The following is a 144,179-nucleotide window of genomic DNA, read 5'->3' as shown; positions in this document are numbered from 1 at the left end:
CCCTCGTCACCGACCAACGATCGGTAGCCTTCATGTTCAACAATACGCAGCAGGGCAAAATCAAGAATGATAAGATCTTGAGGTGGAGGATCGAACTCTCCACCTATAATTACGATATAGTGTAACGCCCTGGGAAGCTCAACGAGCCCCCAGATGCCCTGTCCCGCGGCACGTGCGCCAGCCCGCAAGATGACCGACTCCGGGCTATCCACGATGTCCTCTGCCACCCGGGGGCACCCAGATTCTCCACTATATCAAGGCCCGCAACCTGCCCTACTCCACTAAGGGGGTCAGGGCCATGACCAGGGACTGCCCGATCTGCGCGGAGTGCAAGCCGCACTTCTATCGTCCGGATTATGCCCACCTGGTAAAGGCATCCCGGCCCTTTGAGCGCCTTAGTATCGATTTCAAATGGTCCCTCCCCTCCACCAACCGCATTACATATTTCCTTAACATCATCGACGAGTTCTCCTGCTTCACCTTTGCAATCCCTTGCCCCGACATGAGGGGTCTCGTTTGTGGCCGTGCAAAGTAGGGACCTATCTTACCCCGTCCGATCTACGCTGACTAGCGCCCCTGCCCCTACATGGCACCCGCACCCCCTCCTGCCTGCCATCCCGCCAGAAGACTCACTCCCGGAGTCCACATCTGTACCCGCACCGGCAACTTCACTACCGATGGCGGCACAGACGAGTTCGACGCCTGGGCCAGCAGCAACACTAGAGCTTTGGTGTTCACAGCGCACAATCCATGCGCCAGACAGGCTGAAATTATGAACCCATCACCCCCGCTGGACTTCATTTTTGTAACGGGGGTGAATGTGGTGAATGTATTGCTGTAACAATTCACCATATGATTATCTATATTACGCTGTTGCCCATGTGGACTCCACCTATGGACCATTGTATGGTATTACCTGTAATGTAGCATGCTGGGGCCTGACTCCACACCTTGAGGGGAGGTATAAAGAGCAGTTGCCCTGTAGGCGGCTCCCACTCACAGACCAGTCGCAGGCAGGCACTGTTCTAGTTGCTTAAAGCCACAGTTTACTTCTACTCCTGGTTTCGTGTGAATTGATGGTCACATCACGAGCCCCACTAGGGGAGAAACTTGTATTCTAGGAGTCAATGGGGATTTGTGAAATGCTGTTGAAGAATGAAATGAAAATGAAAATCGCTTATTGTCACGAGTAGGCTTCAATGAAGTTTCTGTGAAAAGCCCCTAGTCGCCACATTCCGCCGTCTGTCCGGGGAGGCTGGTACGGGAATCGAACTGTGCTGCTGGCCTGCTTGGTCTGCTTTAAAAGCCAGTGATTTAGCCCAGTGAGCTAAACCAGCCCCTTGCTAAACCAGCCCCTTTGAACAGGCGTTGGGGAGTGTCTTATGTAGGTGAGCACAGTAAGAAGACTTACAACACCAGGTTAAAGTCTAACAGGTTTGATTCAAACACGAGCTATCGGAGCGCAGCTCCTTCCTCAGCTGAGGAAGGAGCTGCGCTCCGAAAGCTCGTGTTTGAAACAAACCTGTTGGACTTTAACCTGGTGTAAGACTTCTTACTGTGCTCACCCCAGTCCAACGCCGGCATCTCCACATTATGTAGGTGATGCACACTGCAGCCATGATGCATCAATGGTGAAGGGTGTGGATGTTGGAAGTTATCGATGAGGTGACAATCAAGAATTAAGGGGGTGCATGGAGAGAAGGCTAGGCTGGAGTGAGATGTCGACAGAGTGTAATTCAGGTGGTAAGATCTGGTAAGTTTGAATCTTTAAGTGAGTCAATTAGCCTTGTAAAACAGGGAGCTGCCTGGCAGTGGCAGTTATTTGTCAATCTGCTGAAATTACTTGGTTCAAGCAGTGTTAATTATGATAGAAAAAAAGCTAAAATAGCTAGTGACTCATTTTAGGCGCTAAATGAACAGATAAGTTTTCAAACATGGAGTAAGGTAATGAACAGAAAGGACGCCTGAATGAGACATAGACAGAGGGCGGAAGCTTACCATATTTTTCAAAGTGTCAGGCTCAGACTGAAAACTGGTGTGCAACTCTCCAGCTGCACAGACCAATTTTCACTCCAGATTGTGAGCCTCGCTGACTAAAAAAATAAGTATGTTTACTACATGGCTTCCAGATATATTCTGCCTGAGAGGGGACTCCACCCTTTGGGATGGTCATTCATTCCCCATTGGTCCCCAAGCCAGGTAACCGTCCTCTCCTGTCTTGCACAGACAGACACAACAATCCAATACGTCCCTCCCCCTTTTACATTTTTATAAAATATTCAAACTTAATCTACTCAACCCAAATTCTACATAAACATTGGGCTGGATTCTCCGATTCTGGGGCTATGTCCCCATGCCGGCGTGGGAACAGTGGCGTTTTACGGCAGAAGAACTGGCAGAAAACAGCCATCAATTCGCCATTTTGCTGGGTGCCAGCATGCCTGCAGCGTAGAGGACCCGACTCTAGCTGCCGATATGCCCCAGAGAGTTGCCGGGTCCATGGCCGCACATGCGCATTGCGGCGGCCTGCAGCGGCCGTGCCGTGCTACATGGCAGACGCAGCACATGGACCCGGCCCGCTAAATAATGCCCCCCCTTTGGCTGGCTGGCGCGCCCTGGACCACCCCCACACAGTGCCCTCAGCCCCGAATAATGTCTCCCCTCCCAGCGGATCGGCCCTCCCCCGACTGTGGTGGAGTTGGGCTGAGTCTGCAGCCGCCACACTGAGTTTCCTACGGATGAAACCATGAGAGACTCACGCCATCAGGAACTTGGCCGGTTGGGGACAGAGCATCGGGCGTTGGGACTCAGGCAATGTCCTGAGGCCGTCGATGCGTGGCGCGTATGCCGCTTTGGAGGGGCCGGAGTATTGCAAAAGCAGCGCAGCCCCCGATTTGATCAGGGACCCGGATTCTCCAGCCGTTCGCCGAACATGATTTTGGCATCAGCGACCGGAGAATCCACCCATTAAACATACAGGTTAGACATTTGTAAATTGATGTAGCGATTGGTCGATGGTAAGATCTTAAGGATTGCGTTTAACACAACACTTCTATTAGCAGACTTCAACTATGTACAGTCCCAAATATAGGCCTGGATTCTCCATTTTGGAGTCTAATTCCCCACGCCAGCACGAGAACGGTGGTCGTTTACGCCAGGAAAACTGGCGCAAAACGACCACCGATTCCCCGTTTTGCTGAGGGCTAGCAGGGCGGCAATGTAGAACTCGCAACTCTCGGTACCGATATGGCCCTGAGCACTTCCGGTTCCTGCAGCGGCCGCGCTGTGCCCCATGGCGGACTCGGCCCACGGGCCTGGACCGCAAAAGTAGTGCCCCCTTTAGGCCGGTCGCACACCCCGGGTCGTCCACCCACAGTACCACCAGCCCCAAATGAAGTGCCCCCCCTGCCCACAGATCGGCCCTCCCCTGACTGTGGTGGCCCCCGGACTGAGTCCGCCGCCCCCAGGCGAGGTTCCCGGACGATGTGAGCACACGTAACCCACGCCGTTGAGAACTCGGCCAGTCAGGAACGGAGCATCGCGGGGCGGGCCTCAGGCAATGGCCTCAGGCCGTGGATAATCGGCGTGGCATACTCCTAGAGTACGCCGCTTTTCAGGGGGCAGAGAATACAAAAACTGGTGCCGCTCCCGATATTGCCGTCAAAACGGATTCTCTGCCCCGTCGCCAAATGCGATTTCGGCATCGGGGAGCAGAGAGTCCACCCCATAGTCTTTCATGGGATTGTTCCATACAGGCTTGCTACTTTTCAAGTTCTGTCCAAGACTCTGCACTGATCAATCTATGTTCTTTACACTGCGGGCAATATTACTCTCCAATCCTCCATTGACCCACCTCCACTGTCAAGCAGCTTACTCTGCAATGTATGCAGGTACCTTTATCACAATATAGCACAGTCTTGTGTCTTGAGAACTCATTCACAAACTCGGCCTGCCACCTGGAAAGGCAATGGTAATGGTATTCTATTTCTGCTACTTGCGTTGTGTGATAAAGTTCCTTCTCTCTCTAGCCTTTTTATTCTCACCTTTTCCATCAACCATGTTACCATATTCATTCTTGTGCATCTCTATTACTGTGTCCATTACAGCAATCTTGTTTTGGCACATAATCTCAGGTTCCTTTTCTGTCTGAATTACTGCTTTGTCCACTTCACTCCGACACAACTTTCACAGCTGAGTGGCTTCATTTCCCAATCTCTTTGTTTTGTCTTCTGCATTAACTAACCTTCTGCTTGGACATGAGGAGTTCTTTATTCCATACATCTGCTTCCTCCTCCACCCACAAGCTTTTTTCTCACTCATTGTCAGCAGCAATTGTGGTTTGGATCTGAGCCTGTTCCAGCTCAATCTCCCACAGTCAGTTTTCCTTTTTTTAACAACTCTCTTCCTTTATCTTGATAATCATCTGAAGTCTCCTTGGATGAACTGACAACTTTAAGGGGCCCCCTTGGTGTTCAGAGAGTTATCTGCAGTGATCACAGTCTTCAACCTGTTTCTAAATTTGTTCCAACTCACTTTATTTACCAACTGTTGCCTTTCCAATCTCTCACTCAGCTCAAAGCTGATCTGTCTGTATCCAATAATTAAGCTGCTCGCCTTGGTTTCTGATTCTGTCTGAATTACTGCTTTGTCCACTTCACTCCGACACAACTTTCACAGCTGATTGGCTGCATTTGTCTCATGGGAATTCAACGTTCCAACCTTGACTTCCAGCTTTTAGTGGGAAATTCCCAATCCACTGATATTTTTCACCAATTTAATACTCTGTTACTGAATACCTCAGAGTTCTTCCTCAATCACTGTAACTTTATTTCTGTCATAATAACTTTCTCTTGCTGCAAAGTGTCAGGTGGATGAACCTTTAAGAAATGGGTGTTTATCAAATAGCTGCAGTGATGTCAGTGTGTGGGTGGAGCTTGGCTGTCTGTCTTTTACTTTAGTTTTGAGCTGGCAGCTGCAGTGTGTTTGGTTTTGTTTTCAGAGGTGGATAGCTGCATTCAAAGCAAGCAGCTGTATAATGATCTCTCTCTCTACAAGCGAAGGAATGTCTCCAGATCATTGACAATTTCAAAGTAATGCCTGTTTCTGTAGAGCATTTAAACCTGCTGTCTTTATTTTAAAACAGATTTTCCTTATGGATGTTGTTTGGGAAGTTATTAAGGGTTACCATAGAATATTGTATTTGGGAACGTATCAATGTTTATAGTTGATAAGATGTTTACTGTGTGTTTATAAAATGTTAACTGGATTCATAGAATAAATACTGTTTTGTCTTAAACATACTTTAGCTCTCTGTTGCACCACACCTGTAAAGTGGGCCCTTGTGCTCCCCATAACCAAAATCTATTTAAAGTTGTGGGTCAGGTGAACTTCATGATATACTTTGGGGTTCTCTAAACCCTGGCCCATAATGAATGGATCACAATCATTATCTAGTCCATTGCTCTGCTTTTGTAATCCATTCAGTTTATCCATTTCTGAGTTTTTTCCAAGGAGCTGATCCACTGCCTTCTGAAGTGGGTCCAAGTTATCCCACTTCAACGACTCAAAACTGTTTTTAATCACCTGCAGCATGTTTTCCAGCGCTTGCTGGATCGCCGGGTCCAAGGTCCGTAGGTCCGCCATCTTGGCTCCTGGGTCAGCTTCCCCTGCACCTTGCCTTTGTCCCTTCTTCACCCGTTTTCGCTGCTTTCTGCTCTCCCGTGGTTCCATGCAGCTCTGCTCGCTCCTCAGCACCTCCATGGCCATCCTTTCAGTGCTCCACAGTCCCGCAAAACCGGGGAACCAGGTCTTCAAATCCCGCCGGAGTGAGAGCCCCCGAATGTGCGGCTCACTCACTCATTGCTGCCACCAGAAGTCATGATTCACATTTTCAATTAAAAATGTTGACAGGCGGTATTCCCCTTCCCGCCACACGCGTTTTCTGGTATGACGTGTTCTCGCCGGCAGCGGGATCCTCCATCCCAGCAGCCGGCCAATGGAGTTTCCCATTGTGGCCAACCCCATGCCGTCGGGAAATCAGTGGGAGTGACCATGCTGCCCGTGAAATGGAAGGTCCCGCCAATGGAGAATCCAGCCCGTTGTATTTGACAATGCAACTGGTGATAAGGCCTTTATTGTAAACTTTATTTAAACTAATTAAAATTGTATTAGATGATGACTTGACTTGTTTAGGAAGCTTTAGAGATTTAAAAAGCTTTTGTTTGACTCAATTGGAGAAAATAGAGGGTGTACCTCAAAACATTTTATAGTATAACGGTGTGCCGTGACATCAAAATGGTTGGGAATTACTGTACTAAATGCATGATTATGATGTGACATTAATTAAAATCTTGGGAGGAGTCTGTACAGACTCATTAACATAAGGGAAGATATGTACCAGATAAATTCTATTTTAAAGAAACATTTTTTGTGAGTCTTGTCAAGGAATGTTAATACCAGAGAATTGGCACACTTTCCATTGCAGTCATCTATCACACTAATGGCAATGGCAGCCTTCTGTCCTGTTAAATGATTGTTGAGCCATGATGGCCAACTTTGTGTTAAGCATCGCTTTGTTGTGACTGAGGACCACACTCTGGCATTGCAGATTCTTCTGCAAGAAAGTTAGTGGGTTGAAAAGGTGCATAATTCACTGGCCTTCCTTTTCTCTAGGTTCTCTTCTCAGCCAGCTGAGCTTTTCATTCTGCTTGCTGCTTCGAATGTCCTTCCAGTCAGCCTCCAGAGGACATGGCCATCAGCGACTGTATCCCAGTTGTCAGTGCCAATGTCAGCCATCTTCATATCTCGCTTGAGTAGAGGAATGGACGCCCACGAGGTTGTGGCCTAATAGTCCGTTCACCGTACAGAAGATCTTTGAGTATACGGTCATCACTAACCCGAGCCTGTGCAGACATTGTTGGCTTAGCAATGAATGTACGCTGATGGTATTAGCACACTCCAGGTCCTCTGAGTTGGTGATTTGTCCTGTCAAGAAATGCTAGGGATATGTCTGAGAGAGCAGTGGTGGAAACTGTCTAGCCTTTTCTCCATAGACACGTGTACCGAGGGCACAAGCTTGATAGAATCTCAGTTTGGTGTTCTCAGTCAGGTTGCTGTTGTTTCACACTCTCGTACTCAGCTTGGACGTAATAGCTGCAGCATTTACAATGCACGTGTTGATTTCGGCAGCAAGTGACAGCTTGCTGGTAATTGTGGGTTGGAGCTATGTGAAGCTATCAACAAAATCTAAGGTTGCATTTTCAACGCTGGTAGATAGCGGTGTGGCAAAATGCTGAACCCGTCTATGTGGAGTTTGTACATTTCCCTACTGAAGGACAGATCTGAGGCGTTCAAGGCAGACGACCCTGTCCTATACAAGAAATCCAGGTACGACCTGCGCAAAGCCATCCGAGATGCCAAGAGAGAATATCAAACTAAGCTAGAGTCACAGACAGACTCTCGGCGGTTGTGGCAAGGACTAAGCAACATAACGGGCTACAAAGCGAAGCCGAGCAGTATCTCTGGCAGCAGTGCACCCCTCCCCGATGAACTTAACGCATTCTATGCTCGGTTTGAGCAGGTAACCAACAACCCGCTATCGAGTGCCCCAGCAACCCATAATTCACCCATACCCACCATCACAGTTTCCGAAGTCAGATCGGCCTTCCTGAAAGTGAACCCACGGAAGGCGATGGGCCCGGACGGGATCCCTGGTCGTGCACTCAGAACCTGCGCGGACCAGCTGGCAGAGGTTTTCACAGACATCTTTAACCTATCCCTACTCCACTCCGAGGTCCCCACCTGCTTCAAGAAGACCACCATCATACCGGTACCAAAGAAGAACCAGGCAACGTGCCTCAATGACTACCGCCCGGTGGCCCTGACGTCAGTTGTAATGAAGTGCTTTGAGAGGCTGATCATGAAGCGCATCACCTCCATACTCCCAGAACGCCTTGACCCACTTCAATTCGCATACCGTCGCAACCGGTCCACATCAGACGCCATTTCCCTGGCCCTACACTCATCCCTAGAGCATCTCGAAAACAAGGACTCCTACATCAGACTCTTATTTATTGACTACAGCTCCGCCTTCAACACCATAATCCCAGCCAAGCTCATATCAAAGCTCCAAAACCTAGGACTTGGCTCTCCACTCTGCAACTGGATCCTTGACTTTCTGACCAACAGACCACAGTCAGTAAGAATGAACACCAACACTTCCTCCACAATAGTCCTCAACACCGGTGCCCCGCAAGGCTGCGTACTTAGCCCCCTACTCTACTCCCTGTACACACACGACTGCATGGCAAAACTTGGTTCCAACTCCATCTACAAGTTTGCTGACGATACGACCATAGTGGGCCGGATCTCGAACAACGACGAGTCTGAATACAGGAGGGAGATAGAGAACTTAGTGGAGTGGTGCAACGACAACAATCTCTCCCTTAATGCCAGCAAAACTAAAGAGCTGGTCATCGACTTCAGGAAGCATAGTACTGTACACACCCCTGTCAGCATCAACGGAGCCGAGGTAGAGATGGTGAGCAGTTTCAAATTCCTAGGGGTGCACATCACCAAAAATCTATCCTGGTCCACTCATGTCGACGCTATCACCAAGAAAGCACAACAGCGCCTTTACTTCCTCAGGAAACTAAGGAAATTTGGCATGTCCACATTAACCCTTACCAACTTTTACAGATGCACTATAGAGAGCATCCTCTCGGGCTGCATCACAGCCTGGTATGGCAACTGCTGGGCCCAGGACCGCAAGGAACTTCAGAGAGTCGTGAATACCGCCCAGTCCATCACACGAACCTGCCTCCCATCCATTGATTCCATCTACACCTCCCGCTGCCGGGGGAAAGCAGGCAGCATAATCAAGGATCCCTCCCACCCGGCTTACTAACTTTTCCAACTTCTTCCATCGGGCAGGAGATTCAGAAGTCTGAGAACACGGACGAACAGACTCAAAAACAGCTTCTTCCCCACTGTCACCAGACTCCTAAATGACCCTTTTATGGACTGTCCTCATTAACACTACACCCTGTCTGCTTCATCCGATGCCAATGCTTATGTAGTTACATTGTATATCTTGTGTTGCCCTATTATGTATTCTCATGTATTTTCTTGAATTCTGTTCAATTCCCTTTTCTTCCCATGTACTGAATGATCTGTTGAGCTGCTTGCAGAAAAATACTTTTCACTGTACCTCGGTACACGTGACAATAAACAAATCCAATCCAATCCCCTGTGTTCGCGTGGGTTTCCTCCTGGTGCTCGGGTTTCCACCCACAGTCCAAAGATGTGCAGTTAAGATGGATTGGCCATGCTAAATTGTGCCTTAGTGTCCAAAAGGTTAGGTGGGGATACTGGGTTGCGAGTATAGGGTGGAGGCGTGATCTTAAGTAGAGTGCTCTTTCCAAGGACCGGTGCAGACTCGATAGGCCGAATGGCCTCCTTCTGCACTGTAAATTCTATGGTTTTATGTGTTGTCTTCCCGATGCTGATGGTCAAACCAAGCTCTTTGAACAATAGCAGTCTGTCCAATTGCTGCTACAGGTATTCCTCTGTATGGAACGATAGTGAGACATTATCAGCGAAGTGCAACTCATCTGATAAGGACCTGGCACACCTTTGTCTTGCATCTCAGGTAGGTAAGACTGAGCATCATTCCTTCCATCCTGGTATATACCGGGCGGCACGGTGGCGTAGTTGTTAGCACTACTGCCTATGGTACTGAGGACCCCGGTTCGATCCCGGCCCTGTGTCATTGTCCATGTGGAGTTTGCACATTCTCCCCGTTTCTGAGCGGGTTTCACCCCCACAACCCAAAGATGTGCAGGGTAGGTGGATTGGCCATGCTTAATTGCCCCTTAATTGGAAAAAATGAGTGGGTACTGTGAGCAGAAGAAATTACGATATGTGGGTCAGAATTGGTATAAGTAATAATAAAGGTGTCTCAAGAACAAAGAACAAAGAAAAGTACAGCACAGGAACAGGCCCTTCGGCCCTCCAAGCCTGCACCGACCAAGTATTATAACAGCACAGGTCAAGGGAAAAACCAGCAGGCTCGGGGTTAAAATGTTTAGAAGTCACCTGCACTGGAATAATTCAATCATCACACAGGGCATTAGTATAAGAAAGGGGAATCACATCATGGCTCCAGCCTGTCTGAAAGGGATTCATTGTCCAGCCCAGTGCAGGGGATTAAAACACATTAACACCCCATCCAGAAGTTAAATATGTTGAAAAGAATCCAGGAGATTGTAAAGAAGCATTGTGTTAGCTGATCGTTTTCCCATTAAAGAAACGAGGATATATGCATACTGATCACCTTGTATTGTTCTGACTGAATTGATGTCAAATGTCTAATTGTAAATCTGAAAGAACTTTAAATATATATGTGTGTAATTCTGACTATGATCAGAGCTGACCTGCGAACTAAAGTTAGCAGCAGAACTTGCCTGTCCTGTGTGCACACAGCTATTCCAAAATAAACGCAACTTTTACAACTCCACATGGTCAAGAACAGACTCTGAGCTTTACTTCCCTCCAACAGGTACACTAAATTTAAAAAAAAGTTCTGATGTAAGTAGACGTCCTCCAGATAATCTGAAGGTATATGACAGCAGCAAAGAAAAGAATATGCCAAAGGGTGTCAATGCCAGAACACAACCTTGTTTGAGCCCATTTTGGAAAAGGTTCCATCATAGAAACAGCAGCTTCATTGGGCAGCTAATTTTCTCCAGCAGTTTAAATAGACTACTTCTGCTCACATGTTTGAATGCCTTGGCGAGATCGATGAAGGCAATATATAGTGGTTTCCTTTGATCATGGAATTTCTTTTTCAGCTGCCAAATATAAATAGATTATGTCAATTGAAGATCTTCCAGTTCTGAAATTACACTGGGATTAGGGATAGATGCTTTCAGCCAAAACCTGCAGTCTGACAAGGGCAACGTGGCAAAAACATTTCCCATGCTACATTTCGGGCAGCACGGCAGCACAAGTGGATAGCGCTGTGGCTTCACAGCGCCATGGTCCCAAGTTCGCTTCCCCGCTGGGTCACTGTCTGTGCGGAGTCTGCACGTTCTCCCCGTGTCTGCGTGGGTTTCCTCCGGGTGCTCCGGTTTCCTTCCGCAGTTCAAAGTTGTGCAGGTTAGGTGGATTGGTTATGCTAAATTGCCCTTAGTGTCCAAAAAAAAAGGTTAGGAGGGGCTATTGGGTTACGGGGATAGGGTGGAAGTGAGGGCTTAAGTGGCCTCCTTCTGCACTGTATGTTCTATGTTCTACTCAGCAGGGAGATGCCTCAGTAGTTGTAATCTCTGTGGTCGCCCTTGTTCTTGTACTGGTTCCCAATCTTGCATCACATATATCCTGAGACACAGCCCCTCCCCTCCAATAGAGACAGAGAAATGCATGCTGATCCTGCAGAAGTATGAGCTTTCCTATGTTGATGATTCAGGCTGTATAGCATCAGCACCTGGAACTGTGCCCATGACAAGTGAGTCAATAGCTTTGCTAAGCTCATCTACTGTGGGTTCAGTATCCAGCTCTGCCAAGACTGGCAGGCTTTCTAGGGTGTCTGGAGCTTCCTCGCTGATCATGTTATCTCTAGAGTACAACTCAAGATAGTGTTCCTCCATCTCTCCAATTGTTTATTACTTTCAGTGATGACCTCCCCTGCCTTTGTTGTCAATGGAACTATTTTCTTTGCCTGGACCTGTGATTTTTTGATCTCTTCATATATTCCCCTAGCATTCCCTGTATCAAATTACATCTGGATATTCTGGCGAACTTGTAATCATTAGCCATTGGCGCACCGCCTAACAATCTGTTGGATTTTACTTTGAGTGGCTCTTAGTGCATTCAGCGTCTTTTTGTTTGGATAGTTTTTGTAATTAATGGGAGCAGACTACTTGGATTCAATTACAGATCCCATCACAGTGATGCATTCCTCAAATTAGTCAGCATTTTCCTCCTCTTGCTTCCCGTATGTTGAGGATGCAATATTGTCGACGGTGTTTCAAAGTAGGTTCCATTTCGCTTCGGCACACTGTGTAGAAATGTTGGAATGTACCTGTTCAATTAAGTTATGGGAATGTTGCTTTTTACCTGTGTCACCAGTGTGGCTGACATTGATACAAGGGTAACATTGCTGCTTGGAATAGAAACATTTCTTGAGACATCTAGTTTGTGGGGGGCAAGAGGGTTAACATGCTTTCTGCTTGTGTGGTGGTTTGCTTTGAATTTTTAGCCTGCATCGCTGGCTCGCAACAATGCGCAAAAGAGAGGCAAATGTGTAAGTCTCGCCCCCTCATTACAGTCTCCCTATTGGCAAGTTCTCAGTTCTGCCTGTGCGTGACAACAAATGAAAACTGGGTTCCTTTCAGCCCCAGACAAAAGCTTGCGAGGAACTTCGAAGATATTTGGCTACCAGTCATGTTGTGTGTAGGTCTACTGGCATATGAACGTGCCTTGGCGCTCAAGAAGCAAACTCCTAGCTTTGTCGATACCTTGGGAAAGTTGGAAGTTAAGGGTATAAATGCTAACAAAAAATCTGGAATGGAGCCCAAAGGCAAACTGATACGTCATTTTTCAGCAACTCCTGCATCAAGCCGGTACCAAATATAGTGCTTTGCATTCCTTTGGACTCGACAGGGGTGAGGCCAGGCAAGAGGTGGATCCTGATATTTAGGGAGCCTGGAGTCTTCATAAATCTTATCGACACTTGTGTCCTTGAGAAGACACTCAAGTTTTGCCGTAGATCCCTAATATAACATGGGTAACAGAAGTTCTGAGTGATAGAGATTGGTGTAGAGAAAGGGTGCCGAGCGCCATGTCCAATGGTGGCGGAACTATCTTGTCCCATTGATCAGCCACTGCCTCCTCAAGTCGGACAAACCCTGACTAGTAAGTGTTGACCCACTTTGGTCCATCTCTTCAATGAGGGCTTTGAGTTTAAAGTTTCTACTGCACAAGTGACTGCATCCATTGCACCAGGCAAATATGCGGAAAGAAAAAAGATGTCAACTCTCCTGGAATGTCAGGATCATTAGCATGGGATTCAGATTGACAGACAATTTGCAACTGCTTGATAATGGACTGTAGCCTGACGGGTATTTGTAGAGACATCAGCAAAATGAAGACACCAGCAAAGGCTGATGGTTAAAGGAGATAACCTTATCAGGCTGAGGGCTATGGAAGCAGCAAGACTGGAAGGGTTTGCAAACAAGGGAGCGGATTGGACAGTGGCTTTTGCTGTGTCTTGAACAGACAGCGATAGAACACAAGCCACTGTGTTGTGCTCCTGAGAGAAACACGACCCTGGAGAATTTATCGATTTCTTGAGCATTCGTGGCCAAAAGACAGTGTTTGATTAGTGCTTGTCCTGTGAGTTTGTGACTGGAAACAGTCAGTTCAGTGCTGTATATTCAGTGCTGTATGAGGAGAGGCAAAGGACCTCTGGAGTGATAACCGGCAAGAATAAACATATTAAGAAGCAACACTGGGGCCCAGTGTGGTATTGTGCAAAGCAAATAATGGCATGATGGGAAAACTAGTCAAGTCTTCTTGGTACAATTGAATTTAAACTGACATAACCTAAGGCACAAATACAAACAGCCAAAGTCAACTTGACCTGAGAACTGGCTGACTCTAAAACTCGGATAAGGCACGTACGTCATGAGACCAGAGCAGTCTAAATACATACGATAAGCTAAAAAACTCTCTTCCTGTACTTAAACAAATTTGCTCCATCTCTTAAAACAAAGACAAGATAATGATATGAGACCCCAGTCCCCTAAAGGTCAGCAAGGTGACGCCTTTGTAATGATTATTACTTATGTTTTACTTTTAATCAAATTCCTGACCAAGCTGTATTCATGTTATCTTGATCCTATAATGTATAAAAATCGTCTTATTCTTTTGTGAGATTGCAGACTTGGAAGGGAACCAGCAGTTTTGTACTTGACTGCCTTCCGACTTCAAGTCTCAGCCATACTGCTAGCAGTTTTAGTCCGTTAATAAAAGTTTAGTTTTGCTTACCTAATGAATGCTGTTTGAATCTTTCTATCACAGTACAGAAGCGAGGAAAATATTGACTACGACACCAGAAAGGACATTGGAATCCACCTAGAGGAAAACTGATCATTTTGCCTATTAACAGGTGGTGGTTATGTCTGAGCCGTGAGTTTTGATGCGTTTTGTAGAAGAGAGTTTGATATTTTGATACCTTTTATAGTGGAGTTTTGGTAGTTCTCTGGTAACGTGGTAAGGTACAATAAAGGAGATGGTTGTACGATAATTTGAGAGGTTGAGTGTTTTGTCCATAATGTTAGTTGATCCAAGTTACCCAAGATTGGTCATAATCTACATGAAATTGATTGGCACAGCAAGCCACGTCTTTAATAGGGAAGCTCAGAGCAGATCACTGGCAGGGGAAGAGTTCAGAGGAAACATGTGAGCAAGGTGTAGATTTTGCTGTAAGGAACTCTATACTCTCCATGACGGATCCCCTTCCACATATCATACAGAAAGTCTTCTCTCCATCCGCCTCTCAACTCAAACAGGACAAGTTAACCTCGAGTATTTATGCTGTGCTCCACTACAGAGGTGATAAAAACTGTTCAATGAGGACAGCAGAATTGCTCATCAAAACATCTTTATCTACTGGGAGATTTCAACGCAGGAGTGGGTGCGGATCATGAGGTATGATCCCACTGCCTCTGATATCATGGTCTGGTAAAGATAATTGAAAATGGACAGGGACTACATGAGCTTTGCTTCTACCATGACATTGTGTAACTAACACAAGAACAAACTATGCCACAAGATGTCCTGAAGACATCCAAGATCGTCATTGACAAAAGTTGGATCTGATCATCACCTTCTGAACATCAGACACTACAGCACTGACTGCAATACAGATCACTCCTCGACATGCACCAGGCTTAGGACACAATGTTAATAACAGAGCATGGAACACTTTTTATTTCAGTCATTTATCAAATCAAGTGCCATATCAGGCTGATTGACACCAGTTCCACCACTTTAAATACTCCCTCTATCATGGCACACAGTGGCAGCAGTGTGTACTGTAAACAAGTTGCACTGCAGCAACCTGTCATGGTCCCTTGGATGGCACCTTCCAAACCCATGACCTCTATCACATAGAAGGACAAGGGTAGCAGAAGCATGGGAACACTATCACATACAGGTTCTGCTCCAAGCCACATACCATCCTGATGTGGAAACACATCTTCGCTCCTTCACTGTTGCTGGGTCAAAATCCCAGAATTCCCCTCCTAACGGCACTGAACTTGCAGAGCGCAGGAAGGCAGCTTACCACCAAAGTCTTATGGTCAATTATGAATGGGCAACAAATGTTGACCATTTCAGCGACACATTTCATGAATGATTAAGAAAAAAATTGCATTTATACTCCGTCGTTTTATTTAATTTCATATAAACAGATGAACATGATTGACTTGACAATGCCAGTCTTCTATCAGTTCAATAATGCATAAAGGGCATTGTGTAAGTCCATTAGGGAACCAGGCAGTACATGCCAATGGGTGCAGCTTGAAAACTGTGGTCTGTGCCATTCAAGTTCAGTACATCTTCCACTTTAAGCAACAAATGTGACAAGGCAACTTGCTGCCTGATGTGAGAAGGGACGATATTGAACAGGACTGGCAATCAGGCCAGATTGATCTCAACGTACTAATTTTGTACATAATTTCATCCAAATGAGCAAGAGCTAATCTTGTCTTAAGAGGAGCTAAGCCACACAAGGAGCAATAGAATAGCAGAAGTTAAATCCAGTTTCTTCATGTCTGCACATAACTCAGGTTAAACTAACTAGTTTTCTGATCAGGATGTTTCTTGTCTTTATTCACAGTGATGTCTTTGCAAAGTGCCCCTTTAAAGTCAAGGCAAGGATCAATTCATACCAAGATTAATAGGCTTTGTGGTTGTTTATGATGTTTTTATTCGCAGTATAACTTCTGTTCTTCTATAGTTTGTCCCTCTGCTGTAAGGATAAACTGAAGTCTAAAGTAAACTCAGCACTTATTTACTATGCTATAACAACATAATATTTTAGAACGGTGTCTCTAGCGAGTTAAAAATAACAAGCATTGCTCAACTGGATAAGACCAAAAGATTTATTTGAAGAGAATGTGGTTGACCTAGCAATAATAAAGATTATACTTTAGTTTGTGTACTTGTTACTGGTTTGTCTAAGAGTTGGATTTAATCTTTGTCAGTGCAGCTGAAGGTGATGTTGAAGTCTAAATTGAACACTGGAAATATTAAGGCATTAACAAATCAGGAAATGGATAGTAATGCATGGAATACTCAAATTAAAAATGCATCTCAAATATTAAATCATATAATAGAATTCCTGCAGTGCAGGTGGTGGCCATTCGGCCCATTGAGTCTGCACCGACCCTCGACAGAGCACTCTACCCATGCCCCAATCCTTCACCCTATCACTGCAACCCACCGAACCTGCATATCTCTTGACACTAAGGGGCAATTTAGCATGGCAAATCCATCTAACAAGCGCATCTTTGGACTGTGGGAAGAAACTGGAGCACCCGGAGGAAACCCATGCAGACACGGGAAGGATGTACAAACCCCAAACAGACAGTCACCCAAGGTTGAAATTGAACCCGGGTCCCTGGCACTGTGAGGCAACAGTGCTAACCAAAAAAAATCAATCTTGGGATAGGAAAGGACTGAAGATAAATCATTGAGGATGTAAAAGGGACCAGAAGAGTAGATCACTGAATACTTCAAAATGAAATTGCCATTGAACCATGAATCTAACCCCATGCGATGTTAAACTAAATTTAACTAACTATTCTTGAATGAAACGGGGTATTGTATGATTGCACGGTGTTATTTACTTGTAGCAGTTAATAAAACAATATTGTTTTAACACATCATTGTGCCTGTGTAGTACCAAAGTACAGTGAAAAATATTTTTCTGCGGCCAAGGGAACGTACACAGTATGCACATAGTAGACAAAAGAATAATCAACAGAGTACATGTACAATGGTACATCAACAAATAGTGATTGGTTACAGTGCAGAACGTGGCCAAACAAAAGCAGCATAGGGCGTCATGAATAGTGTTCTTACAGGGAACAGATTAGTCCAAGGGAGAGTATTTGAGGAGTCCTGTAGCTGTGGGGAAGAAGCTGTTCCTCTGTCTGGATGGACAGGCTTCAGACTTCTGCCTGATGGAAGGGTCTGGAAGAGGGCAAAGACTGGGTGTGCGGGGTCTCTGACAATACTGCCTGCCTTTCTGAGGCAGCAGGAGGTGTAGACAGAATCAATGGGAGGATGACAAACTTGTGCAATACGTTAGGTTGAGTTCACCACACTCTGCAGTTTCTTGCGATCTTGGGCCGAGCAGTTGCCATACAAAGCTGTAATGCAGCCGGATACAATGCTCTCTATCGCACATCTGTAGACATTTGTGAGTCGATGCAGACATGCTGAATTTTTTTAGCTTCCGTAGGGAGTAGAGACGTTGTTGGGCTTTCATGACTAGCACTGTTGCTTCACAGCACCAGAGACCTGGCTTCGATTCCCGGCTTGGGTCACTAAGGAGTCTGTATGGGTTTCCTCCGAGTGCTTCAGTTTCCTCCCACCAGTCCCGAAAGATGTGCTTGTTAGGTGAATTGGACATTCTGAATTCTCCCTCAGTGTACCCAAACAGGCGCTGGAGTGTGGCAACATGGGGATTTTGACAGTAACTTTATTGCGGTGTTAATTTAAGCCTACTTGTGATGCTAATTAAGATTATTACATTTGTGCTATATCCATTTTGGTTTAAGTGATTACATTGTTATATTTCATTACCGCTCAACTCAGAACTCCAAATCAGCAGGACAAAGTTATTCTTATGAGTAGAAAACTATTATTCAAGTTGAGGAAGATCCGAGTAAAAATCCTAATCTTTCCCCGGTTTATTTAATTAGAACCTATTGGCAACACGAAGTACCTTTGGATATACTTTGTAACAGAAAATATGCAAACTAACTTAATATGCTCAGAAACTTTACATATTTCATAGTCATTATTAAAAGGCGAAAGAGTGTTCATACTCCAGCTCATGGGACAAACATTGATCCACGAACCTTGATAAATGCATCCGAAACCCAGGGCCATTACTTTCGTGCCTTTCGCCCTGCTTGAGTTTCATGGATCAGTCAAATTACTGTAGCCATGCTGGCCACGCAAAATGGACACTGAGCCAAACTAAAATGGAATGCTGCTGGGAAACAGACAGTTCAGCCAGAACAGCAGTCTGCAAAGAGCAGTTTGCATTCTGCAGCAGCAGAAACCAGTTTGGGCTCAGGTGAAAAGACCTTAGCTAGGTGCAAATGGCAAAACGCTTTGCATGCTAATGAGGCCATCAGACTTGAACACCCACACAATAGATACATTTGGTTCTGAATGGACACATTCCAATCAAGACCCAGACATCGAGGCACCAGAAACCTCCAAACAAAAGGACATAAGAAACGCCCCCTCCATCACGGAGACCCCCTCGCATTGGGGAATTAATCCAGTATCGATAAGAAATTGATCCAATAGGTAGAGCCCGCCCGAGAAGAGGGAAGGACAACGGAACCCCTATAAAAGATAGGGACCTCGTGTTGTCCGGTCTGTTAAACCCGTGCTCCGGCTCCGACTGACACCTGGTATCCTGACTCCAGCCGTTGAGCACCAGCCGCCGAAACCGTAAGTTCAACGCTCGCTACGCGATCCAAGCCCACTAGACTCCCAAGTGCCAGAACGCTTGCTGAAGGCTGCAGACAAAACCAGGACGAAGGCCTCGTTCTCTGACCTTGCCTGTTCCTGTTAGATAAGTATTCTGTTTGCTTATGTTTAGTTGTAGCTTAGTCTCTTAGTGTGTGCATGAGTATTTATTATTAACTGTATAATAAATATTGATCGTTTGAACTTGACTAATCGGTGTATCGTCTTTATTACTTTGAACTTGACCTTGGAATACTTGTGACGTTGCCTATACGGCAGCTGGCGACTCCAGAGCTAAATAATTACATAGAACAGAGCCTAGCAGTGTTAAGCACACGTCGAACTCGGAGGCGTGTTAATACACTCCAATAAACGCGTTTTACGCCCATAGTAAAACGTGCAACATTTAGTGGCGACTCCGGTGGGACCCTGTTGTAAGTGGAAACACCACAGTGTCCAGGACCCTGAAATTTGAATTAGAACTCCAAATTGCAGAGAAAGAAAGAGATCACAAGTATTCAAGGTGTTCAAAATAATAAGCGAAATTCGGAAGTGTGTTTTAGTGCATGCGTACTAACAGGACTGTAAGGTAAAACTGAAAGCTTTTTGTTGCGACAAACTTTCGGTAGTTTTGTAATCGGAAAATAGCGTAAGCCGTACCCTTTTCACGAAACACCACCCCAGCAACCCCCTGTTCCAAATTATAAAAAGAGAGTCAGAGGAAATGGCCATGCAGGCAATGGAACGTCTGATGGACCCAGAAAAGTTTGTGGTCGCAGCGACCAGCAGCAGTAGCAGAGTAGGCCAGTGTCCCACGTGGGAGCTGGAACTCCGCAAATATTTACAAGGAAAGGGATGGCCCCTTTGGAAAGAGTTTTGTGCAAATGAGGAGACAGGTCCCGGAAGTATAGGTCATACTTGGTGGGAGAACCTCTCTCAAATACACAAAAAGAGTTTAGGTAAAGCACGCAAGCCGATGGCGATTGTGTCCTGCTTGGCACAGTTGCGAGGCGCAGAGGAGGTTATCAGGACGCTCCGGGCAGATTTAGAGGAAAGGAACCGGATGAGTAAGGTCGATGTCAGGGACATCGAGAAAGAAAACCTGGATCTTAAAGGGAAGTTGGCAGAGAAGGGTAGAGAGGTGGATGATGCCAAGAGGGCTCACCAGTCTTGTCTAGCTCATCTGAACAGTTCCCAGACCCAGTATGAGAAAGCCTATCAGGACGTGCAACGTGCCGTTCTGATAAGACAGGAATCGGAAAAGCAGGTGGAGGCATTGCAGAGGCAATGTTCCGATCTCAAAGCAGCTTTGAGAGCACTCCATGCTGCAACGACCGAACACAGACAAAGCACAGTTGACCACGCGAAATGCAGGAAACAGATTGCGGAACTGCAATCTCTGCTTTCGGTGCAGAATGGCTTCCAAAGCACCTTTGGAGCACAGTTAGATGGGGAAAACGCCCCAGATTGGCAGGAATTAAGCGAGACAGCGCAGCGTTATGTTCAGGGAACATGTGCGCCAGCAGCTCAGCAGAAACGACAGGCACCCCAACCCCCCACAGCTCAGACCATAACCGCACCCATGAATCCCGTAACCACACAGAGGAAAGCCGAATCAGAAGGCGCCCCAGACATAACTTACACCACCCCTTTAACAGTAACCCAGCTAAGGGACGCTTGTGAAAAGATCACTCCGTTCCTCCCCACCGCAGACCCCCACCAGTTCTTTGCAAAAGTAAAACAGCAGGCTACCATGTACGGCCTGGATGAGAGAGAGCAGGTTAAGCTCACCGTGTTGAGCTTAGACCAGAGTGTAGTGGCAGCCCTCCCCGACCCACAAAACGTGGCAGGAGGCAGCCTAGAGGAGATGCACACTGCCATTTTAGATGCCATCGGGTACAATAGAGGTGACCCCGTAGAAGGATTGAATAAGTGCAGGCAGAAGAGATCCGAACACCCCACAGCATTCGCAGGAAGGCTGTGGATTCATTTCAGCGCAGTTTTCGGACAGCTAGATAGAGCGCATTTAACCCGCGAAAACATGGTTAAGTGGACGCGCACAATTATCTCACACGCAACAGAAGCAGGACAGAGCGCTTGCAATAGTTACGACCCCTCAGAAGAGGCCCATAACGAAAAATGGGTCCTGAAAAGATTGTCCCGCGCTTGGGAGCAATCGCTTCAGGCAAAAGGAAACGTTAGATCCCCAGAAGAGGCTCAGGCTGCTGCAGATATCCAAGCAGTCAGAGAGCACCAGAAGCCCGCATGGGTAAATGAAGGCAAGAGCAGCCCTCAACAGAAAGGACAGGAATGCTATAACTGTGGACAGTTAGGGCATTGGGCAAAAGAGTGTAATGCACCCCAGCGATCTCAGAGAGGCCAGCAGACAGGCACTCTGAACCGCAACAAAGCAAAACCCATCCACAATGTAGTAGTACAGTCAGGACCCACCAATGTGGACGAGACGAACTGACGGTGTTCGGGCTCCCCCACTTGGGTCTGTGACACACTATGGGACTCATCAGGGAGGCCCGTAGTCACGGCAAAAGTCAAAGGGAAGCCCATAGAGTTACTGTGGGACACAGGAGGATCCCGCACCACCATTAACTCCACAACCACGGCACACGCAGACACGTGGCCGACCACCTCCACCATCACACTTAGCGGGTTCACCGGACACTCGCAGCAGGGACATATTACAGCACCCATAGCAATTCAGCTAGGGAACATTAGCACAAGGCACCCCGTAGTTTTAGTAAATCTTCCCCGGACAGCAGAGCACATCCTGGGGATAGATTTTATGAACGCTCACAGCTTGTCGTTCGACCCAGTGAACCAGTGTGTCTGGCGAATGGCTAGATCAGACAGAGCCCCAGCCACCCTCACAGTAGGAGACTACGCTAATCGGATTAGCGCAGTGGGAGAGTACTCATTCGACCTGACTACACTCCACACCGACAGACAAATTAAGGCCCTACTAAACAAACACAGGACAGCATTTGCAAGTCACCGTCATGACTGTGGCAGAATGACTGGACAAGTTCATGTTACCGGACAGGACCCCCGACCGCAAAAGCAGTATAGATTTCCCCTCGAGGCAGAGGTGGAAATAGAAAAAGTTATAGGCAGCTTGTTGGACCAAGGTGTACTGAGAACGGTAGCCTCCACCAACAATGCCCCTATTTGGCCAGTGAGGAAGCCCGATGGATCATGGCGTCTGACCATCGATTATCGGGAACTCAACAAAGTAACCCCCGCAGTAGCCCCAACGGTAGCTACTAGTCCCGAGACCATGCTCAAGCAGGGTCTCAACGCCAAGTACTTCACGGTATTGGACATCAGTAATGGATTCTGGTCAATACCATTGGCAAAAGCGTGCCAATACAAATTCGCATTCACTTTTAAAACGCAGCAGTACACGTGGACATGCCTCCCACAAGGATTCCACAATTCACCCTCCATTTTCCACCGACAGCTGGCAAGTGGATTAGAAAAATTTTCCCGACCCGAATGTCTGGTACAGTATGTAGACGACCTACTACTGCAGACAGACACAAAGGCAGAGCACATTTCGCTTCTGGCCGAACTCCTGGAACTCTTAACTGAAATTGGCTGTAAAGTTAACCCGAAAAAGGCCCAAATATTGGAAAGTAAAGTGATGTATTTGGGATCAGTCATCACGCACGGCAAACGCGAGATCGAATTCAAAAGAATTGATTCGATCGTCAAATTGCCCCTTCCCCAAAATGTATCAGCCCTCCGGTCGTTTATAGGACTGGTTGGCTATTGTCGGAACCACATCGACGGATTCGCGACAAAAGCCGCCCCACTTTCAGACCTCCTTAAGAAAGGAGCCCCCTGGGAATGGCTTCCGCAGCATACAGGCGCTGTGGAAGAGTTAAAACGAGCCCTTAGTGCAGCACCCGCGCTGCTAGTCCCCGACCAACTTTCACCGTACGCAATAGAGGTAGCTAGCACAGATCTGACCCTCTCGGCCGTGTTGCTTCAGGAACGGCACGAGCAGCTAAGACCAGTGGCTTATGCCTCCCGACTGTTAGACCCAGTAGAACAAGGATTTTCGGCCTGTGAGAGGCACCTCCTTGCTGTCTTCTGGGCAGTGCAGTATTTCTCATACATCACCGGACTCAACCCCATCACCATTCTAACCGAACATACACCCACACAGCTACTACTAGACGGTCGACTGAAGGACGGTTCAGTTAGCCAGATTAGGGCAGCTAGGTGGACCCTACTTTTACAAGGACGGGACATTACAGTGAAACGGACACGCACACACACATACTTAGCAGACAACCTCCAATACCCCGGACAGCCCCATGACTGTGAAATTGTAGCTCCCCTGCATAACACAGGACCCTTTTTAGCAAAAACACCCCCCAGGAAGATAGGGAACCCGAAACAAAGCCCCCAGCCCACAGACACGTGCGGACCCTTGAGGATTTATGTAGACGGTTCCTCCACAGTTTTAAATGGTGAGCGTATCACAGGATGCGGCATCTATGTAGAGGACGCGCAGGGGCGCGCTCTCGAAGAGATAGCTCTTAAGTTACCAGGTCACTTAGGCGCGCAGGCAGCAGAGCTAGCAGCCATAGCGTACATAGTGGACCACCCCGATTCTTTCCCCAGCCCAGCAGACATATATTCAGACAGCTTATATGTCTGCAATAGCCTGACAGATTTTCTGCCCCTGTGGAGGACACGAGGTTTTGTCTCCGCAGACGGAAAACCCCTTCCATCAGCCCCCTTACTCCAGCATATCCTAGAGAAAGCGAAGGACAGGACCTTCGGCATTATAAAAGTTCGAAGCCACCATAGGTCATCACCCCCTGGGAATGTAAAGGCCGACGCATTGGCTAAGGCAGGTTCCAGGAGAGGACACTTATGGACCCCCCCAGCTAGCGCACCAGCTAGCGCCCCTGTGAGCGCAGTCCAAGTCTCACAGACTGATATTAAAGATCTCGTGGCAGCACAAAAACAGGACGGAGACCTCAGGGAGGTTTTCAAGGGAAACTTTGTGCCTGCTTACGAGCACTTTAAACACGCACTGACCACACATGAGGGTGTGATCATTAAGGACCAACTTTATGTGGTCCCACAGCAGGACAGGAATCAGATGATTGCCTTGTTCCATGACGGACACGGGCATCAGGGAATTGATGCAACAACGAGGCACCTCAGGCAACTCTGTTGGTGGCCTAATCTCAGGAATGATGTAACGCACTACATAGAGAATTGCCTGATTTGTGCTCAGAATAACCCGGAGCGGTATTCTAAGAAGGCACAACTTCGGCATACTCGCCCAGTTAACGGCCCTTGGACAAACCTCCAGATCGACTTTATAGGTCCATTGCCCCCTTGCAGGAATGGCTATAAATACGTTCTGGTGGTGATAGATACCTTTACCAAATGGGTAGAGGCATTTCCCTCACGAACAAACACAGCTAAGACAGCTGCAAAGATCCTGACCCACCACATCTTCACGAGATGGGGTTTACCCCGAAGTATCGATTCGGACCAGGGATCTCACTTTACAGGACGGGTCATGAGGAACGTCCTGACAATATTCGGCATCAAACAGAACTTCCATATTGCGTATCATCCACAGTCCAGCGGGATTGTGGAGCGCATGAATCGGACCCTAAAAACTACCCTTAGGAAAATGGTTCAAGAGAATAATTCCACATGGGATTCAGTGCTCCCATTTGCACTTATGTTCATAAGGAACACTGTCTCCACATCGACAGGATACACACCACACACACTCATGACCGGACGCCCTATGAAAGGTACAGAATTCCTTTTAGGACTGGACATGACAAGCCCCGAAGTGACGGCCCTCACACATGAAAAGGCAGTTAAAGATCTAGTTGAGACTGTGAGGTCTGCACAGATCGCAGCCGGAGTCCAGCTAGGGAAACGCCGACAGCAACGGACTGCCTGTTTCAATAAGACCGTACACACCACAGAATTCCAGGTTGGGCAACAGGTAATGTTATCTGTTTATAACCCCAGCAGTTTTTTGGCTCCAAAATATTCCGGTCCCTACTCAATTTCGGACAAAATTAGCCCCTCCGTTTACAGGATAAAGTATCCTAATGGGAAGACCGCGTGGTTCCATATAAACCAGTTAAAGGCTTATGGAACACAGGCCAACCATGCTCACCATGTCCTGCTGGATGCAGCAGAACACTTCACCCCGCCCACCAGAAACACTTTTCCACCATCCCCCTCACAGACCAGTTCATCCACGGACTCGCCCACGACTCCGCCCACAGACCACTACAGACCACGCCCCGACACGCCCACAAGCTGCCACAGCAGAGACAGTAGGACAGACACTGCCTCTGAAGACAGCGACACCACACAGCCATACAGCCCACACTGCACCAACTACGACCCCGACTCCAGTGACCCCATGGAAGTCACTTACCTTAAGAACCCAGAACCACCACCCGACCCCGACTACCCCGACAACACACTCGACACTACACAATGGCACAGGGACAATTCCTACAGACTTGTCCGCAATGACGAGAGTGACCCCCGGTCACACAACTCCAAAGTTTCATGCCTGATCCACACAAGGGTGTGGGATCCGGGAGAGCAGGACGACACGGTGTCTGACTCCCGACACGGCAACCCCTTTGTGACCCTGTTCACAGAGGCAGAATCAAAGTGAGGTGTCCAGATGATGTAAGATAGGAATCGTTTGAGGGAAACGATGTCCTTTCTGATGGAACCTGCACGTATGTTTGTCTTCGTTTTATGTTTGTTTGTTTTCAGGAATGTAAATGTTTCAGTTGGAGGATGGACATCTTCTTTTCAGCTGAAAAGATTGTGACCACCTCACATGCACGTTAGTTTGTCCGCAGATACTTTTGAGAACTTCGGTTTGATTGGAGATCCTTTCCAAAGTTGTAAGGCCACACGCCAAATAGCTTGTCCGCAGATATCTCGGAGAACTTCAGGGATGTCCTCAGTTGGAGCATCTTGGCTCCCTTGGTTTTTTTAGGTGCCCCTCTATTCGGCGAAATAGAGGCTGCAAGTCATGGTAAACACATTCGTACCCGTTTTTTCCAGGTTACTCAGGCAGTGGACAAACGGCACTGAGGACCCGCCCTGTCTGAGAACCAACCCTTGGTCAGCCAAGCTCGGGTATGGCACAGCATGCCCTACCCGGGGATTCCATCCAACTCGTACCCGTAGCGGCCCATACGCAACTCATTCGGATGTTTATTTCCAAGTTTGTTTTCATTTTACGTTAGGTAGCCCTTCGGCCGCCATCCCACATGCTATTTACATCCGGGAACATTCGGATGGTAAATCAGCAAAGCCTGCGAGACGGCTCGCAGAAGGAAGGATTGTTAGGTGTATGCTGGTCTTTAAATTCGCTTTTTGAAAAAAAAAAAAAATGAGGGGAGTCACAGGGTGTGACTTAGCCAGTCATTTTAAAGGGTCAATTGGGTTTTGAAAGACAGATGCACTAACAAGTAAAGGTCTTAAACTGTGTATTGACAGATACTGTGCTTGATCCCAAAGGTTTCAAAGGACGAGACAGAGGTCGAAGCCAGGATTGTCAATACCGGAGGAAGAAGGAAGAGAAAGAGGAAGAACAGCAAAATGATGGAAGCCCACTTATTACTGTTCAATGTCATATGTATATGTGTGGAAACAAGACACGTTTCCCCCACAACCCCCACCGTAAATGTTAGTACAACAAACCCCCAGTGCTCAGCTCTGATCAGCGAGGTTCAGACCTGGTGTACTAAATTCATGACGTGGTACTCCATGTCCTACATAATCGAATCACTGTTGGTGATCGCGATCCTCACCATCCTAGTGCAGACCCTCAGGTTGAGGAAATGGAAGAGGAGAGCCTCTCGTTCCAGCACCTCACCCATCTATAGAGTGCAATCCCCCATCTTCGGATTCCACCAAACCCCTCAACCCCTCACTGATTACAACACTCTGTAAATAAAATTCAGCCATGTATTATATTGTTCCATACTCGACTGCCGAGTTGGGAAGTGTGATGTTGTGGTGTGAATGGTTAAGGTTTAGAGTGATTAAATGTTTAAGTTAAGGTTAAGGTTAATAGTGATAGGTAGAGGTTCCCAGTTGTAGTAATGCATGTCCCTTTGACATAGGGCCAAGTAGAGATGTTAGTTAAATTTTTTTTCTCTTCTTCCCATAGTTTAGAACAGAGTAGAACAGGAACTGGCAAGAGGTCAGAACACAAGGAGGCAAAGTACATAGGTGATCCTTCACAATAGTATGATTGTGAGGATCACAAGGAGGGAATGTAGCCATGCTGGCCACGCAAAATGGACACTGAGCCAAACTAAAATGGAAGGCTGCTGGGAAACAGACAGTTCAGCCAGAACAGCAGTCTGCAAAGAGCAGTTTGCATTCTGCAGCAGCAGAAACCAGTTTGGGCTCAGGTGAAAAGACCTTAGCTAGGTGCAAATGGCAAAACGCTTTGCATGCTAATGAGGCCATCAGACTTGAACACCCACACAATAGATACATTTGGTTCTGAATGGACACATTCCAATCAAGACCCAGACATCGAGGCACCAGAAACCTCCAAACAAAAGGACATAAGAAACGCCCCCTCCATCACGGAGACCCCCTCGCATTGGGGAATTAATCCAGTATCGATAAGAAATTGATCCAATAGGTAGAGCCCGCCCGAGAAGAGGGAAGGACAACGGAACCCCTATAAAAGATAGGGACCTCGTGTTGTCCGGTCTGTTAAACCCGTGCTCCGGCTCCGACTGACACCTGGTATCCTGACTCCAGCCGTTGAGCACCAGCCGCCGAAACCGTAAGTTCAACGCTCGCTACGCGATCCAAGCCCACTAGACTCCCAAGTGCCAGAACGCTTGCTGAAGGCTGCAGACAAAACCAGGACGAAGGCCTCGTTCTCTGACCTTGCCTGTTCCTGTTAGATAAGTATTCTGTTTGCTTATGTTTAGTTGTAGCTTAGTCTCTTAGTGTGTGCATGAGTATTTATTATTAACTGTATAATAAATATTGATCGTTTGAACTTGACTAATCGGTGTATCGTCTTTATTACTTTGAACTTGACCTTGGAATACTTGTGACGTTGCCTATACGGCAGCTGGCGACTCCAGAGCTAAATAATTACATAGAACAGAGCCTAGCAGTGTTAAGCACACGTCGAACTCGGAGGCGTGTTAATACACTCCAATAAACGCGTTTTACGCCCATAGTAAAACGTGCAACATTACAAAGGGCCTTTCTTGGCATTGTTGCCTTTTTGGTGGATACATTGTAGAGCAAAACACAAAAGTTAGTTAATGACGAGGCAGCTCAAGGTACAGTATATACAAATTAAGAGAAACATCAATAAAACTTCCAATAAATACTGCACATTATTCAAGTTAATCAATAGTGTCATGGGAGATATGTTTTAGGGAGCATTTGCTTGGGCATAGATCATTTCTACATAATGGGAATAACTCCTACTACAAGAATTAATTTACATTGGAGCTGCAGCTTCATTGGCATTCGCTGTATCCAGACTTTTAATTTATCTGTTACTAAATAAGCAATTTCAATTACTTTAAAACACTTACAGCAGCCAGTTAACTAATCTTTCACCAACCACACTTCGTTTTTAGTGAATATTGTGTTTTCACAAACAAATAATGCAGTATGAATAGATAATACAGTAGGAATAGAGTTTGCATAATCTTCTGCTGTTGACGTGCAAATTATTTGGTTCAGAAGTGCTCAATGGGATAATGTCATTATTTTCCTATGAGAAGTGAGATACTGCAAAGACATTAGTTCTTACGTACTTCCAGAAGCTATTATCACAGATTGTATAAATATTCCATTCACATTGATTAATCACGCTTATATTTTTTCTATTAATATTCTGAAAATCCCTATTGGGGAATTTACTACATATAAAAAAAGTTCCACCAATGTTGGAATATGGTCTTTTTATTGTTTGATAAATTATAAATATTTTGATCATTACATGATATGAAACATGCAAAACACAAGTCATCAAACCAATGGTTGTTACTTAAATACAATGTAACTAACCATTTTATTACAGGAATAACTTCTTAAAATACATTTTAGTGCATTGTATGCAACAGAGTGAAATTTAAAATTACTTATTTATCAGAATTACTTGAGACATTTATGATCTACCATTTATATGACAGTACCAAATGTCTCTGCAGCAAAGTAGTTCCTTTATTTTAGGACACTTAACCAATGTTCAGCTTTAGGTATCATCACCAGCATTGCATTATATATATATATAATATATATATGTATTAAAAAAATCAACAACCAACAGTGCAAACAACCTGAATTATTTTCCCTCCCGCACCTGCATCACAAAATTAGATCAACCTTTCTGCAAATATCTCTGCAAAACTGAATGAAGCTTATCACAATAAAATACAAAAATACCAGAAAGGCTGATCTCTTATTGCTAGTTTAATTGAAGAGGTTATTATTGGAACAGATCTATGGAATTTATGTAAATTTTGTTAAAATTATGCAGAACAAAAATATTTATTCACAAAATACTATGATTCAATAGAGAGTTGGTGTCAGCAAAGAACCAATGGAGACCATCTTAAAATCCAACATTTTGTATTGACTGTTTGACTTTCTTCCTTGCCTAATAAAATTCTGCACTTGTGGAATGCACTGAATTTGAGCATGTCCTTCAGAATATTAAGCTATTAATGGGATCTGAAGTCAATACCAGATAGACTTAATCCTAGCCCAATAATTATTGCCAAGCACACGCTAGAGACATGGATGATGATTTTAATGTTCATTTATTAAGCTTCACACATCAGAAATACCTTGCAGGCAATCTGGTTCCATATTTATTTTATTATTTTATGCCACTTTCGGAAAATAAAATGTCCAATTATTCAAGTCAAAGAAAGCTTCAGTTTTATAAGGTTGCATTTTTAAGTACTGATCTTAATAATGAAACAACAGTGCTATAAACTACTAAATTTACAGGTTAGTTTTGCACTCAACAACAAAACTCAAGGTTAGCAAGGTTAATCTGCAAAACAAACCCCTTTTCTGACTGAACTAAAGTGACTGAGTGACAGATCCGAAAGACAGTCCAGTTCTTAAGTACAAGGAATGGCTTACATGAAGCCATTAAAAAAACCAATGTAAAGAATATGAATGCTTGTTGGAGAAAAATATATTTTGAAGATGCCATGATATTGGTTGTGCATCACGCCAATGCATGACTCTCAATTTGATGGCAGAAACCTCAAAGCAAACATGCTTTTTTTTTAAAAAAGGACCTTCCTGGTAGCCAGCATTAGTAAATCCAAGTTTACTTTGAGGTTGCTGTCAGCTGCCTGCAATCCATACATTGGGAGCCACAAGCATGGACATAGCACAAAAGCACTATAGTAGATGTCTCATTTACCTGCACAAAAGTGGTCACATTTACTGTACTGTACATACAGTATACAAATTGCTGAATTTTGTAAATTTTCAGAGCTGGCAATGTCCTGCAACAGTTTAGGAAAAGTCAATCCCAAGATAAAAGAGTAGTCATAAATCTTCCCAAAAATTTGCCTCAAATCAGTGAGATGTACATATTAAATTTCTGTCAAGAGTGACTAAAATGGTTATGAATTCTCCATTGAAAATAATGGAAATTTCTAAACCCTCTAGATGTGCTGAAGGTGGAGGGGTGACATTGAACATATCCATTGCATATATATAATATTTAAGTTCAAAGAGGAAATCCCGCTCTTTCTTTCCCCCTCCCGACAGCACCAATGGAAGGCTCAAAGCACAAAACTTAATTCACTTTTGTCTCCTTCAAAATGAATGGAAACCTGTATTGTACAAGTTTATGAACCTGCAATGAGTTCGATTATTCGTGAAGTTTAAGAAGTCAGTTCAATGCGTGAGAAATTTAAAGCAAAGCAAAAAATCCTGAATGATTAATTCCTTGCTCACGTGAGATATGACAGACTGATTCATAAAAGTTTTTTTTTGGGAAAACCCAAAGTTAACACCTTAGAATATCTATTCTATAAGGATATAAGCAAATTTTGCACAATAGTGAAATACTGTTTAAAAGGTGCAATTGTAGCAATTAGAAGTCAGTACTTCCATTTAAAAACTCAACCAGTCCAATTAATTACTATGTTGAGTACCCCTCCCCCACAAACCCCTGTCTTATGGATCAAATGCATCAGAGAGTTCTGATTGAGAGAATCTTCCATCTTCATTCAAATCAAATGGTTGCATTTCTTCAGGCTTAGGGGTTTGGATCCCAAATAAATTATGAAGATCTTCATAAGAGAGTTGGCCATCATTAGATTTAAGAAACATATCCTGTAGAGCTGCAATAATAAAAGCACAAAATATATTTGACAATGATACACTCTTCAGACAAGGCAGAATTAAGGCACTTAAAAAGAAAAAAGTATTTCACCACAGGAACCAACACACACGATGGATGGTCGTTTTCCTTTATGCAGCTGCCCAAGAGTATAAAGGTTTAATTTGAATTGTCCCAATTTGGTTTGGAATGGACCAAGACCACTGCAGAAGCAGGGCTGTGTGCTGGTATGCTGTATGGTTTAAGCAGATTCACTGTGCAAACACAAGGGTTTTATGCATTTGTGCTTGCTAACCTGCACCTAAATTCACTGGATCAAGACAAGTGGAATATCTTTGCAGGCAAGGAGTGTGCATCCCTGCTGAACAAAACTTCAGGTGGACTTCTCAGTAGCTTGGTTTAAGAGACTCGGAGCCATTCTGACAGGGTTTAACATAGCAAAAAGAACTTGCATTTATATAGGACCTCTACCACAATAAACAGGTCAAAGACACTTCACAGGGGTGTTCTAAAGCAAAATCCGACATCAAGCTGCAAAGTTATATTAGGACAGATGACCAATAGGTAATGTTTTCAGAAGGGTACTAAAGGAAGAAAACCAAGTCGAGAGGGAAAAAGTGTTAGGAGCGAATTCTAGAGTTGAGGGCCTTGGTAGCTCAAGGGATGGCAAACAATGGTTCAGTGATTAAAATTGGGGATGCCGAGGTGGAAATGGTTGACAGCTTCAAATTCCTAGGTGTGCACATTACCAGCAATCTGCCCTGGTCCACCCACGTTGACTCGAAGACCAAGAAAGCATATCAGTGCCTATACTTTCTCAGGAAACTGCGGAAATTCAGCATGTCCACATTGACTCTTTAACAATTTTTACAGATGCACCATACAAAGCATCCTATCTGGCTGCATCACAACCTGGTTTGGCAACTGATAGGCCCAAGACCGTAAGAAACTGCAGAGAGTTGTGAGCACAGCCCAGTCCATCAAGTCTGCCATACGTTTTCTCTGTCCACACCTCCCGCTGCCTTGGGAAAGCGGGCAGCATAATCAAAGACCCCTCCCACCCAGGTTATTCTCTCTTCCAACTTCTTCCATTGAGCAGAAGATGCAAAAGTTTGAGAACACGCACAAACAGGTTCGAAAACAGCTTCTTCATCCTGTTACCAGATTCCTGAATGATCCTCTTATGGATTAAATTGATCACTTCACACATCTTCTCTACTGTGTAGTACTATACTCGGTATGCTCACCCGATGCCGGTTATTATGTATTTACAGTATGTATTTGTGCGTGTCCTATGTTTTTTCATGTATGGACTGTACACAGAACAATACTTTTCACTGTAGCTCAGTACACGGGATAATAAATCAAATTCAATTCAATTCGGTTCGAGAGATAGGGAGGGGCAAAACCATGGAGGGATTTGAAAACAAGGGTGAGAATTTAAAAACCAAAGTATTGCTTAATCGGAAACCAATATAGGTTAGCAAGCACAAAGATGATGGATGAGCGGAACTTGATGCGAGTGACAGCATAGTTTTTTATGACCTCAAAGTTTATGGAGGCAGAAATGCTTGAGGCTGGCCAGAAACGCATTGGATTAGTTAAGTCTTGTGGCAACAAAGGCTTGGGTGAGAGTATTTTAGGTACATTTCATTGCCTTCTCAATTGTATGGCATTACCTCAAGTCCCGGATTTTTAAATTTCCCCAGTTTTGAATTTTTTAAATTGCTAGTCATTTTCCGTTCAACTTTATTAACCACTGTACTTTTGAAAGTGCAGGTGCAACACTAACGTAAAGATCCAAGTCTGCTGATATTTTGGTGCAGGTTTTGATGCTTTGGTTCCCCCCCCACCCCCCCAATGTTATTGCAGGTTAGATAGTGCAAGTATAAACAATGCTGATAATTACAAATTTCCTGGACATACAATAAACTTCATTTTGAAGCCCAAGCTATCTTCAAGCCATTCTGTTCAGCCCTAGCCTTGAAATATTGCTCTGCCTTTTTGTTTCTTTGAAGTACGGCCTACTGATGTGCATTATGGTACTAGATTTAAGTATACAGGGCATAATTTTGAAGTCGACAGATTCTAAAGAAGTAGAATCTTAGACATTAGAATATTTTTGAAGGCTTGAAGCAAATATTTTTTAATTATAATGTTTTATGTATGACAGCTTTAAATGTTCCAGGGATTGCTGACTAAGTTTTTTAATGGCCCAGATTTTATAGTCAGCAATGAAGCTTGTTGTTCATCGAAAAAGTGATCTAAAAACTGTTAAGGGACTTCCTCTTTCCCAATATCGATTGGAATTTTGCTTCTACAGGTGATCTGTTCAGTCTATGAGCAGGGCAGACAGTGGGGGAATAATCAATAAATCAAACTGAAGAATTCTCATAGATGGCAAAACAGGAAATACAAATGACACTAAAATCGTTGTACCGAGAGCAAAATAATGATCGGGAAATACATGTGGGATTGAGAAACTTTGCAGAAAAAAACTAAACATTTTTTAAATACAGACTCCACACTTGGAAATTATTTTTTGGGTCAGTTGTTGTTCAGCAGTTAGGAGTACAAAGTTCTAAATTTTGACTCTTGACTGACCAATGGTTAAGTTTTTAATCTGGTTTTTTAGCACAAATATTTTACTTTAATGCTACTCTATTTTAATGCTAGGAATATTATAGGTAAGAGTTAAAGGCATAGATTGACACGTAAAATTGTGATATTGCTCCATGAATACAGAGCTGTGGTGGAGGGAGGGGCGGAACCTGCAACTCAACATTCCAGGGCATAGAATCTTCAGGCGAGATGAAGGAGGCTGTAAAACAGGTGGTGATGCATTATTAATTGAGTAGTCAGTTACTGCAGTGAGTAGGGCTATATCTTAGAAGGATCTTCAAATGCGGCTTTGAGAGTCGAGTTTAGAAATAAAAAGGGGGCAGCCCCATTGCTGGGAGCGTATTATAGGTCCCCAAACAATCAGCGGGCAAAAGAGGAGCAGATATGTAGACAATTCACCGAGGCATGTTAAAATAATAATAGGATAATTATACTAGGAGATTTCAACTTCCCCAACATTAATTAGGATAGACATAGTGTAATGGGTTTTTTTTTGGGGGGGGGGGGGGATTTCTTGAAACGTATTCAGGATAGCTTTTTATGTCAATGCGTAGAAGGGAAGGCACAATGCTGGATCCAATTCCTGGGGATCAAACCTGTACAGGTGTTCAAAGTGGAAGGAGGGAGCATTTTAGTGACAGCAACCACACAGAGTACAATTTAAGTTTGTTTTGGAATAGGAAAAAGATGGTCTGCAAAAAAATGGCTTGGGGGGGGGGGGGGGGGGGAGGGAAGAGAAGGCAGACTTTCTTAGAATAAAGCAGGATCTGACCAAAGTAGACTTGGAACAGCTTCTTGTGGGAAATTATACAGCACAGCAGCAGAGGGCACTCAAAAAGGAAATGGGGAGAGTGCAGGCCCTACATCTTCCCTTAGGATGCAACGTAAGAATGATGGAAGTCTAGGAAAGAAAGAAAAGAGGAGTGTTTAGTACGTACAAATGGAGTCAATCAGCCAAGGCCTTTGTGGAGTACAGAAAGTGCAGGGGGAATAATAATAATCTTTATTGTCACAAGTAGGCTTATGTCATAACATCCACTCATGTATATAATGAGATGCAGACAGGCAGTGATTGACACACAGGATGACCAATGAACACACAACACAGAACAACCAATCACCAGACAGGACACCACCACTATAAAGCCCACAGGGCATTAAGACTCTCTCTCTCAGGACCCAGCTACTGAGACAAGCTAGCGAGCACTATTACCATGCGGTAGCTAGTAAGTCTGGTCAAGCCAGTAAGAGGTCATCAGTTGGATTAGAATAGATTAAATATAACAGTGTTGAATCATCTCCTGTGTCAGACGTTTGTTTCTAGCTTCCCTGCCTCCAGTTGCAGTCGACGTCGAACCAATCTGCCCAACACATCATGGTACCAGAGTGATATTAATCCTGCCGAACCTACCTCGAGTGAATCTGCAACGACCAGCAAGCGGCCATCCAGCGAAATGGAAAACATCCAGCTTCCTCCGCATCTCCAGAAACCTCGCCGCCAATTGGAAAATCTTCAAGCAAAAGTTCCTCCTGTATATCGAGGCCTCCGACCTCGAGGCAGCATCAGATGCCAGGAAGATCGCGCTATTCTTGTCGACTGCGGGGGATCATGCCATCCATATCTACAACTCGCTTACGTTTGCCGATGGCGAAGACAAGACGAAGTTCAAGACAGTTCTGCTAAAATTCGACAGCCACTGCGACATTGAGGTGAATGAGAGCTTTGAACGGTACATCTTCCAACAGAGGCTTCAGGGTAGGGATCAACCTTTTCAGTCCTTCCTGACCCATCTCCGCATCCTGGCGCAGTCATGTAATTATGGCTCGACGGCTGATTCCATGATCCGGGATCAGATCGTTTTCGGGGTCCACTCCGGCAGCAGCCCCTCAAAATAAAACAGCTGACCCTCTCCATCGCTATCGAGACGTGCGTTGTCCATGAGCATGCCAAGAATCGTTACTCCCACATCAAGGCGGCAGAAACTGCAAAACTGGCCTCCCACGAGGCAGAACGGGTGCAGGCCATTGCAAAAATGCAAGGCCTGAGCATCGAGGAGAGTGGCCGTTTTGCACGCTTTTCCTCAGGTCCTTACGCATGCGCGCCACGACCGGGTGGACGATGAGGCCGAAAATCCTAATGCGCAGATGCATACATCTGCCGACCGCAGTGCGCATGGTGCACGGAACGCGTTGACGTCAGCGTTATGACGTGTCCGAATTGTGGCTCCGCCCATTTTAAGCGGCAATGTCCATCCAAAGGACGCCGATGTCTACAGTGTGGGAAGCCTGGCCATTACCCGGCCTTCTGCAGGTCCGCTCCACCGATTATCAGCCAGCGATCCCAGATATGACGCTGGAATGTCCGCTCGTTACAAGACATGCAGGATTCGGATCTCGACAGCCCAACGGACCCTGATGCTGACTGTCTCGAGTCTCCACATCGGGTGGGCATCATAACCACACGCGAGCTGGTCTCCACTGCACCTGCAACCCGCCTTCAGAACCTCAGTGTGGATCCTGACGACGTGTGGTGTGCTATCCTCACAGTCAACCAGGCTCGCATCCGATTTAAACTGCACACCGGTGCGTCTGCGAACCTCAAATCACAGTCAGATCTCGACAGCATCCGTGACCAACCAAGCATTCTTCCACCAGCAAGGCTATAGCTGCCAGTGGATCGTGTCAGCTAGGGGTATCTCACAAGGCAATTATGGCAACATTACGATTCGAGATCGTCCGGCCTGACAGGGTACTCGGGCCTGCAAGCTCCTGAATCTGGTCCAGTGAGTCCACACCATGTCCTCGACACCAGCGACTGCCTCGCCCGATGTGAATCTCCAGGCCGAGATAGACGACATTCTCACACAATACCACAAAGTGTTTGATGGGGTGGACACGCTCCCATATCGCTAGAAAATATTGCTCAAGCCGAACGCCACCCCAGTGATCCATGCAACACGCCGGGTGCCAGCTCCTCTCAAGGATCGTCTAAAAAAGCAGCCACAAGACCTTCAAGACCAGGGCATCATCTCAAAGGTCACAGAACCAACAGACTGGGCCAGCTCCATGGTCTGCGTAAAAAGAAACTCTCTGGTGTACTCCGCATTTGCATTGATCCCAAAGACCTGAACCGCAACATCATGCGAGAGCACTACCCAATCCCGGAGCGTGAAGAGTTAACCAGTGAGATGGCTCATCCAAATTCTTCACCAAGCTGGACGCCTCCCGTGGCTTCTGGCAAATACAGCTGAACGCGTCCAGTCGGAAGCTATGCACGTTTAACACTCCGTTTGGCCGCTATTGCTACAACCGCATGCCTTTCGGTATCATATCTGCTTCCGAAGTATTTCATCGCATCATGGAGCAAATGATGGAGGGCATCGAGGGGGTGAGAGTCTATGTGGACGACGTGATCATCTGGTCCACAACGCCCGAGGATCACATTGTCCGCCTCAAACAGGTCTACCAGCGTATTCATGAAAATGGCCTCCAGCTCAACAGGGCCAAATGCTCATTTGGTAAATTCGCTATCAAGTTTCTGGGTGGCCACATTTCACAGCAGGGTGTGCAACCTGACGCCGACAAGGTGCTGGCGATCAAGAAGGCAGTCCTCCGCTTCCTCGGGATGGTACATTTTCTAGGGAAATTCATTCTGAATTTGGCAGCCCATACCACGGCCTTCCGGCATTTCGTAAAGAAGTCAACAGTGTTCCAGTGGCTGCCCGCACATGAAAAGGAGTGGCTCGAGCTGAAGGCGAAGCTCAGCACAACCCCAGTACTGGCGTTCTTTGACCCAACCAGGGACGCAAAGATCTCGACTGACGCAAGCCAGGACGGCATTGGGGCGGTGCTCCTCCAGCGAGATGACTCCTCGTCCTGGGCTCCAGTGGTATATGCCTCCAGGGCTATGACGCCGACTGAGCAACGGTATGTCCAGATCGAAAAGGAGTACTTGGGTCTCCTGACAGGAATAGTAAAGTTTCATGTCTACGTATACGGCCTGCCGAAGTTCACTGTGGAAACACACCACAGGTCCACATAATCCACATAAGGAGGATTTAAATGACATGCCACCTCGGCTACAGTGAATTCTTCTTTGTCTCCGCCGATATGACTTCGAACTCGTCTACACACCGGGTAAGCAGCTGATCATCGCGGATGCCCTATCCCGATCCATCACCACACCGTGTGAACAGGGCGACTTCATCTGCCACAGAGGCACAGGTGCAGTTGTGTGCCAGCAACCCCCCAGCCACTGGTGAACGAGTGGTCCAAATACGTGGTCCATGTTTCTACAGCCAGGAGTGATCCGATTTTGCACGATCCTACAACTTCAGTCACATCACCTCCAGTCCCCATTACCCGCAATCAAACGGGAAGGCCGAGAAAGGGGTCCATATTGTCAAGCGGTTGTTGTGCAAGGCTGCAGACTCAGCCTCCAATTTCAACTTGGCGCTGCTGGCTTACAGGGCAATCCCTCTGTTGACTGGTTTGTCTCCGGCGCAGATGCTCATGAACCGCAACCCGAGGACAACTGTTCCAGCTTTCCATATTCCAGACCTTGACCACCTCATGGTGCTGCAAAAAGTGCAGCGATCCAGGAACCAGCAGAAGATCACATATGATGCTCATGCCACGGATCTGCCTGCGCTGGCTCCAGCAGATGTTGTTCGCGTCCAGTTGCCTGAGGGAGGTTGGTCAGCCCCAGCTGTTCTTGTCAGGAAGGCCGCCCCAAGGTCTTTCATTGTTCAAATGGCTGACGGCTCCATTCTCCGGCGCAACAGGAGGGCGCTGCAGAGTTCCCTGCCCACCACCATTGCTCCGTCGGTTATCATGCCTCCTCCGTATGTCTCCTGCCACAAGGCCACCGATCCCGCCTGTCCACGACACCACCTCAATGGCCGCAATCCCGCCTGCCCAAGTGCCGGTATCTCCTGCTCCACCTCTGCGCCGATCGAAAAGAATTCGTCGTCCGCCTCAAAGACTGAATCTATAGACTTAACTCTTGTAAATTTTGTTCAGTTTGCTCTGTATCTGCACGATAGACACCTTCCCATGTACATATGTTCGTTACCTTACCACTTGTACATAGTCAGGCATGTATATACCTCCACGTTCCAAAAACTTATTAAAAAAAGGGGAGATGTCATAATATTCACTCATATATATAATGAGATGCAGACAGACAGTGATTGACTCACAGGATGACCAATGAACACACAACACAGAACAACTAATCACCAGACAGGACACCACCACTATAAAGCCCACAGGGCATTAAGACTCTCTCTCTCTCTCTCAGGACCCAGCTACTGAGACAAGCTAGCGAGCACTATTACCATGCGGTCGCTAGTAAGTCTGGTCAAGCCAGTAAGAGGTCATCAGTTGGATTAGTAGAGTGTCAACCCACAGCTGAACATGTACAGCAGTACACTAGTTAAATAAAACAGTGTTGGATCATCTCCTGTGTCAGGCGATTTTTCTAGCTTCACTGCATCCAGTTGCAGTCAATGTCGAACTAACCTGCCTAACACATCAGCTTACATTAATCCTGGAATGAAGTTACCGTGAAAAGCCCCTAGTCACCACATTCCGGCCCCTGTTCGGGTACACAGAGGGGGAATTCAGAATGACCTAATTACCTAACAGCATGTCTTTTGGGACTTGTGGGAGGATACTGGAGCACCCGAGGAAACCCACACAGACACTGGGAGAACGTGCAGACTCCAAGCAGACAGGGACCCATGCCAGGAATCGAATCTGGGACCCTGGCGCTGTGTTTGAGATAGGGAGTGAGGAGGTATTGGAGGTTTTGGCGGGCTTAAAAGTGGGCAAAACCCCAGGTTCGGATTAGTTGTATTCCAGGTTGCTGTGGAAGACAAGGGAGGAAATTACATGGGCTCTGAGCAAAATTTTTTAAATTCCTCTCTGGCCACAGGGAAAGTGCGAGAGGAGTGGAGGACAGCTAATGTGGTTCCACTTTTCAACAAAGGTGGTAAAGATAAACTAGGGAATTAAAGATGAATGAGTCTCACATCAGTAGTAGGGAAATCACTGGAGAAAATTCTGAAGAAGAAAATTAATCTCCACTTGCAGAGGCAAGGTTGACCATGGATAATCAGCATGGCTTTGTCAGAGGGAGGTCATGCCTAACAAATATGACTGAATTTTATGAGGAAATGATTGGGTGTGTAGATGAGGATAGTGCAGTTGATGTAATTTATTTGGATTTCAACAAAGCCTTTGACAAGGTCACACACGGGAGACTGATAATAAGGGTAAAAGCACATTGGATCCACGGTAACTTGGCAAGTTGGATCCAAAACTGGCTTAGTGGTAGGAGACAGAGGGTGGCAGTAGAAGGCTCTTTGTGTGACTAAAGGCCGGTGTCCAGTGATGTATATAGGAATACTGCTAGGTCTCTTATTGTTCATGATGTATATAAACAATGTAGATGACAATGTGTGTGTGTGTGTGTGTTTGTGTGTCTGTGTGGGCGGGGGGAATGAGAAGTTTGAAGACGACACGAAGATTGACACGGTGGTTAATAGTGAGGAAGATATAGACGGGTTGGTCGGATGGGTAGGTCAGTGGCAGATAGAATTTAACCCTGAAAAGTGTGGATGATGCACTTTGGAAGGAGTAACAAGACAAGGAAGTACTCAATGAATAGCAGGACACCAGGAAGCTCGGAGGAACAGAGGGGCTGCTTTTCCACAGATTCCTGAAGGCAGCAGGACAGGTTAATATGGTAGTTAAGAAGGCATACGGGGCACTTGCCTTTATCAGTCGTGGCATAGATTATAAGAGCAAAGTGGTTATGTTTGAGTTGTACAAAACTTTGGTTAGGCCACAGCTGCAACACTAGTCACCTCACTATAGGAAGGTAGTGATTGCACTGGAGAAGGTGCAGAGGAGATTCACCAGGCTATTGACTGGGATGGGGCATTTGAGCTATTAAGAGAGGCTGGGTAAGCTCGGGTTTTCGGTTAGAGCAGAAAAGGCTGGAAAATCTCAGCAGGTCTGACAGCGTCTGTGGAGAGAGAACAGATCACTCTTTGTCAGAGGGGAACCTGATTGAGATGTATAAGATTATGAGGGTTGTGGACAGAGTGGATAGGAATCAGCTGTTCCCCTTATTTTAAGGGTCAATAACAAGGGGGCATAATTTTAAGGCAAGCAGCAAGACGTTTAGAGGGGATTTGAGGAAAACATTTTTTACCCAGAGGATGGTGGAAGACTGGAATGCACTGCCTGAGAGGATAGTAGAGGCGGAAACCTCACAACCTTTAAAAGGTACGTGAATGAGCACCTGAAATGTCATAGCATTCAAGGCCAGGGGCAAAGTTCTGGAAAGTAGGATTCGTGCAGATCTAGTGTTGTATGTTGGTGCAGACTTGATGGGCTGAAAAGCCTCTTCTGTCCGGTATGGCACTATAATGGGTAACATTGTACCAGCCATGGCTCAGTTGGTCACACTCATCCTCAAGTTGAGCCAGAAGAGTGTGGGTTCATGTCCCACACCAGGGGCGAAGCACAAAACAAAATCAAAGCTGACACTCCAGTACAATACTCAGGGAGAGTGTGTCCCATCAAAACAACATGGGCAGCACGGTAGCATTGTGGATAGCACAATTGCTTCACAGCTCCAGGGTCCCAGGTTCGATTCCGGCTTGGGTCACTGTCTGTGCGGAGTCTGCACATCCTCCCCGTGTGTGCGTGGGTTTCCTCCGGGTGCTCCGGTTTCCTCCCACAGTCCAAAGATGTGCAGGTTAGGTGGATTGGCCATGATAAATTCTCCTTAGTGTCCAAAATTGCCCATAATGTTGGGTGGGGTTACTGGGTTATGGGGATAGGGTGGAGGTGTTGACCTTGGGTGGTGTGCTCTTTCCAGGAGCCAGTGCAGACTCGATGGGCCGAATGGCCTCCTTCTGCACTGTAAATTCTATGATAATCTATGAACTCTCAGCACTGTTTTGAAGAGGAGCAAGGGAGTTATCCCTGGTGTCCTGGTGAATATTCATACTGCATCAACATCACAAAAACAGATTATCTAGTCATTATCACAATGTTGTTTGTGGGAGCTGTTGGGTGCAAATTGGCTTTTACTTCCCACATTATAACAGTAACTATACTTTAAAAGTACCTAATTAGCTGTAAAACATTTTGGTTCTGCAGTGATGCAAGGCACAATTTAAATGCAAGTCTTTCAATCCTTTTTATACAAATGAGTTTAAGTTCACAGCAAACCTATGATTTGTGTGGCAGCAATTGACAGGACTGCAACATCACACCTTGATTACCTCTACAGCACCTTCTGGATTTATGTGTTTAAATGCATGTGTGGACACCACAAGCTGCTGTCAGGATTTACCCAGCAAAGTTTTGCACCGACCACTGATAAATACTACCACAAATTCACTATTTAAATGCTCTAGTGTTGCTCTACAAATTCTCAGGTGACATACTTTAGTTTTGCTGCAAAATTTCATTATTTCACAGAACGTGTTTTACTTTAAATGTTCTGAATTATTGATATATTGCCTTGAAACCTTTTAGTGAAAATCTAAGCAAAATTTGAGTTCATGGTGCAGCACAAGAGAATGAGGGGGAAAGCAGGGGTGAGGAGGATAATTTAATGGTAGTAAATTTGTTTTGCTCTAATAGTCAAACATGATATGTTTACCAGGACAAAGGCTGGAAACAGAGTAAAGGGCAAGTTAGCATATCGGGCAAAAGAGCTGCTGATATCAACATGTAAAAGCTGGACTTGAAACAAGCAGTCATAAGGGCTTAAAGTAGGCTTACACATAGTTGAAACCAGAAGGGGCAGGGATAAAAAATTGTTTCTGGGTTACCACCAGTCTTTGGCAAAAGTAATGATCTTACGATGGCAGCAAGTTGGCTAGATCAGTGATTCCCAAACTTTTTTGATTTATGTACTCAGATTCCCAACTTCTAAACCCTTACCTACCACTCACTCAGCAGCCTCGCTTCTCAGCCCCTTAACCCCATTCATTCCTTCGTCCCTTTGTGCAAATATTCCGCAGTGTGATGGCCTCACCTCGGAAGGCCACGTCCACCGAACAACGTACGGACCTGAGTCAAGCAGCCGCCTCACCCACTCGGACAGTGATTTAGTCAGCAACTGCTGTTCTTACGCCAACAGTGTGCCAGCGCTCAGGCTGATGTGGTGCCACTCACTTGCTCTCCAATCAAAGGCTGTTTCTCTCCTTGGCCTGCTGCTAATAGGCTAATATGCTTAGTTTAAGCAAGTGTGGGAGAGGAGCAACCTGTGATTGGAGATGCAGCAGGAAGGTGAGTGATGGTGCTTCAGTTAAGCACTAGAGACACTTGCACTTGGAAACCCTTGTACAATGGAGATGGAAAGGCAGAAGTCAGAAAAAAATTCTCATCCCTGAAAATCCACCATTACACAAATAAGGGGTATGCATTTCCACTTTAGGAACCACAAGGCTAGATTATGTTTTTCAGATTACACTGGATTCATTCCACGATTTTCTAGCTAGGTGAGCACAGGGGTGGTGGCACAAGTCAAAGATGCAAAACAAACATTTCTTCTACAACTGAGACCTACATTTCCAATCTCCATAATGGTATCTGATTATATTTTGACTGCAGTTTTTGGACAGTCATCTTGCAGAGTTTTGCAGGATGCTGAACAGTGTGGTGGGGCAGTCTAAAGTAAATTTTAACTTGGCCTTGAGGGATTTAGTAATAGCAACTGTTGCGAGAGTGGGAAAGGATTCAATTTCCCAATTTGAACATCCTCCATCTCAATATATATTAAATTCAACAAAGAACATTCATTATCTTTCTTAATAAAATATATTTGCATCCACAATATGGGATTCAAGAATTTCATTTTAAATGAGGCCAAAACATCAACAGAACTGATTCAAAATTAACACTGAATGAAACAGGGAATTTATGACACAGAAGGAGTTCATTCTGCATAGTGCTTGTGCCAGTCAGAAAAACGTTGGACAGCCAATTCCATTTTCCAGCTTTTGATCCGATGACGTTCAAGTGTACGTCCAAGCATTTTTAAAAATGGGAAGAGAATTTCTGCCTTTCCAGCAGTGAGTTCCAGATTTTTATCACCCTCTGGATGAAAACATTTCTCAACTTCCCACTATTCCTTATGCCAATTACTTTAAATATGTGCCCCTTGGTTATTGACCTCTGATAACGGAAATAATACCTCAGCACCTCAAGTTTACCCAGCTAATTAAATCCCCAAAAGAAAATAGCCCCAACCTATCCAATCTATCCTCACAGCTGAGATTCTCCGTTCCTGCAACATCCTGATTAATTTCCTCTGTATCCTCTCTACTGTAACAAGTCCAGACAGTCTGCAGCACTCTCGGTGTTGTGTTCTATGCCTCAGTAAATGAAGGAAGCATGCCACCTGCCCTTGCTAAGAAACGGGAACTTGCCTGGCAGCCCCAAGAGTTCAGGCATATGCAGTGTGGGGAAAGTTGACAGGCTGTGCGAAGGCTCCATTCGAGTTTCTTTTTTTGGTTAAAGAGCTCAGCCATACAGGACATCAGAGTGCATCTGTGTCCAATTCTACTCTTCTGATGCTGATCTATCTGAAAGTGACTATTACCAGTCCAATTTGGTCAAAAAAGCAACACCCCACTATCTGCATTTTTCCACAACCATGTAGACCTAACTGAATTACGGCCATGACCACCAAAATGCTATCCCACTAGTACACTCTTCCACCTGCCCAGCCTCATTTCTTAAAAAAACTGCCCCTTCTCTTGTTGGGCTTACTACACTGGCTAATAAAGTTTTCCTGAAAGCATTTTAAGAATTCTGTGTTCTGCATATTTCTTAAGACCGGAATTTTACCCCAGCTAATATTTTTTAAATAATTTTTATTGAATTTTTCAAAATACAAACATTTTAACCCCCCCTACATTTACATTTAAATTATAACAAAACAAAGTCAAACCCCCCTACTTAACAAGAAAAAGAAAAAGAATCCCCCCCCCCCCCTACCCGCGCATCCCCCCCCCCCCCCCCCGCCGGCGAACCGACAGTCAGACCAACTTATCATTTCTAGCAGCGTCCTCGGGCAGGCCTTGCCCGTGCCACCGCCGCTACCGTACTTCCTTCGTCGTTTTCCCCCCTCCCCCCCCCCCTCCCTCCCTCCCGCCCTCCCCTCCCCTCCCGGGTTGCTGCTGTCATGGCCTCAGTTTCTATCTCTGATCCAAGAGGTCTAGGAAGGGTTGCCATCGCCTGGAAAACCCCTGCACCGACCCTCTCAGGGCGAATTTGATCCTTTCCAATTGGATGAAGTTTGCCATGTCGTTTAACCAGGTGTTAACACTCGGAGGCCTTTCGTCCCTCCACTGAATCAGGATCCTCCTCCGAGCCACCAAGGACGCAAAGGCTAATATTCCAGCCTCCCTCGCCTCCTGTACCCCCGGTTCCACCCCAACCCCGAAGATCGCAAGTCCCCATCCTGGCTTGACCCTGGACCCCACCACTCTCGACACCGTCCCTGCCACCCCCTTCCAGAACTCCTCCAGTGCCGGACATGCCCAAAACATATGTGCATGATTCGCAGGGCTTCCCGAACATCTAATACACCTGTCTTCACCCCCGAAAAACCGACTCATCCTTGTCCCCGTCATGTGGGCTCTATGCAGTACCTTAAATTGAATGAGACTTAGTCGCGCACATGACGACGACGAGTTAACCCTCTCCAGGGCGTCTGCCCATGTCCCGCCCTCTATCTGTTCCCCCAGCTCTAACTCCCACTTATCTTTCAGCTCCTCTACTGGTACCTCCTCCACCTCCTGCATAATCTTATAGATGTCCGAGATCTTCCCCTCCCCGACCCAGACCCCTGATAGCACCCTATCACTCACCCCCCTGTCGGGGAGCGCGGGGAACCCCGCTACCTGTCGTCTGGCAAATGCCTTCACTTGGAGGTACCTGAACGTGTTCCCCGGGGGGAGCCCAAATTTCTCCTCCAGCTCTCCCAGGCTCGCAAACCTCCCCTCTATAAACAAGTCCCTCAGTTGTCTGATACCCGCCCTCTGCCAGCTCTGGAATCCCCCTCCTGTGTTTCCCGGCGCAAATCTGTGGTTCCCTCTTAGTGGTGCCCCTATCAGACCTCCCACTTCCCCCCTGTGTCGCCTCCACTGCCCCCAGATCTTGAGGGTGGCCGCCACCACCGGGCTCGTGGTATACCTCGTGGGAGGGAGCGGCCATGGTGCCGTTACCAGTGCCCCTAAGCTTATGTTGCCGCAGGACGCCCTCTCCATGCGCTTCCAGGCTGCCCCCTCCCCTTCCATCATCCACTTTCGTACCATCGATGCATTTGCCGCCCAGTAATATCCGGAAAGGTTGGGTAACGCCAGCCCTCCACTATCCCTACTCCGCTCCAAAAAGACCCTTCTAACTCTCGGGGTGCCATGTGCCCACACATACCCCATGATACTACTCGTTACCTTCTTGAAAAAGGCCCTGGGGAGGAAGATGGGCAGACACTGGAACAAAAACAAGAACCTCGGGAGGACCGTCATTTTAACTGACTGCACCCTCCCTGCTAGCGACAGCGGCACCATGTCCCACCTCTTAAACTCCTCCTCCATCTGCTCCACCAGTCTGGAAAAGTTCAACTTGTGTAGGGTCCCCCAGTTCTTTGCCACCTGCACCCCCAAATACCTAAAACTTTTAACTGCTCTTTTGAAGGGGAGCCTCCCAATTCCCTCCCCTTGGTCTCCCGGGTGTATTACAAAGACCTCACTTTTCCCCAGATTTAATTTATATCCCGAAAAGTCCCCGAACTCCGCTAGTATCCCCATTACCTCCGGCATTCCCCCCTCCGGGTCTGCCACATACAACAACAAATCATCCGCATAGAGCGAGACCCGATGTTCCTCCCCTCCCCTTGTCAGTCCTCTCCACCCCCCTGAACCCCTCAGTGCCATCGCCAATGGCTCAATCGCTAATGCAAAGAGTAAGGGAGATAGGGGACATCCCTGCCTAGTACCTCGATGCAGCCCAAAATATTCTGACCTCCTCCCGTTTGTTACCACACTTGCCATCGGAGCTGAATAGAGCAGTTTTACCCACTTGATAAATCCCTCCCCAAACCCAAACCTTTCCAACGTCTCCCACAAGTATTCCCACTCCACCCTGTCAAATGCCTTCTCCGCGTCCAGCGCTACCACTATCTCCGCCTCCCCTTCCACTGCTGGCATCATAATCACATTTAACAATCTCCGAACATTTGTGTTAAGTTGGCGTCCCTTCACGAACCCCGTCTGGTCTTCATGGACTACCCCTGGCACACAGTCCTCTATCCTGGTTGCCAGGACCTTTGCTAACAGCTTGGCATCTACATTTAAGAGGGAGATAGGCCTGTAGGACCCGCACTGGACCGGGTCCTTGTCCCGCTTCAAAATCAAGGAGATCAGGGCCTGCGACATTGTTGGAGGCAGAGCCCCCCCCTCGCGCGCCTCATTGAAGGCTCGCACCAGCACTGGACCCACCAAGTCCACAAATTTCCTGTAAAACTCCACCGGGAACCCATCCGGCCCCGGCGCCTTCCCCGCCTGCATCTGGCCTATCCCTTTAATTAGCTCCTGCAGCTCTATCGGCGCCCCCAACCCTTCCACCAGCTCCTCCTGTACCTTTGGGAACCCCAATTTGTCGAGAAAGTTCTTCATTCCCCCTCTCCTCTTCGGCGGTTCAGACCTATACAATTCCCTATAGAAGTCCCTAAAGACCCTATTCACCTCTTGCCCCTTCTGCACTACATCCCCACCCCTCTCTCTCACTCCCCCAATCTCTCTGGCTGCATCTCGCTTACGAAGCTGGTGTGCCAGCATCCTGCTCGCCTTTTCCCCGTACTCATACGCCGCACCCTGCGCCCTTCTCCACTGCATTTCCGCCTTCCTAGTGGTCAGTAGGTCGAACCTGGCCTGCAAGCTACGCCGCTCCCTTAATAGCCCCTCCTCTGGCGCCGCCGCATATTTCCTATCTACTTCTAGGAGCTCCCCCACCAGCCTCTCCCTTTCCTGCCTCTCCTTCCTCTCTCTGTGTGCCCTTATGGAGATCAGCTCTCCTCTAATCACTGCTTTCAAGGCCTCCCAGACCGTCCCCACCTGCACCTCACCTGTGTCATTCGTACCCAGATAGTTCTCAATGCCCGTTCTCACCCTTCTGCACACCTCTTCGTCCGCCAACAGCCCTACATCCAGGCGCCACAACGGGCGTTGGTCCCGCGCCTCCCCCATGTCCACGTCCACCCAATGTGGTGCATGGTCCGATATCGCAATGGCCGAGTACTCCGTGTCCTGCACTCTCGGTATCAGCCCCCTGTTCAATACGAAAAAAATCGATCCTAGAGTACACTCTGTGGACGTGGGAGAAAAAAGAATACTCCCTCGCCCTAGGCCTACCAAATCTCCATGGGTCTACCCCTCCCATCTGCTCCATGAACCCCCTTAACACCTCTGCCGCTGCCGGCCTCCTATTCGTCCTGGAACTCGATCTATCCAGCCCAGGGTCTAACACCGTATTAAAGTCCCCTCCCATGATCAGGCCCCCTGCCTCCAGTCCCGGGATGAGGCCCAGCAGGCGCCTCATAAAACCCGCGTCGTCCCAGTTCGGGGCATACACATTTACCAGTACCACACTCTCTCCCTGCAGCCTACCCCTCACCATCACGTACCTGCCCTCCTTGTCTGCCACCACCTCTGCCGCCACAAACGACACTCTCTTTCCCACCAAAATCGCCACCCCCCGGTTCTTGATATCCAAGCCTGAGTGGAACACCTGTCCCACCCACCCCCTTCTCAGGCGGACCTGATCTGCTACCCTCAAATGAGTCTCCTGCAGCATTGCTACATCAGCCTTCAGTCCCTTCAGGTGTGAGAAGACCCTTGATCTTTTGACCGGCCCATTCAGCCCCCTTACGTTCCACGTGATCAATCGGGTCGCAGAGCGACCCGTCCCTACTCCCTGTCGATTAGCCATGTCTTGTCCCTTGCTCGCCCCGGGTCATCCCTTCTTTTCTGACCCGCTTCCCATAGCGATGGCCCCCCCCCCCCCACCCCCCCCCGGCTCTCCCCTTCTCGTCCCTGGTCTTTCTAGCAGCAACCCGGTGTCCCCCCCCAGTCCCCCCCCCCTTCCCCCCCCCCCCCCCCCCCCCCTGGCTAGGACCCCTCCTAGCCGCGATGTACCCCACATCGTACTCCCGAGAGTCAGCTGGTCTCCGCTGACCCGGCTGCTCCTGCCACATTCCGACTCCTCCCGGTTCACCCCATCTGCGCCCGTGAAAGATCCCCTTAAAACCCCCGAGAAAGACCCGCATAATCAACCCGCTCCCCCCCGTCCCGTCTCCCCAACTTAACGATATAAATACAAATACCCAATGGCAACTAAATACATAAATACTTAACTACATACTTAAATAACAAAATAATTAACTAACTATCAACTAACCGCGTGCCCAACCATCACCCTCCATCAAACAGTATACATAACCGCAGATAACCATAACCCGAAAAGAAAAAAAAGAACCAAAAAACCCCCCCAAGCACCCAAAGAAAAAGGGTAAGAGAGGTAAATAACTAAGGGAAATTGGAAACGGGAAAAAACACCCCATAAGAAGCCAACGACCCACAATAGAGATTTCAACAGTACAAATATACAGAAACACCCAACAACTCGAAACCTTCAAAATATTCAGAAAAGTCAACCGTTCGAGAAAAAACACCCCAAACACTCCACGAAACTGTTACCCAGTTCCGACCTGGCCTGAAAAAGAAAAGGGCCACTTGCACAATCAAGAGTCCCCCGGCGGCTACGACCGCCGGTGCTCCCAGGTTTTAGTTCGTGTCCAACTTTTCCTCTTGTACAAAGGTCCAGGCCTCCTCTGGGGACTCGAAATAATGATGTTGGTCCTTGTAGGTGACCCACAAGCGCGCCGGTTGCAACATTCCAAATTTGATCTTTTTCGCGTGCAGCACCGCCTTTGTCCGGTTGTACCGGGCCCGCCGCTTTGCCACCTCCGCACTCCAGTCCTGGTACACCCTTACCGTCGAGTTCTGCCACTTGCTGCTTTTCTCCCTTTTAGCCCACCTCAGGACTTTCTCTCGATCACTTAGCCGCTGGAACCGCACCAGCACCACCCTCGGGGGCTCGTTTGCCCTAGGCCTCCTGGCCATGACCCGGTATGCCTCTTCCAATTCCAGGGGCGCCGGACCGGCCCCTTCCCCCATCAGGGAGCTCAACATCTCCGCCACATATCCCGGGAGATCCGACCCCTCCAGGCCTTCTTCCAGGCCCAGGATCCTCAAATTTTTCCTCCTCATCCGAGTGTCCAGCTCCTCGAAGCGGCTCTGCCACTTCATGTGGAGTGCCTCGTGCGCCTCCACCTTTGCCCCGATGACTGTGGCCTCCTCCTCCCTCGCGGCCATCTCCTGCTGCAGATCTTTAATCGACGCCTCTTGGATCGCCTGGGCTCCCACCAACCTGGTGGCCGTCGCGTTCATGGACTCTAAGAGTTCCACTTTCATCTCCGTGAAAAAACGGAGGAGAGCGGCCTGCTGCTCCTCCGCCCATTTCTTCCACTCCTCCGGTGCACCGCCGGCCGCCATTTTGATTTTCTTCCCCCGCTTTTTTTGGGGAGCTGCTGCCGTTTTTCTTGCCGCTCCACTCCGGGTACCGACCATAAAATCGGTCTAGTTCTCCTCAGGGGACCTTCCCCCACCGGGATTCGTTTTTTCAGCGCCGTTGGGGCCCTCCAATTGGCCCAAAAACACCTTTGTTGCAGGAGCTTCCAAATGTGCGGCTTAGCTAGTCATAGCCGCAACCGGAAGTCACCCCAGCTAATATTAGGGTTCTGCCCCATTGTTTCTGCACTTTTCAGCAATTTGCCGGCATATTTGCTCTTCTTCTATTTCCCTTTGTCAGCCGAGCAGCAGTCCCATTTTTATGTTCTTCCGCTCAACCCAAATTCGATGATCTTTATAATCTTTTCTCCTCAGAGTTGTGATTGTTTATTCAACCAATATTACCAACCCACACAACTCCCTATTTTTTTTTATTCCCCCTGTATTCTGTAGAAAACCCTGGAACCAGGAATGCTGAACTGCTATTCAAGTGGAAAGAAGGGAACAATAGCTGGTTGAGGAGGGAAAATGTTTCCAAGTGAATATTGTAGGGCAGATAACAGGAGGAGAAAACAAAAGAGAACGGAAAATCCGAAATATTTATTTTCTACTGATCGTACAGAATCATTGAATGGTCAATGGACCCAACCACTTTCTCCACGAGAATGCTAATGGAATACTATTGTTTATTCAAATAGGAATTGAACAGAAAAGGATGTTATGCTTCAGTTGTGCAGGGCATTGATGAGGCCACATCTTGAAAATTGAGCGCTGTTTTGCTCTCCTTATTTCAGGAAGGATAGAGGTGATTTACTCGATTGATACCCTGAATGAGTGGGTTGGCTTATGTGGAAAGATTAGGCAGACTGAGCTTGTTTCCATTGGAACTTGGGAGAATGAGGGGTAACTTGATTGAAGTAAATAAGATGCTGAATGGTATTGACAAGATGGAAATCGAAGAATATTTCCTGTTGTGGCCAAGTCTAGAACTAGGGGGAAGTCCAGATTTTGGGGGGGGGGGGGGGGGGGGGGGACTGTTTTAAAATTCGGGGTTACTCTTTTAGGAAAGAGATGAGAAGAATTTCTTTGAGGGTTGTGCGATTTTAGAACTCTGCTTCAGAAGGAGGTGGCGGCGGGGTCACTGAGTATTTTTAAGGCAGAGGTAGACTGATGCCCTTGCCTGACACGAATCTAAGATCCCTGGGGTAGACAGGACTGTGGAATTCGAAACACAAACTGATCTGCCATGATTTTATTGAATGGCGGAGCAAGCTCAAGGGTCCAAACGGCCTACTTCTATTCCTATTTTAGATGTTAATGAGTCCACAAAGATAATACTAGTCTTTTGCTCAATTCATGGATTCTATGATATTTCTCCTTTAGGAGGGAGAGGTTTGACAGAAGGCAGTTCGATGTTGACGATATATCACAAATTTGCAGGATTGTTGAGAATAATACCCTTTTAGTGTTCCTCAAAAGGCTAACTTTGAAATTAGATTTTGTGGGGTTAACTATTCAAAGTTTTATAACTAGGTGTTTGCACATAAAATTCTCCAGAACATCATTTTTTTTTTCATGCTCATCAAAACAAATGACCAATACTCACAGTAGTAGAGGACCAACCGCACTCTAAATTTATCTGAATGAATTAAATCATTACGCAGCCAACATGCTGCTCCTTTGACAGCACCTTCCAAACCCGTAACCTCCACCACCTGGAAGGACAAGGACAGCAGATGCCTGGGAACACCACCCACCTGCAAGTTCCCCTCCAAGTCACACACCATCCTGATTTGGAACTAGATGGCCTTTCCTGCACTGTTGCTGGGACATAATCCTGGAATTTCCTCCCTACCAGCACTGTCGGTGTTCCTACAACTCTTGGATTGCAGAGGTTCAAGGCTTCTGATCACCATCTCCTTAAGGTTATTCAGGGATTAGTAATAAATGCTGATCTAGCCAGCAATGCCCACATTCCATGAACGAATAAAAAAAAAAGGGCAACTTAAGGAAAAGCTCGAAGATCACCACTGGTTCGCCATGATCATATCCAAGGATGTCCCCAAATTTGCAGTTAAGATTACAAATAATGTACTTCAAATAAGCAGTTTTATGATATATGCTGAATGTTTGATGTAGTCTGCATTTTAAAACTCACCTTTTAAATTGTTAATCCCGGGCAATGAAAGGCGTTTTAATCTGACATTCCTTTTATTGTTTTTTTTAGTTATTGCTTTTATTGGAAGTGTCGAAGACACTAAGGGTTTCACTGTAGACGTTGAACTTGTATTACCTGTAGAACAAAAACAGCATTATTAAAAATCATTCATAACTCATGTCTGCATACTTGTAGGGAAAGGTTACACAGAATCTGCAGCACAGAAATGGCCCATTCTATCCACCCGATCCATGCCAGTGTTAATACATAATCTGATTTCCTCTTCCATTCATGCCCTCGTATCCCTCCACTCCCTTCCTCAGGTTTGCATTAAGCTTTCCCCTTAAATGCTATCTGCTTCCACTACTTGATGCATCACCGCTATATAAATTCTTTCAATTCTTTATTTGACCTGTCGGCCGTGGTTGTAAACCTGTAGCCCTTTGCTCTGGACTCGCGCGCAAGTGGAAACAGTTTTCCTACATGTACCTTATCCAGACCAAACATTACCTCAAGGGCCTCTTATGCGATCTTCTCTTAGTGTTCTCTTTTGTAGAGAATAAAGTCCGAGGGTTGCTCAATATTTCTGGGTGGATGCACATTCTCACTTCTAAAACCATTGCAAATTGGGCTTTCTCCAATGCTTAACAGGTGCTATGTCAGGCAGAAGAAAAAGGATTGTTTTTGAGTTAACCGCCAAGCAGATCACTGGTGAGGATAGAAACTCTGTTCGAAGAAAACAGTTAAAGGCCAAGGAGTCACCAGAGGGTGCCTTGCTACTGGAAGTCCATTTACGTATGCTCTGAAAATTGAGCGAAGGGTACTTTGTTTAAAAGGACAATGAAGATTTACCCTGGTGGAGCAAGAAGATATCCTGTAAAGCTGAGAAAAGCTTGGCACTTTAAACACAAGACTTCACTTCTGCTGAGTGTGTAATGTATAAATGTGGAATGTGGGGTGAGGTTTTCAGATTATGCTAAATTACTGGGGAGCAGTTTTTCTGTAATTTAATGTAATAGTTACCCATTACGTATTGTTTAATCATGGTTGATTTTAGTTTGTTACAGTAAAGGTCTTCAAATCTGAAATGTTGTACCATTTTGTGGCAAGTTTCTTTGAAATTAATATGGATTTTTAAAAAATGATCTGTTTCTACAGGGATTGTAACAACTGCCAGATCTGTATTTTGGTTTAGTCAGCCACATTATTAGCAACCTCCCATTGTCAATTTAGTATCATGTACAAAATTTGACAACATACCTCCAATTTCTGAACATATCTAAGTAAATGGTAAGTAATGATAATCCAAATGTGAATCCTTGTATGCCACTGCCCACTTTCTGCCAGTCTAAAAAACATCCTTTTCTCCTATGTTTCATTTAGCTGTCTTTGCAATCTGATTTGTTACCTAGCCCCAAACTCCACATGCTTTGACCTTTGTCACAAATCTCTTGCATGATTCCTTATTGAAGACCTTCTGAAAGTCCATGATTAAAACATCCATTGTACTCTAAAATCACAAATGGAATGGACTCTACAGAATACTTTATCAGTCCATTTCAGAGTAAATTTTTAAGTTTACATCTCTTAAAGTACTTGTGGGATTCCTCTTTCGATGTTTCAGTCAAAACCACATAGTTGTATATTCGGATGTTATTTAATTATCTTGTTATTCAGATTAACTGGCAGTAAAATTACAGCTGGATATGTTCATTCAACAGAAAAAGACAACTTAAGCACTATAATTGATCTATTTTGCATGGAAAATATTTCTGCTTCTACGGTTAAAGTGGTGCAAGTGTTCCAAAAAGCTGGTTTTACTTCATTATTACATCTGTAAAAAGAAACAAGGCTAAGATTTTTTAAAAATAGGACCCAAAGCAAATTGCAGCTGAAGAAAATGCACAATCTTCCTCCAGCAGGAGCATCTACGTCTAGGAATCTCTGGTTACAAATAAGGGTCGTCCATTTAAGACAGATGAGAATAATTATTTTTCTCGAAGGGCGAGTGTCCTTGGAACTCCCTTTCTCAAGAAACATTGGAAGCAGAATCTCAATGTTCTCAAGGTAGTTTGATTCTTCATAAGAAAGGGGGTGGGAGATTAGAGTCAGATCAGGCATGATCTTATTGAATGGCAGAGCAGCCTCAAAGGACTAAGTCGCTTACTCTTGTTCCGAGTTCATATGTGCATGGGACATGGACGTCACTACTAGGCCAGCATTCTTAGAGCCCACCCACCCTCAATTGTCCTGGAGAAGGTGGTGGTGAGCTGCTTCCCTGAATCATGCAGTTCATGTACTGTAGGTAGACCCACAGTTCAATTAGGGGGGAGTTCCAGGATTTAGATCCATCAGTAAAGGAATGGCGATATAATTCCAAGTCAGGATTGGTATGTGGTTTGAAGAGGATTTTGCAAGAGATGGTATTCCCAAATATTTGCCGTCTTTGTCCTTCTCGGTGGTAGAGGTCATGGGTTTTGAAGGTGCTGTTGAAGGAAACGTATATTTCTGCAGTACATTTTGAAACTGGTACACATTGCTGCCATTATGCATTGGTGGTAAAGGGATTAGATTCTGGAGGTGGTAGTTGGAGAATCAATCAAGTGGGCTTGGTCCTGGATTGTGTTGATTTCCTGAGTTGATGGGAGCTACACTCATCCAGGCAAATGGACAGTATTCCATCACACTCACGACTTGTACCTTGTACAAGTGGTTAGCACTGCTGCATCACGGGTTCAATTCCGACCTTCGGTAATTGTGTGTGGAATTAGCACTTTCTCCATGTGTTTGCGTGGATTTCATCTGGTTGCTCCGGTTTCCTCCCACTATCCAAAGGGGCAGTTTAGGTGGATTGGCCATGCGTAATTGTCCCTTAGTTTCCAAAGGGTAAGTGGGGTTTCAGGGATAGGACGAGGGAGTGGGGTGCTCTTTTTGGACAGCTAATGCAGACTCGATGGGCCGAATGGTCTTCTTCTGAACTGGAGGGATTCTCTAATTGTAAATGGCGGACAGGCTTTGGGGAGGGAGGTGTCAAGAGGCAAGTTACTCACTGCAGAATTCCTAGCCTCTCACCTGCTCTTGCAGCCAGAGTATTTAAATAGCTGGTCCAGTTTGGTTTCTTGTCAATTGCAACCCTCCAGGATATTGATAGTGAGGAATTCAACAATGGTAATGCCATTGAATGTCAAGAGATGAGGGTTGGATTCTCTCTTGTTGGAGATTGGCACTGTCTGGTACAAATATTTACCACTTATCAGCTCAAGCCTGAATGCTGTCCAGGTCTTGCTGCATATTAGCATCGACTGTTTCAGTACATGCTATGCACACAAAAGTGCAAGTAGATATGGTAAGAGCATTTTTAAATTTATCTTTCAAACCAAATTCAAATCGGATTAAAAGGCTACTGTTTTCTCTCGCCACAGATGCTGCATGACCTGCTGAGTATTTCCAGCATTTTATGTTTTAATTTCAAGAATCAAATTCCACTTGTTTTATTAATCCTTAGAGAAATGTTTATCATAAAGGTTATAAGGGGCTACATGGTGGCGCACTGGTTAGCACTGCTAACACATGTTCGATCGCGGTTCCGGGTCACTATCCGTGTGGAGTTTGCACGTTCTCCCCGTGTTTGCGTGGGTCTCACCCCCACAGCCCAAAGAATGTGCAGGCTCGGTGGATTGGCCACGCTAAATTGCCCCTTAATTGGAAGAAAAATAATTGGGTATTCTAAATTAAAAAAAAAAATTAGGTTCTAGAAAGTGTAAATTCAACCTAACCACACATTGATGGGAAGTCAAACTCAAATGCACCTTGCAATGCAAAATTGGCATTAGTACTGTAAGCCCCATCTTTGGTCATGTTTTTTTCAAGCTAAACCCAACCCTCCAATTCTGGCCTTGAGCATTGTGGTATTATCATACATGAAGGTAATGTAAAGGTTAATGAAATGTATACAGACAACCATTGGAGGAGCGAATCCTAGAAGTATGTAAGGAATAACATTGAGCCTTGTGGGACAGAAGGTTGGAGTAGGTGATAGGAGCAGGAGCTGGCTAAGAAGACTGAAGATAATGAGAGAGTAAGAGAGTAGTTTAATCTGTTGTGAGTTAGATGTAGATGAGTACAGTTTATGTGTGATCAATCAACTGTATGTTTATTAGGGATAAGTGTCAAATCCAGTTAGTATCGTTTAATAAAATAGTTCTGTTGGTCTACAAGACTTGTTGTTCTCTGATCAACACTGCACATCGAAGCCATCTGGATAGAACAAGGCAAGGAACAACACAAGTACTGTCAATTTTAATAGCTTCACCACTGGCAGTTGTGCCTTCAGTAGTGTCCTGGACCCCAAGCTCTTGAATTTCCTCCCTATACTTCTCTTCTTCTTTAAGACTGTCCTTAAAATATACTTCTTGACCAAGCCTTCAATCATATGCCTCGGTAATCTTTTTTGTGGCTTGTCAAATTTTGTTTGGTCTTCCCTGTAATGCTTGGGATGTTTTATCTTATTGAAGTCACTATACAAATAAGTCACTGTTGATAAAAGCAAAGGATTACTGAATTTATCCAACAGTTTTCAAACATTATCTTAATTGGACTGCTGTTGCGTTTCTTGTCTGGTTTTATTGTAATTCTCCCCATCAACTTGAATTTATTTATATTTAAGTTTGATTAGTTATAAATCTGTGCCTTTTGGTTTTTCCTCCTATCCATCCAAAGTTAAATTTTCCAGAATTGCACACCAGATCTTGATTAAATTGATATTTTCAGGCAGGCAATTTATTTTCTCCGCTTTTTGCCATTTCTGCTGTGAAATTAGTCAGTATAAGATTGAAAAAAATAACAATAGCTGATATAATCTTTGAACCCCACCCAATTCTCATTCTATTCCTCAAATTTTTAATTCCTCATACTGTAGAAGTATAAGTCAATGCGCTAGAGCAAGGAGACATAGACGAACGCTGGTGGAAGAACTTTTTCATGCAGTGAATCTCTATTACTGTAAGTAGCAGACCATTCCTTCAGGATACAGTTAGATGACCATATCCAATTTTCTTTCTATTCTGGATGGATGAGCCAAGGTAAGCTGAATTGATTCCCTTACTTATATTTACCTTGTGATCTCACTTCTACTGAGAACCTGACTAAATTCAGTTACACACAAAGTGGGAATTAAGGAAAAGAATCCTGTATTATTACCCACCTCTCAAGCAACAAAATATGTCAGTGTCATTTTAGGCAATAAAGCCCATCCTAGAACTTGATCATTTTGATTGTGTCTTCACTATTTTGCTTTTTTCAGTTTGTTTGCTTTTACAAGCAAATGATATTACTGCCTGCCTGATGAACCAGTTTGCACTGGCTACATAAATAGACTAATTGACGCTCCATGCTTTTGAAACCCAGCAACTTTCAATGCTATCACAGTTAGCACATGAAAGGCTCATCATCACAGTTCTGTTGCTTCTTTCAACATAACTGGCAGCGTACTTTGATCAAAATCTACACTGGCTTCCAATGAGAGAAAAATAAAACTGTTTTAATTAGTTGTCAGGTCTTAGCCTTTGAATGCCAAATATCTCAGAACATAGGATCGAATGTTTATTACTAAAGGTGATAGCAGATAGCTGTGAACATGCACTGAATTCCACTGGATGCCTGCTTTCTCCAGGTCAGATCTGCAAGTACTTAATGTCAGAGAAAGGAAGTGAATCTCCCACTCTTTATTTTCAAGCATCGCCTACTCTCAACTTAATTAGCTCGAAGATCAATTATATATTCTCAGGTTATGTCATCTGACTCCTGCTGTATGGCCACCTCTGATCTCATCATGCTGAACACATCACTTTACAAAGGAAGCAGCAGGGCTGCTTATTAACCCAGCTGTTCTTTTTTAAAAGCAAGCCTTTCTTCTGAACTTCAATTATATGTTCTTTCCTCAACAGTTTAAAGTAATGCCAGTAACGAGGAGGAATTAGTGTGTAATTTTCACACTGTTGGAACAGATATTGTTCATTTTCATTTCATTATTGTATTGTCTTCCATAGTAAATAGGGCTGTTATTTCTCATACATCAGAATACACAAACAGTATGATAGCAGCATTTGGCTATCCTTGTCTTAATCAGTACAATCCATGGACAGCCCACCCTAATCACTTAATAACCATTAAGAACTACTTATTTTATCAGGATGCAGGCAAAGGCACAACTTTCGATTCTACCTTATTGCATTCTATCAATATCCCGTAGGTTACCAGTGACCAGAAACTGAACTGGACTAGCCATATGAATACTGTGGCTACAAGACCAGGTCAGAGGTTAGGAATCCTGAGGCAAGTAACTCACCTCCTAACTCCCCAAAGCCTCCCCACCATCTGCAAAGCCCAAGTCAGGATTATGATGGAATACTATCAGCTGTCTTCCAATGAAAAATTTCTATCCTTCATGTACAAGTCCAAGTAGTATCTGCATGCTAATTGATTTTTTCAGGTCATCAAGGCAGATCCCAATCCCATGCTCATTTACTGTTCACATACATACACTTTCCACATAGTTCATAGGCTATACTTTTTTCAACAGCGATCTCTGCAGTCCCATGTGCTTCTGAGATTTGGACACCTCAAAGTAGTGGGAAGAAAGGGGATACAACAGCAGCATCCTCTCCCCAGCCAACATTGCCAGGATCAAGGTGCTAATTACTCAAAACCAACTCTGCTGGGCAGGACATGTTCTTCATTTGTCTGACACCAGACTCCCGAAGGAATTATTCTACTTGGGACTCGGGTGCAACAGCAGACTCCCGAGGACAGTAGAAATGCTTTAGTGGTACCCTAAAAGCATCCCGAAAGAGATCAAACACATTAATAATTATTATCTTTATTGTCAAAAGTAGGCTTACATAAACACTGCAATGAAGTTACTGTGAAAACACCTGGCTGTGATGAACAAAATGGAGATGGTTCATTCAGGAAGACACCAAACACATTGAGACACTTTGGCAGGATCATTCAGAGGCTAAGTGAAGGCATTGGAGAGAGTGCACAAATCTCCAAGCACTTCATATACCCAACCGTTCAAGCATAACCTGCCCACAGGGCAAGGCCTGCAGACTGCATATTGGACATTTAAGCTATCTCAGACCCATTGAACTGGAGTGGAAGCAAGTCATCTTCTACTCAGAGAGGCTGCCCAAGACGAATATAGTTCATGATGGGAAATCCCAACTGTATTAGTTACAGCATTAAATCAGGCAAATAACCAGCACAATTGTATATCAGAAAATTTGAAATCTCCATATTAGCTCATTGGATAAATACTGAAAGTGGTGTGGTAATAAAGCATACTACTCAAACATTCCAGGTCTGATCCTTGGTCCATTTTGGGTTTTGCATGGATACCCAATTACCTTCTCAGCAGCACCTTAAAATATATAAAAAGGAGTGATTGTGGCACCAGTTAAAAGTGCATATGAGTGCGAATTTAATTATTTTAAAGGCAAGCTGTTAGGGAAGCTAAAATAGATTTGGCTTTTGACTTTGTCTGTTCAGGTATAATGGATGGCACAGTAGCACAGTGGTTAGCACTGTTGATTCCAGGTTCGATTCCCAGCTTGGGTCACTGTCTGTGTGGAGCCTGCCTGTGTCTGCGTGGGTTTCCTCCGGGTGCTTCGGTTTCCTCCCACAAGTACCCGAACAGGCTCCGGAATGTGGCTACCAGGGCTTTTCACGGTAACCTCATTGCAGTGTTAATGTAAGCCTACTTGTAACAATAAAGATTAGAGTATTAAATAAAAATGCTGTTTTGTTGTAAATTTGAAAGGAAAATCACATCCTCATCTCAAACAACCCTTCGCACAACCAACAGAACAATAATTCAATGAGGTGGAGGTATTATCTTCCAAAGTGCATTGGCATGCACCTTTTGGACTGTCCAACCAAAAAAGCCTAACTGGAAGACATGTAATGAACCCATCCCCAGATAGTTGCCATTGAAGTGGATGAGAACTGTCCTAATAATGATAACAACTGGCAGTTCTTAGTCTAATGCAAATTTTAGATCCATCAATGGTTCACCAGCCAAGAATTAAGTAACTTGAGTTTGATTGCTTTTCTGTTCACCGAAATCTCAATAAATTTCAGTATTAATTTACTGGACTGTTTGTACACCCAACTTAATTTCAAATGGTACCAAATGGAAAAACTTGAAATCTGCAATAATTTTCAAAGAAAACTGGGTATGATTAAAGATGCAATATATGATCAAAATTTTAAATTATAGTGCATTTTAATCCAAATAACCGTTTTGTTTTGACTAGACCAAATTTTTATTTACTCATACATTTTCATGTGTTAGCATTGCTGCCTTACAGCTCCAGGTTCAATTCTGGCCTCGCGTGACTGTGTGGAGTTTGCACTTTCTCCCAGTGTCGGCGTGGGTTTCCTCCAGGTGGCTCCGGTTTCCTCCCACAATCCAAAGATGTGCAGGTTAGGTGGATTGGCCATACTAAATTGCCCCTTAGCATCCAAAAAAAAGGTTAGGTGGGGTTACTGGTATAGGGTGGAGGTGAGTGCTTAAGTGAGGTAAGCTTTCCAAGGGCCGGTGCAACTTAATGGGCTGAATGGCCTCCTTGTGCATTGTAAATTCTATGACTCCTGGATCCATTTGGCTCCATGGATCAATCTTCATTAGGACCAACAACTCCTAAAAATCTGACGTCGGCTTGTGCTAAAATTGACCACGATCTAACACAATGGGAATTTAATGCTTCAGAATCGATTCAACAGAACTTGAAATAAGTAGTTTTGAATTTAGGGCATTCTTTTCTAGTCCCATAAATTCTACCATGTTGAATTGTCCTTTCTGGAATAAGCATAAACAAATATTTTGGCTCAAAATTGTTTAAAATTTGTCTGTGGTGGAGTGATTGAATGTTTGTGGATGAGTGCCAATCAAGCAGGCTGCTTTGTCCTGGGTGGTCTCAAGCTTCTTGAGTGTTGTTGGAGCTGCACTCATCCAGACAAGTGGAGTATTCCATCACAATCCTAATTTGTGCCTTGTAAGGTGGTGGCCAGGCTTTAGGGAGTCAGGAGACGAGTTACTCGCTGGAGGATTCCTAGCCTCTGACCTGCTCTTGTAGCCACAGTATTTATACGGCTAGTTCAGTTTCTTGTAAATGGTAATCCTCAGGATGTTGATCGTGGAGATTCTGTGAGGGTAACGTGATGGAATGTCAACGGCAATGGTTTGATTCTCTAGGATTGGAGATAGTCATTGCCTGGCACTTGTGATGCAAATGTTGCTTACCACTTGTTAGCCCAAGCGTGAATATTGTCCAGGTCTTGCTTCATAGACTGCTTCAGTGTCTGAGGAGTCACGAATGGTGCTAAACATGGTGGAATTATCATCGAACATCTCAAATCTGACCTTCTGTTGGAAGGAAGGTCATTGATGAAACAGCTGAAGGTTGGGCTGAGAACACTACCTTGAGGAACTCCTGCAACAATGTCATGGGGCTGAGATGATTGACCTCCAACAACCACAACCATCTTCCTTTGTGCTAGGTATGACTCCAACCAGTGAAGGGGTTTCCTTCTGATTCCCATTGATTCCAGTTTTGCTCAGGTTTCTTGGTGCCATACTTGGTCAAATGCTGGCTTGATGTCAAGGGCAGTCACTCTCACCTCACCTCCTACTGGACTGTAATTGTTAGATTTATCTTTTTCTAAAAAGGGTGAAAATATGTCTAATTCTACAGTCCTCTGGAATCCTCCTTGTATCCAAAGAGGTTGAGAAGATTATTGACAATACCTCTTCAATTCCCACCTTTACTTCCCTCAGTTTCCCTGATGCACATCAGGTCCTCGTGACTTATCAACTTTTAAATACAGCCAGCCTTGCTTGTATCACCACACTATCAATTTTTAGCCCATCTAGTGTCTCAACTATCTCCACTTTTATTATGGTATTCATGGCATCCTCTTCCTTGGTAAAGATAGATGCAAAACGCTCACTTAGCATCTCAGCCATGTCCTTTGCCTCGCTACATGGATGCCATTTTTGATCGTGAATCAGTTCGCCCCTCCTTTTCTTAACATCTTACTCTATCTGCAACTGTTTCATTGCCTGCTTGATCTCATCCAACTCCAGTGGTGTTTCTCATAACTTCTCCTCCACCTTGGGAAACTCCAACTCACCCAAGAATTCCATCATATCTTTTCCATCGCGTGGACGGGCCGACCTGTATAAATTTTGGAATAAGGTCTTAAACAGCTCATTTACCTTCATTGACCAGCTCCCCATCCTGTATCCTAATCTGGGCAATCTCCCTCGTCTCCTGTTCCTCAGTTGATATGCCAGGAGCCGACTTGCCTTCTCCCCATATTCGTAAATAGCCCCTTTAGCTTGCTTCAGCTGTCATACTGGCCCACGTAGCGATCAGATCAAACTGCATCTGCAGTTTTCTGCTCTCTGCTAATAGTTCTTGGGAATGAGTGTCCGCATACTTACGATCTGCCTTGAAATAGTCTACTAGTGCCTAAAGTAAAGAGCTGCCATGAATGAAAATATAATGCTAACCAGTATATGCAGTAAGCTGCAGATGCTACAGAAGCAGCAAATCACCCGCTATTTCAAAATTATAACTGTTGCCAGATCTACACGTATATTGTGCATATTGGAATTACCAATTATTTGGGGTCCTTTAAGAAATCAACTAAACACATAATGGAGAATAAAATGATTCTTAAAAAAAATACTGAGTCGGCAAAAGTAAAATCAACTTATAAAAAAAATGAGTGAACGATTGAACCTTTTAAGGTCATGTCTGCAGATACTAACAATGTTACGAAGGAATTTCTGCATAAGCCTTATCTAAAGAAGCAATATGAAGGCAGTCAGCAGAATTGCAACAATCTAGTAGCATAGTAAGGCTAGAGACCAGTCATGACACAAATGTTTAGACCGTGAGAAAGCACATGGGAAACTGTACTGTGTCAATATTACGGGAAATATTAATTAATCGAGTGATTTTTTTAAAATAAAATATTTTTATTCTCCATTTCACATTTTCTTCAGATTTACACCCCACCAACAAACAGTAAACTGCAATAAATGCAATGTCAATCTCCTTATCAACAACAACGCTCACATCCTCTCACCACCCCCCAAACAACAGCCCACCTGACAATATAAGCATCAAATGAAACAAACTCTCCCAAGGTAGAAAAAAAGAGAAAAGAAAACGGAATCAGGAATCGCCTATGGTCACCACTGACATGTACAGTCCACCCCCCCCAAACCTATCACGCACCAATATTCAATGCCATCTAATCCCTAAAAGAGTACTGTGAATGACACCCCCCCCCCCCCCCCCCCACCCCAGACACCTCCCCGCCACTTCCTCTTATAAACTCCTCCCCCCAACCTCTGTTCCCCTTCCCCCAACTTTTCACCCCGGCTAGACTCACCATAACCTGTTCTACCAGGCTCCACAGCCCCTCCTCTCACTTTACTCCCGTTCATTGGCTGGCTTAAACCGGACAGCGTCGAGGCCCCCACCCGGGTCTTCTTCCCCCTTGCCCAGTCCCTGGAAAACCAAGAAATCTCCTTTAACACACAACCCCTGCATACACATCCAAGCCCCAAAGAACCATCATTGCAAATGAAAGTCCCATCTCTTCCCTTATCCAAATATATACAGTGCTGACTCATTTAATACATACACCGACACGCAGTGAAAAAATAAAGTTACATGAGGCTACATAAGTACACAACAATTTCTCAATTCTGCCACAGTCATTCTGCCTTCGCAAACGCCTCCGCTGCTTCCGCCGTCCCAAAATAAAAGTCCTTGGATTTGTAGGTCACCCTCAACTTTGCTGGGTATACTATGCCGCACTGCACCTTGCTGATGTACAATGCCTTCTTCACCCTACTGAAGGCAGCCCTCCTCCTCGCCAGCTCCACCATAAAGTCCTGGTATATGCGTATATCAGCTCCAGCCCACTGCACCACCTGCTTCTGCTTTGCCCAGCACAGGACTCTCCACGCTATAGCTACGGAAACACAGAGTTACTACTCTTGGTGGCTCACTCGCCTTTGGTATTGGCCTCCACGACCGATGAGCCCTATCCAGTTCATATCGGGAGGAATCGTCCCCCTCCCACAATAGCTTCGCCAACATTGTGGCAAAATACTCAGTCAGCCTGGGGCATTCCACCCCTTCGGGCAGACCCACAATCCTCAGATTCTGGCGCCTGGATCTGTTTTCCAGGTCTTCCATTTTGGCTCGCAGACCCGTGTTGGTCTCTATCACCCTCCGCAGCTCCTTCCCCATCGAGGTGAGTTGATCACTGTGCTGCGATAATGCCTCTTCCACTTCCTTCAGTGTCTCGCCTTGCTCCTGCACCTCAGCCACTGAGCTTGAGACCACCACCCTCACCGGAGCAATCGCCTCCACCACCAGCACTTTCAATACCGCCCCCATCTCCTTCTTCATCGCTTACATGTGTTTTGTGAACTGTTTTTCAAGTTCCACAGCCATCACCTTGGCCATTTCTTCTGCTATGAGCGATGTGACCTCCCCTGGTGCTCCAGCCTCCGCTTTCCTTACAGTTCCTGCGCTGACTTTTTCACTCCCCGGCGGACTTCCGTTAACCCCCTTTTTCACGGCTGTTTTTCTACCAAACTTGGACATTTCTCCTCCCTGTGCCTTCTTACAGCCTCCGTTGCCCCCAGGACCGGGCGTTAAAACTCCGAAATTCCTATTCCCGAGTGGGAGCCCTCCAGTGTGCAGCTGCCTCCCGCCCACCATCACCGGAAGTCCCTCTTCAGTGATTAATGTCTAATTAACTAATCACCTTTCTGAACTATACAGGGGGTCTCAGCTGAGAGCAAAAACAATGAGAAATGAGTAAGTGACTAATCTAGAGATAAGGATTTCTTTAAGAATATGATTGTATGATTCAAGTTTTAGAATAATTCTAGCCTTCCGGAATTCTTGAAGTATTTGTAGAAATTACTTATTTTATCCTTTCCTATATTAATGTTTTAATGATTTTTTTTGCTGTATTCTGACAAGTTTGTGTATTATTTTGATCAAAGTTTTGATTCAGTTCTTAGGCAAGTGTATTAAGTAAATTCTTATTAATAAAGTGTGTTTTGGACACCTCTATCCGGACTAAATTGGAAGAAAAATAACGAATCCTGGAGTGCAGATGTACATTGCGTATCGCATTTAGAGCATCATCACATTGCGTACAGAAGATACTTTGACAAAATAAAGTTGGTGATACATAGGGAATGCTGCAGAACGGCAATCAGAGGGTCGGAGCGCCACTCCACTCCTAATTTCCCACCTCCCAATCTAGCTGACTCTTTCTTGCCCGGAATAACCTGCTCATGCGTGCATGTATGCATGGTCCCCAGGGCACCTTTGGGGTACCCTCCCCAAATTAATAACATCCGGAGCCCGGACGTTATTATTTTCTTTCTCAGAGGTCGTGCATATGCAGCTAAATTGGTCAGAAGCTATTGTCAAGTTATTATTAAGTTTGGTAAAACTCCATACAACAGCAGTTCAGAGCTCAGTGTCTTAAGATTTGACATAAATCACATTGCAAAAACAAACGCATATTAAAAATTAATGCACATTTATCTACCAATGCAGGTGGTCGGAATTCCCTCAACTTGAAATTGCCACTGGTTTTTACACCAAAGGAAAATGCGGTCTAAGATGCCAGAGAACATTACCATACATGCCAACATGAAAAAATGGTTAAACAATTGGAAATCAGCATAAATAATTGGGACTGCCCGAGGAAGTGAAGCTGCAGCAGCAAGTGAAATGGTATTTCACTGGTGCAAATTATCAAACTAGTTGGTAGATATTTCAGTGTAAAGCTAGAAAGCGAGGAGTTCCGCAGGGAAAGAAACAGAGCAACTCTTGTGCTGAAACTTTTCAGGAAATCCTGGCTCAGATATATTCACAGAAAATTGTTTTTAAAAAAAAGTACTACACATTGCACTGAAATTCACTAATGTTTGTTTTAAGAAAAAATTACTAAGTACAACCACCACGTCAAATATATACTATTTCAGCAAAAATAGTCATGAAGGTAATAATACTATCAGAGCCTGAAACTTACATCAACCCTATAACATAGAGAGGAGTACCATACTCAAATTGCAAATTTACTTTTTAATTTCAAGATCATGGTTGTAGCTAATGTGCAGAAAGAAATTAAACTTGACGGAGCAGAAGTAGATTTTACAAATCTGTCAGGCTGTTTTTAAAAAGGGAAAAGAATCTCCCAAAAAATTAATACAAGTAATTGAAAGATATAAAAGTGGCACAATTGTTGTCATGATCACTTCCAATTTGTACTTTATTTCTTCCACGTACCTCTAACAACAAAGAACTGGTGATCCTTTTATTACACAGTACGTTAGAAGAGGTTTTAGATGTTAAAAAGGAAGAACAAATGTGCAATTATTTTTTAAAAGAACACCACCACTGACACCTACTGGCACCTTTTGCACTTGAAGCACCAATATGTTCTGATTTGCTTTGAAACATATTTGAGAATAATTTAAAATGTTCTCACATATACTTTAGGAACCAAGTTTAAATTTGTTCCCTTCCACAAACACCACATAATTTCTCTCCCATTTCCTTGCCCCTCCATCTACTTCAGTCCCATTCCACCCATTCATCCCATTTTTATCTTTCTTATATCCTGCGTTTGTTTCACATTCCTTGTTACCCTCTCCTGGCCGCCGCTCCTACTCCCCTCTCCTGTCTGTCAAATTAAATCCAGAAAACCAAAAAGGCCAATTGCTAAATAATACCATTAAGAATTATGTACATAATGTATTTTTATGTGAACTAAGGATATGCAATTCATCAAGGCTTCAAGATCAGAAACAGGTTGTCAGACTGTTCCTTATCTGAATGTGTACAAGGTTCTCAGTTAAAAAGAAATAGAAATTGTGGAGTAAAAGTACAACTTCATGTCTTGATTCTCACTTCACTAATTTAAAGCCATCAGGAGTACTCACATGGTTCAGATGGGTGGCCCCTAATGGATGAATTCTTCCAATACATTAATCACTCAGACAGTGACTAAATTAAAGGGGTTCCTTGACAATCTAGGACACAACGGCCTTTTAAACAATAAAAAGCACAAATGTATGAACAATGATGGGCAGGCAAAAAACTCTCAGTTCCTCCTAACCTCTTAATAGTTGTAGTAGAAGTATCTTTAATTAATTATATGTAAAGGACATATTTGCTAATTGCGTGCAAATGAGCGTCTCTACAAAAAGAAGTGCGTCCAGAAAAATCAGTTCTCATCCTGTGACAGGACCAAGCTCCTGCAGAACTTAACCTTTTATGACTACTATACAACATGTCACTCAGATGCCATGTAACTCCTTATGATCAGGGAAAATGAATTTCACGCAAGCCAGTCCAGATACAGCTCCCCACTCTCTTTCCCACCCTCCGCTCCTCTCCTGACTATCCCCACCTCACTTTATCTTTTAGACACTCCATCAACCACTCTACTCCACTGGTATTCCTTCTCCAATTTCCTTTATCCATACATTTAAAAACCTCCTTAAAACCCACCCCTTTCTGTGGTTTGAGGATCCATTTTTTCCCTTACACCCCATAACGTACTTGCCATAGACGGTGTGCAGCGAAGGTTCACTGGACCAATTCCTGAGATGGCAGGATTATCATAGGAGACGACATTGGGTCGACTAGGCCTGCATTCACTGGAGTTTAGAACAATGAAAAGGGATCTCATTGAAATCTATATAATTCTGACAGGGTTGAACAGATTGGATAGAGGGATGATGTTTTCCCTAGCTGGGAGGTCGAGAACAAGGGGTCACAGTGTCAGAATACAGGGTAGGCAATTGAGGACTGAGATGAGGAGAAATGTATTTACACAGAGGGTGGTGCAACTGTGGCATTCTCTACCAGAAAAGACTGTGGAGTCCAAGTTACTGAATATATTTAACGAGGAAATAGTGGATTGCTAGACACTAAATGAATCAAGGGATATATGGAGATAGCAGGAGCATGACAGTGCCATAGAGGATCATATTGAATGATCACATTGTATGGTGGACCAAGTTTGAGGGGCTGAATGACTACTCCTGTTCCTATTTTCTATGTCTCATCCAGAAGTGGTAGCTATTGCTGCAGTTTATGACATCTGATAAAAACATTTGAAATTCTTTTCTCTAATCACAAAAAAAATACCATGAAAATATGTAAAGCTGGTATTTTTAAATATTAGGAATGAATATGCATCAGCAAGGTTGACTTTAGTTATTATCCACACTCCAGAATATATCCAGTAATACACCCATTACACTACAATGGAAATAAGGGTTAAATAGCATTGATGGGGCCTGTTTGTAGCTGCTAATCTGATCCCATTCCAAAACATAATACAGCGATCAAGTAGAATTCTGTCCATGATCAAGGTAAAAAATACACTATTTAAATAAAAACAGCAATTCAGATTTAGAAAGTAGGGGCTATATAAATTGGTGAGCTATTAACCCAAGAGGCATTAAAGCAGCAACGTGACCAAACATGCAGGTACATGTGAGCTTTTCTCAAATGATATGTTATATTGATTTATTGGAATTGGTACCTGTAGAAGAAAATGTAGCATTGCACACTCTATGGTAATAGCCTTGACAGACAAAACTGCATTTTAAACTTTTAGAAAAATTATGTTTCGCCCTGTTGCGAGAGAAAAATGCAACTTTGAAAATGCCAATTTTATCACAAACTGGTAATCTCAAGCACTGCAGAGCGCTGACATTTCCAGCTGTAATGTGGTTTCCGCAGAGTCAAGCAACTCCAGGCTAGCCCTCAGACCTGTAAGAAAACTCTTTTCCTGTTGCTTGTAATGGAGCAGCTCCATGACACCCCTCATACTAGACTTCACCAGAATGGTCTAGGAAACGAGGACACGGCCTCCAATACAGAAATAAGGCCAATGTTAAAATTGCTTTTTAGGCAAAATTTTGAAATATTGGATTTGCACTATTTTCTTGTATTCAAAGCAGGTTTAAAAGCAGTAGTAAAAGGTTATTGGGAGTAGCAGTATTTAACAACTCTAAATTAAAGTGAATCAACACATAATAATCTTATTAGGGTCACAAGTAGGCTTCCTTTAACACTGCAATGAAGGTACTGTGAAAATCCCCTCGTCGCCACACTCCGCCTCCTGTTCAGTTACACTAAAGGAGAATTCAGAATGTCCAATTCACCTAACAAGCACATCTTTAGGAGCTGTGGGAGGAAACCGGAGGACCCGGGAGAAACTCACGCAGACACGGGAGAACATGCAGACTCGCAGACAGTGGTCCAAACCAGGTCCCTGGCACTGTGAAGCAACAGTCCTAACTACTGTGCTACCGTGCTGCCCTTAAAGACGGCAGGATAGGTGATGTGCGTGCGTAACTGCAGAATGTGGGAGCACTAGACACCAGTATGATTCAGGAAAAACACATCTGTACTAAGTGCCTGCGGCTTGAGGAGCTTCGGCTCAGAGTCACTGAGCTGGAGACCGAGTTTCAGATACTGCAACACATCAGGGAGGTGGAAATTTACCTGGACACTTTGGGAAAACATATATTCCCTTTTTACTTTTTCATCTTCAAATTACTTCCTTACCTTGACTGATGATTGTATCTGTGTTTCCTATATTATCCGGCTTGCTAGTCAGGGCGTTCACCATAATCTTCAACCTCTCCCTCAGGTTTGACAATTGACTGCTGTCATTCTGCTGAGAGAAAAACAAGTACACCATTAGCAATAATTGTTGAAGATGATCAGCAATTAACAGACACGAAGCATCATTATTCTTCGAAGCTACATCAGGAATTCATGAAGTTTGGTGGAGTACTTCAAAGCAGAACATAATAGTTTGGAATCTCATTTGCTTGGGAAAAATGCTGAATATCAGAGAACAGATTGCATCAATTTCCATCTAGACCATAAAGGATATCTAATCGCAAGGAAATGAACAGGTAAAAGGTTGACCCAGGACAGATCGCAAAATGAGGACCTGGAGGCAGTCAGCGACATGTAAAAGAACTATCCTGTCCAATCCAGTCTGTCTCTCCGGAGTGGAGCAGCCATATTGTAAGACAAATCAAAGACTGACATCGCTGGGAAACAAATAAGTGATGGGAAGAATCATATTTTTCTTGTTTCACCTTCAAAACTCATGGAATTAATAATAATTGTAAGATTTAATAGTTTGAAACACACTTGCAAGCAGTAGTGAAGATAATTGGGAGCAGCAGTATTTAACAACTCTAAATTAAAGTGAATGAACAAACAATAAAGGTGGCAGGGTAACTGATGTGCGTGATTGCAGAATGTGGGAGCACCTGGACACCAGTATGATTCAGGTAAAACACATCTGTACCAAGTGTCTGCGGCTTGAGGAGCTTCAGCTCAGAGTCACTGAGCTGAAGACTGAGCTGCAGATACTGCAACACATTAGGGAGGGGGAAATTTACCTGGACACTTTGTACCAGGAGGCAGTCACATCCTTTAGGATAGAATTTTCTGATTTGTTCAATGACAGGAGGTTGTGACCATTAGTGAGGCAGGTGTGGGTAGCTAGAAGGTAGAAGTGGAGAAGCCTCTGCTTTTGCAATTGTGCAACAGAGTGTTTTCAACCTGCATTGATGCAAGTGGGGGCTGCAGGGTGGATAAGCGAACTGACCATGGCACACAGCAGGCCATTTAAGCAGTGGAGTGAATTAGACTGGAGTGGTATTGGGGGACAGTATAGTGAGGGGGATAGACACAGTTCTCTGCAACTGAGTTCCGCAGTCCAGAAGATTCTTACCTGCCTGGTGCCAAGGTTCAGGACATCTATTCTGGGCTGGAGAGAAACTTGCAGTGGAAAGCAGAGGATCCAGTGGCCGTGGTTCACATCGGCACAAACAACGTAGGCAGCACTAGAGAAGAGATTCTGCTTCGGAAGTATGAGCAGTTAGGGGCCAAATTAAAATCCAAAACCTCAAAGTAATCATCTCTGGATTATTACCTGAGCCGCAAGTAAATTGGCCTGGGATAAAGATTAGGGAGTACAATGCATGGCTAAAGATTGGTGCAAGAGAAATGAGTTTCAATTCATGGAGCACTGGCACCTGGACTGGGGCAAGTGGGAACTGTGCTGTTGGGATGGTCTTTACCCAAAATGTTCTTGGAACAGTGCTCTGGGGAGTCATATAACTAGGGCAATGGAGAACTTTAAACTAAACAGTAAAGACAAGGGATCAATTGTGGGAAGGTGTGATCAATTAGAGAGAAGACAAAGCAATAGAGTAAGGTAGCAATAAGAGAGTGATAACCAGAGTGTGGCAGGAAGGGATAGAACATATTAGCAAGTGCACCAGCAGAAAGGGCCATAGATTGAAAGAAATGTAAAAAGATAGAGTTAAAGGCAGTGCGTCTCAATGCACATAGCATTCATAAAACCGATGAATCGACAGCTCAACTTGAAATAAAGATGTATGATCTCATAGCCATTACAGAGACATGTCTGTATGCTGACAAAGGTTGGTACCTGAAGCTTGTTACGAAAACAAAGCAAATTTCAATTAGATTTGTATCGGTAAACATTAAAAATAAGGTATCGTTTTCAGTTTTTTTAAAAATTCATTTACAGGATGTGGACATTGCTGGTTAGGCCAGCATTTATTGTCCATCCCTAGTTGCCCTTTAGAAGATGGTGGTCAGTTCTTGAACTGTTGCAGGATGTTGCTCCAGTGACAGTGAAGGAATGGCGATATATTTCCAAGTCAGGGTGGTGAGTGACTTGGAGGTGAACCTCCAGATGGTGGGGTTCCCAGGTATCTGCTGCTCTTGTTCTTCTAAAAGGTAGTGGGTTTGGAAGGTGCTGTCGAAGGAACCTTGTTGAGTTACTGCAGTGCACCTTGGAGATGGGACACACTGCTGCCACTATTCGTCGGTGGTGGAGGGTTTGAATGTTTGTGGAAGGGGGACAATCAAGTGGGCTGCTTTGTCCTGGATGGTGTCAAGCTTCTTGAGTGTTGTTGGAGATGCACTCATCCATGCATGTGGAGAGTATTCCATTATAGCCCTGACTTGTGCCTTGTAGATGGTGGACAGGCTTTGGGGAGTCAGGTGGTGAGGTACTCGCCATAGGATTCCAGCAATTGACCTGTCCTGGTAGCAACAGTATTAATATGCCTAGTCCAGTTTAGTTTCTGATCACTGGTAATACCCAGGATGTAGACTGCAGGAAATACAGCGATGATAATGCCATTGCACGTCAAGGGGAGGTGGTTAGATCTTCTCTTGTAGGAGATGATCATTGCCTGATACTTGTGTGGTGCTAATGTACCTTGCCACTTGTCAACCCAAGCCTGGATATTGTCCAGGTATTGCTGCATTTGAACAAGGACTACTTTATTATCTGAAGAGTCACGAATGAAGCAGAACATTGTGCAGTCATCCGCAAACATTCTTGCTTCTTCTGACCTTATGATGAAGCAGCTGAAGATGGTTGGGCCTAGGACACTACTCGGAGGAACCCCTGCATGTCCTGGAGTGGAGATGACTGACCTCCAACCACCACAACCATCTTCCTTTGTGCCAGGTATGTCTCCAACCAGCGGAGAGTTTTCCCCCTGATTTCTAGGGCTCCTTGATGTCATACTCAGTCAAATGCTGCCTTGATGTCAAGGGCAGTCACTTTCACCTCACCTCTGGCATTCAGCTCTTTTGTCCATGTTTAAACGAAGGCTATAATGAGGTCAGGAGCTAAGTGACCCTGGCGGAGCCTAGACTGAGCATATGTGAGGTTATTGCTGAGTAAGTGCCGCTTGAAAGCACAGTTGATGACTCCTTTCATCTCTTTGCTGATGATGGAGAGTAGACTGATAGGGAGGCAATTGGTTGGGTTGGATTTGTCCTGTTTCTTGTGTACAGGACACACCTGGGCAATTTTCCACATTGCCGGGTAGATGCCAGTGTTGTAGCTGCATTGGAGCAGCTTGGCAAGGGGTGCAGTCAGCCCTGGAGCACAAGTCTTCAGTACTACTGCTGGGACACTGTCAGGGAAGGACTGTGCAGTGGTCACTTCTACCAATACTATCATGGACAGATGCATCTGCAGCAGGCAGATTGGTGAGGATGAGGTCAAGTATGCTTTTCCCTCTTGCTGGTTCCCTCACCACCTCCTGCAGTCCCAGTCTAGCAGCTATGTCCTTTATGACTCGGTCTGCTCAGTCTGTGGTGGTACTACCGAGCCACTCTTGGCGATGGCATTGAAGTCCCCCACCCAGAGCATATTCTGTATCCTTGCCACCCTCAGTGCTTCCTCCAAGTGGTGTTTAACATGGAGGAATACTAATTCATCAGCTGATGGTGGACAGTACATGGTAATCAGCAGATTTCCTTGCTCATGTTTAACCTGAAGCAATGAGACTTCATGGGGTTCAGAGTCGATGTTCAGGACTCCCAGGGCAACTCCCTCCTGATTGTATACCACTATGTCGCCACCTCTGCTGGGTCTGTCCTGCCGGTGAGAGACGACATACCCAGGAATGGCGATAGTGGTGCCTGGGACATGTCTGTAAGATATGGTTCTATGAGTATGACTGTGTGAGACAGTTGCTTAACTAGTCTATGAGTCAGCTCTCCCAACTTTGGCACAAGCCACCAGATGTTCGTAAGGAGGACTTTGCAGGGTCGGTAGAGCTGGGTCTGCCGTTGTCATTTCTGGTGCCTGGGTCGATGCCGGGTGGTCTGTCCGGTTTCATTCCTTTTTGTGTTTTCGTAGCTGTTGAATACAACTGAGTGGCTTGCTAAGCCATTTCAGAGGGCATTAAGAGTCAATCACATTGCTGTGGGTCTGGAGTCATATATAGGCCATACCAGATAAAGATGGCAGATTTACTTCCCTAATGGACATCAGTGAACCAGGTGCGTTTTTTACGACAATCGACAACGGTTGCATAGTCATCATTAATAATAATAATCTTTATTCTCAGAAGTAGGCTTACATTAATACTGCAATGAAGCCACTGTGAAAAGCCCCCAGTTGCCAGATTCCGGCACCTGTTCGGGTACACAGAGGGAGAATTCAGAATGTCCAAATTGCCTGACAAACACGTCTTTCGGGACTCGTGGGAGGGAAACCAGAGCACCCGGAGGAAACCCACGCAGACACATGGTGAAGTGCAGACTACGCACAGACAGTGACCCAAGCCAGGAATCAAACCTGGAACTCTGGCGCTGTGAAGCAAAAGTGCTATCCACTGTGCTACCGTGCTGCCCATTAGACTTAATTCCAGATATTTTTTATTGAGTTTAAATTCCATCGCCTGCCATGGTGGGATTTGAACCCATGTCCCCAGATCATTATCCTGGGGACAATACCACTATGCTTACCTCCCCCCCCCCCCATAATTTAATGTTGCTGTGCCTGGAAAGATAAAACCTATGGCTAGGTTCATGCTGGACAAAGGTGTTTGTCTGTTTGGGGGTTGGTTAAGTTCCAACTGTGTTCTATAGTGCATAAAGAGGGCTACGACTTGAAGAATAAAAAAAAAGGCATAAGCATTTGGGTGTTGCTCAGAGAAGCTTTTAAGTTTACTATAGCTGATTTGGAGGTTGTTCAGGATTGGTACTGAGAGGGAAGGCAGCTCTCTCAGCTCTTCTAGAAGCAGTTGGATTTAGAAGGCTAAAGAGGAAACATCTCTCTCAGCATTGAAGAAGAAAAGCTGTATCATGGTGTAATGGGGGCGGCACATGGCACAGTGGATAACACTGTTGCTTCACAGTGTCCGGAATCCGGGCTCAATTCCCGGCTTGAGTAACTGTGCAGAATCTGCACATTCTCCCAGTGTCTGTGTGGGTCTCCTCCAGGTGCTCCGGTTTCCTCCCATGAAAGACATGCTTGTTAGGTGATTTGGACATTCTTAATTCTCTCTTACTGCACCCGATCAGGTGACGTATTGTGGAGACTAGGGGATGACGTAATTACAGCGTTAATGTAAGCCTAATAGTGATGCTAATAAAGATTATTAATATGATTAAGAAAGCAAGTGCAGAGATCTGAAGAGCAGCTAGTTCAGGAAACTAGAGAAACGAAGAGACGTTTCAAGAAGTCAGAGGTAAAAGATACTAGAACAGAGAACTGATCAGTAAAGTCACAGTTGAAAATACATTGGGTATGAGAGGCCAGAAAGATATCTGAAGTGATATTCAGGATTCTGAGATTTTACTACAATGTTGGTTGAAATAATAACAATCTTTATTGTCACAAATAGGCTTACATCAACACTGCAATGAAGTTACTGTGAAAAGCCCCTAGTCGCAACATTCCGGCACCTGTTCAGGTATACAGAGGGAGAATTCAGAATGTCCAAATTACCAAACAGCACATCTTTTGGGACTTGTGGGAGGAAACCAGAGCACCCGAAGGAAACCCACGCAGACACAGGGAGAACGTGCAGACTCCACACAGACAGTGACACAAGCTGGGAATCGAACCTGGGTCCCTGGCGCTGTGAAGCAACACTACTACCGTAACTATGGTAATCGGTGGCTAAATCTCAGAATTTGCACAAAAACAGTTAAGACAAAGGAGACCTAAAAGGGGGTGGTGAAAAATCCTGGATTGGAATCTGTTAAAAGTAGAGCAGCAGCTTTGTTTAAAAGCATCATTTGTAAAACCTCGACTGGATTTCAGAATGCACCCAGTACAGGAAAACCTTTTTCGGAGACATGATTTTAAAGCATGTTTTTGGCAGTGGAGTTTGGAAACACTCATGTGATCATATTAAGGAGGCATCCACAAATATTCACTTGAGGTTCAGAGTGGTTAGTGTATTTTCCCACAGTCAAATTGTGTGCTTAAAGGGGACTTTTGTGTTAATAAAACCATTGTAGATTAAGATGTTTTTTGTAATCTTCGTTAATCCTAAAACCTGTATGTAATTGTTAAACTAAAGGGGGAGTAAAGTCGTATTGTATCATAATCCAATTTTTTTATGCATAATAAATGTTTTTTTTTCCTATTGTTAAAACTAATTAGCAGTCCGATGACTGCTCCTCCACGATTTATAAAAGAAATATAAAAGTTACTGTCTTTCAAGTCAGGGTTCCATTCTGGGATCGTCCAGTTCAGTTATAACATCAACTGGGATCATAACACGGGTACATGACATTTTGAAAGGACAGGAAGCTAGGAAAAGGGGGAGGGACAGCTCTGCTAATTAAGGATGACATTAGTACAATAGAGAGACATGACAAGTTACCTCTGGGAGTAGTTAAAGAACCCCTTAAGAATAACTATAGGAAGGGGTACAGAGGAAGAAAGTATGGGGGCCTCTGAGAAAGGTACAGCAATAACCAAGGATTGGGTGAATCAGATTGGAAATGGATGCTAGGAAGTTGAGTACATAGGCTGTTTAAGAGATAATTTCTTAAGAGCAGCACATGCTACAGCCAACCAGAGAACAGTCTGTTGTTGATCTGGTAATGAGGCAGGATTAATTAATGACCTCACAATAAAGGCAACCTTATGTATTAGTGATCATAATGATTGAATTTTGCATTCCGTTCAATGAAGAGGAGTTACCTAAGCCCTGTAAAAGGGAAATTATGAGGGTATGGAGATGGGGTTGGCTAAGGTGAACTGGCAAATTAGGTTAAAGGATAAGTCAGTAGAGATGCAGCAGTGGACATTTAAGGAGATATTGTGTAACACTTAGATATATTCCAGTGGGAAAAAAGGGAAGGGTGCCCTTCCCTTTGTAGCTAAATAAGGACGTTAAAAACAGTACCAAATTGAAAGAAAAAGTGTGAATTCTGTGAAGGTGAGTGGCAGGTTAGAAGATTGGACAGAATATAAAACCAGTAAAATACGGATTTAAAAAAAGGGAAATTAGAGTACAAGAGAAATCTAGCTATAAATACAAGAAGATAGTGAGCATTTCTACAGGTATTTAAAAAGGAAAAGACTAAGGATAATGAATGATGGTCCTTTGCAGTGACAGACTAGGGAATAAATAATGGAACATAAGGAATTGGTGATGAATTAACAAATATTTGGTATCTGTCTTCACTGTAGATAATACAAATAATACCCCAGAAACAATTATGCATTAAGAGGTGAAAAGTGAGGGAGGAACTTCAATTACAATCACCAGGGAAAAAGTACTGAGAAAATTATTAAGAACTAAAAGCTGACAAATTCCAGGTACCGATCGCCTTCACCGTAGGGTCTTAAAAGAAGCAGCTGTTCAGATAGGAAATTTTAATTTTCCACTATTCCCTAGATTCTGACAGGATCTCATTAGATTGGAAAATAGAGAATATAACACCTTTATTCAAGATAGGAATGAGACAGAAGAAAGGAAACTACAGACCAGTTTACCAACATTTGTCATATGGAAAATTCTAGATTCTATCATTAAAGAGATAACAGCGGGGCACTTAGAAAATTTCAATGCAATCAGGCATGGCTTTATGAAAGGGAAATTGTTGTTGAGGAAGTTAACAACATGGATAAAGGGGAATCAGTGGATGTGCTGTTCTCCGATTTCCAGACGTCATTTGACAAGGTATCACATCGAAGAGTTCATGGTGTAGAGGGTAACATCTTAGCTTGGATAAAGGATTAGTTCGCTAACAGGAAATAGAGGGGAGGGATAAATGGGATTTCTGCTTAGCAAGATATAACGAGTTAAGTGCCACAGGGATCAGTGTTGGGGCCTCAACTATTTAAGTTTTATATCAGATGATCTGAATGAAGGGACCATATGTATAAGATGTGAGGAGTCTGTAGATGGGTATAGAAGTGAATGGCAGGTGGAATATAATGTGAACTTGTCCATTTTGGCCGAAAATATTTTTTAAAAGCATATTTTTTTAAATGGAGATTACAAAACTGTGGGGTACAGTGAGATCTGGGTGTCCTGGCATATGAATCAAAAAGGGTTAGTATGCAGGCACAGAAAATGATTAGGAAGGTAAATGGAATGTTGTCAAGAATTGCAAGAGGAATGGAATATATAAATTGGGGTGTTTTGCTTTTGTTGAGGAGGGTATTGATGGGACCATATATATTGTACTGCATACAATTTTGGTCTCAAAAGTTATCATTGCATTTGAAGCAATTCAGAAAGGTTCACTCAACTGAATCTCGGGATTCATCATCGGTGATCACCACACAGTCAGCCGCCGCCATGCCGCGATCGCACTTAGACTCAGTGTTCAGGTCCCAACACTCCCGGGCTGCATGCGCACTGACGAGCGGACACGCATGCGCAGTTCACCTGCATTTTTTTAGCTGGTCACGGCCGCAATTTTCAAAGCCGCTCGCAGCCGGCATTGTTAAAAGCCGACTGCTGTGGCTGTTGCGCGTGAATTCCCGCTATCGGGGACACCGTGATGGCTGGCTCCGCGACCCCCCCCCCCCCCCGATACCCGCCCGCGACATACCCGCGACACACGACCTCACTTTGAAAATGTCTGCACTGGAGCATAGAAGAATGACAGGTGATCTTAAGGAAACATACAAGGCCCTAAGGGAACTTGACAGGGTCTTGCTAAAAGACCCTGGGGCAGCACGGTAGCATGGTGGTTAGCATAAATGCTTCACAGCTCCAGGGTCCCTGGTTCAGTTCCCGGCTGGGTCGCTGTCTGTGCGGAGTCTGCACGTCCTCCCCGTGTGTGCGTGGATTTCCTCCGGGTGCTCCGGTTTCCTCCCACAGTCCAAAGATGTGCGGGTTAGGTAGATTGGCCATGCTAAAATTGCCCGTAGTGTCCTAAAAAGTAAGGTTAAGGGGGTTGGGTTACGGGTATAGGGTGGATGTGGGTTTGAGTAGGGTGATCATTGCTCGGCACAACATCGAGGGCCGAAGGGCCTGTTCTGTGCTGTACTGTTCTATGTTCTATGTCTGTTTCCTCTTGTGGAACACTAGAACTAGCAGACAGTTTAAAAAATCAGGGGTTTCCCACTTAAGATGGAGATGTGGAAAAATGTTTTCTCTCAGAGGGTTTCAAGTCCGTGCAACTCGCTTTCCCAGAGAGCAGTGAAGGCAGGGTCATTGAATATTTTGAAGGTCAAGTTACGTAGAATCTTAACTAATAAGGGAGTCAAAGGGTACAGAATGGAGGGAGGAAGGAAAGTGGAGGCCAAAATCAGGTCAACTATGAACTTTTTTTTTTAAAACAAAAAATTTTATTGAGGTAGTTTTTCGGCATTGTAAACAGTTACAGACATCAACAGAAAGAAAGCAAAAAAAGGCAAAAATGTGCAAACATCCACGTACATTCAATACTTCAATCGTAACATAATGCACAAGCCCGCTCCTCTCCCATCGGCACTACCCGCCAATTTATCCCTCCAACTCTACTCTACTCTAACCTCCCCCCACCCGCCCCTGGTGACGCTCACTCTCCCGCAAAGAAGTCAATGAATGGTTGCCACCTTCGGGTGAACCCCTGTACAGATCCCCTCAAGGCAAACTTAATCTTTTCCATACCCAGAAAACTAGACATGTCCGAAAGCCACAACTCAGTCTTCGGGGGCTTTGAGTCCCTCCATGCCAATAATATTAGTCGCCGGGCTATCAGGGAAGCAAAGGCCAAAACATCGGCCTCTTTCTCACCCTGGACTCCCGGGTCGTCCGAAACCCCAAAAATTGCCACCCCTGTACCCATCGCCACCTTTGTTTTCAGCACCCGGGACATGATCCCCACGAATCCCTCCCAGTACCTCCTAAGCCTCGGGCATGCCCAAAACATGTGTACATGGTTCGCTGGTCCTCCTGCGCACCTAGCGCATTTGTCCTCTACCCCAAAGAATTTGCTCATCCGAGCCACCGTCATGTGGGCCCGGTGAACGACCTTAAATGGAATCAGGACGAGCCTGGCACATGTTGCGGTCGAATTCACCCTACTCAGGGCTTCTGCCCACAGCCCGTCCTCCATTTCACCGCCAAGCTCCTCCTCCCATTTGAGTTTCAGTTCCTCCGTCTGGGACCCTTCCCCCCTCATGAGCATCTTATAAATATCAGAGACTCTACCCTCCCCTCCTTCGCCCCCTAGAGACTGTTCTGTCTTGGATCCCCATTGGCAGGAGGCGTGGGAAGGATGGGACCTGTCTACGGACAAAGTCCCGCAACTGTAGGTACCTGAAATAATTTCCCCTTACCAGACCAAATTTCTCCTCCAAGCTCCTCAAACTCGCAAAGCTCCCTTCCAGGAACATATCGCCCACCCTCCCCATCCCCGCCCACTGCCATGCTCGAAACCCCCCACCCATACTCCCGGGGCCAAACCGATGGTTGTCGCAGATTGGTGCCCAGACAGACGCCCCCATCTCCCCTACATGCCTCCTCCACTGGCCCCATATCCGCAGGGTCGCCATCACTACCGGGCTGGTGGAGTACCTGGCCGGCGGCAGAGGTAGAAGAGCCGTGACCAGGGCTGCCAAGCTGGAGCCCCTGCACGAAGCCGTCTCCACCCGCTGCCAGATAGACCCCGTACCCACCATCCACTTCCTTAACATAGCGATATTAGCCGGCCAGTAATAGTTAATCAGACTCGGCAATGCCAGCCCTCCCTCGCTGCGGCTCCTCTCAAGCATCGCCTTCTTCACCCGCGGGGATTTTCCCGCCCAGACAAAGGTCATGATCACCTTGTTAACCCTTTTGAAGAAGGGATAAAGATCGGGAGGCACTGAAAAATGAACAGGAATCTAGGGAGGATTGTCATCTTTACAGTCTGCACCCTCCCTGCCAGCGACAGTGGGAGTGCATCCCATCTCCGAAACTCTCCCTTCATTTGTTCCACCACCCTGGCCAAATTTAACTTGTGCAGCCTACCCCAGTCTCGCGCCACCTGGATCCCCAAGTACCGGAAATTTTCCTCAACCAGCCTAAATGGTAGACCTCTCAATCTGTTCTCCTGGCCCCTTGCCTGTACCACAAACATTTCACTCTTGGCCATATTTAGTTTGTATCCTGAGAACTGGCCAAACTTCCTCAATGTTTCCAGTGTACTTCCCAACCCGGCCAATAGGTCCGACACGTACAGGAGCAGGTCGTCCGCATAAAGAGAGACCCTATGCTCCACCCGCCCCTAACCATCCCCTTCCATCCCTTTGCAGCTCTCAGCGCAATCACCAGCGGCTCTATGGCCAGCGCAAACAGCAGCGGGGAGAGCGGGCAGCCCTGTCTGGTCCCACGGTATAGTCTAAAATACTCTGACACTTCTCAGTTTGTCCTGACACTGGCCTTTGGGGCCCGATATAATAACTTGATCCAATTCACCAGTCCGTCCCCGAACCCAAACCATCCGAGCACCTCCTATAGATAGCCCCACTCCACCCGGTCAAAGGCCTTCTCGGCATCCATTGCCACCACTACCTCCAACTCCCTGCCCGTCAGGGGCATCATTATCACATTAAGTAATCTTCTCAAGTTGGCCGACAGCTGCCTACCTTTCACAAACCCAGTTTGGTCATTCCCAATCATGTCCGGTACGCAGTCCTCAATTCTAATCGCCAGTACCTTTGCCAGGAGCTTGGCATCTACATTGATCAGGGAGATTGGCCTCTCGGACCCGCACACTTCCGGGTCTTTACCCCGCTTCAATATCAGTGGTATAGTGGCTTGCGACATCGTCGGCGGCAGGGTCCCTCGCCTCATTAAAAACCCTCGCCAAGACCGGGCCCACTAACTCAGAGAACTTCCTATAAAACTCTACTGGGTATCCATCCGGCCCCGGGGCTTTCCCCGACTGAATGGCCTTTAGGCCCCCCAATACCTCCTCCACTCTAATCGGGGTCCCCAGCTCATCCACTCGCCCCCCCCCCTACTGTTGGGAATGTTAACCCGTCCAGAAACCTTTTCATCTCCGGTTCTTCCGGAGGCTCCGAAGTGTACAGCTTGCTATAGAAGTCCCAGAATACCTTATTCCATCCTGCCGGGTCCTCCACTCTGCACCCCTCCCCATCCATCACTCTACTTATTTCCCTGGCCGCCTCCCTCTTCCCGAGTTGCTGCGCTAACAATCTGCTAGCCTTTTCCCCATGCTCGCAAACCACGCCCCTCGCCTTCCTAAGCTGTTCCACGGCCCTACTTGTGGATAGCGCCCCTAGCTCCGCCTGTAGTCTCTGCCTCTCCCTGAGTAAAACCTCCCCCGGGGGCTCCGCGTGTTCCTCATCTATCCGACCCATTTCCCTAACCAATCTGTCCATCTCTGCCCTGTCTGCCTTGGCTCTGTGGGCCCCAATTGAGATCAACTCTCCCCGCACTACTACCTTTAGCGCCTCCCACAGGGTCGCCGCTGAGACCTCCCCCGTATCATTCACCTGCAAGTAATTTTGCATACACCTCTGAAGCCTCTCACAGATCCCCTCCTCCAACAGCAGTCCCGCGTCTAGCCTCCGTTGTGGGGGTTGGTGATTCGCCCCTCCGACCTGCAGGTCCACCCAGTGCGGGGCATGGTCCGAGATAGTGATTGCCGAGTATTCCATGTTCTTTATCTCCCCTATACAGTCCCTGCTTAGAACAAAGAAGTCTATCCTAGAATATACTTTATGGACGTGCGAGTAAAACGAGTAGCCCCTTCCAGTCGGCTGTCTGGCTCTCCAGGGGTCCACTGCCCCCATTTTCTCCACAAACCCTTTCAGCTCCCTTGCCATTGCTGGGAGTCTACCCGTTCTGGGACACGACCGATCCAGCGCCGGATCAAGGACCATGTTAAAGTTCCATCCCCATTATTAGCCTACGAGAGTCCAGGTCCGGGATCTTCCCGAGCACTCTTTTAATAAAGTCCACGTCATCCCAGTTCGGGGCATATATATTCACCAGCACCACTCTTCTCCCCTCCAGTCTGTCCCTTACCATCAGGTATCTGCCCCCCCCCTGTCTGCGGCTATGCCCTCCGCCTCAAATTGCACCTGCTTGTTGATCATGATTGCCACCCCCCTAAACTTCGAGTCAAAGTCCGAGTGGAAGACCTGGCTAATCCAGCCCTTCCTTAGCCTAGTCTGGTCAGACACTTTCAGATGTGTCTCCACGTGCTACTCCTGGTACTCTTCGCCCACCGCAGCACCTGCTCCTTGTCCACGAACCTGTGGAACCTGATCACCATCGGACGGGGGGGGTTCCCCCCGGCCGCCCCTGCCTCGCCTGCACTCTGTATGCCCCCTCCAGCTCCGGCGGTCACGGCAAGGCTTCAGCCCCCATCAGCTGCATCAACAGGTCTGCCACAAACGCTGCGGCATCAGCTCCCTCAGTTCCCTCCGGGAGGCCGACGATCCTCAGATTGTTCCTGCGGGCTCTATTCTCCAACTCCTCCACTCTGTCCAGCAGTCTTCTTTGCCGCTCCTTCAGCCCGTCAACTTCTAACGCCACAATCGTCTGCGCATCCACCTGCTCCTCCACCACCTCTCCCAGCTCCTTAACTTTTACATCTTGAGCATCCAGCCTCTGACTCAGCTGATCCACTGCCTTCTGAAGTGGGTCCAAGTTGTCCCGCTTCAGAGACTCAAAACTGTTTTTCATCTCCTGGAGCATGTTATCCAGCGCCTGCTGGATTGCTAAGTCCGAGGTCCGTGTGTCCGCCATCTTAGGTTCCAGGTCAGCTTCCTCTGCTCCTTGCCTCTGTCCCTTTCTCTCTCTCTCCTCCTCTGCTTCCTGGACTCCCGTGGTTCCATAGATTGCAGCCCGCTCTCCAGCATTTTCGCGGCCGCCTTTTTGCCACTCCATGGTCCCGCTATCGTGGGGAATCAGCCTCTAAAGCCCTGCCGGAGTGAGAGCCCGCCGAATGTGCGGCTCACTCGAACATCGCCGCCACCGGAAATCCCCAACTATGATCTTATTGAATGGCAGAGCATGCTTGAGGGGTCAAATGGCTTACTCCCACTCCTAATTTGTAGTTCATATCAGTGCCAAATAAACATGCATCGTATTTTCCATGTTAAATGAGCATTAAGATGCACTAGTATTAAAACTTACATCAAAAAAATAAACAGTATTGAAGTATCCAACACAAGTTTCGCTCTCATTATCAAACTCTTCAAAATCAGAAATTCTGGGCTATATTTTCAGTTATGAGCAGTATAACTGTGGTGTAAATAAATGCAAAAAATAAGGATCAGAAGTGACAAGTTGGAGAAACTAGGAAATCAAAATAAACCTTGCACTAATTTTCAGTATCTTCAGATTAAAAGTGCACAGTGAAAGGAACAGACACCAAATATTACGGCGAGGGAGCATGAGGAGAATAATTGTGGGGAAAACTCCACAAAAATCTTGGAAGCCTCAAAATATTTGATGACAGGACTTTCATCATTATTTTTATTTCCTTTAGCATCCGATAGTCAGTCGGGCTGATGAGCTCGCAGCAGGTCCAGGTTGCAATTGGCAGGATGTTTAGAAGAAGGGCCATGGAGGGCATTCCTGTTTCTTCTGGCTCATAAACAGTGTTATGAAAAGCGCTTAGCTGCTTGATTCAGCTGCTCCTGCCTCCATTTAACTGTTAGGCAATATTAATTTAAATCAGGCTCTCAAATACATTGCAGAGTCCTGATTCAAGTATTATTAACTGTCACATCTTAATAGTCAGACACAAAGAGTAGGATACAAATATTCTATGCAACCTGACGCCATTAAAATGTCAGCTGCCATATGCTGCATATTGGAGTGACATTGCATATTTTTGAATTTAATATCTCCGACTGGTCGCTAAGTGTGATTGCGGGATGTTAATATTTTTTAAAAAAATTTAGAGTACCCAATTAATTTTTTTCAATTAAGGGGCAATTTTGCATGGCCAATCCACCTACCCTGCACATCTTTGGGTTGTGGGGGCAAAGCCCACACAAACACAGAAAGAATGTGCAAACTCGGGGGTGGCATGTGGCACAGTGGTTAGCACTGAGACTGCGGCGCTGAGGACCCGGGTTCAAATCCCGGCCTTGGGTCACTGTCCATGTGGAGTTTGCATATTCTCCCCGTATCGGTGTGGGTTTCACCTTCACAACCCAAAGATGCGCAGGTTAGGTGGATTGGCCACGCTAAATTGCCCCTTAATTGGAAAAACAAATAATTGGGTACTCTTAATTTATTTTTTAAAAAAGAGAATGTGCAAACTCCACACGAACAGTGATCCAGAGCCAGGATCGAACCTGGGACCTCGGCGCCGTGAGGCAGCAGTGGTAAACACTGCACCACAATGCTGCCCTGGGGGATGTTAATATTAACCCCAGAAATTCTAATCTCACGAGAATTCAATTTGAGAACCATCATTTATGGTCTTGTCTAGTGATCTTGTACATAGCAGTTTAACATTTGCTGCTAACTTGAACATTTATTCCACATTAGCTAAAGCCTCTCACAAACATACATCCGGATCACAATGTCAACCATCCAGGAAAGCATCAGAACTCAGCCTGAAAGAGCATCAGGACCTATATCTTCAGCTTTGGAAAACATTTTTCACACGGCTACCCTGCAACTAGTAAACATTCACTGAACAAATGTTTCCACAGTACAAAAAACCTCAATTAGTTTATATTGCAGGGATGGGAGCAGCCAAAGGCAAAAGGGTCTGAAAATGAATGGCCGAAAACAAAAAGCGATAAAAATTGTTTGTGACAAGAAATCAAATACAGTGACAAGTCACTGCATTGAGTGTGGCTGGCAAGTTAGAGCACTTATCATTCATCATCTCCTGTTAACAAATATAAGAGGAAGAAATGCATTGGAAAGGATTGAATGTTTTTGTCTGATTATTGTTGTGCCAGCAGTACTTTGCAAACTTGAAAGCCAGGCCCAGGAAGAGAGTTTTAGAAAGAAAATATTTTATGAATACATAAAATAAGCTGTCAGTATGAAAATATGAGCAATATTGCCTATTGTCCAAACGCTCTCTCTTGCGCCCGAGGCGCCTCCTTCTTCTTCCCACCCACACAAAATCCCCCCTCTCCTTTCTTCCTTACTCAGTGTCTCTCCCTCTTCTTCCCTCACATTTCATGCCCCACGCTCCCCCAGACAGCCAGAACTGCTTTACCTGCACTGAATCTGCCTGCATCTTTGCTTCCCTCTCTCCTCCAGATCCACCGATGGTAGTCTGAGATCCTAATTATTTTCCTTCTCTTTTATATTAATAGGAGGGTTGTTATAACTTGGAAAGAGGTGAGGATGGGGGTGGGTCCATTTATTCTAAATAATTTAAAAAAGGAATTTAGTGTTTCTTCCTCCGTGGGTGCCAGAAAAAAGTCTCTAAAAGGATTGCAAAAAATAAATACTCAAAGGGAGTAAAAAGTCAACTATCCATGACTCATGTTCTGCTCAGAGAATTGAATCCGTCTCTTTCCCCTTCAATTTGGGGAGCAGTTCTTGTTCCAGTTTCAATTCTCCTGTTTTCTCCATGCTACCACTCCAGTGCCTCCAATCACAGGCTCTCTCCCTCCCACCCTTGATGCTCCTTCAATCACAGCTTCTGTGTCTCCCATGTTCACTGCTCCGATCACAGGTTCCGCACCTCCCACCCTTACTGCTTCTTCAAATCATGGATTCTGTCTCTGGGGGAACATCAAGAGTGGGAGGGAGGAAACCTCCGATTGAAGGGACTGCAGAAGCCAGCATGTTGGGAGAGAATCTATGATTAGAGGAAGAGACAGATTCTGTCTCTCCCACACTCGCTCCTCCAATCATTGCTCTGTAGTCAGTTCCCACTCTGACAACAGAGCTGCGACTACTTTTAAAACCCAGTAATCTTGGACTAAGCCTGAAGTTCAGAACATAGATTTAAGATTTCCAATGTGGCAATATCAAAAATCTGCCAAACAGGAGAAATTTCTCAGCCTTGATATTGACTTGCTGTGTACCATTTTGTACTATGGGAAGTCAGCACCTCGTCCATCTACAAGAATGAAGCAATGACTGAATGGGTTCAGTATTCTGGGCAAAGGACCTCAATATTCTTATTGTAAAACTTTATTCCAATAAAGAAAAAGCGTGATAATTTTAGAAATCAGCCTTCAGCAAAAAAACGCTCCATTACCATTAAAGATAGTCCCATTGATTAGTCAAGATTAAAACTAAAATGTTTTAAAAGTATGTGAAAAAATAAGGGTTAACAATAAAGGAAATAAATGCAGAAAGTATAGTTTGGATGAGAACATGCAGATTAGATGAACTAAAGGACGGCATGAAAATATAAAAGTAATATGATTTTGTTTTTATAAGTACATCATAAAGTAGAAGAATACATTAAAAAGATTAGATTCATAAACAGATGAGGTGATAATTACTTCAGGAAAATAGATATGACATTAGTGTAGCAGTGTTTACAAATACAGATAGAAATGGGAAGGTAGGTAAACCTGAGCATTGCTGACAGTTTTTAAGAGTAGACAAGCAATTTGGTCAAAAAGGTGAGCAGATGTTTTGATAGCATGCCCATGATGACAGAAGTCAGAAGGGAGAAATGAAAACCTCCCAAATTGTTTCAATCAATCCATTTTAGATGTGCAACTTATACCAAGTGATCGAGAAGACCCAATGTTACACCTTTATTGAAAAATTACAAAGCAACCCAATTATTAAACGTTAATTAGTCTATCATTTGTGGACAAAATCTATATCATCCATAACTTGATCAAATTACTGTACATTTAGATGGAATAATAAAGATAAGCCAGCATGGATTCTATTTTTTAAATAAGGTTAAGCAATCAGTGAGGACCGTTAAACACGCAAGGGATTCGTTCATAGATATAGCTTGGCAGAATGAGAAAACTGGTCGTACATGCAATTTATTGCAGAGATTGAGAGAAAAGTAAGTGATTTTGCACATTGCAAGGGAGAATTCAAATGTTACATATCAGTCCTTAGTGGTGTTTTCAAATATTTACCCTCTTTTGGATGATGGTCTCCATGATACTTATTTGGCCAGTCACAAAGAATGTGAGCTGCCAGAACACTTCTCCAGAAAATTTTGTTTAAGACCTTGGATTTTCTTGCAAAAATGCAACATTATTATCCACGAGAAAATGGGTTATTTGGCAGAAAAGGCTTTTCTAGTGTCAACAGATGTGCACAAATTAACATTTCTTCCACCTATTTTGCACAAGGAATTTAAATCTGTCCAGATCCAAATCAAATAAGGCATGGTGATTTTATGGATTAGTGCAGGCTACAGCAGCAGAGATCATTAGAGAATAGCATGGAACACACATTTCCTTGTCCAAAGTCCTAATCAGCACTACCATCACACAAAATGTTACACCAAGAATTGTAATTCATAATATTGATCCCAAATTCATATTCAGATCTCTTCTCCACATGTATCAGTTAGATACCAGCAATACACATTATGGGTTTTCTGAAGATTTGAGCACCAGATCAAACTTCTGCTCGATGGTTCAATAACAGAGCTAGTTTGATGTTGCAACCTAAAGCTTAGTCCCACAATGAATATACAGTTCAGTATTCCAAATATAGATACAGAAAAAAATCAATATACAAAACAGAGCATACTAAAAATGTTCTTAATTTTAAAATACTGACTGCAATCATTTTTTTTACAGTTAGCACTTTACGTACAGTTAGCACTTTACGTTCAGTTATTTTTCTTCTAAGCAAATTCTTTGATTTCTCAAATTCAGACATATTTGAGGGGCACAGGTGGTGCAGGTTTCATTTTGCATTTGACCTTCAGCACAGCTATCTGAAAGCTAACAGCCTCTTGCTGCTGGGCAAGCAATAAATGTCAAATGGATGTAGTTAAGAAGCCTTTGTGGAAACAACTATTGGCAGTAATTCCCCCTTATGAGGTACAAGTGTTTAATTAGCATATTCACAAGCAGCATAGTTTGACATTTCCAAAGTCTCTTAAGTGTATTTGTTCTTCTCACTCATTATACTTTTATAATAAATTGATGATGACAGAGACACCTTAAATAGCTTTAATAAATGTCAAGTTACTTGCTCTTGCCAAAATGCATTGTTAGTATTTGGGTTTTTTTTTGTAGCGAAAATGACTTCAAACAGTGACAATTTTAAGAGGTGGACAAGAGATAATGGCATGTCTTTTTATTTTCCTAAAGTGCACCTTTGAAGAACACAATTTATGTTAACCATGTTTGGATTCGGATACCGTCAATATTAAATTTGTTTGTTTATTTTTATTTTAGATATTCCAGGTTTCAAAAATTAGTCTTGTGATCGATAATTTTAGTATCAGTGCGAATAGAAATTTTTATTGGTGACGTTCTGATTAACTTAGGAACTATCGATCATTTAACACAGAAACAAAATTAATAATTGCCAGCTGCTCTTGTATAAACTAGAACGGTACCTTAGAACATAGAACATAGAACAGTACAGCACAGAACAGGCCCTTCGGCCCTCAATGTTGTGCCGAGCCATGATCACCCTACTCAAACCCACGTATCCACCCTATACCCGTAACCCAACAACCTCCCCCTTAACCTTACTTTTATTAGGACACTACGGGCAATTTAGCATGGCCAATCCACCTAACCCGCACATCTTTGGACTGTGGGAGGAAACCGGAGCACCCGGACGAAACCCACGCACACAGGGGGAGGACGTGCAGACTCCACACAGACAGTGACCCAGCCGGGAATCGAACCTGGGACCCTGGAGCTGTGAAGCATTTATGCTAACCACCATGCTACCCTGCTGCCCCTTGATTGCCTTTGTAAAATACTACACATGGCACAACGCCTGTTACTCAACATTTAAACTAAAATATGTCATATAAAATGCAAAAACCAATAAAAATACTTCAAAAAAAATAATTTCCAGCTGCAAAGCCTATCAATGAGTGCGGAGAAGCACCAGTCCAACAGGTTTATTTGAAATCACTAGCTTTCGGAGCGCAGCCTGACTCACCTGATGAAGGCGTTGTGCTTCGAAAGCTTGTGATTCCAAATCAACCTGTTGGACTTTAGCCTGGTGTTGTAAGACTTCTTATTCTATAACATGACTTGAGAGAAAATTAAATTGGTAGAGGCAAGCACCCAAAAGGAATTTACTTACATTTAGTCCTGAAGGTTTCTGCTCTTTGAATGCAATTTGTTGATCCGAGCTGACTATTTCCTGAGAGTTGTTCGTCGGAGCCACCTGCAGTTTGCAACAATAGGCTCATTAAAGCTTGGGCTACTAGTGTCAAGAATGGACAGTGACAAACTCATTGAATATCTAGTAAAGATTATCTGTGTTTAAGGTTGCCTTTCAAGTAGAGTATCTCATCACATCACTTCCAAGTACAATCTGCTTTCCACTCTTAGGTCAGGAATTGTTTAAAAAAAACACACAACATGCAGAACAGAAAACTGAATGAGCTTTTTAAAAATTGGATATCTAAAAAAAATTCCAGGTACCATTATTTATAAGGAAGTGGACTGTTCTTCTTTCATTGATTTATGCCATCCTCTCCTAAGTTACTCCAATATTCTCCTCGCCAACCACTCATCCTTTACCATCTGTAAACATCAGCTCATCAAGATCCCTACTGCTCAAATTCTATCGCACCAGTGTCCCTGCTCCCGTCTCAAAGTGTATACCCATAAAACCTTTTCATGCCCCACAATATCTCACATTCCAATTTCTGATCATGCAACTCTAGCCTCTTACACATCACCTCTCCTTTCACCTCATCTTTAACAGCTGTGGCCTCAGCCACCTCGGTCCCACTTTTTGAAGCTCCCTCTCCAAACCTTTTTCCACTCCCTCTCCACCTTTTTAAGCCATTTCATTTTGACCAAGACCTGGAACACATTCTCCTCCTTTATGCCGTTGAAGCACCCTGGGACATTTGACTACATCAAAGGTGTTTATGTACAGTAAATGAGAGTTGCTGCCCATTCAAATTTTAAATTTATTTGAACATTTATTACCAGTACTAAACTAAGAACGTAGTTGGGGATATTAAAAGAGAAAACAAGTTACATTTGGACACCCTTTCATTCTAAAATTCCAAACATTTCAAAAAATAGATGGAAGAAGAATGTTACTAAGATAATGAGAAAGTACCGGTGCCTAGCAATTACTTTGCACTTAGGAACAGCACCACATGAATTTAACTGAGAATATTAATTACTTAGAACTTTGCATTAACATATTGGCCAAAAATCACCTTACAAAGAATCAGTTCTCAGAGACATTAAACATAAAATATTAAAGAAATAAATGTTCATTTAATTTGAGTTATGAAATGAACAAAAATAATTCAATTTTGTCCAAAGGAATCAACCGACTAATGGTTTCAGATGTTGGGTAAGCCCAAGATCATTAAATGATCTCTGATTTTGACACCAGCAGGAGGTGTAACCCTGTACATTTGCTATTACATTAGCACTCAACCTCCCCAACAAATCATGAGGCAGTGGCTCTTTTGCCCATACCATTTCAAATCAAATATCCAATGGAAGCATTTCAAAATACTGTACAACTTCAATCAGTAAACTACAGTCTTGCTTACATGAAGCTACTAAATGGTTGCTGATCAAGACATGTTGTGGCGAGCACAGTAAGCTTGAACCTACATCCAAATTAGTATGGCACTAACACCTCATACAAAAAAATTGGGTGGTATTCAACTCAGCATCAATAATTATCTTATGTTTACAAACCTAGCACAATAATAGATAAGGTGCAAACAGTTTGACCAAAATAACTGCAGCCACAACATGAAATTTCCCAACAGCTCTCTAGCTATTTGTGGGTTATTTTGCCTTCCTTACATTTGGTCTGTATGCATTGTTTCTAGCTTATTTTCTATCAGAAAGGAATAATGGGTCACTGAAGAAAAACACTTAGGATTGTGCACTACTGCAAAGTTTATATGTATAAAATATTAAAAGTAAACCACAATGCCTTCTATAAATCAACTGAGACGCAAGTGATGGTTCAGTAAATTATAAATACAAATTTAACGAGTTCAACTCAAACATATAATTGAAAAGGCCCCATCACAGCCCCATGAATTCTGGAGGTCTCCCATCACTAACTCCCCAAAAGTTAACGCAATCATAAAATGAAAACTCATATACTGCCGTGGTACAGAGGGCAGCAATTCAATCTCATGATTGATCATCTGAAACTCCACAACCCTTCTCTCTTGGACCAAATTTGATATTTACTGATAGTTATCTAGCAGTCATTACATATGGTGGGTCCAAAATAAAGCAAATTTATGATTCAGATTATTTTTGCTCCATTTCTACCTATTATTATCTTTAAATACATACATTGTCGCTTTCAAAAGACATTCAAAAGGCATAAACCGCAATAGATCATAGAATTTACAGTGCAGAAGGAGGCCATTCGGCCCATCGAGGCTGCACCGGCTCTTGGAAAGAAGACCCCACGTAAGCCCAGACCTCCACCCTATTCCCGTAACCCTGGACCTCCACCCTATTCCCGTAACCCAGTAACCCCACCTAACCCAAGGGCAATTGAGCATGCCAATCCGCCTAACCCCACACATCTTTGGACTGTAGGAGGAAACCGGAGCACCCGGAGGAAACCCACGCAGACACGGGGGGGAACGTGCAGACTCTGCACAAACAGTGACCCAAGCCGGGAATCGAACCTGGGACCCTGGAGCTGTGAAGCAACTGTGCTAACCACTATGCTACTGCGTTGCCCTTCTAGATCTGCAATTGAAATTATTTCAAATTCAAAATGGTTACACTTACCAAACTGCCATTTACATTTTCAATTTTATTCGCATTACTGGCAATTAATAAATTGCTCTCCAGTAAGGTAATTCTCTGGCTGATATTATTAACTTCTAAATCTATGTGATGCAGCTTTTGGTCATTGTGTGTATGATAAAACGCGAGGGTGGCATTCACAGCTTCTATCTGATCATGCAGGTCCAAGATGTCCTGAAACATAGAAAAAGAAGAAATGTGATCAAAGAAAGTGTTAAAAAACAGTGTATTAACAAAAGTATTGCTTTAACCCTATTTCACTTGTACAAAAGTCTACAGTTTGTGGCTTGGCACCATTTCCTTACTCTCAACAACATATAACGGTCCTGCTAAACAGGATTTATACTTGATTGAACCATCACTTGAAAATGAAAATCGCTTATTGTCACAATTAGGCTTCAATGAAGTTACTGTGAAAAGCCCCTAGTCGCCACATTCCGGCGCCTGACAGGGGAGGCTGGTACGGGAATCGAACCATGCTGCTGGCCTGCTTGGTCTGCTTTAAAAGCCAGTGATTTAGCCCAGTGAGCTAAACCAGCGTCTCAGTTGATTTATAGAAGCACCTCCTGCTAAACAGATCACTGAAACTCCCCACAATTAGAAGCTGAGTCCTGGACTCCCTCACCAACAGACCGCAATTTGTCAGGATAGGCAACAGCACCTCCTCCACAATAGTCCTCAGCACCGTAGCCACGCAAGGATGTGTGCTCAGTCCTCTACTGTACTCCCTATACACACACGATTGTGTGGCAAGATTTAACTCCAACTCAATCTATAAGTTTGGGAATGAAACGACTGTGGTGGGTCGTATCTCAAACAACGACAATTCAGGCTACAGAAGAGAGATAAACCACTTAGTTGCATGGTGTACCGAAAACAATTTCTCTCTAAATGTCGGAAAGACCAAGGAACTGATCATCGACTTCAGGAAGCATATCCTTCCTTTTGGTGCTGCTTCACCAGGATGTGACAAGGATCACCAGGTCACATGGACCAGTATTTATTATCCAAGAAAATTGCAGTTGATCCCTTCATACTTGATGCAAACTCAATATTGTAAGAATGTTTGAAAAGGACAATTACAGGTTCCACAGACATTTTAAATAAATTACAAATCTTTCTTACTGTACAGATTCTAGATAAGCGGTCATCACAAAATAATTTCAGTCAAACAGAGGAAGGAACTGATGGCTGGATCTGGTAGGGCCACTGCTGGAGGAAGGAAGACTGGAAACAATCTGGATTGAGGAAATATATGCTCTTTCATCGTCCTCATGTGCAAAGAAAGTCTGAAATAGTTACGGTGACAATGGATGTCAGATGGGTCATGGATGTGAATGGGCAGATATTGGCTAGGACACTGGGGATAACACCCCTACCCTACTTTAAAAATAGTATCATAACATTTTTGGTATCACCTGAGAAGGTAGACAGGACCTCTGTTTAATCTTTCATCCAAAGGAAAATGACAATTTTCTGCTTCAGAGCCAAGCATGCTACCAACAAGAGTGTTCAGTCCTATTAGATGGCTTGCTTATGTTCCAGATCAAAATACACATTTATCCTTGAAACATTAAGTTCTTTTTTCATCCGAGTGCCAATGGGCGTGCTGTGCATTGGTATCATTTTTTAGTATTATTATCTCGGATAAGGATATCTTTTTTCCCTGCATCCAGTAAAGCATTTATAATGCTTTTTTTCTATTTCATTTGGGTTAAGTAGGAATTTGGCACTTTCATACAAGTATGTATACCAGATAGAAAATGGAGCTCAAAAATTGAAAGATTTTCCTTAATGTGTACCTAGACATTTATATGCTCATATACACGATTGGAGGAAATTTTTGCTAATTTGAATTCTAAAATAAAATGCAATTCATTATAAAAGCACAAGTACTTCAATGTAAATTTTCCCCTCAAGTTCTTCCAAATACTTTCCCCTCTTTACCCTCCTCTCTGAAGACAGAATATCAATTTGGGGGTCAAATCTATAACATAAATGCGATTGTTGAACATGATTATGACCCAGTCGAGATGACGGGTACCTGAGGTGCTGGTGTCCATGGACACTGAGAAGGCATTCGATCGGGTGGAGTGGCAGTACCCGTTCGAGGACCTGGGAAGGCTTTGGTTCGGGCCGAAGTTTGTGACATGGGTGCACCTTTTGTACGTGGCCCTGGTGGCTAGTGCACAGACCAATGAGATGAATTCAGAAAGTTTTGGGTAGCACAGGGGAATAAGGCAGGTGTGCCCACTGCTAGTGTTCGGGCTAACGATAAGAGCCCTTGGCAATGGCCCTGAGGGGATCGGCAGAGTGGCAGGGGATTAGGAGGGGAAGCAGGGAGCACTGCGTGTTACAATAGCAGATGACCTTCTACTAAATGTGTCTGATCCCACTGGAGAGTATGGGCAGATTATGGGCCTACTAGAGGGGTTTGGGGTTTTCTCTGGTTATAAGCTGAACGTGGAGAAAAGTGGTGTTCCCGATGAACGAGTTGGGTCAGAGGGTCAACATAGGAAGGCTGTCATTAAAGGTAGCCAGAGATAGGTTCAGTTATTTGGGGATCGAGGTGATGGAAGAATGGGTGATGCTGCGTAAATGGAAGATAACAAAGCTAGTGGAGGAGATAAGGGTGGATTTTAAGAGGTTGGATAGGCTGCATCGGACTCTGGCAGGGAGGGTTCAAGTGGTAAAAATAATGTCCTGCCAAGGTTCTTATTCATATTCCAGACGTGCCCGATTTTCAGGCCAAAGGCCTTTCTTTGGAAGTTGGATACAGTTATTTCAGAGTTCATATGGAGGAGGAAGGTGCCATGAGTGAAGAGGCAGAAGGGGGGTTGCGTTACCAAACTTGTTGCATTATTATTGGGCGGCAAACATGGAGAAAGCGAGGCGGTAGTGGGAGGGAGAAGGGGCAGAATGGGTTAGGATGGAGGAAGAACACTCTAGGGGGTACAGCCTGAGGGGTATGGTGACGGCGGCACTACCGTTGACGTCAAGATGTATGGAGAGCCCGGTTGTACAGTCCACGATTAAGGTGTGAAACCAGCTGAGGAGGCATTTTAGAAAAGTGGGGATGTCAATGTTAACGCCGCTATGTGAGAACCATGGGTTTGAGTTTCGCGCGTGCGCTGGGGTGTATGTGTAGGTACTGGTGAGGCAGGGCTGGTGAGGGCGAGAGATCTGTACCTAGAGAAGTTCAGGGGGCAGCACGGTGGCGCAGTGGTTAGCACTGCTGCCTCACAGCACCGAGGTCCCAGGTTTGATCCCGGCTCTGGGTCACTGTCCGTGTGGAGTTTGCAATTTTCCCTGTGTTTACATGGGTTTCAGCCCCACAACCCAAAGATGTGCAGAGTAGGTGGATTGGCCACGCTAAATTGCCCCTTAATTGGAAAAGAAGAATTGTGTACTCTAAATTTATTTAAAAAGAGAAGTTTGCAAGCATAGAGGAGCTGAGGGAGAGGGTAGAGCTCCTGAGAGGAAAGAAATTTAGATATTTATAAGATGGGACTTTGCACAGGTGTGGAAAGGGTTCCCCAAGCTGCCGAAGTATGCCCTATTGGAGCTGCTTCTGGACGTCGATTGGGGACATAAATAGATGGTCGGGAAAGCCGGGGGGGGGGGGGGGGGGGGGGGGGGGGGGGGGGGGGGGGGGGGGGGGGGGTGCAGGTAGTGAGGATCAAGGACGTGGGAGGCAGAGAAAGGAGGAGAAATAAATTGGGGACTGTGGAGTGAGGCCATACACAGGGTGAACTCTACCTCCTCGTGTTCGAGGATGTGCCTTATAGTTTAAGGTGATACATAGGGTGCATATGACTCGGGCGAGGATGAATGGGTTCTTTCAGGAGGTGGCAAGAGAATGAGAGAAGTGTGCGTGAGGACCAGCAAACCACGCGCATATGTTCTGGGACTGTGAGAAGCTGGAATGATATTGGGCGGGAGTGTTCAGAAAAGAAACAGAAATTGTGGGGAGGAGGTTGGACCAGACCCTATGGTGGCGATCTTCGGGATATCGGAGAAGCCGGAGCAGTTGGAGGGGAGGAAAGCCGATGTCGTGGCCTTCGCCTCTCTAATTGCACGGCGGAGAATTTTATTTGCATGGCGGTCGGCAACGCAGCTGGGGATGGCGGCCTGGCTACGAGACCTGTATGACTTCCTCCGGTTGGAGAAAATCAAGTATGAACTGAATGGCTCAGCAGAGGGCTTCTAGACATGGTGGGGGCTGTTCATGGCCATGTTTGAGGAGCTGTTCGTTGCCACGGTGGGGGGGGGGGGGGGGGGGGGGGGTGAAGGTGAAAAGGGGGGGAAACCTCCATCTATGATATCTCAGAGCTACATTGTCAAGAGGTCAGGTTGCAGGGGAGGTACTCTTTTGTTTTGGATTTATCTGCGTGACAAAAGGTTGCCAGGTGCTGCGGACCACTAAACAAGCAGTGAAGTTCGTTCTTAAGCTAGGGTGTCTACAATCATGAGGTGCTTAAGGAGTTAGAAGGTTGCATAATCGAATACCGTTGAAAGGACCCAAGAAGTCTCATACCTTGCAGAATAACAGAAACACTGTTAAGGATCAAAATGAATTCCGAAGAGCTGTGGCACAGCTTGGTTTGGTCTAGCAAAAGTAAATCCATAGATTCCGTAACAGTGCAGAAGGAGGCCATTTGGCCCATTGAGTCCACACCAATTCTCTGAAAGAGAACCCTACTTAGGCCCACTCCCCTCCCCTGTCCCCGTAACCTCAGTTAACCTGCACATCTTTGGACACCAAGGGGAAGTTTAACATAGCCAATCCACCTAACCTGCACATATTTGGATTCTCAGGATCCTGCAAAGTAGGAGGAACTCTTGGGTGGAAATAATAGTAGAACAAGGCATGTACTGTGAGATTTTTGAGCTTAAAGAATAAATGCTTCCAAAATACATTGTGTTAAGTTAGTGCCTTTTTTGTTTAACCCCTGCACAGGCATAACTTTGGTTTAAAATGTGGAATTTTGGGGCAAAATCAATTCAGTAGGTAACTGGAAATTTGAATTTATCTTTAAAAGTTAATGGTCTCTCTCAAGATCATGACAGGTTATTAGTTTTCAATAAGACAGCACTCCCACCCAACTCGACTCTCCTAGCAGCACTAAGCATTTCCAGAGTGTCACTGGATAAGTATCAGGACCCACGTCTTACTTTCTTGTTCACCAACCTGCAACAATTCGATCAGATTCCTCTCTGGTCTAGATCAACTAACTCAACAGACTAGAAATTGAACCTCTGCTTTGCTGCATGCTCTAATAATATGCAATGTCCATACCTACAACAATATTAAGAAAGTTCAACTTCAACCGTCGTTTTGATGATACAGAAAAATAAAATTACTTTGACTCTTTCGATAATAAACCTGATATTCACAGGAGTACTGAGACAATATTGCTGTAATTTATTTTGTTGATTATTAGTGTGCAGGAAAAGTAGAAATTTTGCTCAATCAACAAGGAAAGTTGCTTACTGAGAGATAAATTGTGGTACTGACTTTATCAAGCCTCAATACATGTTCTTCTAAATGCTTACAAATATTAATAGAAATACCAATTATAAATTCCAATCCAACATGAGTTATATAAATGTGTGATAGTAGTTCTGCCAACTCTCATTAACACTCCAGTCTCATCAGCAGATTACAGATACAAAATTGTCCGTCCATGCAAAATTAGGTATGCATGCATTTTGCTAGAACATTGAAGAGCAATTATCACAAGAGAATACATTCTCCTACTATAAAACATTTTGGCCCTCATTTCTTTTAATTACAGCAGTCCTCACCTTATTTTGTTGAAGTGTCTCCACAATTTTCTTTTGATTTTCTAAGGCATTCCGTATAGTATCAACGTCATGTTGAACACTGGTAAGCGTGCTCCCAATTGTGGCGACACTCTGCAAAAATCAACGTAGTAACTTAATTTAGTTTAGTGATTTTAGATACGTTTCTCTTCTGCAATTTATTAGCCACATTTATTTTACAAAAAATCAAGAGCACTTGACTCCACAAGTTACTACAGTATTAATACACTGGCCAATTTATTTTACACAGCTCAAATTTACTGCCCATACCTAGCCACCCTTGAGACATGATGGTGGTCTTTCTCCTTTCACCAATGCATTCCATGTGGTGAAAGCATGCCCACAATATTGTTTGGTACAGAAGTAGATCACGAATACAGAAGAAATAGGACCAGAAATTGGTCATTGAATCCATCTAGCCTGCTCCTCCATTCAACAAGATTATGGTTTACATCAACTCTGTCATATGCTTACATCTCTGATTTTCTTAGTGCGCAAAAATGTATCGATCGCAGGGGGGGGTGATTTAAAAATTGCTGACGATTTTCTGCCTCCTTCCCCCACATGTAAGATTTATGGTACAAGGATTAGTTTGTGGGTAGAAAGCTTGCACTCAGCAATCCCACCCATGCCTACTCCATTGTTGGGGTGACCATTTTAGATCACCAAATATTTTCATGGGATCAGGCCAATTTTGGGAGGAGAAGGGGTTTACGGCACTAAATGTGAACCATGATCTGGTTTTGGGAATCTTTTCACAGATAAGATTTAACGGTCTTTTTTTAAATAAATTTAAGAGTACCTAATTTTTGTTTTGAATTAAGAGCCAATTTAACGCGGCCAATCCACGTAACCTGCATCTTTGGGCTGTGGGGGTGAAACCCACAAAGACACGGGGAGAATGTGCAAACTCCACAAGGACAGTGACCCAGGGCCGGGATTCGAACCCGGGACATCAGCGCCACAGTCCCAGTGCTAACCCCTGCGCCACTTGCCGGCCTCCGATTTAACAATGCACCTTCATATCCTCCATGCTCGCTCATTCAGCTGGGAATTAAGATGTTCCTTAAGCAAGAAAAAAATCTGTACACTAAAGCTCTACAACATTTCAGCAAGACTTAATTACTTTTATACTATAACCTTTTTGCAATACAATTTGCCTTCCTAACTACTTCTTGTTAGATTTGTCCAAATCCCTTTGTCCCACCGTGACCATTTTCAACTTGCATAAATAGTAGATTTAATGTAAAGACTCCACACTCAACTTCATCAATGTCCGCCTTGTGACTTACCTCCCAGTATCACCTTACACAAGTTCCATCTCATTCAAAATCCACACATTAATCTCATTCTTCTCATTTATCCAAGTGTGGACAATCGCATATGGCATCCATATGCTCAACACCCCACCCCTACTGCAAGTTGCTATAATTCAAAATCCTGCCAACATTTTCCCATCTTCTAACTCTGATTTACATCACTATTAGTAGCAAATCTTTCAGCCATTTCATTCATATACATTTCATTTATATACCCTGGAATTCATCTCCCTAAATAATCTCTGAACCTTGCTATGTCACTCCTGATTTATTTTCAAGGACTGAATGGAACATCTCAAAGTGTCTGTGTATTACTCTGTCATTACTCAAATGACACACGGCTAGTAATTTCTCCTAGTGTAAACCTAGAAATAATAATATTTTACCCTTCAAAATTTTCTTTTAAAGTAGCTTTCTGAAAGGGCTATTCCTCAATCCTACTCAGGTCCAAGCCCCAGTTGTGAATCTCAGAAATTGTTAGCTAAGATAAAAATGCATATAAGCAATAACTTGTAAAGATCTCTTCCAACATTAAATGTGAAAATAAATAGAATAGGGTACAGTAAATGCTTTTTAGTCAACCAGATTACGCTATAGGAAACCAAAAACAATACCTTCTGTAGTTCTTCCACGGTGACTGGAAGGTTGATCAAGTCAGATGCTGATTTCACATTGGCTTTTAAATGGGCAACAGCTGAATTCAGTTGGCTAATCTGTTTATAAAACAAGAATATGTTTTAGAATTTAACATAACCAAATTTCAGGATTGAAATAACAATCAGATTTAAAGCCAATTCAACTGTTTTTGGCTCAAATGTGGCTAAATCTGTGCCCGTATGTTTCCCAGAAGCCATCTAGTCTAATCCCATTCTCATACCCACGCCACAAACCTTAATTTTTTTAAGCAATTGATTTGCTATCAAAAATGTACAAACTTTCAAAATTCACATTTTAACGATCTTCACTGAAGAATTTTTCCCCAATTCTCTTTGAATAGTTTGATTTATGAAGTTCGTGCATCTCTTGGTACCATATTAACTTGTGCTAATGTGGAAGTGGATTTCATTTTGTTATAACTTTGCTGCTATGTTTAATATCGAAGTTCCGAAAAGCTCTGTGAAAGAGATGTCAAAAGGTCAGGGGACTGGAATGAAAGGAAGCATGACTTTACTATAATCAAGGTTCTGAAAAGCATCTGTGAAAGCAGAGATGTCAAAAGGTCAAGGGAATGGAATGTAAGGAAGCGTGACTTTACTGCAGAGACAGCGAAACTAAGCTTGTTTGACCAACTGAAACAATAAGCATTGAAATGTAAAGGCAACTGGCTCTGGAGTAAGTGAAGGGAGAAGATGAGGAAGTTGGGCCAGATGGCCATGGGATAAGAGAAACCTTTGTAACAGCATTAATAGTGACCTGTGTTAATGATTATGTCAAAAATAACCTCCCGACCTCGAAGAAGAAGAATTCCATATAAGTACATGTTCTGGATCCTTGCCAAATCATTGGTGTATCTAGGAATTTAAGGGGACCACCCCTAAGCTGTGAAATGTATAAAGATACAGTCCTTATTCTGGGACTTTGGCACTTCTCGAAGGTGGTTACCCGACTGCTTAGAGATTTGTCCCGGCCGTGAATAAACGAATATTCGTTACTGACGTGTTCGAGTGTTTTACTTCTGGTCTGACGAACGGTTATGTGAAAGCGCAATTCACACTACCATCTTGACAAGCCTATTTCTAAAATAAGGCCCCTCTCATTTAGACACCATTAAATATCTGCATTTTCCTCAATTCCAAAATATTATTTCCCATTCTTCTACTGTGCTTAACCATCTACATGTGCTTCTGGTCTACTCAAACAACTGAAGTATTTCATAGTTCGTAATATCCCACACCACCTACTGACCACAGGTGCCATCTTCCCATAAGCAATTATATGTCATCAGTAAATTTTGATATTATCCCCAATTTCTAAAACCAAGTTTGTAGGTACACTGCAAGAATCCCAATATAGTTCCTTTAAGACAGAGACCATTCATCTGAGTTTTACGGTTAGAGAAACTTATTTTTTTTATCTGCAAAGAAGAACACTATATCACTTTGGATTGTTCTCCAATGTCCAACTCCTCACTTAAAACCGAGGCAAATTATTTATTTAGCATCTTTGCAATTTCATCATTCTTAACTTTAACCAAATCTACCGAAAAAGGATATACAACGTCCATAGATTTTAACTGTGCCTCAGAACTGATTTTCCCCATTTCATCTGCACCTGGGTACCAGGTATGCAGAGCACATCTGAAATGTGCTCCTTGTGCACTCACTTCAAGAAACCTCACAGAATAATACAGCACAGCAGAGGCCCTTTGGCCCATCAAGTCGGCACAGATGCATGAAAAACACCTGGCCTGACTACCTAATCCCATTTGCCAGCACTTGGCCCATAGCCTTGAAAGTGCAAAGCCAGATACTTTTTGAGGGATGTGAGGCAACCTGCCTCTACCACCCTCCCAAGCAGTGCATTCCAGACCGTCACCACCCTCTGTAAAAAAGCTTTTCCTCAAATCCTAAACCTCCTGCCCCGACATTGAACTTGTGTCCCCTCGTAACTGACCCTTTAACTAAGAGGAACAGCTGCTCCCTATCCACCATGTCCTACATAAACCTTGCTGTGTAGGTGCTTTTAGGTGGCTGTCCATAACACCAGCCGGGAGGCATTCAGTACAAGTCCCTCATTGCCAAGGAGAGTACCCGTTCATTAGGCTGTAAGGCGCACTACTTAACACTCACTAGAAGTTGGCATCTTTCTGGCTTTGTTGGATGAACATTAATTAGGAAGGGCAGGAATGTCCCCGATCCACCTCATTACAATAGCTTCTTTAGCTCCCTACTGTAAATCTGTGCGCATCACAAAAAGACATGAGATTCAACATTGTAGTACTCTCTCTTTTTACACTGTTTAACACCCATAAAATGCGTATTTCCTGTTGCAAAACACATGAACTATTGCCTAAGCTATTGGTCTTGCGCTCAACTATAATCTCTTTTTGTAGCATTTTTATAATACTTGTATTTATTTTGGCTTTCAGGCATGTTTACTGCTTCAGTCTCTCAGCCTTCTACAATTATCACTACAGGAAACTCTGTTATCCGTCATGCTCCGGGAATGGAGGTGCTGGTTATAAAATATGCCTGTTAATTAAGATGTAAGGCGAGTTCCGCATTTTCATTCAATCAGAAAGCTGCTGTGTTGATGTGGCTGTTGAGGTCTCATAAGTGGTGCAGGAGTGCACAAATCAAGTGAGTGGCACTGAGGTAACATGGTGCTGCAGAACAAGTATGGCGAGTTGTGCAAGAGCGAGAGAGATGCCAGCACTGATTTTTGAGGGAGGGGGGAGGGGGAAGAGTTGTCTCCAGTCATAAATCAGATCCGACTCAAGAATTCTGGTTGATAGAAGCGTCAGTTTGGTAAAATGCAGGATAATAAAAATCTTATTGCATATTATTTAATATATACATTTTGCTAACAAAATCATTAATTCCCTTTTCGTTGTTCAGCAGTTCTCAATGTGATTGATCACTTGATATTCTTTGGCTCAGATTCTAAAGGAATTTAGTTTCTTTCTCTATTTAGTTTGTTACGCGTGCCCTCCCTCAGTTCCTACCGCTCTTGCAACGTTTATACCCAGCAATAAATAATTGTCAATTCTAACCTATATACAGCCATCTATTAGTTACCACATAATCATGACTTTATTTAATTTAATAAATGCCCAATATTCACCAATTTCGTTTCTTATACCTTTTCCAGACTGATTTTTTTTTAAAAAAAGACCAGCTTGCCTCACTCATCTTTGAACTTCGCAGGTCAGTTACTTTTTATTCCAAGGTGCCTACTCCCTCACTTTTTCTGCGAACCAGACTTTTCCTCTGACCCCACCCCCCCACCCCCCACCATCCACATCCCCACCCCACGCCTGACTAGTTTCAACCATTTACTGCATATTTATTTAATTATCCCAATTATAATAGCGCACAATTAATTTATTTTGCAAAAAAAATGCTTTGCGAAAACACCTCGTCACTGCTATTGTAATGAACTGCAGTTATTTGTGCAAATATAGGGCATTAAAGGCTCTGAAAATTGCTGAATTCAGGCAGTAAATTCCAGGTCTTAACTTTTCAGTGGCAAAAGAATCAAATGCAATATGAGGCAAAAGTTTTTTTTTAAAAACGCAATCACTTTAAATCTGGATCCTGTTTCTCGACCCTTCTGCCAGAAAGATATTTCCCTCTGCATTGTATAGACTCCTTAATATACCATCTATTATAAATCCCCAACATCACTTTTGTCAGAAATCTAAAGTTTTAAAAAACACATAACTGACAGTCCATTTGCAATGCATGAGAATGAGTGAAAATAACAACTTTCACTCAATGAGGCTTTAACTATTAAATACAAGGGGTTATACGTAGTTAAGAATGGATTAAAAATTAAGTTAAGAATTCGGTCTCACATCAGCTTGAAGTCTAAAACTAAGCAGTATCCAAAAGAGGTACCAAAATGATTGCCTCGCTTATGCAAAATGCACTCCTTAAAAGGAGATACTGTGGAACAATGGCATCCCTATCTCTGAGCCAGAACTTCTGGGTTTGAATTCCACCTTAGGACTTGATGGCCAAGAAAGAAGTGTTCATAACACAGCCACTCAGGTTGATATTACTCCATCCACTACACGCCAGTGGCAGACAGAAAGGGCAAGTGAGATTCTTGGTCAGCCATGTGATAGGAGCCTCGACCAGCATTATCAATATCTCCAGACTACAATATGCACATAAAAGTGCATGCTGCCACAGCAACTCAAACCCCTCCAGAGTGAACAGTAACATACAAACATGGCCATTCAGCCATTTAAGCCTGCTCCACCATTTAATATCATAGCTGATCTGATAGTAACCTCATATCTGCACTACGCCCAAGCTTAATAACCTATCACAACCTTTCTTGCCAATAATCTATCCATCTCTGCCGTAAAAATATTCAAAGACTCGGCTTCCTGTTACAATGCCAGTTGGCGTGACAACTGGACAGAAGGTCCCAGAACGGAAGCCTGGCTCAAAAGACTGTAACTATTGCTTTTTTTTTAGAAAACATGGAGGAACAGAATCATGGGGGAGGGGGCAACTAGCTTTAAAAAATATTTTAACATCTACTTGACACGAAAAGTTTGGCTACGATACAATACTGCTTCACTCCCATTTATCTTCCCAAATGTGCACAGGTTTTAAGAATGACACAGGTTACAAAATATATCTTATGTCATAATGTTCTCAGTAAACACAGTCCTTCTAACCCAACAGGCTTACTATGGTCAGACAACACCCCACACTGAAACCAAGTGGCAGATGGATTGTCTGTAAATGCCCCCCCCCCCCCCCCTTCCAGATGACTATTATTTTGAGAGTCAAGTGATCTCACTGAAATCCGGCTTCCAACTGAATGTTTCCAAGCTCCACTTTTTCTTTCAAACAATACTTTCCCTCAGCTGTTTTGCAGCAAGGACTTGCCTCCAGGTTTTCCAATTCTTCTTTCAGTATTTCTTTGTCTGCACAGTAGTGATTCTATTCTATTCTAAAACGCCAGGAGCTTTCAAACAATCTCTCAGGGTCCAGTCACTAATTGCTTCACCCTTTTACATCACAGACTGTAAAGTATCATCAACCTTAGGAGTGCTTCAGGTATCACTGGCTTTTCACGAGCTAACTCCACTAGGTCTGCACTTTTCAGCTCTGACTTTAACTTCAATGAACAGTATCCTGTTCCAATGGCAATTCCTCTTGATTTTTTGTTAATTCAGTCTTCCTGGAAACTTCTCTTTATTCTCTAGTTTCTAGAACGAACTGTCCTTCAGCTTCTGAATGAGCTTTCTTACCTATTACACCATGGTATTGCTACTTTTCTAGCAGATTTGAGAGAGCTGTTCCCTCTCTAGCTTCCTAGTTCTGAGGATTGGTGCAGACTTGATGGGCCAAATCCTTATGCATTGTAGGAATTCTATGGTTTAGCATGAATCTAACTTCCTTATACAAAAACACTACATTAAACTCACTTAAATCTATACCTTATTTCTAATATCTAACAATACAAATAGATTACTTACAAGTATCTCTGTTTCCTGACATTCTGCAATCTTTTCGTGGAGAGTTCCAAAGAGTTACAACCCTCCGAGTGAAAAAGTTCATCTCGTCTCCATTTTAAATTGGCATTCACTTATTTTAAAAAGTGACCCCATAGTTCTAGATTGTCCCGGAAGAGGGAACATCCTCTCCACATCCACTCTGACAAGATCCCTCAGGATCTTACATGTTACAACCAAATCACCTCTTATTATTCGAAAGTCCAACAGATACAAGCCAGGCCTGTCTTACTTTTGTTAAGTGATTAGTGTCAGAATCAATGGCCAGATTTTACACTGAGCAGCAAAGTATAGTGCTCACCATCACCTCGCTGACAATTGATCAGTTTACATGGGTGTGAAGATTTCCCCTAGTCTGGCATATGTTTTAGCGCTGTGACCATAGGGGATGGGTGGTGTGGGATTAGATCAAGAAATAACAATGCTTTTCAATCAACCAGACTGAAGAATCTAATTGAGAAAGGCAGAGTCCAAACCACGAAGGTTAAAGCAAGAAACATAAATTAGTTTGAAAGGCAAATCAAGGTTCCTGTACCTTTACTAAAATAAAAAGACTTTTCCTGTTCTGCATTACCTTGTTTTCTGTGCATGCTCTGTAGAAGGTACACAAGTCCTCTGCCAGATAATCTTTACTGATAGTAACAAACACACCTCTGCTCAAAGAAGGAAAGCAAAAGAGGAGGATGGGGAAATGTGGCAACAACTACTCAGCCAATGACTGCTGTTGTTTTGGTAGTTTCCAAAGCAGCCAATCAGCAGTGGCAACAAGTGCGATCAGACAGGAGAACAAAACTTGTACTGGATTCAGAACATATGAAGCAAAGCAAACAATTACAGGAAAATGGAAAAACATTGAAAGTTTGAAATTCCACCTAAAGCCAGAAAAGTCTCATGCTTGTCTTCATATATTTCCATAATTTTTCAATGACTTGGGCTTTTTTGAAATTTCCATGACTTTTCCAGGCATAGAAAAGTGGCTTTTCCAAGACTTGTGGGAACTCTAGAAAATGAAATAAAGATTGAAAAATACAGGTGGGATGGCGGAAGAGTGAAAAGAGATTTGAATTTTCTTTTTAAATTGCCAATGTTAATTTTCTTCTGAGGAAATAAAAGTCCACATTTAAAAAATACATTTTACAGGTTCCAACAGGTTGCTCCACAGTAACCCTCGCATATTTTGCTATTGAAAACTCACTCCTAACAGCACAACCATATTTTAATGTGGAACTTTTATTCTTTCATGAGATGTGCACGTCACTGGCTAGGCCAATATTTGTTGCCCATCCTTAATTGCCATTGAACAAAGTGGCTTGCTAGGCTATTTCAGACAGCAGTTAAGGATCAACCACAATAATGTGGGTCTGGAGTCACACGTAGGCCAGACCAGGTAAGGTTGGCAGATTTCCTTCTCCAAAAGGGCCTTTGTGAACTAATATGCAATGCACCAAGCTCACGCTATTATTGATTTGAAGACTGCAACAGCACACCCTGTGGAGGAACAGAACAAGTGGCTGCAATTGCTGGATTTCCACATTTAACTTCTAGTGTCTGATTGTTAATGTCAGATAAACCATATAAAAATGGCAAATGTTGATAATCTCTCTATTAATATTACAACAAAATTCAGGCCATTGTCTTTGCTTCCTGTTTAAGCAGTTGAATTTAAAATGATTGAAAACAGGATAACTATTTGATTTGGACATTCTGCAATTGTAAAAATAGGCAACATAGAAAGTTAGAAGAGGAGGAGTTCAGCCAGAGGATCTATTACCCTGTACTATCTGGGGTTTTGATGTTTGAAACTAGCACAGTAAAACTTGTAAATTAAGGTCAAAGAAGGTACTTGTATCAGCTGTTCTTATTTTTAAAAAGGATCATTATACATTCACTATGCCAAAAGAGCGAGCCAAATATTGCATCCCCTCCAGCATTCAATTTTTCTTTCTTCACCTTGGATTGTTACATTTTGAAGACTTGCCAGAAGGATGTTATTTCAATTCATTTTGGTTATTTGGTTTCCTAGCTCATTGCTATCCCATGATCCTTTTCCATTGACAGAGGCGTGAAATTTCATATGTTGGCAACATGCACAGGGCAAGGTGGCTTCTGCAGCATCAGAGTGCTTGGAAGGTTCCAGCAATTGACAGCGCTCAATGCCAGATATTTATGAAAATAAGGGTGAATCTCATGAATAATTTTACCGCAGACAGTTCTAAATTGAACTATATTAAGTTTAACCAATTACTTCACGATTTTGCAATAAAGATTTCTGCCAATATTTTCTATATAGTAGTTATTAAATGGATTAAATAAGTAATTTGATAATTGAGCTGACATGCACACACAACTGGTTAACTTATCTATAGCTATCTTTAGCAGAGAAAGTCCATATACCAGTGGATGTCAAAGTGAAACAGGAGAAACAAAAACAACCAACTTACATAAATGGTGTGCTTCCTTATTCTGCGCCACATCTTTTCATAGCCTCACCTTGCTAATTGTGATCAGCTACAATCCATAAGCCCGCTCCAGATTCTGGGCTCTTATGCATTTACCCCAAGCATCCTCTACATCCCTCCACTTACTATTATATAGAGATGTTCACTGAGAACTCCCATTTTGCAAACACTTATTTTCTTATTGTATTTTTGAGCCACCAGATCCCAAAAAACATTTTGAAATGGAGAAGATATTTGCATGGTAAATTCATTGCAGGAGATCAGAGGCTGGAAAACTTCAATGTTGAATTGAGAAGTTAGATTTTTTTTAAATAACTTTTAAGATGCCAGAATGTTTAAACACTGAAATCAAATCTGCTTTCTGGTACATTCCTTTAAACAGAAAATGCTGAATTTACAACCCTTTCAGATTTAAAAGCATTATAATAATCTTTATTAGTGTCACAAGTAGACTTAAACACTAATGAAAAGTTACTGTGAAAATCCCCTCGTCGTCACATTCCGGTGCCTGTTCGGGTACACAGAGGGAAAATTCAGAATGTCCAATTCATCTAACAAGCAAGTCTTTCGGGACTTGTGGGAGGAAATCGGAGCACCCGGAGGAAACCCACGTAGACACGGGGAGGAAGTGCAAACACCGCACAGACAGTGGCCTAAGCCGGGAATCAAACTCAGGTCCCTGGCGCTATGAAGCAACAGTACCAACCACTGTGCCACAAAACTGTAAGTGGAAAGTTGATTGGAGAATTTCAAAAAGATTGGCTATTTTGAACACATCCAACGTTAAATTATTTGTATTCTTACTCCATTTATTACCTATCAAAATTCAAGAGAATTCCAATACATGCAATTCCAATACTGATCTTGAAATTTAGTACACCTAATTACCCTGTGGGCTGATTTTGTAGATCATCATATTAGCAATAGTGTCTTCACAGAATTTCATAATATAGCTCAACAGCATACTAGCTTATTTAATTGTCCTAATCTGTTAAGTCAAAATATAGGAATAGAAATCACAAACAACATATTTGGTTTTCTTCAGCAGTCACCTTCAGAAACCAAAATGTACAAAAAAACAAACAGTCTGTAACAAATATACCATGATAATTTAAATGGGTTATGAACTAATTTTATTTGACTTGAATAAAAGCAGACATAGCAGAATCTTGGCAAAGTTTTCAAATATAAAAAGATAGATTTATTTAAATATAACTTAGAAATGTGTAACAACATTCGATGCATCTATATAAACATCTTGCTTCAAGTTTTCCAGATCAGTATTGTCCAATAGAAATTGACTTAGATGTGGTTATGGTGAAACTATTTCAGCTCTGTTCACTAATTTAAAAAAGGCCTCTCATACTCTCACAGGTAAATAAATTTCACTTGTGCATATTTACTTACTATCAATCACCATTCAGTAACCGAAACTCTCATATTAATCAAAAACACTTGCATTTTCTACTTTCCACCCTTCCATTTCACGAATAAATGGACAAAAAGTACATATGCATAAAGCATGCAAAAAAAAGTCTTGAGCTTACATGCGCAATAATAATATCTATAACTCATTTTGATTTCTTATTAAATCCAATTAGCCACATGGTTAGTGAGTAATGTATTGAATAAAGTTCCATATAATTGAAATAAAGTAGCGTAGAAAACACTCAGCTAGTCAGGCAGCATCTGTGCAGAAAAAAACTGCGAATATTTCAGACTGATGACCCTTTGATCATAGCAGTTCAGGTGACTGACCTGAAACAGTTAAACTTTTCACTCTCCACAGATAATGCCCGACCTGCTGAGTACTTCCAGCATCTTGTTTTTATTTCAGACTTCCAACACTTTCCTTGTTCATATAATTGAATATTGTTCTTGTTCAACATTTAAATTCTTCCAGCCTGTTTTTTCTCCATTCTGCAATATGGCATACTGATGAATTATAAGATCTCCTTTGCTTACTTGCTTATTCAGCTCTGTGATGTTGGTCCATATTTTGCTAATCCCTTGGTCTCCAGTGTCTATATTGGTAAGGTCCTTCTGGACTGCAAGGAGATCTTCACTGAGCTTTGGAATGTCACTAAACGAGGTCTTTTGACTAGATTCCACTAAAAGGATAGAACAAATTTCAGTTTTAGGACTAAAACATTCAGAAACGCAAACTATAAAAAGAGCATTAAAATAACTTAATTAAAAAGTGCTTGCTTAAATTAATTCAAATTCTTCGCTCCATATCTGCTTTATATTCTGGAAAAATAGATAATGCAGTGGGTTGAGTGCTGAGAACCTAACATAATGGGGATGAAAATTTCTTCGGTCTTTAATTGCAAATTCTATTGTTAAGCACTTGGGTAGTCACAATATAGGTGCCATAAGCCATGGCATCACGGCATTTAACTGCTAATTTGGCAATAACTGCCAATCTCATTCAGTGGGCACATATTGGTCATGTAAGAAATAGAAAAATGTCAGAATCGTAACATTCGTGCAGAAATGTTTTTTTAAGCTTGGAGTGGACCAATATTGTAAATGCAGTTGGAGGAACCTTAACTGCTATTCTCTACGCCAAGCAATGAAAGTGCTGAGCAAAATGCTGCAGTCCTCAGAAATAAAAGAATCCTCAACTTTGCACATTAAAGTGACAACTTGTCTACAAATATGTGGTTATTCTGGTTTTAAATAGATAACAAAACTTGGCAATTATAAAAACTACTTTAATTGCAACTTCTTACACCAAAATTAAAACACACACCCACCCGCCCCCCCCTCTCACACACCCACCCACCCCCCCTCTCACACACCCACCCACCCCCCCTCTCACACACCCACCCACCCCCCCTCTCACACACCCACCCACCCCCCCCTCTCACACACCCACCCACCCCCCCTCTCACACACCCACCCACCCCCCCTCTCACACACCCACCCACCCCCTCTCACACACACACCCACCCCCTCTCACACCCACACCCCCTCTCACACCCACACCCCCTCTCACACCCACACCCACTCTCACACCCACACCCACTCTCACACCCACACACACACCCCCACTCACTTTCACATACACACACACCCACTTTCACATACACACACACACACACACACACACACACCCTTACACACAGACACACACACACATTCCCATAAATCAGATATTGGGAAGCATGCGGCGCAGTGGATAGCACTGGGACTGTGGCACTGAGGACCCGGGTTCGATTACCGGCACTGGATCACTGTCTCTGTGGAATTTGCACATTCTCCCCATGTCTGCATGGGTTTCACCCCCACAACCCAAAGATGTGCAGGTTAGGTGGATTGGCCATGCTAAATTGCCCCTTAATTGGAGAAAAAATAATTGGGTGCTCTAAATTTTTTTAAAAATCAGATATTAATTCAAAGTTTATTCGATGCAATCGGCACAATAAAATGGAGTATCAGAAGTAAATTTTCAAGTCATTTTAATCAGCGTACACCCAGCTTAAATAAGATTATCCAAATGAAACCAAAGAAAATTTGCCAACTTGAGAAACAAAGTACAGATGGGAATCAGATCCCAGGCCAATAATATAGACTTTGAACTTAACCCACACGTATAAAACATCGACACAGCAGAATATTGGTCAGAGGAAATGCATATCAATGCATGTCATCCAATGTGACAATCGGTATTATGCTTACCTACTAGTCTATCATAACAGTAACATGTATATAATAGACGTTAAGGCGGAAAATTGTGGCAGAGTAATAATGTCACTGGACTAGGAATCCAGAATAATGCTCTGGCGACCTGGGTTCAAAACCAATTATGGCAGGTGGTGGAATTTGAATTTCTTTGGATTTGAAAACTAGTCTTTAAGGAAATTAAATCTGCCAACCTTGCATGGCCTTCATGTGACTTCAGATCCAAAGTAATGTGGTTGACCCATAACTGCCCTTTGGCATAGCCTACCAGGGCAATTAGGAATGTGCAACAAACATAGAAGCCTAGAAAATAAGAGAAGGCCATTCAGCCCTTAGCGCCTGTTCCACCATTCATGATCATGGGTGATCATTCAACTCAATAGCCCACCCACCAAGTCCATATCCATTGATCCCTTTCGCCCCAAGAACTATATCGAGCTCCTTCTTGAAAACAAACAATGTTTTGACTTCAATTACTTTCTGTGGCAGTGAATTCGATAGGCTTACCTCTCACTGGGTGAAGAAATTTCTCTGCATCACAGTCCTAAATTGTCTACCCTGTATCTTCAGACTATGACCCCTGGTTCTGGACTTCCCCAGGATTAGGAACATCCTTCCTGCATCTACCCTGTCTAATCCTGTTAGAATTTTATATGTTTCTATGAAATCCCCCCATATTCTTCTAAACGCCATTGAATATAATCCTAACTGACTCAATCTCTCCTCATACGTCAGCCCTGCCATCCCGGGAATCAATCTGGTAAACCTTCACTGCACTCCCTCTAGAGCAATAACATCCTTCAGATGAGATCCCTCAGATTATGACCAAAACTGCACACAATATTCCACGTCTGGTCTCACCAAGGCCCTGTAATAATTGCAGCAAGACTGCTCCTGTATTCAAATTCTCTCACTATGAAGACCAGCTACCATATGCCTTCTTTACCGCCTACTGCAACTGCATGTTTACTTTCAGTGACTGGCACAAGAGGACACACGGGAATCGTTGCACATTCCCCTCTCTCAATCTATAGCCATTCAGATAACAATCTGCCTTCCTGATTTTGCTACCAAGGTGGATAGCTTTGCATTTATCCACATTTTTCCGCATCTGCCATGTATTGCCCACTCATTCAACTTATCCAAATCACACTGAAGCATCACTGCATTCTCCTCACATCTCACCCTCCCACCCAGTTTTGTGTTGTGTCATCTGCAAGTTTGGGGGTATTATATTTAATTCCCTCATCTAAATCACTAATATATATTGTGAATATCTGGGTACCCAGCAATGATCCTTGTGGTACCTCACTAGTAGCTGCCTGTCGCTCGGATAAAGACTTGTTTATTCCTACTCTTGGTTTCCCGTCTGCCAATCAGTTTTCGATCCATCGCAATCCCATATCCTTCAATTTTACGCAATAATCTCTTACTTGGGACTTTGTCAAAAGTTTTCTGAATGTCCAAATAAACCACATTCACTCCCTGCCCCTCATTAACTCTACTAGTTACATCCTTGAAAGAATTCCAATAGATTTGTCACGCAGGATTTCCCTTTTGTAAATCCATGCTAACTCTGTCCGATTCTGCCACTGCTCCCAGTGCAGACTCGATGGGCCGAATGGCCTACTTCTGCACTGTAAAATCTATGATTCTATTCCCCAAGTGCACTGCTATTAAATCTTTCGTAATGGACTCTAGATTTTTCCCCACTACAGATTTCAGGCTGACTGGTTTATAATTTCCTGTTTTCTCTCTACCTCTCTTTTTAAATAGTGGGGTTACATTAGCTATCCTCCAATCCACAGGAACGGTCCCAGAGTCTATGGAAACTTGGAAGATGACCACTACAGCATCCAATATTTCTCAGGCCACTTCCTCCGTTCTCTGGGATGTAGATTATCAGGCCCATGGGATTTATCAGCCTTAAATCCAATCAATTCCCCCAAACCCAATTACCTTCTTATGCTGATTTCCTTCAATTCCTCCCTCTCACTAAAGCCGGTGTTCCCCAACATTGCTGGTATGTTATTTGTGTCCTCCTTTGTGAACACAGAGCCAAAATAAGTATTTAGTTGGTCAGCCATTTCTTTGGTCCCCATTATAAAATGTTCTTGGTTTCTGACTGCAAATGACTGACATTTGTCTTCACCAACTTTCTCTTCACATACTTATAGAAACTTTTACAGTCAGTTATGTTCCCTGCAAGCTTACTCTCGTATTCTATTTTCCCCTTCTTAATCAATCCCTTGGCTCTCATTTGCTAAATTCTATACTGTTCCCAATCCTCAGGTCTGTTGTTTTTTTTCTGGGAAATTTGTAGGTCTCTTCCTTGAATCTAATACTATCTCCAATTACTCTCATAAGCCATGGTTTGGCCACCTTTCCCATTTGCAGGAATAACAAATACTGGCCTTGCCAGCAATGCTCGCGTTCCATTAGAGTAAAAAAATGAAATAATATGCTGCTGTCTTCTTTTGCTCCCTATTTACACAACATGCCTGCTGCTTAATAAAGTGCACCAGTCAAAGCTTTTTCCAGGAACTCAACAATCTGGCCAAAACCAGTTTTCTGTAAGCCATCAACAGTTAGAAAACATTGTCAAAGAACAGCAGTATTTTTGCTCTTACCATTGATGAATATCCAGCTCTAATCACCACAATGTCTAGTATTTGTCATGCTTTACACAACTAAAAGGAGACTAAAATGTCAGTGAATATATACCTTGTTTAAATAGCATCCTGGAGCATTACCTCCACTGTGAAGGAGACCAGTACTCTACTGAATAATGCAGTTACCTTTACTTGTGAAGTACTGTGTTCAACTACATTTTAAGCATTCTTCTCTATAAATAGCATATCAAAAGAACTGCAGCAATAAATCATTCATGTTTCATAAAGACTGCTGGAATATTTCAAAAAGGCAGGCGAAACCACAAAATTTGAAAAGGTGTTTCATCTTCACAATTAAAAGATCTTCATTATACTAACAAGGTTTTTCAAACAAAAGTCAGAACCACAACACTCAGGAACCAAAAACCTGTTGATTGTTTTCATCACTCTACAACCAAAACACTAAAGGCAGTGGCACAATTCATAAAATGCTAAGGATATTAGTTCATGTTTCCATAGCATAATACCTGATCACAACGAACAATATGCCCTCCATCTTAATCCAAACAAAGCCACAGACTTAAAAGACTTGTATTTGTGAGTACTCAGTGTTTTTAGTGTTTCCTCATGAGCAGCCTTGCAACTGAACAGGGACACTTTACAGAACGATGGTGTGACGTTGTTATCGGCCATTTGGCAGTCATATAAAGTAGTGTTGACACTAACTTTTCCAGCTGTACTAGATTCCTAGGGAAGTTCAATGCCACACACCCCCCATATTAAGCTCAAGAATATTGGGACTTTTCTATCTGCTGTTATCTTGTTAGCTTGAACAAAATAGTCGAATGGTTCTGTATATGAGCTCCATTGCTGTGTATTCTCATCAAACGGTCCCACGATGCCAAATGCATCTGCCATTTTTCCGTATGGAAGGAATCTGGTACAGCTGGAAAAGTCAGCTGAACCCCCAAAGCCTGTCCAGCATCTATATCTACAAGGCATAAGTCAGGAATGTAATGCAATACTCTCCACTTGACTGGATTAGTGCAGCTCCAACAACACTCAAGACTCGACAACATCCAGGACAAAGCAGCCCCTTTGATTGCTCCTCCTTCCACAAACATTCAAACCCTCCAGCCCCAACGAACAGTGGCAGCCTTGTGCACCATCTACAAGATGCATTGAGCAACTCAAAGGTTTCTTAGACAGCACCTTCCAAACCTACGACCATTCAGAAGGACAAAAGCAGCAGATACCTGGGAACCCCACCACCTGGAGGTTCACCTCCAAGTCACTCATCACCCTGACTTGGAAATATATCACCGTTCCTTCACTGTCACTGGGACAAATTCCTGGAACTCCCTCTCTAACAGTGGGCGTAGCTACATCTGAAGGACTTCAGCAGTTCAAGAAGGCAAATCACCACCACTTTCTGAAGGGCTACTAAGGATGGGCAATAAATGCTGGCCTAGCCAGCGAAACCCACACCCGTAAATTAATGAGTACTCAGTGTTTTTAGTGTTTCCTCATGAGCAGCCTTGCAACTGAACAGGGACACTTGTTGGAAAAAGAACCAAGCTTTAGGGAAAAAGTGTCAGGAAGCAAAAGCCGAATAAAACAAATAGCAAGCTGAATCAAGGAAAAGGTGCCCACATGGTACAAAAAACACAAGAGAAGAAACTCATTTCACAGTCTGAAGATGAACTATCATTAAATGTATCAGCTATAGTTTTTTTTTTAAATAATTTTTATTGAAAAATTTTGATTTTATACAACATTGATGCACCTTAGTAAAATACCGAAAATAACAATAATATTAACAATCATATACATTCGCCCCATCCCCATGAACAACCCAGCATTTTAACAACGCCGCAAATTAACACACTATAAAGTTACAGAATAAACACTACAATAATGCACCCCCCCCCCCCCCCCCCCCCCCCCCGGGGTTGCTGCTGCTATTGACCAAGTTACCTATCTCTGAGCCAGGAAGTCCAGAAAAGGCTGCCATCGTTTATAGAACCCTTGTATTGATCCTCTCAGGGCAAATTTGACCTTTTCCAATTTTATAAATCCCGCCATGTCACTGATCCAGGTCTCCACGCTTGGGGGCCTTGCATCCTTCCATTGTAACAGAATCCTTCGACGGGCCACTAGGGACGCAAAGGCCAGGACACCGGCCTCTTTCGCCTCCTGCACTCTCGGCTCTACCGCAACTCCAAAAATCGCGAGTCCCCACCCTGGTTTGACCCTGGATCCAACCACTCTCAACACCGTCCCCGCCACCCCCTTCCAGAATTCTTCCAGTGCTGGGCATGCCCAGAACATATGGGCGTGGTTCGCAGGACTCCCCGAACATCTGGTGCACCTGTTCTCACCCCCGAAGAACCTACTCATCCTAGTCCCGGACATGTGGGCCCGGTGCAGCACCTTAAATTGGATGAGACTAAGCCTCGCACATGAGGAGGAAGAGTTGACTCTCTCCAAGGCCTCCACACAAGTCCCGTCCTCTATCTGCTCCCCGAGTTCCTCCTCCCATTTAGCCTTCAGCTCCTCCACTGACGACTCCTCCACCTCCTGCATTACCTTATAGATGTCAGACACCTTCCCCTCTCCTACCTACACCCCCGAAAGCACTCTGTCCATCGTCCCCTGTGAGGGCAGCAAAGGGAATCCCTCTACCTATCGCCTAGCAAATGCCTTTACCTGCAGGTATCTGAACATGTTCCCTTGGGGAAGGCCAAATTTATCTTCCAGTTCCCCCAGGCCCGCAAACCTCCCGCCAATAAACAGGTCCCTCAATTTGCTGATGCCCGCCCTTTGCCACCCCCTGAATCCCCCATCCGTGTTCCCCGGGATGAACCGATGGTTGCCACCCAGTGGAGCCTCCATCGAGCCCCCTGTTTCCCCCCGATGCCGTCTCCACTGTCCCCAGATTCTTAGGGTCGCCGCCACCACCGGGCTCGTGGTAAACCTCTTAGGGGAGAGCGGCAACGGTGCCGTTACCATGGCACCCAGGTTCGTACCTCTACATGACGCCATCTCCATTCTTTTCCACGCCGCCCCTCCCATCACCCATTTACGCACCATTGACACATTGGCTGCCCAATAGTACCCCAGAAGGTTGGGCAGCGCCAGCCCGCCTCTATCCTTTCCTCGCTCCAGGAACACCCTCCTTACTCTCGGAGTCCCATGTGCCCACACAAAGCTCAGAATACTGCCGGTCACTCTCCTAAAGAAGGCCCTGGGGATAAATATGGGCAGGCACTGAAAAAGGAACAAGAACCTCGGAAGCACCGTCATTTTGACGGACTGTACCCTCCCCGCCAACGACAGCATGTCCCACCTCCTGAACTCCTCCTCCATCTGATCTACCAGTCTGGTAAAGTTATGCTTGTGGAGAGTCCCCCAGTCCCTGGCCACTTGCACCCCCAGGTACCTAAAGCTCTCTCCTGCCCGCCTAAGCGGGAGCCTACCAATTCCTTCCTCCTGGTCTCCAGGGTGCACCACAAACACCTCGCTCTTGCCCAAGTTTAATTTATAACCTGAGAAGGTCCCAAACTCGGCTAGCAACTCCATCACTCCCGGCATCCCTCCCACCGGGTCCGCCACATACAGTAACAGGTCGTCGGCATACAACGACACCCTATGTTCCTCTCCACCTCGCACCAAGCCTCTCCACCTCTCTGAATCTCTCAACGCCATCGCCAGCGGCTCGATTGCCAGTGCAAACAACAAGGGGGACAGGGGGCAACCTTGCCTGGTCCCTCGGTAAAGCCAGAACTACGCCGACCTCCTCCTATTTGTGGCCACGCACGCCATCGGGGCCTCATATAGCAGCCTTACCCATCTAATGAACCCTTCACCAAATCCAAACCTCCCCAACACCTCCCATAGGTACCCCCACTCCACTCTATCGAAGGCCTTCTCCACATCCAGCGCCACCACTATCTCTACCTCCCCATCAATCGCCGGCAGCATGATGACATTCAGTAATCTCCGCACATTCGTGTTCAGCTGCCTTCCCTTCACAAAACCTGTCTGGTCCTCGTGCAGAACCCCTGGCACACAGTCCTCTATCCTGGTGGCCAGGATTTTTGCCAGCACCTTAGCATCCACGTTGAGGAGAGATATGGGCCTGTATGAACCACACTGCTGGGGGTCCTTGTCCTTCTTTAAAATTAACGAGATCAGCGCCCGCGACATCGTCGGGGGCAAAGTCCCCCCTTCCCACGCTTCGTTGAGTGTCCGCACCAGCAAGGGGCCTACTAGGTCCACAAACTTTTTATAAAATTCCACCAGGAACCCATCCGGCCCCGGTGCCTTCCCTGGCTGCATCTGCCCGATCCCCTTAACTAGCTCCTCCAGCTCAATCGGCGCACCCAGCCCCTCCACCTTCTCCTCCTGCACCTTCGGGAAAGAAAGCCTGTCAAGGAACCTCTCCATTCCCCTCCTCTCCCCCGTTGGCTCCGACCGGTACAGTTCCCCGTAAAAGTCCTTGAAGACCTCATTCACCTCTACCCCCTTCCGCACCACATTCCTACTCTTGTCTCTCACTCCAGCAATCTCCTCAGCCGCATCCCGCTTACGGAGCTGATGAGCCAGCATCCTACTCGCCTCTGTATCAGCTATTGTTAGTGCAACAAACCAATACTGGATCTCTTCACAGTCGGGAAGATGGATGTGGACATGGGGCAGCCATCTTGCTGGTGCCAGAGACTGTTTATCAAGAAACGTTCTGACATATTGCTCTCCAACCCTCAAAGATAGTGTTACAAACCTGTACTGAAGAAAGGGCTCCATTGAGGGGCCGTATTGATGTAAAAGTACAATTAAATGGACATATGGCAGATTTTTCCTCGCACGCAGTCCAAGGAAATTATCCAGCACTAATGAAAATAACTTGGCTGGAAAAGATCAGATTAAATTGGGCAGAGGTAAATCTCATTACAGATTCTGAATAAAGTCTACCAAAATCTTGAAGAAACGTGCTATTGTCTTCAATGATGAGCTGGGAAACATGAAGGATACCTCAGTAAAACTGAATATCAAGGAAGAAAGTCAGGCAAGGTGTTTAAAGGCTAAATCACTGCCGTACACAATTAGATCTATAACAGAGGCATAATTAGAACAGCTGGTCAGAATCTCAGTCCTTGAACCTGGCAGCAGGGTCACTGGGCGTGATGAAAAAAGATCAATCTGTACGCAATTGTGGCAATTTTAAAGTCATTATTAATCCCGTACTATGTGCAGAACTGTATCCTCGACCTCAACTGATGACCCTTTCGCTGGGTTGGCTGAGGCCAACATTTCAGTAAATCAACCTCAGTCCAGCATATCTTCAAATTAACATAGATCAGGATTCACAAGTTATTGACGATTGTGACACAAAGGGTTATTTCGATAATATGTCCATGTGGCATAATTTCGGCGCCAGCGCTGTTCCAACAAGCTATGGACCAAATCTTAAGCAGATTAGATGTAGTCCAATGTTACCTGGGTGACATCTTGGTTCCTGGGAAGAACGAGGAAGAACATGTTCACAACCCAGATGCCACACTCTGGAGATTAGAATATTATGGATTATGGGTCCAAAAAGAGAAATGTGAATTTTTCCAATCTTCAATTGAATATCTGAGTCGGCATCAATGCCAAGGCACTGCATAAGTCTCTTTCGAAAGTCATAGTCATTACTGAGGCACGTGCACTTTACGATCTTCCATAGGCTTACTAAATTACTACAGAAGGTTTGTCCTTAATCTGGCGACTATTCTAAAATCCTTGCACAATTTACTGTGTCGAAATAAAAAGTAGAAAAGGGGGGAGGGATCAAAGTAATAGAGAATTCGTGCTGGCCAAAGAGGCGTTACTCAAGTCCTGAGACATCACCTTATGGGTTAAGGTGGTGATTTCCCACATAATGCCCACAGGTGAGAAGCTGATAGGCTTCGCATCGAGGACCTTGAATAAAGCCAGAAGCAATTATGTGCAGACAGAGAATGAAGCCCTGGGAATCATTTTTTGGAACACAATGGTTCTACCAATTTCTGTATAGGAGGAAATTCACTTTATTCATGGGCCATCATCCACTAACAACGATTTTTGGACCTCATATTGGGATTCCATCACAGGTAGTGAGCAGAATGCAGAGCTGGACATTGTTCTTGTCAGCACACGCATACATGAACTACAGTCAGTCAAACCTTCATGGGAACGCAGGACTCTTCCAAATGCCATTACTAATTAGTTCAACGATAAGCAGTTTCTCTGGAAACATTTTCTACATCGAGCAACTAGGTAACACTCCTGTAGCAGGACAGGTGAAGAAGCATGGCAGAAGTGCTTCAGTACTGCCAGAGATTATGGATATGGTGCCTCGAGGCATGTCTTCAAGAACAAGCCTGGAGTTAAAGCCATATTCCATCCGAAGACTTGAGTTAACCATACTGGCAGGTTGTCTCATCTGGGGAATGAGTGTATTCATTGCACCATTATTAAGCAAACATGTATCAAACCAATTACACGAAGGCCACTGTGATATTGTAAGGAGGAAGGTGATAGCCAGGTGTATTTTTGGTGGCTAGAATTAGATGCTGAAATAGAGGAGACGACGGGAATATGTTTGTCTTGTGCAAAAGTGCGGAACCTGCTGCCATTAGCCCATTGCACCAGTGGGAATGGCCATCATCATGAAATCAACGTCATCAGAGAAAACAATTGAAAGACTGGGTGAAACCTTCAGCAGATTCGGTCATCCTGAAGAACTGGTGAGAGATAACGGACCGCAGTTCCTATCTAAGAGTTCATAAACTACTTGGAGAATGGAATTAAACTCATCCAGTCCATTCCTCATCACTCTGCCACAAATGGGCTGACAGAGCATTTTGTACAGACGATGAAACATTCTTTAAAAGGTAACCAGAGAAGGAGGTGTTGTTCAAGAAGCACGGGAGGTGCTGTTCAAGAAGCACGGGAGGTGCTGTTCAAGAAGCACGGGAGGTGCTGTTCAAGAAGCACGGGAGGTGCTGTTCAAGAAGCACGTGAAGTTTGGTCTGCTGTTCCCAGCTCGGCTATGGGTCACGCACCAGGGTCAACACCACTACTTCTCCGAGCCCGAAGAAGCGATGGATTTTGTGAGGGACCTGGGGCTGGTCCCGAAAGGAGGCCCAAGGACGCGAGTTAGGGTCAGAGGATTTCTGTGGGAAGGAACGCGGAATGTGCCTGGACTGCTGCTCGACGGTTTGCTGGGCCAAAGGGGCCAAGCGGAACATTTGAGACTCTTTCCTTTGTTCATGGACATTTATGTGCTTTTTCTCTTTTTTCTGTGTTTTTTTTTCCTGTTTGGGCTGGTTTGTGCTTTTTGTGCAGCTCGCGGAAGACACTGGAGCCGGCTTGCCCCAGTGGGTGGGGAGGAGGACAGGGAAACAATGGGAATGAGACAGGAAGGCGCCGGAGTGTTGAGTCACCGGGCTACAAGATTGGCTAGTCAAGGGAGTCAGATGGGGGGGGGGGGGGAAGTTACAGCCAGTAGATGGCAGGGGTGGGGGTATCGGGGGATGGGGTTGGGGGGGGTTGTTCTGCTGACGGGAGAGGGGCTTGAAATAGGCACTGGAAAGGAGGTCGAGGGTGGAGGCAGCCAAAGGGTGGGCCAGGAATGGCGTGACGCACGGGTCAGGAGCCGGCCCGAGAAAGGCTATGGCTGACCGGTGCCCCCCGACCAGGCTGATCACCTGGAACGTCAAGTGACTGAATGGGCCGGTTAAGAGGGCGTGGGTGTTCGCGCACTTGCAGGCCCTGAGGGCGGACGTAATTATGTTGCAGGAGACACATCTGAAAGTGTCAGACCAGACCAGGCTAAGGAAGGGCTGGATTAGCCAGGTCTTCCACTCGGACTTGGACTCGAAGTCCAGAGGGGTGGCAATCATGATCAACAAGCGCGTGCAATTTGAGGCAGAGGGCATATCCGCAGACAGGGGGGGCAGATACCTGATGGTACGGGGCAGACTGGAGGGGAGAAGAGTGGTGCTGGTGAATATATATGCCCCGAACTGGGATGACGTGGACTTCATTAAAAGAATGCTGGGGAAGATCCCGGACTTGGATTCTCGCAGGCTAATAATGGGAGGGGACTTTAACATGGTCCTTGACCCGACTTTGGATCGGTCGTGTCCCAGAACGGGTAGACTCTCAGCAATGGCAAGGGAGCTGAAAGGGTTTATGGAGCAAATGGGGGCAGTGGACCCCTGGAGAGATAGACAGCCAACAGGAAGGGGCTACTCGTTTTACTCGCACGTCCATAAAGTATATTCCAGGATAGATTTCTTTGTACTAAGCAGGGACTGTATGGGGGAGGTAAAGAACACGGAATACTCAGCAATTACCATTTCAGACCATGCCCCGCATTGGGTGGACCTGCAGTTCGGGGGGAGCGAGCTATCAACGCCCGCAATGGAGGCTAGATGTGGGACTGCTGTCGGAGGAGGGGATCTGCGAGAGGCTTCGGAAATGTATAAAAAATTACCTGCAGGTGAATGACACTGGGGAGGTCTCAGCGGCGACCTTGTGGGAGGCGCTAAAGGCAGTAGTGCGGGGGGAGCTGATTTCAATTGGGGCCCACAGAGCCAAGGCAGACCGGGCAGAGATGGATAGATTGGTCAGGGAAATGGGTCGGATAGATGAAGAGCACGCGGAGTCCCCGGGGGAGGTTTTACTCAGGGAGAGGCAGAGACTACAGGCGGAACTGGGGGCACTATCCACGAGCAGGGCCGTGGAACAGCTTAGGAAGGCGAGGGGAGTGGTGTACGAGCATGGGGAAAAGGCTAGCAGACTGTTAGCGCAGCAACTCAGGAGGAGGGAGGCGGCCAGGGAAATAGGTACAGTGAGGGACGAGGGGGGGCGCAAAGTGGAGGATCCGGCAGAATTGAATAGGGTATTCCGGGACTTCTATTGTAAGCTGTATACTTCGGAGCCGCCGGAAGAACCGGAGGGGATGAAAAGATTTCTGGACGGGTTAACATTCCCAACAGTTGGGAGGGGGGGGGGCGAGTGGAAGAGCTGAGGGCCCCGATTAGAGTAGAGGAGATATTGGGGGGCCTAAAGGCCATGCAGTCGGGGAAGTCCCCGGGGCCGGATGGATACCCAGTAGAGTTTTATAGGAAGTTCTCTTAGCTGGTGGGCCCGGTCTTGGCGAGGGTTTTCAATGAGGCAAGGGACAGAGGGACCCTGCCGCCGACAATGTCACAAGCCACCATATCTCTGATATTGAAGTGGGGTAAAGACCCGGAGGTGTGCGGGTCCTACAGGCCAATCTCCCTGATTAATGTAGACGCCAAGCTCCTGGCAAAGGTACTGGCGGGTAGAATGGAGGACTGTGTACCGGAGGTGATTGGGGAGGATCAAACGGGGTTCGTGAAAGGTAGGCAGCTGGCGGCCAATCTGAGGAGATTGCTCAATGTGATAATGATGCCCCCGGCGGGTAGAGAGGTGGAGGTAGTGGTGGCAATGGACGCCGAGAAGGCCTTTGACCGGGTGGAGTGGGACTATCTATGGGAGGTGCTCGGACGGTTTGGGTTCGGGGAGGGATTGGTGGATTGGATCAAATTATTATATCAGGCCCCGAGGGCCAGCGTCAGGACCAACAGAGAAGTGTCGGAGTACTTTAGGTTGTACAAAAGGGACCAGACAGGGCTGCCCGCTCTCCCCTCTGCTGTTTGCGCTGGCCATAGAGCCGCTGGCGATTGCGCTGAGAGCCGCAGAGGGTTGGAAGGGGATGGTGAGGGGCGTGGTTGAACACAGGGTTTCTCTTTATGCAGACGACCTGCTCCTGTACGTGTCGGACCCAGTGGCCGGGATGGGAACTATACTGGGAATGCTGAGGAAGTTCGGCCAGTTCTCAGGATACAAATTAAACACGGTCCAGAGTGAAATGTTTGTGGTCCAGGCAAGGGGCCAGGAGAACAGATTGAGAGGGCTACCGTTTAGGCTAGTTGAGGAAAATTTCCGGTATTTGGGAATCCAGGTGGCACGAGACTAGGGCAGGCTGCATAAGTTAAATTTGGCCAGTGTGGTGGAGCAAATGAAGGGAAAGTTTCGGAGATGGGATGCACTCCCGCTGTCGCTGGTGGCAGGGAGGGTGCAGACTGTAAAGATGACAATCCTCCCTCGATTTTTGTTTATTTTTCAGTGCCTCCCGATCTTTATCCCACAGTCCTTCTTCAAAAGAGTTAACGGGCTGATCATGAGCTTTGTCTGGGCAGGAAAATCCCCACGGGTGAAGAAGGCGATGTTGGAGAGGAACCGCAGCGAGGGTGGGCTGGCTTTGCTGAGTCTGGTCAATTATTACTGGGCGGCCAACATCGCTATGATAAGGAAGTGGATGGTGGGTACGGGGTCTATTTGGGAGCGGGTGGAGGCGGCTTCGTGCAGGGGCTCCAGCTTGGAAGCCCTGGTCACGGCTCCTCTACCGCTGCCGCCGGCCAAGTACACTACCAGCCCGGTAGTGGTGGCGACCCTGCGGATATGGGGCCAGTGGAGGAGGCATGTGGGGGAGATGGGGGCGTCTGTCTGGACGCCAATCTGCGACAACCATCGGTTTGCCCCCGGCAGTATGGATGGGGGGTTCAGAGTATGGCGGCGAGCAGGGGCGGGAAGGGTGGGTGATATGTTCCTGGAAGGGAGCTTCGCGAGTTTGAGGAGGTTGGAGGAGAAATTTGCGTTGGTAAGGGGAAATGATTTTAGATACCTACAGTTGCGGGACTTTGTTCGTAGACAGGTCCCATCTTTCCCGCGCCTCCCGCCAATGGGGATCCTCGACAGAATAGTCTCTAAGAGGGAAGAAGGGGAGGGCAGAGTCTCGGGTATATATAAGGTGCTCATGAGGGAGGAAGGGTCCCAGACAGAGGAACTGAAACTTAAATGGGAGGAGGAGCTAGGCGGGGAAATGGAGGATGGGCTGTGGGCAGAGGCCCTGAGTAGGGTAAATTCGACCGCGACATGTGCTAGGCTCGGGCTGATCCAATTTAAGGTCGTTCACCGGGCCCATATGACGGTGGCTCGGATGAGCAAATTTTTCGGGATAGAGGACAAATGCGCTAGGTGCGCGGGAGGACCAGCGAACCATGTTCACATGTTTTGGGCATGCCCTAAGCTGAGGGGGTACTGGGAGGGATTTGCGGGGGTCATGTCCCAGGTGCTAAAAACAAGGGTGGTGATGAGTCCAGGGGTGGCAATTTTTGGGGTTTCGGAAGACCCGGGCGTCCAGGGGGAGAAAGAGGCCGATGTGTTGGCCTTTGCTTCCCTGATAGCCCGGCGACGAATATTATTGGCGTGGAGGGACTCAAAGCCCCCGAAGACTGAGTGGTGGCTTGCGGACATGTAGAGTTTCCTGGGGATGGAAAAAATTAAGTTCGCCTTGAGGGGATCTGTGCAGGGGTTCACCCGGAGGTGGCAACCATTTATTGACTTCTTTGCGGAAGAGTGAGCGTCAGCAGGGGGGTGGCGGGGAGGGGGGTAGAGTAGAGTAGGAGGGAAAATATGGCGGGTAGTACCGGTGGGAGGGGAGCGGGCTTGTGCAATATGTTACGATGGAAGTATTGAAAGTACGTGGATGTTTGCACATTTTTGCCTTTTTTGCTTTCTTTCTGATGATGTCTGTAACTGTTTATAAAGCCAAAAACTACCTCATTAAAATTGTTTATTTAAAAAAAAAATTATACTGTTTAAATACAAGGTTTCTGACACAATAAAGAGGGAGGAAATATCGTGTATTCATAGTGTTTTGTCACAAGCAGCCTTGTAGCTGAACAGACATTTTAAGGGAACAACGGCATGGGCAAATAGGCAATCTAACATCTCAGACTGTAGTGTTAACATCTTCGAAATAAAGCTCTATGTTTTAGTTGAACCTCCAAGGCCTGCAGACCCGATCTTGAATCCACCACAGTATTCATATATATATGTCCCTTCAAAATTGCTTTCCATCTAATACTATAGTTTTGAAGGGCAGACACAATTGTAATATAGGAAACACAGTAGCACATTTACACACAAGCCCTCACAAACAGCAATGTGCTAATGACCTGATCTTTTTTTCAGTATTGGGCAAGGGATAAATAGTGACACATGATCTCTTAAGTTTATCTGCATTCAGATGGGGTCTTGATTTAATGTTTGCGAAAGATTGTACTTCTGATAGTGCAGTGCAGAACTGGCTCAGCAGTGCACTGGAGGGTCAGCCTGGATTTTGTGCTCACATCGCCAGATTAATATCTGAACCTACAATTTCCTGACTCAGGGCGAGAATGCTACCCACTGAACCGTTTTGAGTTAAACCCGAGCAAGTTGTTCAGCAGCAAGCTGAAAAGCAAGCTTTTTCAAATTAAGCAGCTATACTGTACTACTTTTTTAAACTCGTGAAGATGAAGATACATAGGCCTTAACTTGCCCGAATGCGAATCAGCATTGGATTGCAACTCTGTGACCAATTACTTTTTTAAAAAATGTTTTTTTTTTCATTTTTCTAATTAAGGGGCAATTAAGCATGGCCAACCCACCTACCCTGCAGATCTTTGGGTTAAGGGTGAGGCCCATGCATACACGGGAGAATGAGAAATCTCCACACTGACAGTGACTGGGGCCGGGCTCGAACTGGGGTTCTCGGTATCATGAGGCAGCAATGCTAACCCCTCTGTGCCCAATAACTCACGTTTTCTTTGACCTGCCTGTTTGTTTTGGTCTGTACAATAGTTACCCAGAAGTTAGAAGAGGTTTTAATTGCTCTAATTTTTTCTGGTAACTATTGGTGGATTGGATTGTTCTGCATACATGAAAAAAATTAGGACATACATAAATACACAATGTAAATAAATAGGCACAGGCATCGGGTGAGCAGATAGTGTATTACTACTCAGCAGATGTGTGAAGACATCAGTTCAATCTCTAAGAGGGTCATTCAGGAATCTGATTAAAAAGTGGGGAAGAAGCTGTTTTTGAACCTGTTACCTCATGTTTCAGACTTTTGTATCTCCTACTGAATGGAAGAAGTTGGAAGAGAGAATAACCCAGGTAGGAGGGGTCTTTGATTATGCTGCCCGCCTTCCCAAGGCAGCGGGAGGTGTGGACAGAGTCAATGGATGGAAGGAGGGTTTGCGTGATTGACTGGGCTCTGCTCACAACCCTGTAGTTTTTTGTACGGTCTTGGGCTGAGCAGTTGCCAAACCAGGTTGTGTGCAGCAAGATATTGGTGTAACCCAGTCAGAATCATCTGAGCTTTGCGATTTAAATCACATTTTTGGATCGTTCCCAACACAGAGCAATTGTCCAGGAGAGGTTTGCACATCTGCAAAACTGCACTGCAAACCGTTATCTGTGAAGTTTCAGGAGGGGTTTCCAAGTGCATCTTTGGGGTATCCCTCCCAATGCTGGAAGCTCGGAAGTTACAGCCCATTTTAAATAAAGAGGAAATATGTTTTAAACAACCTGTGAAGTTTCGGGAGCGGTTCCCCAACGAATTTTTGGGTACTCATCTAATCCAATGTTGGGAGCTCAGAAGTTACAGCCCATTTTGAATAAGGAGGAACAATGCTTTAAGCACATGGATGTGCATGCTTCTGTACGTCAAGCAATAGTACAAACAACTCTGAACAATGGTTGAACAATATCACTAATGAATAAAGTTGTGAAATGATACATCAAAGGAGTGCAATTCTCTGCACGGTGTGTTTTTGATTTAGCCAGGCTGGTTAGTAGTTCATTTCCACAGGAAGGCGGAAAATTGGAAGAGCAAAATAAACAGCCTGCTCAAATCGCAAATTTGAAAAGGCTTGTGAACAGTTTTCTGCCGACCCTTTACTCTGGAGTATGACCAAAATTAGGGGGTGGAAAAAGCACTGTAGAGCAAATTACTGACAATCTTTAAAAGTCTGCCCTTATAATATGCTATCATATCCAAACCTTTTTCTGCACTCATTATTAAAATATTGAATATCATACACATGACTTTGAAAAATGCACTTCTCCTCAAAATATTTAACTCTTCAAAGCAATGTGGTATTAACCACAAGTTATGATTGTCTGCTAGTAACTTCAGTGCTATGATCAGATAAGGGACTGATGCCTAGGACCGGTGCAGGTCCCAGTTGCCTTATGTTAAGCGATGGCTTCGATTTCTATTATCAAGCCAAATCGTTGTCTGGTTTACAACTTCTTTCTTGGTCGCAGAGGACTAATTAACTGATTATCAAACTGCGTCAGAAAAATTCACCACTTGACAGACTAACCCCATAATCTTCAACCCCTCTAAAAATTTCATTTGTTTCATAATTTCATGAATTGTGCAATGAAAAAGGAAAAACCACACTGCAAATTCATGCCACCAAAACATATCTTTAGGATTGACAAATTATGTGGTTATCTTCTCATTATCCAATATCCCCACAGTAGACATGAGGTAATCAGCCTCTAATTAGCAGAACTATAGTTCTTGCATTCTTTTATGCCATGAACTTAAGGTACCTTAGTATAAGGCAATCCCCAGGTCCAAAAGATTCAGAAACAGACAAAAAAGCATTGTTTTGTGCTTTACCAGTTTATATACATCCCAAAATACTCTAAAGAACAGTAACTGTTATGAATAGGTGAACTGACTGTCCAAATATTACATCGAATGGCAATGAGTTGAGACTCACAGCACAAATAGTGACATGAAAATAAGTTGAAACCTAGCAGTTTATAGAATATAGGATTCATTAAGTCACCAGCGTAAACATCACATGGCAATTTTTATACCTGTCTGTTGAATAAAATCTGAGCCATGACCTATGCTTACAGATCCTAACACTTGCAAGATGTGACAATTAGAATATTTTCATATGTACCATTATAGGCAATTCAGTAGTTAAATCTAAAAACAGACATTTTGATAAAAGTTACATTCAAGTAAACATATTGAAGCATATTTCCCCCCCCCCCCCCCCCCCCCCCCCCCCAAAGAAACCCAACATTTTGGGTCTGCTGTCCAGAACATTTGTTTCAATGTAAGGTTCAACTTTGGACCAATCTAGGAGTTAAGACATTGCTACAAAATTCTGAAAAGCACTTTTAGAACATAGAACAGTACAGCACAGAACAGGCCCTTCGGCCCTCGATGTTGTGCCGAGCAATGATCACCCTACTCAAACCCACGTATCCACCCTGTACCCGTAACCCAACACCCCCCCCCCCCCCCCCCAACCTTACTTTTTAGGACACTACGGGCAATTTAGCATGGCCAATCCACCTAACCCGCACATCTTTGGACTGTGGGAGGAAACCGGAGCACCCGGAGGAAACCCACGCACACACGGGGAGGATGTGCAGACTCCGCACAGACAGTGACCCAGCCGGGAACCGAACCTGGGACCCTGGAGCTGTGAAGCATTGACGCTAACCACCATGCTACCGTGCTGCACTTTTGTGGCTGAAAAGACAGTGTCCTTTTTCCAGAGTCAGATAGCTCTAGGTCACTCTCAATCCAAAATCACGGGGACTAGGTGAAGTGAGTTGAGCGCAAAATATTCAGCTGTAGGATTAACATTTGCATCCAATCACAACTGATGGGATGCAAATTCCTCTGTCTGATACTCAATTATCTTCGACAACACTTGCTGTGACCTAATGTGCATTAGCATAAATGCATACAAGCAATCAGCGAGGAAAGAAATAGGCATTTGTACAGGTGGATATATTTTCACTCAGTCACTTAGTGCTGAATTTTTTGATTTTTCACTTTGATTATCGACAATAATCACTTTCAAGTCAGGTATAACAAAAGGTAGTTGCTGAATTCTAGGTAAAGCTCCTTCTACACCACCAAATTTTAATCTTAACCCCAATCTCCATTAAGTTTTCCACACTGTCGCGTTGTGACATAGCCATTTTCCACTTGAACCATCAGTAGCGTGTCTGTAAATTAATATACATTACTTGGATATAAAATTAATATACATTACTTGGATATAAAATATATTATTTAGAACATCCCACACGGAAAGGTTTTGATTTCATGAGAAGTTTGACAAATGTAGTAGAAAGCCAATTATTTTTGCAGTTTTATCAGGACTTTTAAGTTCCTATTCTCCACAGTCTGATCACGTTTCCCCCTTACACCAAATACAAAACCACCTAAAACATTTTGAAGAGGTTCAGAATACCCTGGTCCCCACAAACACTTACATGTTCTGAACTTTTCTTTAAGCGCATCCAGATCTTCTTTGAGGGCAACCTGCATCCAGACCAAACCAACACAAGCCACTACACAAGCAGCTAGCATAACAAATGCACATAGTGGATAGCAAATCTTGCAGCATCTTATGTAACCTCTCCTGCAACACAAAAACAAAAAAGGACTGAAAATGAATATGTACCATTTCACACTGTAAATACTGACATTGTCACCCCAATTAACTTGTACAATTTTTTCATAAATTGGAGCAATGGATGAAAGTTGAAAAGTGGAAATGCCACCACACCATTGCATAACATAATTGTAAACAGCTACAATTATGATTAACTTTTTTTGTTCTGTCCATTTCTGCTAACCTGTGAATATTTTTGTTGAGCCAGAAAATAGGAGGGCTTAGTTAAGGAATTCCAGAATGTGGGAGAATGTGGAGTTAGTTCAGTTCATCAACCATATATATCGCTGCTCCCTTAAATTTTAGGCTCATTCAGTAAATTTAATGAAATCACAAATAAGCTATCTCAGGCTTTTGTTTTTTCTATTTATTAAGTCAGATTTCACATTTAGAATAATGGAATCAGATTTTACTTTTAGGCAACTTCAGTTACATAATTTAGATTTAATGGGTAAAAGTGCCATCGGCAGGAAAAGCAAATATTAAATTTGAATTTTAAAAAAAGTGATTTTACTAAAAGAGACTCAGCTATTAAAGCTTTAACTGTATTTGATTTTTTTTAAATGCTTTGCTTGGTGGGTGGGGGGGTGCGAATAAAGTGTTTGGTAGAAGCCTTTCACATATTGCTTCCCTTTCCATTAGAGTATAGGATGTGAACTGACATATAAATCAATAAGAGTAAAATTCAGCTCAAAATTGTGTACCTAATATTTTTAAATGTTGTATCAGAAATACTAAGCTAATCGATACAAGTGAAACTTTACTTTGCTTGCGTAAGTGTTCTGCATAACCAGGCAGTTGAATTTGTGACTTGATACATTCTGCACAACAACAAATCATATAATAGTATCACGAAACTTTACAGAACTGAGGAGGTCTTTAGCCGATCATGTCTGCTCAAAAAGAGCTTTCCATCCAAATTCCCACTTCCTCTCTAATTAATTCATCCGCTTCCCAGATATGCAGTTGGAAGCTCAATTTGAGTATGAATAAGGAGCAAAGTTGCAAATTCTGTTGATAAAATGGCTGGGAGGGAGAGGTAGGTGGCTGGGGTACTGAGTTTATGTTGAGGACAAAGACAATGGTTTTAGTCTATTCACATTTCTCAGCAATAAATTTCATGAAACTATTTATTCAGTAGGGCACATGTTCATGTGCTCTGAAAGTGCTCATGTTCCTGTTCAATTATGTCCAAAGATGTGGTTTGTGGATTGGCCATTCTAAATAGTCCCCAAGTGGTGGGATTATGGGGTTACAGGGATAGGGCAAGGGAGTGGGCCTAAGGAGGGTGCTCTTTCAAGGAGTCAGTGTAGACTCGATGGGCTGAATGGCCACCTTCTGCACTGTGGGGATTCTAGAATTCTAATTAACATTGTTATTTAATGGTGTGTCATACTGAAATTTTTATTTTCAATCCTCATACAGAATTGAAAATTACAACAGCAATCCAAACAACGACTGTTTAAAGCCATCGTTGTTTGCATAATTCCAGTCTGAAAAAACTGAGCATTCTGTCCTTTAACAAACTTCCAATTCACACTGTTAAACTCCCTTTAACGTTAAGACATTAATTTCAATGGTAACTTCCTTTAATGTTAAATGACAGCAAGCTTCCTATGTAGTATCTGAGGAGACAGCTTTTGAAACAGTACACACAACATCCGCAAATTTCTTTTTATTGAACATTCATTTTCTCAAATAACTCTACATTTATGTGCTGGATGGGGTGCCAACCAAGCTAGCTGCTTTATTCTGGATGGTGTCAAGCTTCTTGAATGTTGCAGCGGCGCTCAACCATACAAGTGATGAGCATTCCATTACATTCCTGACCTGTGCCTTGTAGATGGCAGACAGATGTCGGGGATCAGAAGGCGAGTTATGCTCTGCAGAATATCAGGCTGTGACCTACACTTGTGACTGCAATGTCAAGATTCCAGACAACAGCGATACCCACTCCCTGGATATTTTTTGATGAGTGATAGTGATGATAAGGCCAATAAATGCCATGGAGCGGTGGCTAGACTTTGTTACTGGAGATGGTTATTTCCTGGCACCTGTGTAGCATGAATATTACTTGTCACTTATCAGTCCAAGCCTGAATATTGCCTAGGTCTTGTTGCACACTGCCACAGAAGCCATCACATATTGTTCACAAACATGAAGTAACACATGCAGAGGATGCTGCAGTGAGCTAAATTATCTGAGTTATGAATTTAAATGAACAGAGTACAATTATCTGCAAACATCCTCAGTTCTGGCCCTATAGTGAAGGGAAGGTAACTAATGAAGTAGTTGAAGATGACTGGGCCTAGTAAACTAGTCCTGGGGCTATGATTGGCCTCAAAGAACCACACCATCTTTGTGCTAGATATAACGCCAGCTTGTGGAGAGATTTTACCCACCCCACACACCTCAGTTTGAATTTTACAAGGAGCCCAAACTGTCACACTTGATGCTGCTTTGATCTGAAGGAAAGCCACTCCCACCTTACCTCTAAAATCTATTTTATCTACATTTGGACCAAGGCTGTAATGAGGTTTAAAGCTATGTGGTGTTTACAGAACCTAAACTGAGCAACACTGAACGGGTCAATGATGAATAGGTGTTGCATCACATCACTGACAACACCACATTCCACAACTTTGCTGATGATCGAGAGGCGACTGATGGGGCAGTAGCTGTTCTGCTTTGATCTGTCCTGCTTTATGGGCAATTTTCAAATACATCAGATAGTGTTGTAGCTACTGTAGCTTGGTTAGGAGAGTGGCTGTTTCTGACCAGCAAAACGCCAGGAAACAGTCCGGGCTTATAGCCTTGGCTGCATCCAGTGGGCTCAGCTATTCCCTGATATCATGTAGATTGAATTGAACTGGCTCAAGGCCTGTTTCTATGATGGTGGGGGCCCCAGGAGAGGGAGATAAATCATGCACAACTTATTTCTGACTCAAAACATTTGCAAACACTTCAGCCTTGTTTTTTGCACTCACTCTGCTATGATGCTACTTCCAGTATTTAGCATACACGCTATCCTGTTTTGTAACTTCATCAGCTTGCGCCCTCATTTTTAGGTATGACTGGTGCTTTTCCTGGCATACCCTCCTCATTGAATCAGGGTTGAGTTTCCAGGCTTGATGATAATGGTAAGATTAGGAATATGTCAGTCCATGAGGTTATAGATTATGCACAGTAAGAAGTCTTACAACACCAGGTTAAAGTCCAACAGGTTTGTTTCAGATCACTAGCTTTCGGAGCACAGCTCCTTCCTCAGGTGAATGAAGAGGTGGGTTCCAGAAACATATATAGACAAAGTAAATGATGGAAGACAATACTTTCACATTCAAAGTGAAAGCTAGTGATTCGAAACAAAACTGTTGGACTTTAACCTGGTGTTGTAAGACTTCTTACTGTGTCCACCCCAGTCCAACGCTGGCATCTCCACATCATAGATTACGCAGTAGTGCAATTCTGTTGTAGCTCTGATAGTCCTCATGGATTTTTTAGGCTGTTGGATCTGTTCTGAATCTATACCATTTAGTAGTGCAAGTGCCACAAAACATGAGGAGGGGGGGGGGGGGGTCTTCAGTATGAAGATAGGATTTCATCTGTTCAAGGACTGTGCAACAGCCATTCCAACCAATACTATCACAGACAAACACAGAGGGCAGCATGGTGACAGTGGTTAGCTCTGCTGCTTTACTGCGTCAGGGACCCAGGTTCAATTGGGTAACTGTGTGGAGTTTTCACTTTCTCCCCGTGTTTGCGTGAGTTTCCTTCCACAGTCTAAAGATGTGTAGGTTAGGTGGGTTGGCCATGCTAAATTGCCCCTTAGTTTCCAAAGGTGAGGTGGGAAAATGGGGATAGAGCAGGGGAGTGGGCCTGTGTAGGATGCTCTTTCGGAGGGTCCTCAAAATACTGCCATGGGATCTTTTACATCCATCTTAGAGTAGACAGGGCCTCAGTATAAACTCCTCTGACAATGGAACACTCCATCAATACGGAGGTACTGCACTGGGGCGAGAGTCAAGATTTCTGTATTCAGGTTTTGGAGTGGGAATTGAACCCACAACGACTGATGGGCAAGTGCATTAAAGTGAACCATGGCTGACAGTATTAAACAATTAGGGGAAGGGAGGCTGCAGGTATCCTCAACATTGACTCACTGGGCTAAATCGCTGGCTTTTAAAGCAGACCAAGCAGGCCAGCAGCATGGTTCGATTCCCGTACCAGCCTCCCCGGACAGGCGCCGGAATGTGGCGACTAGGGGCTTTTCACAGTAACTTAATTGAAGCCTACTCGTGACAATAAGCGATTTTCATTTCATTTTTTTCATTTTCATAAGACATAGGAGCAGTATTAGGCAACTCGGCCCATTGAGTCTGCTCTATCATTCAATCATGGCTGATATTTTCTCATCCCCATTTTCCTGCCTTCTCCCCATAACCCTTGATTAATCAAGAACCTATCTATCTCTGCCTTAAAGACACTCAGTGATTTGGCCCAAAGCCTTCTGTGGCAGAATTCCACAGATTCACCATCCTCTGGCTGAAAACATTCCTCCTCATCTCTGTTCTAAAAGATCGTCCCTTTAATCTGAGATGGTGTCCTCTGGTTCAAGTTTTTCCTACAAGTGGAAGCATCCACTCTAACCAGGCCTCGCAGTATCTTGTAAGTTTCAACAAGATCCCCTCTCATCCTTCTAAACACCAATGAGTACAGACCCAGAGTTCTCAAACGTTCCTCATACAAGTTCTTCATTCCAAGGATCATTCTTGTGAACCTCCTCTGGACCCTTTCCAAGGCCAACACATCCTTCCTTAGATACAGGGCCCAATAATCCAAATGGTGTCTGACCAGAGCCTGATACAGCCTCAGAAGTACATCCCTGTTCTTACATTCTAGCCCTCTTCACATGAATGTGAACATTGCATTTACCTTCTTAACTGCCAACTGAACCTGCATTTTAACTGTAAGAGAATCGTGAACAAGGACTCCCAAGTCCCTTTGCGCTTCTGATTTCCTAATTCCCCATTTAGAAAATAGTCTATGCCTAAATTCCTCGTTCCAAAGTGCATAACCTCACACTTTTCCACATTGTATTTCATTTGCTACTTCATTGCCCACTCTCCTAGCTTGTCCAAGTACTTCTGCAGCCCCCTTGCTTCCTCAAAGCTACCTGTCCCTCTAAAGATCTTCATATCTTCTGCAAACTTAGCAACAGTGCCTTCAGTACCTTCTTCCAGATCATTAATGTATATTGTGAAAAGTTGTGGTCATCAGCCCAAACCTCTGGATTCCTAGTCTCAGTGTAATTACTATGCGACCATACTTGATTAATTGCGATTCAAGGAGGCTGAATTTAATTCATGCTTTTCTAGACAACGATCATGTTTTACCTATTGAGTATTCTATAACAATTTTCTGGACAAATGTTTCTCAGCGCGCCTGCCCTAGTACAATCTTCATATCTAAAAAACACTTTAAGCATTGCAGTCAGAGTCTCATTTTTATTAACTTCCCTTAACAGAAACAGTGCCTTTTCTACTTTTTTTTGGCATGGTGGCACAGTGGTTAGCACTGCTGCCTGAGCGAAAGGATCTTGGTTCAATTACAGCCTAGGGTGAACAAGAACAAAGAAAAGTACAGCACAGGAACAGGCCCTTCGGCCCTCCAAGCCCGTGCCGCCTGACTAAACTACAATCTTCTGCACTTCCCGGGTCCATATCCCTCTATTCCCATCCTATTCATGTATTTGTCAAGATGCCCCTTAAATGTCACTATCGTCCCTTATTCCACCACCTCCTCCGGTAGCGAGTTCCAGGCACCCACTACCCTCTGTGTAAAAAACTTACCTCGTACATCTCCTCTGAACCTTGCCCCTCGCACCTTAAACCTATGCCCCCTCGTAATTGACCCCTCTACCCTGGGGAAAGCCTCTGACTATCCACTCTGTCTATGCCCCTCATAATTTTGTAGACCTCTATCAGGTCGCCCCTCAACCTCCGCCGTTCCAGTGAGAACAAACCAAATTTATTCAACCGCTCCTCATAGCTAATGCCCTCCATACCAGGCAACATCCTGGTAAATCTCTTCTGCATCCTCTCTAACGCCTCCGCATCCTTCTGGTAGTGTGGCGACCACAACTGAACACTATGCTCCAAGTGCGGCCTAACTAAGGTTCTATACAGCTGCAACATGACTTGCCAATTCTTATACTCAATGCCCCGGCCAATAAAGGCAAGCATGCCGTATGCCTTCTTGACTACCTTCTCCACCTGTGTTGCCCCTTTCAGTGACCTGTGGAACTGTACACCTAGATCTCTCCGACTTTCAATACTCTTGAGGGTTCTACCATTCACTGTATATTCCCTACCTGCATTAGACCTTCCAAAATGCATTACCTCACATTTGTCCGGATAAAACTCCATCTGCCATCTCTCCGCCCAACTCTCCAAACGATCTAAATCCTGCTGTATCCTCTGACAGTCCTCATCGCTATCCGCAATTCCACCAACCTTTGTGTCATCTGCAAACTTACTAATCAGACCAGTTACATTTTCCTCCACATCATTTATATATACTACAAACAGCAAAGGTCCCAGCACTGATCCCTGCGGAACACCACTAGTCACAGCCCTCCAATTAGAAAAGCACCCTTCCATTGCTACTCTCTGCCTTCTATGACCTAGCCAGTTCTGTATCCACCTTGCCAGCTCACCCCTGATCCCGTGTAACTTCACCTTTTGTACCAGTCCACCATGAGTGACCTTGTCAAAGGCCTTACTGAAGTCCATATAGACAACATCCACTGCCCTACCTGCATCAATCATCTTTGTGACCTCTTCGAAAAACTCTATCAAGTTAGTGAGACACGACCTCCCCTTCACAAAACCATGCTGCCTCTCACTAATACGTCCATTTGCTTCCAAATGGGAGTAGATCCTATCTTGAAGAATTCTCTCCAGTAATTTCCCTACCACTGACGTAAGGCTCACCGGCCTGTAGTTCCCTGAACTATCCTTGCTAACCTTCATAAACAAAGGAACAACATTGGCTATTCTCCAGTCCTCCGGGACATCACCTGAAGACAGTGAGGATCCAAAGATTTTTGTTAAGGTCTCAGCAATTTCCTCTCTAGCCTCCTTCAGTATTCTGGGGTAGATCCCATCAGGCCCTGGGGACTTATCTACCGTAATATTTTTCAAGACACCCAACACCGCGTCTTTTTGGATCTCAATGTGACCCAGGCTATCTACACACCCTTCTCCAGACTCAACATCCACCAATTCCTTCTCTTTGGTGAATACTGATGCAAATTATTCATTCAGTACCTCGCCCATTTCCTCTGGCTCCACACATAGATTTCCATGCCTATCCTTCAACCCTTTCCCTGGCTACCCTTTAGCTTTTTATGTACGTGTAAAAAGCCTTGGGATTTTCCTTAACCCAATTTGCCAATGACTTTTCGTGACCCCTTCTAGCCCTCCTGACTCCTTGCTTAAGTTCCTTCCTACTTTCCTTGTATGCCACACAGACTTTGTCTGTTCCCAGCCTTCTAGCCCTGACAAATGCCTCCTTTTTCTTTTTGACGAGGCCTGCAATATCTCTCGTTATCCAAGGTTCCTGAAATTTGCCGTATTTATCCTTCTTCCTCACAGGAACATGCCGGTCCCGAATTCCTTTCAACTGACACTTGAAAGCCTCCCACATGTCAGATGTTGATTTACCCTCAAACATCCACCCCCAATCTAGGTTCTTCCGTTCCCACCTAATATTGTTATAATTAACCTTCCCCCAATTTAGCACATTCACTCTAGGACCACTCTTATCCTTGCCCACCAGCACTTTAAAACTTACTGAATTGTGGTCACTGTTTCCAAAATGCTCCCCTACTGAAACTTCTGCCACCTGGCCAGGCTCATTCCCCAATACCAGGTCCAGGACATCCCCTTCCCTACTTGGACTGTCTACATATTGTTTTAAGAAGCCCTCCTGGATGCTCCTTACAAACTCTGCCCTTTCTAAGCCCCTAGCACTAAGTGAGTCCCAGTCAATATTGGGGAAGTTGAAGTCTCCCATCACAACAACCCTGTTGTTTTTACTCTTTTCCAAAATCTGTCTACCTATCTGCTCCTCTATCTCCCGCTGGCTGTTGGGAGGCCTGTCGTAACCCCCAACATTGTGATTGCACCCTTCTTATTCCTGATCTCTACCCATATAGCCTCACTGCCCTCTGAGGTGTCCTCCCGTAGTACAGCTGTGATATTCTCCCTAACCAGTAGCGCAACTCCGCCACCCCTTTTACATCCCCCTCTATCCCGCCTGAAACTTCGAAATCCTGGAACGTTTAGCTGCCAATCCTGTCCTTCCCTCAACCAGGTCTCTGTAATGGCAACAACATCATAGTTCCAAGTACTAATCCACGCTCCAAGTTCATCTGCCTTACCCGTAATACTTCTTGCATTAAAACATATGCACTTCAGGCCACCAGACCCGCTGTGTTCAGCAACATCTCCCTGTCTGCTCTGCCTCAGAGCCATACTGGCCCTATTCCCTAGTTCTCCCTCAATGCTTTCACCTTCTGACCTATTGCTCCGGTGTCCACCCCCTGCCATACTAGTTTAAACCCTCCCATGTGACACTAACAAACCTCACGGCCAGGATATTTATGCCTCTCCAGTTTAGATACAACCCGTCCTTATACAGGTCACACCTGCCCCGGAAGAGCTCCCAGTGGTCCAGATAACGGAAACCCTCCCTCCTACACCAGCCAAATGTTTAGCTGCTCTATCGTCCTGTTTCTAGCCTCACTGGCACGTGGCACAGGGAGTAATCCCGAGATTACAACCCTAGAGGTCCCATCTTTTAACTTTCTGCCTAGCTCCCTGAACTCCTGCTGCAGGACCTCATGCCCCTTCCTGCCTATGTCGTTAGTGCCAATATGTACAACACCTCTGCCTGTTTGCCCTCCCCCTTCAGGATGCCCGCTACCCGATGTGTGTGGAGTTTGCACATTCTCTGCATAGTTTCCTCCCACAGTTCAAAGATGTGCAGTTAGGTGGATTCCCTATGTTAGATTGCCCCTTAACGTCCAACAATTAGATGGGGTCACAGGGATGGGAGAGTGGCCTAGGTAGAGTGCTCCTTCAGAGGGCTGGTGCAGAATGGTCTCCTTCAGTACTGCAGGATTCTATGATACAACTTACCCCAACCGTACCACTCTTCTATTAAAAACCAAGATAAATCACTTAATCATTGTCATTCTTCCATGTTCCATAATATCTACTTTCTCGTCTAATCGGCCCTATTTTTTCTTTGACTACCCTCATTGTTAGAAGGCCCAAGAAATTTGGTGGACCTCATCAGAAATCTTCATTGTTGTTATTATTGACAAATAAATGTGCACCTATCAAAAGGTCAGCTGAATGGAAAGGTAGAGGCGGGAGGGGAGTGCAAAGCACGGTCTTCAAAACATAGAAGTTCGTCAAACTTGCCGCAGGCAGGTCACTGTGACATCCTAATGCAACCTTTGCTCGGCTGCTCGCTACAAGATTACTGGGCGTTCTTTCCTCCCCCGACACTAACCCAAGTTTGCTGAATAGTTTTGCTTTCGCCCGCAGGCACAGTGCCTTTAATTTAAAGGGCCCTTACTTTGTAAACAGGGAGTTGGAGGCTGGCTGCGCGAACTCGTCGAATTCGGAGGTGGATTCAGAGTCCGTGGCCGTGGCCTCGGGCCTCAGCAGCAGCTGGTGCCCGGAGCTTTTCTTCGGTTTCTTCTTCTTGCCGTCGCCGGTGAGACCGATAAGTGCGTTCAGTTCCTTCCTCTTCTTCATCTTCTTCTGCGGCGTCGCCGCTTTATACTCAACATCGAGCTGCCCGTGTTTGCTCTCCAGCTTGTAGCGGTTCGTGGTCCAACATATAAACCGGGCAGATGAAGCTGGAGTTAGCGGGTAAAGATCAAGTCCAGAATCTCGCACTCAGACCGCTTGCCCCTTAAACCCCCACAACAGCAGCCAAACTCCACCTCGTCACAAGCCGCTTCCCCGTTGGTCAATGCTACAGGCGCTCCGACGTACGTCCAACTCCAGTGACCTCCTGACGCGAAGCGGAGCAAGACCGGTTCGGGCGTCTGCGCAGAGCCGTGCGTGTGGGCCAGAGCAGGTCAGTGCGGCTGCGCAGAGCCGTGCGTGTGGACCAGAGCAGGTCAGTGCGGCTGCGCAGAGCCGTGCGTGTGGGCCAGAGCAGGTCAGTGCGGCTGCGCAGAGCCGTGCGTGTGGGCCAGAGCAGGTAAGTGCGGCTGCGCAGAGCCGTGCGTGTGGGCCAGTGCAGGTCAGTGCGGCTGCGCAGAGCCGTGCCTGCGGGACAGAAGGGGCCAATGCGGCTGCGCAGTGGCATAGTCGGCGCTGCAGCGCCCGTGAGGTGGGATAGTCAGAGTGGCAAATGAAAGCAAAATATTTAGCGCTCCAATTAAAAACAGGAAAGTGCTGGGGAAACTCAGCGGCATCCGTGGAGGAAGAAACATAGTCACTTGCACTCGGAACGTTAACTCTGTCTCTCTACAAATGCTGCCAGACAGGAAATGGTGGCGCGGAAGGTGCTTGGTGTATTCTTGCAACCTGTTGATGTGTATCTTGTGAATAATCCTCCAATTTGCGGTTGTAAAATCAGCGGGGCTGTCAGCTGACCGGTTTACTTCCGACTCCTGGCATGCACCCTCTTGCAGCCAGCAGTCCCTCCACAGGTTTCAACTCTTGCAGTCTTCCACGATGGACTCAACAGAATCATTGATTTGATGTACATCTATTCTCACTTTAAAAAACAATTAAAAATGTTAAATCTTATACAGTCGGGATTGACTAAATGCAAAGCTTGAAATGATGTTGCATGAATATATTTCATACCCATTGCGGTTTTAAACAGTATACTAAGTAGGGTGGCACAGCGGTTAGCACTGCTGTCTCACAGCACCAGGGACCCAGGTTCGATTGCGACCTCGGGTAACTGGAGTTTGCACATTCTCTCCGTGTCTGCGTGAGTTTCCTCTGGGTGCTCCAGTTTCTTCCCACAGATCAAAGATCGGCAGGTTAGGTGAATTGGCCATGGTAATATTGCCCCAAAAGTTAGGTGGGGTTACGGGGATAGGAACGGGGGATTGGACTCTTATCAGAGGGAGGGCGAGTGCAGACTCAATGTGGCAAATAGCCTTCACTGTCGGGATTCTATGATTCTAAGTCATAATTACTGATTTCCATTCCATTACATAATTTCCATTCACCTGAAGAAGGAGCCGTGCTCCGAAAGCTCGTGTTTGAAACAAACCTGTTGGACTTTAACCTGGTGTTGTAAGACTTCTTACTGTGCTCACCCCAGTCCAACGCCGGCATCTCCACATCATAATTACTGATGACAGGCATCTCTGATTCCAAAATACTAATTTTACAAATTCGGAGCCTAATTCATTTCGAAGAAAATTAAAATCGCAAATGTGTTCTAAGATTAAAAGGTTTTTCTGATATTTGAGCTGCTCCCTTAATCCCGTACTTTGGTGTCACAACGTTTACTTTATAAATAGCCTTTAGGAGTACTGAAAAAAGAGACATGTCGAAGCAATTCATCTTACACTTATATCAGTATTCTTGCTAAGTGTCCTGATAAGGGAAAACAACAATTTATACTGTATGAGAAGAAAGTGTAATTGGTTGGTAAATTGACTTTGATTGATAGAGTTGTTGCCTTGAAGAATACACCAGCTGACTGACAGCATCGCTTGAAATTGAAACCAGGCAGTTTGACCATTAAATGGCTGTTTCTTGTGTTTTTTAGCTGAAGTAGGTGCAATTTACATGTTCTTTCTGTTTGCAAAGAACATAATTATTAATATATGTAGCTTCCAGTACATGGAATTGTATTACACTGCAAGCCCAACTGACAATCTTAAATTGGTGTTATATTTGGCAGTTAACTGTCAGTCATCTGGTGCATTCTCCATGACAACATCTCTACAAATCAGAGTCTACTTGAAAACCAATCAGCACTTCTCTATCGTATAAATTTCCTTTATGTTGCTGCGGAATGTCAAAGTAAAGACAGGCAAAGTTTACTACCAGTATGTATATAAGGGAGATTGTCTCTCAGCACGGTGCCAGGGAGGTGTCTCAACTTGTATCTCTTCAATTAATTCATTATTCATTCATTCAAATTATTCAGCAAGCTGCTTGTTTCAATATGTAGCCTCCTTTGTTCTACCTACCAGTTCCCAAGGCCA

At 44.6% G+C, this 144,179-nt stretch overlaps 1 protein-coding gene across 5 annotated transcripts; it reads right to left on the bottom strand.

Moving 5' to 3' along the window:
• Positions 1–28,757: 28,757 nt before the first annotated feature.
• Positions 28,758–142,015, bottom strand: efcab14 (EF-hand calcium binding domain 14). Of its 5 annotated transcripts, none has more exons than XM_038794387.1 (11): positions 141,566–142,015; positions 131,736–131,884; positions 111,190–111,335; positions 101,184–101,282; positions 99,233–99,343; positions 93,407–93,598; positions 90,744–90,827; positions 71,522–71,647; positions 70,333–70,444; positions 52,631–52,765; positions 28,758–31,184 (listed from the first exon to the last, which is right to left on the bottom strand). In XM_038794387.1, exons 1-11 carry the CDS (start codon positions 141,745–141,747, stop codon positions 31,018–31,020), a joined length of 1,503 nt encoding a protein of 500 aa, XP_038650315.1. In that variant the 5' UTR covers positions 141,748–142,015; the 3' UTR covers positions 28,758–31,017. The 5 variants fall into 5 exon arrangements, 4 of the variants coding, with proteins under 4 accessions (XP_038650315.1, XP_038650317.1, XP_038650318.1 ...); XM_038794389.1 differs by having other exon boundaries at positions 70,333–70,441; positions 141,566–141,747; XR_005460341.1 differs by lacking the exon at positions 28,758–31,184 and adding an exon at positions 67,689–67,793 and having other exon boundaries at positions 141,566–141,747.
• Positions 142,016–144,179: the final 2,164 nt, after the last annotated feature.

Source organism: Scyliorhinus canicula, chromosome 4 (assembly GCF_902713615.1).
Source record: "Scyliorhinus canicula chromosome 4, sScyCan1.1, whole genome shotgun sequence".
Classification (NCBI taxonomy): Eukaryota; Metazoa; Chordata; class Chondrichthyes; order Carcharhiniformes; family Scyliorhinidae; genus Scyliorhinus; species Scyliorhinus canicula.
This window is presented reverse-complemented; position numbering and strand designations above follow the sequence as displayed.

Excerpts from the sequence above, each read along its gene's own strand:
- efcab14 (XM_038794387.1), bottom strand. The coding sequence starts at position 141,747 with ATGAAGAAGAGGAAGGAACTGAACGCACTTATCGGTCTCACCGGCGAC. Across the intron at positions 101,283-111,189 it reads TCACAGAGCTGAATAAGCAA|ATTAGCCAACTGAATTCAGC; the intron begins GTAAGCAAAGGA and ends TTTTATAAACAG. Across the intron at positions 71,648-90,743 it reads AGAAACCTTCAGGACTAAAT|AATCTCTTCTCTAGTGCTGC; the intron begins GTAAGTAAATTC and ends CTTCCGAAGCAG.